Below are 128891 nucleotides of genomic sequence, written 5' to 3'. Positions count from 1 at the left end.
TTAAGATACATACTGTAGTAACTATTCTCGTATAATGTGAGACTCTCTGTCTGACCAAATGTATGATCTTAACCTGAGAAGTCCAGATTTCTTCCACCGATGTTCAGGCAAATAAAAGGTGGTTTATTTCCATACTCTGTGGCTTCGACAGGCTTTTGATCACAGACCGAATCTAAACATTGCTCGTGTCGGCCCAAAGACCAGACCAAATATGCGGCTTATTCGATTTTCTGCTTTTGCAAACCAAACAACTATTCTCATCACGGGGGGGACGGGTATTTTGGAAGGAGCTACAAGTCCCCAAGTCTTGCTTCACATTTCCTATTTGTCAGCACTTCCAAACATGGCCACCTGGAGGGATGGGAGCAGACAGAGAGGCTCTTTCGCTGAGCGACGCCGAGCTTCTGTATATTATGTTTTGTGCATGCTTCGGATTTTTTCATGGCGACCCACGTTACTCTAAACAACTCCACGCTGCCTCATCCTTGCTGATACCAGCCGGCTGCAAGCAAACTGGTTGCCATAGCTGTGACTCTTTTACATTGGACCAGAGAAAAGAACAGGATGAGTGAAATTCTGATGGGTTGTGTATTTTATGCAGGATTAAAACATTTTTATTACTCTTTATAATTTTTATGTCAGTGTCTTTCTTGGTCTAGTTTTATTATTAAACTGTCCCACTTGTGTTTCATATTGTCTTTTCTGTCGCTTTTTAATTTCTACACTTTCTTTAATTTATACGGTCTCTCTCTCTCTCTCTCTCTCTCTCTTTCTCTCTCTCTTTTTCTTTATCCACTTCTCAATTTATCCCTCTGTTGGTAGCCAAAGCCCAGTTAATAAACGTCTTTGACAGAACTCTCTCCAAGCTTACTTTACACTGAGCAGTGCTGTAAAGCTCTGGAATGAACAAAGTACACAGACAGTGAGCAGCGACTGATTTTCCTATAAATTGTGAGCAGGAGCTTTTGCTCAGACCAGGAGGCTCCTGCAAGGCACATAGAGTCTGCCAGGAATGAAAACTACGCTTTTCTCTCCTTCTCTTTTGTCTTTCTTTTGCATTTAAAAACATTTAAAGACACAGCTTAAATTTAAAGCAGACTATTAGTATTAAAGACTTTGAAATGTATTTTAATATATGTATAATCAGAAATGTGACATACAGAAGATAGACATATATGTGTGTGTGTGTGTGTGTGTACTGATTATATAACATCTTAGACAGAGACCTCTGACCGTGTGCTTAACAGTTTTGTGCATTTCGACCTCAGCACACCTCTTATCAAAACTCCTGCCTTTTTTTCTGCTCTGGAGAATTTTAGGCTATTTGTTTATCTATTACAGACATAAGTATGTTGTAACACTCCAAGATTTCTGCTTTGTACAAGTCAACCTGACATTCAAGTCCAACTGGGACTCGTGATGAATTTGCTGATGAATTAAGGCGTGAACCTTCATTAACATACAATTTAAATGGTGCAAATGTTTTTAAAAAGGCCATGTCTGTGAATGACAATCCGGGCCAAAGTGGCTCGGAGCCTACAGTACGTCAGTCGTTCATTGACGAAACACCTTGAAATTCGACAGATACCTCGTTGCCAACTTGTGGAAGAGGCGCATCTGTCTGTGGAAACTGTACAGACAATCATTCACCAACACCACTTGCACATTACAGGAACTTGGAACTGGGAGTTATTGCCACATTCTCCGTATAGGTTTGACCTCGCTCCAAACCATTTCCACAGATTTGGGCTAGAGACCGCCATTTCAGATGTCAAGCAAGCAGTCAGATCATGGCTCCAGCATACTGAGAAAACTTTCTACCTTGATGGTATTCAAGCACTAATGAAATTCTGGGATAGGTTTATTGGTGCAGCAGGGGTTGTGTATCGAGAACTTCAGGTAGCTTTTATGCTCATAACTGTGTTCAGTTATTCTGTGTAATCAAAAGTCCTGGTTTGACTTGAACGGCCCACGCACACAATATTTAAATTTATGCCTCAGATTTTTTTTTTATTTAATTCTTCTTCTTCTTAATATATTTAGTTGATTTTAATAATCAAAATATAAACAAGGAAACTGTCCAATTTAAACCACCTCAACTTGAACAAGGCAATTACTCACTATAAATGCATCACAGTCTTCACCGTTATACAAGTATGCAGAAATATAAACATGCAAGTTATATAGAAAAAATGAAAACTATTATAGACTAAACTTATTGCCATTTTTCTCTCTTACAATTTTCTCCTTTATTATCTATCATTGTGAGTCAGAAACCAAATCAAGGACAAAAGTCTTATAAAAAAGTATCATAAAATGTTCAGCCACATTGTTAGACTAACTACCTTAAAGACGTATGTACGCCAGCCAGACGCATTGCATTTAGCATGCGGCATGTGATGACACACGGTGGCTGTTTGAGTGTCCCCATAATTACCCAAGCCCTGACACACATCTGTCAGTGCCTGGCTGCTCACGCTAGTGGCTGGCTCTCCACAGGGCGCATGCTGTGGTGTGTTCAGGTTGGCCAGGTTGTGTGGGACTGTGGGAGGCCTGAGTCGGAGCCACTGGTTTAGATTGGTATCGTCTTAATAGTTCCCAAGGCTCCTGTGAAACCATAGGAGCGCAGAGTATGCTGATCTCTGTGAATCTGTGTCACAATTAGAGGCAGTTGCATGTTTGAATCGGAGACAGACATCCACACACAATGCACCCTTGTGGAGCCAAGAACAGTTTGTCATAATAGTGTACAAGGGCGGTTTTATGGTCTTCACCTGGTATGTTTTTTTTGTTTTTTTTAAATAGCAGTCTGTAATTTTAAAGCCAATTTTCTATCTGATGAAACAATGTACAAATAATGAGTTTATATGAGACTTATAGGCAAAAGTGTTAGAAAGTACATTAAGAAACTATTAAAACTCTGTCACAAAAAAGTCACAATTCATCGTCTATATCACTTTATTTTGTATACATGGTCGCGGGGGGCCTGTAGCCTATTTTAGGAGACTTATGGCACGAGGCGGGGTACACCCTGGATGGTGTGCCAATCCACACACTACGGCCAATTTGGGAATGCAAATTAACCTAACCTGCATGTTTTTGAATTGTGGGAGGAAACCGGAGTACCCAGAGGAAATCCACCAAACACAGGGAGAACATGCAAACTCCATTCACACAGATGGGAAAATTTACTATACAATGGTCACTTTAATACACCTGTAAACCTGTGCATACAATAATTTTTTTTTAAATCAGCCAGTCATGTGGCATGAGCACAATAGACAGAATTACACAGATGTAGGTCAAGCTTTTAAGGTCATGTTGACATCAGAATGGTAAAAAAAGTAATGTCTGTGACTTTCATCATTGCATGTTTGTCAATAATGCTACTGTAGATGTACTAGTTTAGGTATTTCATAAACCACATTGAGAGGTGAGAGTAGAATGGTTAGATTGGTTTAAGCTGACACTCTTTACAACTGTGGTGAGCAGAAAAGCATCTCAGGAAGCACACCACATTATACCATGAGGCGTATAGGCTTCAACAGCAGAAGAATCACACTGCTGTAAGCCCAGAAATGTAAACCTCCTACAGTGGCTATGACTATAAACACCGGTGGTCTTCTGCTTTTGTAGATTATCCATGTCATAATTCAACATCTTCAGCATCCAACTTTAATATGTAGAAAACCATTTTATTTTTTAAATTTATCCGAAGTTAACCAGATATGCAAGCTCTTCTGAGGAGTTACACGAAAGAAGCCATTTCTGAGGTTAACCCACAAAAAATGCAGCAGCTAAAGTTAAACAAGCATCATTGAAACTGCAATTGGAATCATGTGTTGTGGTCAGATGAGACCAAAATTTTACTTTTTGGCTGTGCATACTATCAGCATGTTTGGCAAAAGAAATATACCATATGCAAGGATAAACCCCTGAACCCACTGAATATTATGGTGGTGGACCGTGGGTATTTGCAACTAGTTTCTGGCTGGTGGTCCAGGAAGTATTGTAAGAAAAGATTGATCGCATTAGGAATTTTGCTATGTACCGGGAAACTCGTGCCCAAAACCTGCCTCTTAATATTTTCACAAAATAGAGATCTCAAATATACAATGAGATCCAAATGTCTGAGACTATCGGTAAAAATCTGTTCATGCTGTATGCACTGTGTTACAAATCACAATATATTTTTTTGCAGTAATTCAAGTGAAAACTGGAACTTGTGATAAAATTTCTGTTGAATGAAGATGTAAAACTGATTGACATTTACTTCAAGCACAGTACGGTGATGAGACTCATAGCCGCAATGAAATTATGCAAGCTGTTCAAGACAAGCTGTTTTCTATCTGTATGTCCGTGAATGATGATCCCAGCCAAAGTGGCTTGCACCACACTGCAAATGTTCCTGTAAACATTCTGGGGGTAGAATGCGTGATCCTTGAAAATCGACAGACAACTTGTTGCCAATGCATCTGTTTGGAACTGTACACACCGGCATTCACGAATATTACAGGAACTCTACTGGGAGTTCCTGCCATATCCCTCAATCCATTGCTCGATCCAAGCCATTTCCACATGTTTGGCCCACTGAAGGAGTTCCTGGGAGGCCCAGGTTTCAGACATAAATTAGGCAGTCCCATAATGTTTCCAGTGTACTGAAAAAACTTTCTACCTTGATGTTATATAAGCACCAGTGAAACACTGGGATAAGCGCATTAGTGTAGGAGGGACTCTGTTATTTTGCACAATCAAAGGTCCTGGAAGAATGGAAACAACCTTGCAAACTGGAAGAACATGCAAACTCAAAATCAGGATTCAACCATGGATGTGTTTTTATCCCATATGTCTTTAACCCCTAACCAATAAAAAAATAAATAAAATCACCTTACAGTGATTCCTGGTGTACCAGCATCACATTCCTGATTGATTCTTTTAGAACAACGCATGCACAAATACCAGTGCCCCTGTCTCCTTGAGCTAACCAGTCATTTCCCACAGAGCTCGGCTCAATCAGTGCAGACAGACTCTACACTTCACAACGCCACTATGAGAACCATGTCAGGCATCCGGCACCAGCATGTGCCTCCTACCCACTCGGATGACTAGACAGGGATAACACTAATGATGTTAATAAGGCTAAATCTGCCCCCCATTATCTGCTCTCTGAGTGATAAGGAGAAAGGCTATGGCAGGGCTGACAGACAGAGATATGGAACAGACTGGAATATGAAATAAACAGATGGGAAATGCCCTTACATCTGCTTTTTGTGGTGTAACAGCTAAAACAATCTTTTTTTAAATTCTATTAATAAACCATAGAATCCATCATGCAAATCCGCTGACTTTCACAAGGTTTATTGACCTTATTTGTAGTTGAGTAAATCACAGCCTCTTTGCATTCAAAGCCAAGAAAGCATGTCAGATATTTTTGTCAAACAGGTAAAATTCTGATGTGATGTTACTCTATGTACTTATCTGCCCTTTTTGAGTTCTAGAGTAAAATAAACATAGAATTTTCTACATGGTTGAAAATGGTGGGAATGGTACAAACATGCACACCTTCTCAAGAACCTGCAAATAGGCAAGTGATGGATCAAATCCATCCAATCAACATGAACAGCGTTGTAACGGAGCGAGTGGACTGGTCCTTCAAAGGATAGTGCTGCAACTTGCCATTTGGTCTGCTCATGCCAATTAGCTAGAGCCAAAACTAGAATGTTTCACACTTACCATACCAACAATATGAAGTCAACAAGCTGAAGATAAAAGGATTGCGACTTTTCCTATTCAGTATGCAAATTATTTTACACATTTATGATGTTTTAAAATACTAAAAAAAGTTATCAATGTGGTGTCATATGTTCTTGGAACAGCTTTTTCTGTGCATTGTTTAAGCGTTCAGCTTGAGAGAAAACAATGTGCAATTCTTAGTTTTTGTTGCAATTTGGCCAAGTGTAGGTCAATATTTTAAGCTGTAACTGCTTTTTTTGGATCAAACAACATTGATGAACAACATTTTATTGTCTGGACGCTAGATGATTTGGGTGATGTCTGTGTGGATACTCATACGTCTTGGAAGGGAAGAACTCATAGATATGCTATTGTATTTGGTGCTTATGTCGCAGATGAAACTATTGTAATAGATTATAAGGTACACTGTAGGATAAAATGGTTTGTGGGGATCCTGAGGTTCACCATACCATACTGCTTAACTGTAAAATATTGTGGGTACACTAAACAAAAACTGTTGAGCCCTTGATCAAGGCTTTTAACCCTATCTGATGCAGGGGGTGCTGTATCCTGTCTGACCCTGAACTCTGACCCCAGCTTCCTAACTGGGATATGCAAAAAGAAATAAAAAAATTCACTATACTGTAAAGGACACATGGCAAATTATTAAATGGTAATGGTGTACTAGTCAGTATTGCCGACATGACCAAGTTTGTGATGTTTTCCCATTTTTTAACCATTAAAAACTTTAGATCATCCAAAGCATGACTTATAACTGGCTTGAATTAATACAGAATTGCTTCCACACCACTCTTGCTTGAGTAGCTATTGTTTGAAGAATGAATCGTGTTTCCATGATGTGTTGAACTCGTGTACTCGTCGCAGTTGCTGTTTGGTGATGTTGTTGAACACCTAGCCTCAAAGTGGCGCTCAGCATTTTTCCGGAGATAATTTTATTATTTTCTGTACAGGTATAATATTTATGTCTTGAAAATCAGGTTTGACCGTAACAACTAAAAGAATTTATTTATACTAAATGAAATGTTTTAGTGATCCTAAGTGAACACAATTAAATCTAAATGTTTGTTAGATGGTCCCTTTTAGATGACTACCGCTCGTATTAGAGGCACTTGTGGCAAGACATGCGTAATCATAAATTGCGCCACCTGCTAAATATGTCTGGATTACCACATAAGAGTGAGCTGTGTCTCTGCGTGATGAATATACAAGCATTAGCTTGAGCACAGATCTGTCTGACATGAGTTTAAGCCTGACAAGCACATGCATGTCTCATACGCGGTGTTGTCTCCTACATGGGGAGGAAAATGCAACGTGTTTTGCTTCATTTGCCAAAAATGCAGTCTGTTAACAGCATAAATACCTGTCAGCATGTCGGATTAAACTTGTACACAATCACCCTGTGGCAAGCATTCTTCTCCTTCTTCTTCTTCTTCTTCTTCAGCTTTTCAGCTTGGAGTGAAGGATGTAATTTATGCCTTGAAGAATGAATAGAAGCCAAAACAGTCTATACTCATTAAAATTAAACTTTTTAATTGAGGTCTAAGCACCATGGTCAAGTTGAGGCCTAACGCTTGTGGCTGAAATCAGAGCTTGTTTTAAAAAATTATGTAAAAATGAATAACCGCCGTTGTTGCATGTTTTTTTGTGCGCATCATATTTAATTTACAACATGGCTTCTTTTTCAAAAAATTTTATCAAGGAAAAAAAAACAAAAACCTAGAAGTCATTCTTTTTGAGGCAGAAGGCCAGAGAGGAGTAACGCAGGAGTGAGAGCGAGACAGCAGCCGCACAGGGAAAAACGTTGAAATGTGGCCTCGTCTGGTTCATAAAGTTCAGTGTCAACAATCCAAATGGATTCGTCTTCTCCCATCTGTGGCGGTATGTGGTGCGGTTTGACACGGCTTTGTGCAGCTCACATACACAAACACATGCCTGGCCACCCGGCCATCAGTCACTCTGCTCCTTGTTAGCGTGTTAATAAATGGCTGAACTGGCAACACCTCACTTCATTACAGGCTGACTATAGCACCATGGCACGCGGTTTTGGGGCAAGCGAAAGCATGATGACGGGGCTGCCACGAGCTCTCTTTCCATCTGTCAGCTCTTCACAGGCCCTGTCATGGAGGACAGAGTTACATTATTATATCAAAGCAACGGAGAGCATGTGTGAGGGCCACGTGCTGCCTGTAGCTCCGGGCCTTTCCGAAAGATAAAAAACTGTGTGTGATTATGAGTGACAGAAAAGCGGCAAAAACCTTGTCAGATTAGGCTAAGGAAATATGCTCAGCCATGCAGCGGTGATATGTGCGCGTTTTAACTTACTGAACTTTTGAGGATTTGAATCCCGCATTACTTTATAGCCCTCCCTTAAGCATGTTACTTTATAATTATAATGTTTTACATAGTACCAGTTTTATATAGTACCAGTCAAATGTTTTATATATATATATATACCATAAAAAGCAAACTGACTGTTGTTGTTATTTAATTACATAATAACACATATGTTATTATGTAATTAAATAACAACAACAACAGTCAGTTGGTATTTTAAGATCAGCTGTTCTGGAATAGTTCTTGCAAGGACAGTACTGCCAAGTGCATTTGTAAAACCCATCATGAAGCACCATGATGATGAAACTGGCTCTCATTAAGACCGTCCATGAAAGCAAGACCAAAACTTACCTCTGACTACAGTATGAGTAGCAGATACATCTCAATATCATTATTGCATATTTTGGATGCTTTCAGTGTTGTTTTACAATGTAGAAAGAAATAAAAATCAGGAAAGACCATGGATTTGAAAATTCTGTCGAAACTTTAGACTGGTAGTGTAGTGTAGGTGTTAAACTATGATGTCCGTTGGTTGATGCATTTTACATTTAAGTCTGTAAAAGAGAGTCTCTAGTTCCTGCATTCTCAAACAGTCAATAAGATTTCTGCTACATCAATTTAGAATGGAGGATTCATGCTTTGGTTTGCTTTGTTTCTCAGGAACATGAAAGGGAGAAAAAAAAGGGAAATTTGTTCTCGGATTAAAATACAACAAAAAATAGTTTACGTTTTTTTTTTATCTTTTAAAAAGTTTAATAAAATGTAAATAAGTCCACAATGGTGACATGTCGAAGAAGGTTGGATATGCAATAGATGATCAGTAGATAGATGATGTACCTCTAAACATTAGGGGTGTAAACCTTCGTTTTCTTCATGATATGATATGATACTAAATCCTGAATATTTCACAATAACAATCATTCAATTTAATTCAATTAAATTTTATTTACATAGCGCTTTTAACAATGGTCATTGTCCCAAAGCAGCTTCACAAAAATGAAAAGAAAACTTGAAAAGAAAATTTATGAAAGTGTGTACAGTATGTGTGTTGCCATTCAGGATAAATGTACTGGAATATGAGGTTATGGGATGAATTATGTGTAGGCCAGATTAAAGAGATGCGTCTTGAGTCTACTTTTAAACTGGAAAACTGTGTCTAAGCCCCGAACATTGTCTGGAAGGCTATTCCAAAGCTTTGGAGCTAAATATGAAAATGCCCTACCCCTTTTGTAGATTTTGATATTCTGGGAACTACCAGAAGTCCGAAGTTTTGTGATCTTAAGGAACGTGGTGGATTGTAGCGTACTGTATTAGAAGACTGGCTACATATGAGGAGCTAAACCATTTAAAGCCTTGTATGTGAGTAATAATATTTTGTAATTAATATTAAACTGAACAGGTAGCCAGTGCAGGGATGATAATATTTTGGTTATATTATCAGATTTTCTTGATCTAATGAGAACCCTGGCGGCTGCATTTTGGACTAACTGAAGCTTGTTTATTGAGGATGCAGGACAACCACCTAGTAATGCATTACAATAGTCCAGTCTGGAGGTCATGAATGCATGAACTAGCTTTTCTGCATCAGGTACGAATAAGATGTTCCTAAACTTGGTAATATTTCTAGGGTGGAAAAAGGGTGTTTTTGTGATAGTGGAGATATGATTTTTAAAGGACAAGTTACTGTCTAATATCACGCCCAGGTCTTTTACTGTTCAGCTGGTAGTAACAGTACATCCTTCTAGACGCAAGCTGCATTCTGAGAGCTGTTGTGTACTGGTTTTGGGGCCAATAAGTAATATCTCTGTCTTCTCTGAATATAGTAAAAGAAAGTTAACGGTCATCTAATCTTTTATATCCCGGACACACTCAGTTAGTCTAGACAACTTGGGTATTTTATCTGGTTTTGTTGAGATATATAATTGTGTATCATCAGCATAACAATGCAACTAATCCCATGTCTTCTAAAGATGTTACCCAAGGGAAGCATGTATATTGAGAACAGCAGAGGTCCTAAAACTGACCCTTGTGGGACCCCATATTTCACTGGCATTACACCAGACAGTTCTCCTTTTAGATCTACAAAGTGGTATCGATCAGACAGGTATGATCTAAACCATTTTAATGCCTGTTCCTGAATACCTATCTGATTTTGTAAGCAATCTATGCGAATATTATGATCTATAGTGTCGAATTCAGCACTAAGATCAAGTAAGACTAGTAGTTGAAATGCAGCCTTGGTCTGAAGCTAAAAACAAGTCATTTGCAATTTTAACTAGTGCTGTTTCTGTACTATGATGGGACCTGAAACCCGACTGAAATTCTTCGGAGATTTCTACGAGGATAAATTATGAGAATGTAAAAGTTACAGGCAAATTAACTTACAAGCCTAAAATTATTTACTTTTTTTATGCAGCCTTTTATATATTTTTATATATTTTTTATATTACAATATATTTACTCAGATAAAAAAATGGGATTTGACCATCTGATCTACTTACTGTACTGTAGCTACTGCTGCTTTCTCATTAGGATTCTAAATTCCTGTAAATAGTTAAAAGCCATATTCAAATAAACTTGTTTAGGTCATTTCCAATTTTATTATAAAGCTGGACATCATGGCCACAGTGATATGAAATGATAAAAATCTATCATACTGTCATTTGTGCATTTTTTCCTCTTAACTTTCCTCTTTGTTTCTGAATGGCAAAATTTTATGTGGAGATACATTTTGTCTAACATGATCTTATGTTAGCTTTCTCCACATTTGCATACATGTGAAACATTAAAAATTGGTAGCATTTACATACCACCGATCTGGAATACTTTACTGATAAACATTCATCAGACACCATCTATACATTCTCTCACTTACTCAATCATTATCTATATCGCTTTACCCTATATACAGGGACCTGGAGCCTATCCCAGGTGACTTGGGGCACGAGGCGGGGTACACCCTGGACAGGGTGCCAACCCATCACAGGACACACACAAATATACACTCACACACTCATTCACACACTATGGTCAATTTGGAAATGCCTATTCAATTAATTTGCATGTTTTTGGACTGTTGAAGGACAACCAGAGTACCCGAAGGAAACCCACCAAGCACGGGGAGAACATGCAAACTCCATGCACACAGACCCCTAGGCAGGAACTGAAGCCAGACCCTGGAGGTCTACGGCGACATTGCTAACCACTAAGCTACTAAGCCTTTGTTATGTTTTATTATTATTATTATTATTACTATTATAATAAAAGTGATTGGTAGGACACTGAATAATACGATTTAAGCCAAAAACCTGAATAATAAGGTCGGACAGTGTGTTGACAGTAGATACTTGGCAGACAGATAGTAGCATTTTGAAGACAATCCAATGTTTGTGGCTGTAAATTTCAGGGCACAAGACAGGTTTACAGTCCTGTCCTGGCAGAAGAAATTCCACATCTAAACTTTCCAGACTGGAGGAGTGAAAGTGACTCCCCTGTCTCTAGCGCATGCGAGTGGCCTTGTTGCGATATTCATCAGTGGGGATAACCTCTGACCCCAGAATCATATGACACTGTGTGCTGCAGATCCTGTTGTAGCCAGCCAGTCTGACTGTGGCAGCATCTCTCTCTCTCTCTCTCTCTCTCTTACTCTCTCTCCTGCTTCCCCTCCCCCATATTTCAGTTTCTCTACATCTCCAGCTTATTCCTTTTTGGCCTCTTTTACTGAAATACCTGCTGCTCTTTTTTCTGTGTGCTGGTTTGTCTCTCCTTTTCCTTTTCTGTCTATCTAACTATCTAACTATCTATCTATCTATCTATCTATCTATCTATCTATCTATCTATCTATCTATCTATCTATCTATCTATCTATCTATCTATCTATCTATCTATCTATCTATCTATCCATCCATCCATCCATCCATCCATGTTATTCTCCCTCTCTTAGTCTGTTATATTCCTGGTCTTTTATTCTCCATTTATCTGACTCATGCTCATTCTCTCTCTCTCTCTCTCTCTCTCTCTCTCTCTCTCTCTTTCTCTCGCTCTCTCTCTTCATGAGATTGCACTTCTTAAATGCATTTTAGGGACGTTACACAACTAGAAATGCATCTGGGTCTCCTAGGCATTATAGTGAAACCCCTCCCAACAACTGACACATGTGCTCCATTAATGCCAGTGTTGGCATTTTTTTCGAGATCACAGAATGAAAGAATAACAGAATACAATTCAGATCTAAGCCACATGAAACCATCAGGTGTAAATGGAATATTTCTCACTATCTTTTGGTCTATCCAGGTCTCCATCCAGCAAAAGAAATAAAACCCTTAATCCCACCTTTCCACTTATAGAATTAGCATTACTCAGACTCTCAAAGTTCTCATCCTTCCCCAGTAGCCGAGTCTAGACGCTGCTTTTCCACACCATGTGACACAGAACTGGCTGAAGAAAACTCTATCTCCGTGTCTTTCGTCTCTGGGGCTGGTCCACACAGGCGCCCCTTAAAAGACCTTCATCCTAACAGATTTGATAACCAGAGAGGCACCGGCTGAGCTGCATGTTTCTGAGATATTTGCCATGCGTAAGCCACAAGGCAATTATACTTATAGCCTTTAAGGCATCACTGTGCCACACACAGTCATAAATGGTGGTTTGCATGTAATCTATGTGTGTGTGTGTGTGTGTGTGTGTGTGTGTGTGTGTGTGTGTGTGTGTGAGTGTATTGTTCATCTTAAAGCATGATCCATGCCCTAAAGTGTGCATAATTATAACCAGTAATTATCTCTGCACAGGGATTTGGAAATGCACTTCTCAAAATCTCTTAGCCGTGGAGGTTTTTGAAAACCACAGTTTCATTAATGAGTCTGATCTTTAAAAAAACATCCTAAAATAATTTGAACAACATAATCCAGCATCATATTCTGAACCACAAACTGACCCTAGGCCTAAGTTTAATGGAAAGTGTAATGATAAATCTTGCTCGATCATATTGTTTACATAGAGATATTTGATTTCTGCAAATGCAAAATGCAAATGAGACAAATGCAATGTTTTCCCCCCAAAAGTAAGCAGCAAATAGCATGTAAGCGAATAATCATCACATACAAATGTCCCATCTACACTTTTGTAATGACAAATAAGCAGTATCTCTTTATGTGCAAACATCTTATATGACAAATAATAAATAACTATTGCATAATTATCTTCTTTATAATCAAGAAACAAATAATCATGGCAAATTATTATATGGCAAATAAACAAATTACACTTAAAGATCTTGTACAACAATAACAACAAATACAGTATCTGTAAATAGCTACTGTGTTCAAATATGTTACTGTATATACGGTATTTAACAACAAATGAACAATTAATGATTATATACAGATGTTATATAACAAATATAAACAAATACAATCCATCGACAAATCTAATCAGTCATACAGATAAATGAGTTTACTTATGTTGTACACAACATAATAGTATTAATAATTCTTATTATTAACTCCTTACACAGCAAGTAAGATAAATAATGACTACACACCTACAATTAAAAACTAAGAATTATTATATACATGGCAGTGGAAATAAGAACAATTTTATAGATGGAAAACAGACAGACAAATAAGATTGAGAGAGAGGGGGGTGTTCAAGCCAAACTGGGACTTTTGATTATACTATATAATCCACTTCTGCACTATATAGATACATGGATAGATGGATGGATTAATGTGCAACATAAAAAAAAAAAACATTTGACCTGACATTCCTGGAGTGCAGTATTAGGTTTTTATCTTGTATCTTTTAAAAACGTATCTTTATAAAACATGGTCTTGCTACAGTTACAGTACAATAACAGAAAAAGTCCTTCTTGAATGTTCAGATGAAAGTTGCACAGCCTTAATCACCAAATCTGCAAGTATAACGCAACCGATGAATGATGCTCATTTTTCTCGTCAGCCATCCAAAACCTGTAACTATCAACAGCCAAGTGGCCAAGCCTCCTGCCACTCTTCCCTTTCCCATCATATTCAACCCACTGACAGATCAGGGGTTATGAAGCATTCTTTATAAATTAGTCATATTGGAAGCGGAGCGGAGAGAGTGTGTGCGTGAGAGCAGCCAGGGCTAATAGGAGTGAGCCGAGAGCGTGAGGGGACATGTTGGGCTGCCGTGCCCTGCTGTGCTTGGGAGGCGCTGCTCTAATTAACGCCTGCTGGGGTAACGCTATGCACGGCGCAGTCCCCCCACCTCTCAACCCTACAACACCAACAAAATATGCTTACGGAGTGTGAGGTAGCGCAAGCTGGGAATCATCACACCAGGGCCTGAGACTTGGCATCAGGTTGTTTCACACTGCACCAATGACGGCAAAGTTCTTCGAAAGTCTTTTGGGATTCTAAGTTCTTTTCTGAGTCAGGTTCACACAAACAACATGTAACATAATATGGTTGAATATTTAACACTATTTTTTTTTTTTTGGCATTAATCCACACCCTACACTGCACCAGAATTTCAACATGAACACCTTCTGGGGGTATATTACCATAAGTATGAATTTACTCCTAAGAATTTAAGATAATTAAAATTAATGTGTAATGAAGAACAGCTCCAGGGTTCCCAGGTCGATCCTGAGCTTGGGTTACTGTTTGTGTGAAGTTCTCATGTTCTTCACATCTTTGTATGCTTCCTGCAGGTTCTCTAGTTTCAACTCACCCCTAAGGGAAAAAAATAAAAAATGTACCCTTAGGTGTTAATGTGTATCCATTGTGCCCTGCATTGTGTCCCCACATCAGCTCCACCACAACCCTGGTGAAAATAAAGCATGTTGTGGAAGATAAAAGAATTCCTTGGACGTATATATGAATTTGCAGATGTATTGCTAGAAAGAAAAAAAAAACGTAGCTAATCCCAGGAGGAAATCTATCGCTAAACTAAACACGAGGGTTAAGACCCTCCTGCACAGTTGTTGTCTGCCATCAGGACATACAGTATGTGAGGTAATAGCGAAAGGACAGTCCAGGCTTTTGGTGAAACGGCTTGTTTTTGCTTGGTTTACAGTATGTTTTTGAGTGATGACATAGCACTGGAGTTGCGTCGCTATTTCCAGTGGCCTAGCTGGTAGGCCACTTATAGCACGCTAGCATAAATGCTGCTTTGTCAGGATTTTTCCAAGTACTGAAGCTCTTGGCCCATTCTGTGAGGTCTCTAAAGCTGAGCTAATACACACTGTCTAGCATAAAAATTAAGTGGAGCAATGACATTTTAAAAAATGGATGCAGTCAACACTATGAGGCAACACAGTACATAATAGCAGGTCTGAAACAGCATATGTTGGGATATAAATAGCCGCATTCCAGCTAATTAAGAGTCAGAGGTTTGAGAAAACATCTAAATATCAGGGGTGCCGTTAACAGTTGTAACTTTTATTCATTTTATTAATATGAAAGCCAAGTCATTTGTCTAGTTTGTGCAAGCTCCTTTTGTGAAAAGTCATATGAACCCAGACAGAGATGCATCTATATATATATTTTAAAGGCCAAGTATAAGTACATGTTTTTTTTTTAATAACAATTATATATATATATATATATATATATATATATATATATATATATATATATATATACAGTATATATACAGTATATATATATATATAGCTATATATATATATATATATATATATATATATATATATATATATATATACAGTATATATACAGTATATATATATAAATATATATATATATATATATATACACATATATATATATATATATATATATATATATATATATATATATATATATATATAAATATATATATATATATACACACAGATTCCACTGCATTAACCTCGAACTATTTAGTATTAACCTATATGGGTGTCATTGAACATTTAGCTGGGTTTATGTTGTTTGCTGTTTATGCTGCACAAAGTGAATTCCTCATGATGTTATTTTTTCATTCGTAAGTATGTTAAGCTGTAGATACAGTGCAAAAGGGCATTAAAATTAACCCGAATATGTCAAGAATTGCACCTTCACTTGAAAGCAATGTGCAGTCCACAGCCAGCATGGCTAACTGAAGTGCCTCAGTGCTCGCAGAATTCAACTGCTCTCACATCTGACTATACGCTTTCACATGTAAAACATATGTTTGGTGTGTACAATAAATCACAACACTTTATGCTGCTCTGCACACTCCTTAAAGATACTGTTTAAACATTATTAGATGTTTCATCAGCCTTCTTGAAGTGTAGGACGTTGGTATTTGGTACATTGGCAAGGTATTTTGGCAGCACAGTGGCTTAGTGGTTAGCTCTGTCGCCTTGCATCTTCAAGTTCTGGGATCGATTCCCATGTCGAGTCTGTGTGCATGGTGGGTTTCTTTCAGGTTTTCTTGTTTCCTCCAACGGTTCAAAGACATGCAGGTTAGGCTAATTGCCGAATGTGTGTGAATGTTGACCAAAGGTCCTACCACGGTCATACATAATGAGAATAAATATGGGTCACAATTGGCCTCCACAGTTCGTAGTTGGACTACAGAGGTTCCTGGATTGATGGATGGATGGTGTGGTATTTTAGTTATATTAACAAAAATTATGTCACATGGTATCATGTGATAGCGATTGTGGTATTAAAGTATCTGACAGAAGTTTAAGAAGCTTTTTAACCACAGCTATCAAACAGTCTGGTCAGCTTCCCAAAAAAGTTTTTTTTTTTCTTCTTAAACTGGCACTCATCCTACAATATTGTTTTCTAATTAAAGCCCAATGTTTTAAGTGTTTACAGTGATTGCATGTCCTTCAGAAAGCATGGATGAGAATAGAGAAGAAGTAAAGGTCATTGTAGCAGCTGATTAGCTTCCCAGCCACAAATAAAGCATTCAACAGCCCTAAGGGGTTTGTGCCAAGGAAAACGGCAAGGAAAAAAAAAAGGAAAAATGGTGGAGACAACGCCTCGCTAATAAGCCCTCCACTGTTAATGTGGCCTGACAGCAAGGGAATCTGACGAGGGAGGCTGGCTCCAGTATGCTCAGTCAAGCGGAAAGCTCCCAAACGGCAAGGCTAACGCAGGTCAAGTGATTTGGCGCCTCATGTGTATTAAAGCTATTTACAAGGGGCCGAAGGATTTACGCTGCTTTGACGCTGGTCTGCTCATTTATACGGTCTGGCACTAGGTGGTCATGTTGTCTGACCCTCTCAATCATTATTTCAGGCCAATAAAAAATGTTTCCTTTCATATATGTTTGGGTTGTGGGTGATGGGGGTGACAAAGTGAGAATGATTAAGTGCAGCTTTAGGGGCCCCATATGGACAGAGTTTCATGTATTTAAAATAGTTGTCTTTAGATGCTTATCTATCTATCTATCTATCTATCTATCTATCTATCTATGCAGATAGAAATATGTATGTTTTTATGTTTTTATTTATAATAAATATTTTGAATAGCACGCAATATATAGTTTGGATTTTTAAAGGATTGTGCTCACATCCTTGTTCATGCTGCCCCCTCATGGATGTTACCAGGAGTCCCAGTTGTCTTTTATCATATGTACATAGGTTGATAAAAGAAGTAAAGACAGACAGAAAGAAAGAAAGAAAGAAAAAGTTCCTATAGATGAAACTAGGATTTTCTTTTATACAATTAGAACGGTATTATATATCAAATCTAATTAAAAATAAAAATAATACATGCAGTTTACCTAGACTCATCAAAAAGATTTAGCATTTTTTATTTAAATGAACAACCCCTTAGGTTGACAACCCCTAGGTTGACAATTACTGAACCAATTAATTTGGGTCAGTTGTCAACAATTCTTTTAACCCTAACTAATATAATGCTGATGTACTGTAGGAGCTTCTCATTTCTTAAACAACCCTTTCAGATGACCTATCCTATCCATGTCAGTGAAATGTCACTGTGCTTAAGAAGAGTCAAATTATTAGCCTGCATCAAGCAAAGAAAAACAACTCATAAAAAACAAGAACTCATAAGTTAAGAACTGTCCGATGCATTATTAAAACCTGACAAGACCGTGCTTTATCTTCTAAATTCAAAAGTTTGAAATTTGACAGTAGAATACTTTACAACATATCAACAATTACGCATTCATTTTAATTGATCTACTATTAATCTTGGATCCCATCAAGTTAGGATTTTTTTTCGCTGTATGCCAGATCCATGATCGGACTGCTTGCTTCACATTCGAACTGCTGGCCTGCCAAGAACTCCTTTAATGTCTTAAACATGTGGAAATGGCTTGAAGTGAGGACAGGACTGTATGGTGTATTTGTAAACAGCAACTGAATTTCTGTAACGAGCATGTGGTGTTAGTGAATGATTGTGTTTACAATGATTGTGTACAGTGTTTACAGACAGATGCGTCTCTTCCGCAAGTCAGTGACAGGTTATCTGTTGTTTTTTTAAGGGTGAGCCATTCCACTTTGTAAATGATTAAAGGAATGACCACAGTGGGCTCTGAACCACCTCGGCTAGGACATACGGCCTCCTTTAAAATATTCGCTTCTTTAAAACATGATAAATATATTCTATCTATCTATTGTATCTATCTATCTATCTATCTATCTATCTATCTATCTATCTATCTATCTATCTATCTATTTGTGCGTCCATCCGTTTGTCCATTTAAAAAGACCTTATTATTTCATTATAATTTGTATTATGTCGTGCGGATAATGCGACAATTCAACTGCCATCAGGTGCCAGCAGGTGGTGCAATCTCCTAACACTTTAAACAGAATACACATCTCTCACACTAGTTACATCACTGTTACGCTGCATTGTCACTTGTGAGATAGTAGGTTTTGATACATAGTAAAATATATCCTTATGCAACACTCTAAAGTACATCAATAATACTGTATTTTGTGTATTTGCAGAATGACTTGATTATTTACACGTGATGAAACTTGGGAGAAGTTTAAGTTAAATTGATCAACTCTGATAAACAAATATTTAAACAAACATAATTAGGAGCAAGCTTAGTGGTGCAGCTTTTAGCAACGCTGCCTTACAGCTCCGGGGACCTGGGTTGTGTAAGGGTGGATCTTGTGTCAGTGTGGACATATGAGTTACCCCCTTAAAACATGCCTGTAAATGTGTACAGAATGACTGATGTGTATTCTCAGGGTGTATTCCAACCTGGTGGCATGGTGGCTTAGTGGTTAGCACTTTTGGCTGGCACCTTCAATGTTCGTGTTCAGTTCCCACCTCGGGTCTGTGTGCATATAGGTAGCATGTTCTCCCTGTGCTTGGTGGGTTTCCTTCCACAATCCAAAGACATGCAGAGTAGGCTAATTGGCTAATTAGTGTTCCCAAATTGCCCATAGTGTGTTAATGAGTGTGTGTATGTGTGTACCTGTGACGTACTGGCATCATGTTCAGGGTGTAGCCCATCTTGTGCAATAAGTCTCCTGGGATACCCTTTACGCAGGATCAAGTGGTTAACAATAAGTAAGTGAGAGTAATTCATCCTCATGCCCAGTTATAAAGGACTAATGGATGAATTCTGCACAGTGTATTCTTTTTTTATTTTAAACATATATATAAAAAAATATATTTATATTTAATTTATTTATATTAAATATAAATATATATAATATCTAAATATACGCTTACCTAAAGGATTATTAGGAACACCTGTTCAAGTTCTCATTAATGCAATTATCTAATCAACCAATCACATGGCAGTTGCTTCAATGCATTTAGGGGTGTGGTCCTGGTCAAGACAATCTCCTGAACTCCAAACTGAATGTCAGAATGGGAAAGAAAGGTGATTTAAGCAATTTTAAGCGTGGCATGGTTGTTGGTGCCAGACGGGCCGGTCTGAGTATTTCACAATCTGCTCAGTTACTGGGATTTCCACGCACAACTATTTCTAGGGTTTACAAAGAATGGTGTGAAAAGGGAAAAACATCCAGAATCCGGCAGTCCTGTGGGTGAAAATGCCTTGTTGATGCTAGAGGTCGGAGGAGAATGGGCCGACTAATTCAAGCTGATAGAAGAGCAACTTTGACTGAAATAACCACTCGTTACAACCGAGGTATGCAGCAAAGCATTTGTGAAGCCACAACATGCACAACCTTGAGGCGGATGGGCTACAACAGCAGAAGACCCCACCGGGTACCACTCATTTCCAGTACAAATAGGAAAATGAGGCTACAATTTGCACAAGCTCACCAAAATTGGACAGTTAAACTCCTGGAAAAATGTTGCCTGGTCTGATGAGTCTCGATTTCTTTTGAGACATTCAAATGGTAGAGTCAGAATTTGGCGTAAACAGAATGAGAACATGGATCCATCATGCCTTGTTACCACTGTGCAGGCTGGTGGTGGTGGTGTAATGGTGTGGGGGATGTTTTCTTGGCACACTTTAGGTCCCTTAGTGCCAATTGGGCATCGTTTAAATGCCACGGGCTACCTAAGCATTGTTTCTGACCATGTCCATCCCTTTATGACCACCATGTACCCATCCTCTGATGGCTACTTTCAGCAGACATGCACCATGTCTCAAGGCCCGAATCCTTTTAAATTGGTTTCTTGAACATGACAATGAGTTTACTGTACTAAAATGGCCCCCACACTCACCAGATCTCAACCCAATAGAGCATCTTTGGGATGTGGTGGAACGGGATCTTCGTGCCCTGGATGTGCATCCCACAAATCTCCATCAACTGCAAGATGCTATCCTATCAATATGGGCCAACATTTCTAAAGAATGCTTTCAGCACCTTGTTGAATCAATGCCACATAGAATTAAAGCAGTTCTGAAGGCGAAAGGGGGTCAAACACCGTATTAGTATGGTGTTCCTAATAATCCCTTAGGTGAGTGTACATAATGTGCAAACAAAAGTAACAACACAACAACATGACACTTTTTATCCCATTTTGTTAAAGAGATGGATGACTTGTAAAAATGTGAATAAATGGTTGTTTTAATAATTAGGTAGAGATTTAATGTTGTGGAAAGTCTGTAACATAATAATAATTTTCGTTCTAACAGCTATAAGCAGTCATTTATTTAATTAGGTTTTTTATTTCTCTCAAGTTAATTACATGGGAGAAAAAAAAATTATATTATAGAGTAATAGCTTGCAGTGGCATGGTGGCATATGAGTTAGCACTGTGGCCTTGCACCTCCAGGGTTGAGGGCTCGATTCCTGGCTGGGGTCTGTGACCTTGCATAGAGGGTTTCCTCTGGTTAATCCAGTTTCCTCCCACAGTCCGAAGACAGGCAGATTAGGCTAATTGGTATTTCCAAATTGTCAGTAGTGTGGGACTAAGTGTGTGCATGCCTGTGCCCATCACCCAGCGCCCTCCTGCATGTACCCCGCCTAGTGCCTGAGTTACCTACAGTACGCCCCCCCCCCCCCCCCCCCCCTGTAACCACAAGCCCTGTAACCACAAGCCCTGAATATTATACCCTGAAGATCTGCCAATGCCACATCTTGATCTCTGGCACTGGGGATTCCCCTTCAAAATTCCTAAATATATAAGAAAGCTTCAATATCTCAATGACTACAATGTTATCAAAATCAGTACAACTTTATCTGTAAGCTATCCAAAATATATGGCAACATTTATAGGGAGGCCTGAACCCTTAATTAAAAAAAAAACTATTTTCCAATAAGCCAAGCACTACATGGTAATGCAATGCATAAAATCATGCGACCAAATCTGAATCTGAATCCGAAATCTGAATCTGAACAAATGAAAATTGAGACAATGTGGTTCCAATCTTCAGCTGTCCAATTTTTGTTGAAGCTGTGTCCTTGGATGACAGGAGCAAAACCCAATGTGGTTTTCTGCTGTTGTAGCCCCTCCACCTCCTGGTTCGATGTGTTGTGTGCTCTTTAAGGCTTTTCTGTGCATGCTTATAAAAAGTAATTATTTAAGTTATTGTTGCCTTCCTATCAGTTTAAACCTGCCTGGCCATTTTCCTTAGATTTTTCTCTCTTATAAACAAGCAATTTCTACTTCCAGACCTGACACTCAACCTGTCCAAACTCTAACAGCTAATGTGGAAATCACAGCAGTTTCTAAAATACTCAAACCAGTTCATTAAAAAAGTAACTGAACCTAAAGCTTTTGTATCTGCATGCTTTTGTAATCTGGGCTGCTGCCACATGATTGGCTGATAGCACAACTACTGTACAATACGGAGCCGGTGCAAAGGTTTTTACTGTATAATGAATGCTATCTGTTATATAATACAATCTATATGATGATGAGCACACATATATTGTTAATGATTTTTATTGGACAGGACTAAATGACTACAATCCTGTGGCTCTGACATCTGTGGTCATGAAGTTCTTCAAAAGACTGGTATTGGGCCACATGCAGAGCACCACAGGACAGCAACACTGTTGGATCCCCTTCAGTTTGCATACCAGCCAACAGTGGATGACACTGTGTACAAGGTTGTGCACTACATTCTGCAACACCTTGACTGTTCAGGCACATATAGTACTGTGCAAAAGTCTCAAAAGCCTTTTTTTCTTTCTTCAAATCAAATCAAATAAAATCAAATCAAATTAAATCCAACTGTGGGAAAAAAACAATTTCCAAACAGTATCTGGAGGAAACTCACCAAGCACAGGAAGGCGGGAAACAAACCAGGACCATGAAGGGGCACAGCTACCTTGCTGCAAAAATCAAATCCATCTCCAAATGTCCTAAAGATACAATTTAAATATTGGTTGGTTATGTAACAACCTCAGCAGCAACCTCATTTCCCCTCTTATCAATTCCACCCACTCAGCATTCATCAGTATACTAATATACACCGGCCTGATCATCTGTTCCTCCTCTGCACCTGTTTCTTACTGGTTTCTCATTCTTAAGTTAGATATTTTCATGCTTAAAAGATTCATAGGTCCCTGTGTGGCTTAACAAACAAAAAACTGGGTGGCGCATAATACTGTACATGACACTCATTCCTGCTGTTTGAGGTATCACACACATGCATACTTGATTCATATTGTCTATCTGTTTATGTACTTTGTACTGTATATTGTCTTTATATAATGTATAATGATAATATGTTATGTATTTCCTGTGTACTGCAGGCTATCTGTAAATAACATGTATGTCATCTGTATTTATGTGTGTATTTAATAAGAGTCACAGCCAGAACCAAATTAACTGTGTATGTTAACATACTTGGCCAATAAATCTAATTCTTATTGTTTAGATTACTCTTTGTTTCTTTATTTTTACTTATTTTTAGAGGTTGTCTCTAGGATTAATTCTGCATCCTTTGAATAATCGAGATTTGTTTATTCCTTTTTCTTTTTTTTCAAGATGATCTGCTCTTTGATTCGTTGAGGTGTAGGCTAGTTTTGTTACCATTTAACATACAAACAGCCAATATGCTCTTTAATAAATCAGATTTAGTGTAGGTGGCACATATCTGCTGTACTTCTGTCTTAGTGAAGTAATTGGATATACAGTATGAGTTGTACAGTATATGCTTTAGGATATTTTTAGGATAGATTACCCTGACTTCAATAATCATCTTCTTCTTTCTCTTTTGGCTGTTCTCTTTCAGGGGTCGCCACATCGAACCATCTGCCTTCATCTAACCCTATCCTCTGCATCCTCTTCTCTCACACCAACTAACTTCATGTCCTCTCTCACTGCATCCATAAATCTCCTCTTTGGTCTTCCTCTAGACCTCCTGCCTGGCAGTTCCAACCTCAGCATACTTCTACCAATATATTCACAATCTCTCCTCTGAACATCTCCAAACCACCTCAATCTGGCCTCTCTGACTTTATCTTCAAAACATTTAACATGGGTTGTCCCTCTGATAAACTCATTCTTAATCCTATCCATCCTCGTCACTCCCAAAGAGAACCTTAACATCTTCAGCTCTGCTACCTCCAACTCTGCCTCCTGTCTTTTCTTTCAGTGCCACTGTCTCTAAGCCGTAGAGCATCGCTGATCCCATCACAGTCCTGTACACTTTTCCTTTCATTCTCGCTGATACTCTTTAATCGCACAATTCACCTGACACTTTTCTCCACCCGCCTCTTGACCTCCTTTCCACACTCTCTGGACCATTGATGCTAAGTACTTAAAGTCCTGCACCTTCTTTACCTCTGCTCCCTGTAGCCTCACCGTTCCACTTGGGTCTCTCTCATTCACACACATTTCTTCCGTCTTGCTGCTGCTAACCTTCATTCATCTGCTTTTCAGAGCGTCCCTCCACCTCTCCAAATTTTCCTCTACCTGTTCCCTGCTTTTGCTACAAAGCACAATGTCATCTGCAAACATCATAGTCCATGGAGATTCCTGTCTAACCTCATCTGTCATCCTGTCCATCACCAGAGCAAACAAAAAGGGGCTTAGAGCCGATCCTTGATGCACCTCCACCTTGAACTCTTCTGTCACACCTACAGCATATCTCACCACTGTCTTACAGCTCTCATGCATGTCCTGCACCACTCTAACATATTACTCTGCCACTCCAGAACTCTTCATACAACAGACTTCCTGACTTGAATAATGAATTATAGCAAATAAAATGCAGTGAAAAGACACGATTATACCTTTATGATCATTAATATTTAATATTTACTGTAGGAGAGATCCCAATGGCAAAAATGTGATTAAGGACTTTGGTGTGATAATTTTACAGACAAAAACACATGCTTTTTTGGCGCATGTATCAGAGGTTCTGCTTACAAGCTGCATTATTACAAGTATAAAATTATTTTGTGAAAATGTTATAGAATTTTAGAAAAGTAAAATTACTGCCACCCCCCCCCCCCAAAACAAAACCATTTTTTTCTTTTCTTTTATTTCTTGAAGGTCTTTCTAAAGTTAAGAAAAAAAGCACCATCCACATTGAAAATAACAATTTACCTATTTGCCTATATTACCTAAATGAATAAATAGATAAATAAGTTGATCACATGGTGATAAAAGGCAGTTTAGTTCCACATAATTGACATCTTTTAGTTAAATGTATGTTTACTCTTTAATTGGCATGTTTGTGTTTTTTTAATGGTAAAAACCCCAGATAGGGTTAATATTTGAAACCCAGCTTTAGTACAGAGGACAGTTCGAGGCCGTAGACTCAAGGCTCCTCCTTCAGCGTTTAGGAAAACATTCCAACTAGAGGAGAGAGCCAGAGAATTTGAAACCCCAGCAGTCGTTCCTGTTCATGGTCACTTCTTTGATCACATTTTCCGAAGACACATCTCCGAGTTTGTGCCCAAGGCAGACTGCTTGAGTAGCGCAGACGGTTTTTTCAGTGTCCTGGTGCAGCTTGAAGAAAAGTTCAAAGTGTCCGACATCTGAACTCACCATGAAAGTAGGCTACTTCTTTTCTATTCTCCTCAGCGTGCTTGCTCAGCTCTCTCAGGCCCAATACCACTACCAAAACCTGATGAACTACCTGGAAAGCCGAATGGCTGTTTTGGAGGTAAGAGTATACAGTATTTGTTAGATCCTACCAGATTAAACTCAAAATATCAAAATGAAGCTTTTATCTTTACCATATATGGTAATGGCATTAATCTTTCAGCCAAGTTCACTTTCCTAAAATCTATTTGGTTTGCAATGGCTTAAATTTATTTTCTATTCTTTCACAACTTATCGGTGAGGCAGTGAGCAAAATGACTACAGCGAGCCGCTTAAAAAGAGTAGCCAAGAATAATCAGGATGACGACTTTTAGCATATCCTTAAATCATCATGCGAGCTTCATGTGTTCAGGATAAAATTATGAAATATGAGAGGTGTTCGAATCAAACCAGTACTTTTGATTGTGCAGAATAACAGAACACAGAAGAAATATATATTTATCTATTTAATCCCCTGCTACATTAATACACTAGGTAGAAAGAAAGCTTGGACCCTGATTAGACCTCCTGCTTCAGGTCTGAAACGCTGGCATCCCTGGAACTCTTTTAACGGCCCAAAAATTGTTTACGGTCTTCTTTAAAACGCCATTTAAATGTTTTACTGTAGTGAAGAGCTTCATCACTGTATGGTTGTTAAAGTCTTCTGTCAATATCAATCAATTTTACCCCTTCATTTACTATAAAATTTCTTCACAAGTCCTTAATTGATTTGAACCCTTCTCAGGAGTACAATACATACATTCCAGATTCTGTTTTAACCAAAACTTTCTTTTAATCAATCTTTATATTATCATTATAGTACGTTTGTATTAAACAACGATCCCAAGAACAAGGAATAAGTATCTAAAGCAAGAGATTATATTTAATTCTATATATATATATATATATATATATGCTGTATCTTATCTTGAAAACTAAGGAATACTTTATGTTATATGACACACTGAGTAGTTAAAGCATAAAATATTTTACTTGCTATCTTTAAAAAAGATTAACATGCAGTTGGAAAATAACTGTAAAAACTGGTGTTAAATTAAATTTGTTGAAGATATATTCCAAAGACATTGGTTATGGCAAATATTTTGGAGAGTAACATAACAATGCTTTAAGTTAAATAGGAATAATGGTAAAAGTAAAGGTGATTTATGCATGTGACACTTAAGTGATTGTATGAAAGCGTCAAAAGACTGGTTTAAGACCTTATAAACACTTCGAAAACCAACTAATTGGGGACTCTACACAATAGCAGTTTAACAATATGTCATTGACCAACGGTGCTGTGCAGTGCTGCATCGACAAGCAAAATCCCATTACACACCAGACACATGTGCGATCCTCAGCATATTTGTTATCAGTGGAATTGAACATACTCAACCTTCTTATGCATTATTTATTCCCCAACCTTGCAAATTATGGTATGCACACCATAACTGCACATACTGTACTATTAATGGTACTGACTCTTGAATATCAATATTGGTTTATATACACCAACAGAAACCTGATATTATCTTATTTTATTTTGTGTAGTTATATCGCTTTAATACGAGGCTTTATCTTCTAATGTGACAATATTAAGGACTATAAATACTGATTGACTTAAAAGACTAAGCATCCTTTCTCTGGTGTTTGCTTAACTGCTTGTATTATTTTTCACTATCTCTCTCTCAGAGGATGTAATATTACCTTTGTATTTCTTTCAAATGATGGGCAAATTTAAGAAGATAAAAAAGGCAAAGATACTGTACATCAAATGATTTAACAGTTTAATAGGCATGATTATATATTCTACAAAAAGAACCTTTTGGATTGTGTTTAGAAATTCTCTATACCACTGAATTATATATACCTATTTGCACCATGGTGTAAATGGAACCATTTGTAAAATTAACGAATTATGGGAATAATCACTTTTAGCGATAGCCGGTTGTGCATTTAGATGGTTTAAATTTAATTGCTATGAATAGCTTGACACTGAAGCTATTATACCTAAGCAATGTGTTACTGTACGTATTAAGATGTTATCAATTGCATAATAAAATCTTATTATGCAATCGATGACATCTTGATACTGTTTGTACAGTAACACATTGCTTAGGTATAATAGATTCAGTACAAACAGTACAAATACACACACACACACAAGATGTGTAGATAAATGCACTTTGTGTTATACAGCAGAAATTGTTACAGGTGCAGGCTGAAAGGCTTTATTTGTAAAAGTGGCAGACTAATCCAAAATGCAAGGTAAAGTTGTATTTTTAACTGCCATGGTTTAGGTGAACAAACAGATCATGGCAGACAATGACCGTAATCAGGAACCAGGAAAGGAGACAAAGATTAAACTCAGAAAAGCAATCAATATAACAAGGCAAGCTTTAAGAGAACAATCCACCCTGAATGAGTGTTTACTGTCTGAATATATGAGGCGTTTGTGTGAGATGTGTGTGATTAATAATTAAGCAGCTTGAGCATGTCAATGGATGTGTGAACAAACAATTTTGAAATTATATGGATGATACGTTTTTTTGGGAGGTAAGCTAACCAACAGTAAAAAAGCGCAAAAAACAGAGAAAATCTAATAATTATTTTGATTAAAAGAAATACATGTTAGCATCAAAGGTGTTTTTGCTTTTTAAGTACAGTTTTAAATTAGGTCAAAGTAGAAAAGTGAAAAAAGCTTACATTTGTTTACATTTGAAAAGAAAAGTACAAGAATGACTCACCAATAAAATTACATTTACCTCTACTATCACGTTGATGTTAGATAGTGATGGCAAATCATACAAAATCAGACATCAGAAGACTACAAAGGACGGTTCAGACTGATGAAAGGATTATCTGTGCTCCGCTGCTCACCCTTCAAGAACTGTATATAGCCAGAGTTAAGAAAAGGGCTCAGAAAATAACTTTGAGAAAAATCTTAAATCCAAACCATCTTCTTGTTGAACTTTTGCCATCTGGTCGGCACTACAGAGCACTGAACACCAGGACAGCCAAGCACAAGAAGAATTAAATACACCCAATAAACAGTTAGGTGATCTCCCCACTGTAAACAATAAAAATGTGCAATATTAATATGTACAATATTGTGCATACCACTAATATTTATTTGATAATCTTATTCCATTTCTAGTTAATTGTATTCTTACTCACTCACTCATTGTCTATACCACTTTATCCTGTATTCAGGGTCATGGGGGGGCTGGAGTCTATCCCAGGAGACTTGTGAGTGGGGTATAAGGCGGGGTACACCCTGGACAGGGTGCCAATCCATCACAGGGCACACTCACATGCAAATTTACACACTGTGGGCAATTTGGTTATGTTAAACCAGTTAGCTTAATCTGCATGCCTTTGGATTGTCGGAGGAAACTGGAGTGCCTGGAGAAAGCCACCAAGCATGGGGAGAACATGCAAACTCCATGCACACAGATCCTGAGACCCTGGAGGCAGGAAAACAAGTAACAGTTGGAGGCAAGCAACAGTGCTAACCACTTATGCTATGTGCCGCCTAGTTGTTCATTTTATTTTTTTTATTTATTTATTTTTTGTGTATTATTGTCATCTCTAGAATTCTTCTGTCACCAAAACAAATTCCTGGTATGTGCAAACGTTCTAGGCAATAAAGCTATTTCTGATCTTGTTTCAAGACACCTATGTAAAAAAAAAATCATGTAAAGTAACAACAGTAACAACAAGATTTAATCCTAATCTCTCCAATGTTAGTTAGCATGTGTCGCAGTGTGCACCAGTGATGGGAGTGTGCCTCAATCTGTTATTTCTCCTCGCTCACTTTGCAGGCTCACTAAATAGGCAGCCTCCCCTTCTGCAGGTGTGCGAAGGGGCAGGGCTGCTGGAAATGAGCACGGCTGTGAAGTTATCAGTGCTGATAGGCCTAATGGGCCTAATCGCAGGCTTCTCAGTGTGTTATAAAAACCAGATGGAGATCGTAGCTCGGGGTCTGGTCTGGCGCTGGAGATCCACAGAGTAGAGTTGTGCAACGAATGCTCAAAATGCGGAAGAGTGGCATGTGAGCGGGCGGACGAAATGAGCCCCAGGGAATTTAAAGAAATGAAACTGAAAGCAGTCATTTAATTAAAGTGTGAAGGATCGCCATAGAGACATTGGAAGGGAAAAACGGGGAAAAGAGTGCTCATGGAGATGCAGGAGCTGCTGCTGCACCCACTCTGCCTGGTCCTTCCTCACTGCAGTCTCTCACCAGCCTGTGCCTGCATGGCAGATGGGCACTGCCACTAGTCCTGCACATGCACACACCTCCTTGACTACTTTCCTTTCCGTTCTTTCCATCCTCCGTCCATAAATTTTTTTGATTGTGGTGTGTTTGTGGTGCCGCCCATGCGTCGAACCCGTTACACATGATAATAACTTTGATACTAACTAGCCAGCTTGATTTTACATTATAAACTTGTGTGCATAGTAGCAGATGTACAGGTAGTGACTGAAAATGTAGTAGGTGAATTTCAAAAGTCAAAAGAAAAGTCTTTCTTTTCAACTGCACATTGACCTTTGACATTTGACCAAACACCACAACTTGAATCCTAATCCTTAAAAGAAGGAAAGGTTTTGTCTGTACATAGGTCAGAACTCACTTTTTCAATTATATCTTTATGTTTCATATGCAAATAACCAGGCTCAGAAAAAAATCTGTCTGTATGTCTGTATGTCTGTATGTCTGTCCAGCCTATTTTGTCACCGCATCACAGTAAACTGGCTAGACAGAATTTAATGAAACTTTGCCAGTCCTTGGTACCGGTGTACCAATAGCGCTGGTATTTGCCTGGTGTTAGTTCTGCACCACGAATAAAATCTAAATGTTGGGTAGAAGGCACATTACGAGCAGTTATGTGCCGGATTACATCACAGACAGGTGGACATGTACGTGGGCTTCAACCTGAAATGTTAATATCTCTGATTACATTTAAGCTGATCAGCTTATTAACCTTTAATTTTAACCTTTTAACTATTTCTACCAACTCTTATCCCATCCATGTATTATGTACTAACGCTTGTTCATAAATAAAAGACTAGACATACAGTACAGTAATATTTGTCTTAAAAATAGGTCACATATTTTGACTTATATGTCTTTTATAGCCATAAAAACCAACAACATTTTGTGTTTATTTGTATCCAGGAACGTATCACATTATGGCAAGAGCAGAACAACCGTTACAACACTGACCTGAAGAATTTTAGGCATCAGGCTGCAGATCTGCTGGAGAAACTGGGCAAGGAGCATGAGAGTCTCCGGGGAGACCTGGAGGGAGCTGGGGTGCGGGTGGACCGAGTGGAGCGTGAAATGGACTACATCGAAACCAAAAACCCACCCAAACCTTGTGTTAAAGCAGCGGACAAAATGGTTGAACAAAGGCCGGTGACAAAGGAGAGGAAGAAGAAGGATGAGTTCTTTGAGGTTTCAGGTAAGCCACTGAAAATGTCAGGGGGTTAAGGGGATTCTTTGAAAGTGTACCCTGTACCTCAGTCATTCATAATGCTGTATTAAAACAAAAACCTTGATGATCATTAGCTACTCATTCAATTATGCACTGGTGTTGATTGAATTCTCTGCGCAAAAACACTATATTGAGAAGCCAGGAGTTTCTGTATTGGAATCGAAGGCATATGTTGTATTACGTTTATTAATATTGTTATTATGATCATTATTTATTGTTTTTATACAGTTTTCCTTCCTTTCTTGCATTACATACTCATACAACCTTATTCAGACAATCATATAACTGGTCATCAGTGTAATCATAAAAAACATAAAAATTAGAAAAGTGCTTTATTCAACTAAAATGGGTGACAATTGAGCTGCATATACAATTTCAGTGTGTTTCCCTTTATAATCTTTGTATTTGTTTATTTTTTACTTACATTAATCAGTTCTGCTACGGTATGTTCAAGTTTTTCAGTCAATCTGCTGAAGTACTTTGCTGGGCCTGCATCCAGGCCAGTATTCACCAGGTGACAACCCCTGATTTAGGGAAACTGAAAGTCTAAAGAATCTTCTTAGTTCACATGGTTTCCTCATTTTGCCATAAATCCTTTATACAAAGTTTATTTTTTTAAGCAATTTGGATCAAACTAGACCATTATTTTATATCAGGAGATAAATCAAATGTTTAAAATTTTACTCATTGCCCATAAAGCATCCAGGCTTACTAAGCCAGGTTGATGGTTTGTTACTGTACATACTGTACAGTAGGGGAAAATTTTTCAGTTTCCATATGTTTGCGTTCTGGATAATTTGACATTAACAGCTTTCAAAATGTTTAAATAGAGAACAAAAGAACAAATCCAGGCTCATTTTGGTATTTCCTGTACTAATTATTATTCATTACCCAATTTCATAAGGCCTGGTGTCCATTTGTATCTGTGTGTATTTGTTTGTTCTGGCATGTTGGTTATTTTGAGGAACTCGATCATGGCTTTGAGCGCCGCTGGCTGGTGCACAGGTTCAGATGAGGTTTCGTTCAAACTCAGCACATATTAACAAAGTCCTTTATCATGCCCTGAGGACTGGATCATTCCAGCTGCTGATGGATGTTATGTCCCTCTACACTGCAAAGTCTTATCGATTTTAGGCCAAAACAGAGAGGATTACCTGCAGTTGAGCCTGACTATTTCCTTAAAATGTGCCTCGCTTTTCTGCTCATAACTGTCACAAATCACCTTAAATGACACCTTTGTAACAGCTGAAGCCTTTATAATTTTGGGGAAGTGTATAAGCTGTTCTCTGAAGTGACCTTTTCTTATCTTGTAATCTTATTTTTTATATCTATGAGCAAAGTACAGTGGGAAAGTGGAGAAGTCTTGCCATTGAATAGTGGATACAGTCCTATTATGATAATTTCAGCGCTTCATCTAGGCCACTTTCATCTTGGCCTCATTTCCATTCGGTGAACATCTTGTTCTTTCTCAGTAGTTCTGAGTAAAATAGTTTCAGGAAGTTAAGTTTTATATTTTTGTGCGTTTTATTGATTTTGGCTCCAAGTTTCATTTCCTCAGGCTAAATGTGTGCCACTGGTGCCTTAAAAGAAAAAATATATATTAAAATATTAAATAGACAGGTAGGCTCATCACATCACAGACTTCATCACATTATCTTAACCTAGAAGGTTATGGCTGAACCACCAACATTATTGAATTCTTGTGAAATTAAGAAATGTGGTCATAAAATAACATGAATAGAGATTATTTAAACACTTAGTGAATAATTTGAACAACATTGAGCGCTGTAATCAAAGCTAAAGGTGAAAAAGTGAAATCACAGAGTGTGAGACTTTTTTTTTTGCTATGCAGTAAAGTACTATACATAATCTTATATAATGTTATAAAAGAAATATAAATAAAAGAAAAGGTTTTGTCTGTTCATTGGTCAGAACATGTTCTTTCAATAAGTCTCTTATGAATAAGTTCATTACATTTGATATGCTGTTAAGCCTGTGCCATAAATTAAATCATGTGAAAGTTAAAATTGAGGTTATGAGCAGTTATTTGCCATAATACAAACCGGAAGGTTTGATGTGCCAAACTGTACGTCTTAAATCGACTGCTGGACAGAATTTTTAGAAACTTTTGCAGAACTTACTGTAGATATCTGCTGGAAGTTTAACCTGCACCATAAGTAATATCAAAATGTTAAGTAAAAGCGATGTTATGAACAGATATGTGCCGGATTTAATAATGCATTTTAAAATAAGCTACTAATAAACTACTCACTTAGCGTTAACAAAATATTTGCACCGATAGATATTAAATAGAAAATCTAAACTGAAGATTTTTACTGGGATTACTTCATTCTTTCACTGCTAAAATAACAGTGAATTATAACATGCTGGAGTCGTTTTAAGACAAACTTTATCCTTATATAATCTACTGATTTCTCATGTTTCATGCATTTTTTGTTCTTTGTAAATTTGCAACACCTTGGTGATTAAAAAGAATCCATGCCTACTATAAAAAACTGAAACATTTTAAATTAGGCTATTAATCCTTCTTTTTTTAAATAACAACTGTTTAAAATTAGTTTATACAGTACTTTACTGGAGGACTCAGGAATATATGTACAGTAAAGCAAGTAAGCTCTAGTTGTAATGCTGATTTCAATCGGTTTTACACAATCATTCGCTAAAAGGTTAATTACGACCCTAGTAAGAAAACTAAATGTTAAGTTTATTAAGTTGCATTAATGTTAAGTTAATGCAACTAAATGCATTTATATCTGATCACAGTTTTCCATTAGTGTATTTGCTTGCAAGCTTGCCACTGAAAATTGATGATGAATTTATTTCTCCACAGTTTGCACCGACATTGTGTCACATATCCGAGCTATGAAGATCCTGAAAAGACTGGGCAGCACCAAAGGGGTCTGGACTAAAGATGCCAGGACAGCTAAGGTCTACGTCTTTAATGGAACGTATGAGGACACTCTGTATGAGTTCAAGTCAGTAAAAGAGCTTTCTGCATCATCTGGCTTGTCCAAAGGCCAGCAGATTATCCTCCCTTCTACATGGAATGGTACGGGCCATGCTGTCTATGATGGCTTCCTTTACTATGTAACTGAAAGATCTGAGTTGCAGGTGATTAAGTTTCATCTGGAGAATAGAACGTTGGTGGATAGTGCAGTACTTCCAGTACAGGACCAGTTGTCAGTGTTCAGCTTCAACCCAGAAACCATAGTCGACCTTATTGCAGACGATGAGGGACTCTGGGCTTTATACACTGTTGGGGACACCATTAACCTGGCCAAGATGGACGCTGACACACTGGACATCGAGCAGATGTGGGACACAGCATGTACCAGAAACAACGCTGAAGCAGCATTTTTTCTTTGTGGCACCCTGTATGTCGTCTACAACACTAGACCCCCCAGCCGCTCTAAAGTCCAGTGTGTATTTGATGTTAATGACATGGTGACCCCTGAAGAAGCCCCACTTATCTACTTCCCTAGGCGCTTTGCTGCTCACTCCAGTCTGAAGTATAATCCTGTTGAGAAGCAGGTGTATGCTTGGGATGATGGTTACCAGATTCTCTACAGGATGTCCCTGAAGAAGAAGCTGTGGACCATAATGCCACCTCCGGAGGAATAACTGCTCATGCAAAGAGACTACAAAAAACAAACACCTGACTGGAAAGATTGTACAGTACATTATTATTAACACACACTCAGAACTTTAAAATAACTCGCACATTTTTATAAAGGTAAATATAAAAAAAAATACATTAGTACAAGGCAATATGTCATAGTTCATTATTGTGTCACAGTTTTTAAAGCATTTGTTCAAGTATGTTAAATCGTATGAAATCCATCAAAACATTATTTCTTAATATAACATTCAAGGAAAGTATTCATGAGATCAGATCAGCTGCTAAAACAATAAATCAAGAAAACAATTCTTATTGGCTTTGGTGCCACTTTATAATGATGTGACTATTTGTGCTCGTCTCTGAGAATTAATCTGTGATAAAAAACAAAGAATCAGAAGAAATTAAATGACTCATTTGACAACTTTATTTCTGCTTGTTTGAAATACAAGTACAGTTGTTCAACAGTTTTCTTACAAGTACAAATTAGCAATATAAAATTGGAAAGTCGTTAAATTCACAAAGGAGAGGAACAAAGGTTCTTAAATTACACAGAACAAAGTTACTTGAAGTCGTTATACAGATTCCACCTACACCAGAAACAGACCGTGTCTATAGTGTTGGGGCCTGAGGACATCATAAACAAGGTTGGTACAGGTAGGAGTCAAAGCAGTACATCAGGTTGTCAAGTCATCAGATGGTCACCTGCAGTTATTCACCAAAATATTTAATCTATTTCATTACATAGAAACATGTAAACCTCAACAAGTGTAGTGTACTGTATGATCTTCTATTAAGTATCTACTTTCAAATGGTGATATCTGGTTTTCAGGAACTGCAGTGAACAGTCAGGGAATGAGAGTAATGCTCATCGTTTCTAGGGAGTTGCACAGTCCATGTGCATTTATCACTAGCAGCTCTTTCACAGATGTTAAGTCCACCATAATCCTCCTCGAGCGCCTCTTGATTTAAAACACACCACAGCACGGCGATGTGACATCCAAGAGGAAGTGTCTAATCCAATCTAATGCTGTTCCCATGTGTTCTACACCCTAATGTCAAGATTTTAAAGCAAATAAGAATGTCTATAGAGCACTGAACTTAATGTGATTCTATGTTATAGTGTACAACAGAAATGTGGCAGCCTGAAAAAAAAAAATCTAATAAACGGTCTCCTCACAATTGGCATGTTCAGTATATACATTTTGCCCCACACCGCTATACATACATAAATAAATTAATTTATTGTTTTTGGCCTCACAACATTGAAGAGTAGGGGTTGCAGGTGGGAATGCATGTGATAGCGCCTTAAAATTGAGATTTTTTTTAACTGTTAAAGGTACAAATCGTGTTCAGTAGTATCAAGTTTGCTGCTCCCTTTGGGCACTTCAGTTTCCTCCCACAATCCAAAGTCGAGGTGTATGCTGATTGGCATTTCCAAGTTGCCCATATGCCGTATGACTGGGTGTGTGGTTACAGTATGTGTGCTCATGCCCTGCAATCAGCTAGAATCCCACTCTGGAATACAGCAGGCTCCAGGTCACCCATAACTCTACACAGGATAAGCGGTATAGATAACAACTGCATGGATGATTTCATTACTACGTTAATGAGTATCAAAGCAAAACAAAAGTTTGCTGCTCGGAATACGTCTACATGAGATATTTCCTTCAGAAAAAACTATTTGAACCCACCTTGTTTAACTAAGTAATCTCACTGGGATGCTGCAAATTTATACTAAAGAGCTGCTGCTGTAACCACAATCATAAAGTCCTGCGCTCTTAGTCTGCTTGTACTGAACATTTCAGTGAACTTTGAACTGTCTCTACTAACCTACACCTGTATGCTGTCTTTTTCCATTTTTCTTTCCAGTCAGATTTTGCTGCCCCAAGGTTCCCTGGATAAGCATCAGGCTTCCTGTGAGCCTACACAGGGGTTAAAGTTATAGACAATGGATATATACAGTACATTCACTGGCCACTGTTTTAGGTAAACTTTACTAGTTGGACTGGATTGGACCACTTTTGCCTTTAGGACTGCCTTGCTTCTTCTTGGCATAGATCCGACAAGATGGTGGAAACATTCCTTAGAGATTTCAGTCCATATTTACATGATAGCATCACACAGGTACTGCAGGCTTGCTGGCTGCACATCCATGATGCAAATCTTCTGTTCCACTACATCCCAAAATGTGCTCTAGTGGATTGAGATCTGGTGACTCTGGAGGCCATTTGTGTTCAGTGAACTGATTGTCTCATTCCAGAAACCAGTTTGAGATGATTGTAGTTTTGTGATATGGCACGCTATCCTTTGGTCATAAAGGGATGCACTTGGTCAGCAGCAACACTCAGTTAGGCTAAGAGGTGGTACCCTAGAAACAGCTATGCATGAAAATCCCAGTAGATCAGCAGTTTCAGAAAAGTTTTAAATGGCAATGTGATTGGCTGATTGAATATTTGTGCTAACAAGCAGTGTACCTAATTAAGTGATTGTTGAGTAGAGTGTATATACCCAACTACATGCACGTTTTGAACATGATGTGTGGGTTTAAATTACTTTTACATTTTCATAATATTAAAAGTACTTCTTAAAATGTACTACATTTGGCAGTTCATTATATTATTAAGTAAAATTTTCCTGAAAACATGGTGGTTATGGTACATTTTTAAAGTAAGAAAAACAACAGGAGAACAGAGATAAGACAAATGATCTCCTACTAATGGAATAAAGGTGAAGGGGACAAGGACAATTAGCATATGCAACTGTCAACTTGCTTTGAGTGGGAGAAAAAACTGAAGACTGACATTTTGGAATATTTTTGAGTGATAACTTGTCTCATTGTAATCTAATGTCAAAATGTTGTGAAGGTCCTAGGGCAAAATGTGCAAAAGTCAGCAGGACTGCAATAATATTTCTGATGGATTTCCCAGACTGCCACACAAAGAGCATCATAACGTTCACAAAGCAAGAACATCAGTTATAGCATTAAAATATGAAAACCTGGAAATCACCACATCACAAAGGACAAACATGAGCTTGTTCATGTTTTTAGGTTAAACAATTAGGAAAAATAACTAGATGGAACAAAAATTTACAAAATGCTAATTTTAACTTATAGACTTTTGGCCCCTCCCCATTAGATGGTTTTGGCTTTATTGCATGTTTTAAATTCCTATTTATATAATTTTTATCACTTTGTGCTCTTATCTGATATGACATTTGTCACAAATTAACATGAAATGTCATCGGACATTCATTTCATGGTTTTAATCACCCTTGGAGGATGATATAACAGCTTTGAATTAAATTACTTGTATTAAGTGTTGTGCGCTAGATTGTGATGGAGAAGAAATGCAACCTGCTTCCATAACAAAATAAAACAAAAGTATTTCATTATTTTTGCCTTTGTCTTCATGCAGCTTTTTCATTTTTCTCGTCTGTCTTCCTCAGTGGCCCAGTACATAAAAACTGCTGTGCTTTGCATTTTTACCAAGAAAAGAATCATGAAAGGGACTCCGCAGTACCGCATATAAAAATGTGTTTGTGTATGCATGACAAATACAGTCAACAGCCAAGTTATTATAGCAGTAATGAATAAATCCCCCATACATAGAGCACTTGTTGGTGATTTGCTAGAGTGCACAGTGCTTTCTAAGGAGGCTAAATAGCCTCTAAAGTTTTGTGTGTTATGGGTGTAATTCATATTAATCAGGATTCAAACATCCTAATTTATACTTAATGCATCATTAAGTACTGCATTGTAATTTAATAGTTTGTCACCCAAAGTAAATCTTCCTCAGGTCTGAGATATTATATCCAACTTCGTATGTCAATCATATACAGTAACTGAGCAGGAAGTTTGGCGCTTCATTTTGTGCACCTAATTGGTCAACCTTAGGAAAGGTTTCATGTGTGATCTTAATATCTATGTATAAAATCCACTTCCATCACTGCATTTCGAACAAACTGATGAACACAAATGTTGAACAACTGACAGCAAAAACAGTTGGACATGAGCATCAACTGCAAAAATACAGTACATCTTTAGCAGAAAGTTTAAATGGAGTTACTAAGTTAAATGGAGACTACTAAGAAAATGAGTACTAACGTACTGACTAACACTTTTCAACTAAATGTGTTAATTTACTAGAGATATATGTATATTTGTCTATTCTATCATCCACCAAGAACACCAAGCCAATCTTCAATAATCTCTTTGTGGAGGACAATAAGGAAAGCACTTGAGATCATTGTGCTCTGCTGAAATTGGCAATTGCCTTTTTTTTTTTTTTAATGACATAAATGACCATTTTTTTTACGACATTAATAAAGCTCAGGACGGCTATTGTAAAAGTCCGAAGAACATCAGTGTTAAATCTGCTTTTCCTTCCCAAAAGAATCTGGAGAGGTTTATTCATGTATAACAGCTGACGATCCATTTTTCCTCCTCTACTGTTATCAGCTCTCACTGCCTTAGATCGAGTCCTTGTTCCGTTTTGGCTTGAATCATCCTTTCACAACAGCTCAGGCACTCGGCTCTTGTAGATTAGCTCATCCTTTTTTTTAAGCAATGAGTGCAGAGAAATGCGATCATCTTGCAAGGACAACCTCAAACTCTCAAGTAATTCTTCTGATAATGCCACGGTCAGATTTCATACACCTTTGAAGATAGGAAAATAATACTTCTGCTGTACCAAAAAGGTGTCGCAATTCATGAAAGATTTGTGCACAAGGTCTCCAAGAACTGACTGCAAAACATAGTTCGGACTCCAGGGATATCAGGTAAATACCGCAAGAATTGGTGCTTAAAAGCCCTGGAGAAACCGAGGAGACCTGGAAATGGCAGGGATTTGTATGTTCTCGTTTCATTTTTGTTGCTTTTGTTTCTTTGGGCACACAGACAAACAGCAGGAAAGGGAGCCAGGCCTTCTGGGTCACATGTGGTTCCATTCAAGGGCTGGCGGGTGCTTTGGGGGAAGGGCACGAGCCTTGACTGTCAAAACTAGCTGTTCTGGTTTTCCACTGGAAAGCAGAAGATGTGGGGGAGAACAGCAGTTAATTACACTACACTCTCTCTCTCTTTTAAAAAAAGCAAGATCATTATGATTTAGCATTTTTTTTACAGGATAGATTCTATATAAATATATGGTATAATAGAACACTGGACATATTCACAAAATTTCTGTCAACAGCCCAGGCACTGACTGAGTCATAACGATTCAGGGTGTGGTGGAACCTTCCAAGGTTCCATTATATTGAAATAAACCTACAGGGTTTTTTCATGGAAGAAAGTAGAAGGAAGCCAAACCTCTTTTTCTGATTTCTTGGGCTCCAGCAAGGGGTGCCAGTGTGCAATGGGTTTGCGCGGGTATGCCAGCATCTCATTCCAGTGGTCTCTGCCGAGGCCCTCGGCTTCACACCCGACACGGTTCACGCCGATGATCTCATTATGACCCACTCTGGACAAGGAAGTAAAGAATACACATGTACAAACCATGCGTAATATATATATACCAAATAATTCGCTTTAATTACTAAACATTACCCTGTCAAGTGCTCTGATTTGGTCTGAAAGTTTTTAGATTATTTTCTATGAAAGCAGCTCTGGCTGCAAGGGTTATATCAATGCACCCATTCGGCACAACATATAAATGTGGACATTGTACTGTACTGTAGTGCCATATGAGGCAAACGTCACATGCAGATGTTTATTCATCTGTCTTCATAGGTGTAATTGTAATCTATTATGTGCTTTTGCTTACTAGAGCAAAAATATCATAGAAACCACACGTAAAGGTTTCAATGTCTGTATAAACAGAAGCTTCCTTGTGACTACAATTACCGTCTCCTGACCTTTTCCCCAGAGCTTTAATATAAGTGTAAGTGTCACTTTCTATTTTTCTCTCTGGGGCATGTCCTCTGTTCTGGGACTAAAGACAAAAGCTCACATCTGATAAAAAACAAAATAAAAGGTCAGAGCACATGTTAAGTCCATGTTTCGTGTTCTAAACAGAAATTGTACAGTTTATACACAATAAGTGTACAATTTTTATTCTCTGAGTTCTCAGTGTGCAAAAAAACAAAAGAGGTTTTTTTAAGGACCACCTCACACATCTAGAACCATACATTTGACTTTGTTTAGGAAACCTCCCCAAATGTTTCAATGTGATCTGGTCTAATCAGTCATCTGGTCACATTTATTAATAGTAAAACAGAGCAAGCTACTTTAGGTGTAGATATATTTTTCTCTGTTGTTTCAACAATGCAGTTAAAGCTAACCTGATCTGCAAGAACCACACTTATTCACTGTAAAACCTAGCTCAATTCCTCGGGTTGAGAGTGACTGTAAAAGAATTTTTTTGTTACAGCCCAGCATTATTGATGTTAAATGTTATAAAATGTATTGCTTATAGTGCCTATATTTATTTGACCGATTGACCGGACACTTCAACTTAATGGGTTTAATCAAACCTCTGTCTCTGATAACTGATAGCAATTTAGATTTAATGTGTGTTATTTCAGAATTCTCTATGGCTGTAATAGATATTACAGGTAAAATATTGTCATACACATTTAAATATTGTTTATGAAATAAAAACTGAGGGTGCAGAGCAACTTAATGTGCTTTAAAATTTTAATTTGAAGTCAATGGGAGCATGAATCCTGTCCAGGGTGTACCCTGCCTTCTTCTCTGCCTACTGGGATGGGCTCCAAGCCCCAATGGCTGTGTACACAGCATGAGCAGTATAGAAGCTAAAATGATGAGTGCTTGTTTGTAAAAATGTATAAATAAATAAATAAATAAATAAATAAATGAGAACGATATGCAGGTTAGGCTAATTGCCGTTGCCCGTAGTGTGTAAATAAGTGTGTGTACGTGTGTGCCCTGCGATGGATTGGTACCCTGTCCAGGGTGTACCCTGCCTCGTGCCCTAAGTCTCCTGGGATAGGCTCCCGGTACCCGCGACCCTGAATACAGGATAAAGCGGTATAGAAGATGAGTGATGAGATGAGAGAACATGTGGTCGAGAGGGTAAACTAGTGGACATTCTATGAAAATACTCATAAAGATACATTATATCCCTTTCACAATAACTTACCATTCTTTTACCTCACAAGCTATGCTACTAAGGTATGATGTAATTGGAAAGTAATATGATGTCTAACATAAAGCAGATTAATGGTTACAACCTGAAGTGGATTAATTTTAAATAACGTCAGATTCCGAACCGTTTAATTATACTTCTATCACAATGTATGAGACTGTTTAACCCAAACCAGAACTTATAATATAATCCCCTGCTAATGTATTTATCCCGGCGTTTCACTAGTTCTTGGGTAACATGAAGATACTATCAGTATGCTGGAGCCATGATCAGACTACTGGCTTCGTCAAAAGAAATTCCATCACAAGTCCCGGTTTAACTTGAACACCCCTTGTTTTAGTTATTAATAAACAATATTTATAATCTTTTGTAGATACAATTAATGTTAAGGAACATTTTTTAGACAAGTTAGTTCATGTTACACACATTTTAACAGCTAGAAACAAGCTTCTTTAGTCTAGTCATCTGACTTATACCGTAAGTTGCTGTAAATGAGTTATTGTGTTAGAATATGACGCTTTCATGTCGAATTTATGTGTGAATTAAATAATTCATTGTAAAAAAATCTAAAAACCTCAATTAATAACTAACCATACTATTGTGTTATTAGCTCTATACTGTTATAACAGAAATTTAGATACATGAAACACTAAACCTTGAGTTGTACATACAGGTCGTAGTCCATGACGGAGATGTGCAGGCAGACTTGGTCCATGTTCTCTGGAGGGATGTCGAAAATGATGGCTTCATTGTAGGTGGGGTTAAGTGTATTCTTTTTGATGGTGGTCTTCTTCTTTTTCAAACGCTTCCCATCACAAATAAGAGACACTTTGACGTAGGGGTCTGTGCAAACAGAGGGATATGTTACTCTGATTTGCACATTAAAAAACAATAAGCAAATCATTTTCTGTGCCATGTTCTTTGCTAGTGAGCCCCTTAAGGGATATAAGACATAATAGGAGAAAAATACATCAAAGAAAAAAACTTTTTTTAGCGAGATGGGTGAGAGTATACCCAGGTCAATATAGACAAGTATGCTAGGTTTTTCTTTATTACTTTGTAAATATGTAAAATAAAAAGCAAAACTGTCAGCAACCCTTCATGTAAGGCTAACAAATCGTCTCGGGTTACTTTGCTGTAACCCTGTTCCCTGAAAAGGCGGGAACCAGATGCTGCGTGAAAACGCTATGGGAACATCTTGTCATGTTGCCGGTTGTGAAGCATGTGTGTACCAAACACGCCAAATTTTTGGCTTTTATAACCTCGGTCAGGTGACCTCATCTGATAGGACGCACCTGCAGGTTATAAATAGGAGTGAACCGGTGAAATTGGGACGCAGCATCTCGTTCCCGCCTTTTCAGGGAACAGGGTTACAGCAAAGTAACCCAAGATGTTCCCTTTCAAAGGCTACACTCGATGCTGCGTGAAAACGCTATGGGCCCGGAGTAGCATGAACATCCAAACTATAAATGTAATAAATGTGTGCGGAGAGGACAACCCTCCGTGTCACACACTTGCTGTAGGGGAATACCTCTTGCTAGTGCAATAGATGAGGCATCCCCCTGGTTGAATGAGCCCTGATTCCTAGAGGCGAAGTGAGCCCACGCGCCTCATAGGAGAGGGCAATAGCATCTCTCACGCAGCTTGCGGCTTCAACACATGTAAAAGCTGCTCTGACTTATGCCACTGGCTAATGCGGTGGACGTAAATCTGAAGAGCACGTACTGGACACAGTAAGTGAAGTCTTTCCCTTTCCGAAGCTATAAAGGAAGAGGACAGAAGGCTTCAAAACAATAGGATGCATGTTGGCAAATGTGTGCGGAGAGGACCAACCCTCCGCGTCACATACTTGCTGCAAGGGAATACCTCTTGCTAGTGCAATAGATAAGGCGATTCCCCTGGTTGAATGAGCCCTGATTCCTAGAGGCGAAGTGAGCCCACGCATCTCATAGGAGAGGGCAATAACATCTCTCACGCAGCTTGTGGCCCCGAAACATGTAAAAGCTGCTCTGACTTACGCCACTGGCTGATGCGGTGGACGTAAATCTGAAGAGCACGTACTGGACACAGTGAGTGAAGTCTCTCCTGCTCCGAAGCTGTAAAGGCGGAGGACAGAAGGCTTCAAAAACAATAGGGATGTCCGATCCTCTTAAAGAGGTAACACCATTTAAAAAAAACATCTTAAGGGTCAGAAACCTGAGGCGCTGACTCTAGTGATTCAACAAGGGGGCACAAGCCAGAGGACAAATTTTTTCTGCAGAAACTCCAGCACTGAAACAATTCGGCAGTGGACTTGGTCTACCTGCTTCGTCATGCACCAACTTTCAAATACATTCTATTTGAGGGGAGGCAGCCCTAGTACTTAGAATAGTCTTAATTACGCTGGCTGGAAGACCAGCTTGACTTAGAGTCAGAGAGTAGTAAAGGGGACATTTGCTGATCTTGTGAGGCAAAGAGGTCCACCTCCGCTACATGAAATTTTCCCAGAATGTAAATCGCCCTGAGGGACAGGAATCTGGTGCGCTAGCTATTTAGTGGCGCGAGCACAGTCCGCCCTGGCGATTAATATATGAGACTGCCATAGTGTTGTCCACCCGCACTAGGACATGGTAGTCTCAACTGCTGGAGGAAGTGCTTTAGGGCCTGAAATAGAGCCATGATTTTGAGGCAATTGATGTGCCGTGCAAAAAGATGGCCTCTCCAGCTCCCTTGGGCTGGACGGTCATTTAAGACCGCACCCCAGCCCATGAGGGAAGCGTCTGTCATTAGCATCTGCGACGACAAGACGAACTTAGAGTGGGACCCAGAGTCAGAAACCGGGGTCTGAACCACATAGGAAGGGTACGAAGCACCTGGCGCGTAGCCCTTATCGGGGATTGGCCCTAGAGTAAAATCCCCTGGTTCTTAGCCACAACTGAAATGCTCTCATGTGCAGAAGGTCCAAAGGTGTCACCGTGGATACAGCTGCCATGAGAGCTAAGATCTCTGAAAGTGATGGTCACTTTCTGGTCTAGCTTGATTTCCTTGACGGTGTTGAGAATGGATTCGACTCGAGCGGGAGACAGCTGTGCCCGCTTACGCTCAAATTCCATGTGACACCCAAAAATGTTGTCCTCTAAACAGGAAAGAGCATGCTTTCATGGCATTGGATCTCAATCCTAGGAAACAAAGATTAGCTAGAACGACATGCTAATGTCGAAGCGCTAGCTACCGAGACTGGGCCAGCCAGTCATGTAATTCAATACGGATGCTCTGGAGTCGTAAGAGCCAGAACTACATCCATGTATTTTGTGTATGTGCGGGTGAAAAAGCTAGACCAAATGGAAGGACCCGATACTGGTAAGCTTCGCCCCCGAAAGCGAACCTCAGGAACCTCCTGTGTTGTGGCAATATTTCCATTGATTTATTTTTAGATAGCGGTAAAGCCCGCAAAATCAAAAAAATTGGACGCAGCCCCCCGTTCCTCTTGCACTTTCCGGTTTCATGGAAGTGGAGACGACGCTATTGAAACGCAGAGGGTGATGTGAGAACTGAATCCTGTAGTTTCTCTGTATAGTGCTTAGTACCCAAGGAGATATACTTGGCAGTAGCTTCCACGCTGCCAGTTTCTCAGAAAGGGGCAAAGCTCAGCGGCTTGGTTAAAAGGGGGGGGGGGGGGGGGGGGGGGGGGGTTAGATGTTCGGCATCCTGAAACACGGCAGGAAAAACCTGAAGAACTAACATTTTATTGGAGACTGGAGTTGCCCGAAACACCAATGGTGGCGGAGCAAGAACACCAACCTCCTGGGGGTGCCAGGGAGAACACTTCATTCTTTAAAAGGAATTCTGCGTGCCTCTCCCGATTGGGGGGCCACCCCCCACAGTCCTGGGCACATGAACCTCAGGGCTTCTTTGTGAAGACAATATGCCAGCCTGACCTCTTTTGAGGCGGATTGCGTGACACACCCCAATCTTGCGAGGGGGTGCCAAGCTCAAAAACACTCTCCTTGTGTGTTTCACGCCCCGCAACAGTCAGACCCGGTCGAGACTGGGTGGCCGACAGTCCCGACTCTTGAGCAAGGCGGGGAAGGAATTTCCCGAAGGCTTGTTATATAACTTCGCCTCATGAACCTAGTGGCGACCGAGTTAACGACATCGCCAAGTAGGCCGGGAGGCGAGATGGGGCATCGAGGAGGAATACACCATCCTTCTCCTTAATGCCCCTGAGGTTCAACCACAAGTGCCTCCCTGCGGAGACCATAGCAGCCATAAAACGGCCGATAGCACGAGCCGTCTGCTTTGTTGCACGAAGAGACAAGTCTGTGGCCCGGCGTAAGTCCAATACGCCTTACCTTGCAGAGCCCCGCCAGTACTCAAGTCTCTCAGCAGGTCAGCCTGGTAGGCGTGCAAAACCGCCATGGTGTGCAATGCGCCAACCTGACCTGCTGCCTGAAAAGCTTTTCCCTCCAGGGAAGATAAAAAGTTTACACAGCTTGAAAGGAAGTAATAGCTTTTCAGGAAGGATGATGTCCCAGAAGAGAAATAGCCTGGAAACGTCTCTTCTATCTGGGTGTCATCATATAACTCCGCGTTCCTACCTCAATTATATTTAAATAAATAAATAAGTTGATGGCAGGAAAACACGGGATGAATACAGCTTACTCCATGAAAGGGTTAACTCATATGGAGATTGCTAAGAAAAGGGGAGAGAGCGTCGTTGAGGCTCCGCCCCCGGCCACCCGACAGAACCTGCCGTCTATGTTTTTATTTATTTATTTTTAAGTGCTTAGAAGCTATTACCATCTCCGCGGAAGCAAGAGAGTATTTTTATCCTTGCCCATTCACAAGAAGCGCAGCGCGCGCTTTAGAGCGGACAGAGGGATTTCCCGATCCGATGAGAACGCGAAAGAAAGGAGTTTTAAATCCGTCTCTCACTGCTCTGCCGGATGCACGTGTTTAAGCCCCAGGAATGCGCGGCGGCTCGTAGATTCTCAAGGAATGCGAGGCGCGCGCGTAGCACTTAATCGAAGCAGTAAAGTGTAGAGATCGCCCTCCGATATGGATTATACACACGGAGGGACATCTCGTTTAAAACTCTGCCATTATCGGTGAGTCAAACACTTATTTTTGCTGGTTAGACACACGCTCACAACTAGGTGAAGACAAGAATCTGAGGAATGTTTCCGGTTCACTCCTATTTATAACCTGCAGGTGCGTCCTATCAGATGACGTCACCTGACCGAGGTTATAAAAGCCAAAAATTTAGCGTGTTTGGTACACACATGCTTCACAACCGGCAACGTGACAAGATGTTCCCATAGCGTTTTCACGCAGCATCGAGTGTAGCCTTTGAAAGGGAACCCACCTTCCATGTTTTGATTGGTTAAAAGAATTCTGTCTCATCTATTATTGGTTAGAAATCTAGTGCACATGATTTACAGTTTAGCTCAATATTTGTTTTATTTATTTCAATATTAAATATCAGTTTATTTATTATAATTATACATTTATGTATTATTATACAACAGTTATCGCCAGTCAAATAATCTGATATGACAAGAGGGTTTCCATGAGTGGTGATAACAGATGGTAACTGCACTAGGTTTTCTAACAATCATTAATTATGTTGTCTGTCGAAGCGCGGATGAAAGTAGGTCAGTATGGTCTGCAGTACTTGAAAGAGGAGAGAGCAGCTGCATGCTAAAACCCACACTCAAACCCAGTCTTGGAAGCACTTTGTACAAAAAAAAGGCTGTGTTGTTCTGTTCATGGCTAATATGAGCTACAAAGCTAACTTACTTCTAACACAAGGTTGAATCCTTCTTTAATCAAGGTCACTAATTGGTGTGTGAAACAAGGGAGGGTGAAACTAGCCTTCCATTGAGCAGTATTTGGGATTCAACTCTAAAAACGTATACCTTTTAAATTTTAAGCTATTTAATATTCTAAAGTGGAATAAGTAAAAATATAAAGTAAATCTTGTAAATTTCTCAGGACTGTCCACTAGTTATGGTAGGTTTGAATCATTTTAGTGACTCGGTTCTTTGAACCTCGTTCATCAAAATGAACGAATCTTTTTTTGATTAATTCATTTAGTTCATTTCTAAAGAGTCATTAGAGTCATTAAGAAAGAATCGCTTGATTCTGTTTTCTGTACATTACCTAAGAGAGTTTTGCGATGACTTGCGCATGTGCGCCCAGTAGAAAATTAACTAATCACTCTCCGAGACTACTCATTCTTCTGAGTCACGTTAAAGATTTGTGCAAAATCATAATCTGTTGATAATAAATGGCATTTGTAGAATTGTTGTATAAAAGCATTTTTACACTCGAGGTTAAGCTGTTGTACTGAATATTAGCATGACTGTGATATCTTCAGCAATTCAGCTGCACCCTCATGCCTATGAACACATCACAGCTGTGCTGATATTTAATACAACAGCACAACCTTGAGTGTGACATTGCTTAATTAAGAATTTATCGATAATGATGGTTCATAAAATAATAAAGAACAATTGCAAAACAGTTAGCCAGCTGCTGTTAGCATGCCTGAGTGAGGTTAGGAAATTTAAACTTTTGCAGCTTGATTAGCTACAAGAATTTAATCTCCTCTATGGCAATTTTTTCCACTTTCTCCCTATTACTTTGGCACTTTACATTGAGGCTACTACTACCAGTTAGTCGCGAAGGCTGAAGACTATCACGTGTTTCCTCCGAACCACGTGATGCCATCCAACCACATCTTTTCGAACTGCTCCCTCACGTACTGTTGGTGACGGTGTAACACACTCTGAGGACAGCGCTATCCGCTCCCTCCGCTTGCGTGAGCTCACAGACGCCCCTGACTGGCTGTAGTGCCGTGATTAATGTGGGAGCACTAATTACCTCTCGTCCCTCCTTTCTGCTAACATCACCTTCACTGTTTGAAATGAACGAGTGATCAAACAAATATGACATGTTTAAACCCAATTAGCATAAGTAGAGATATGATAAAGACAGTATGATAAAGAACCTACAACTCAACATTTTGGCAGATTAGTGTATAATATAACAACACAACACAAAAGTCCAATACAATTCTTCTCTGTTTCATATAATGCAAATTATATGAAAATTATAATGCATATTATTTTTGTATGTTTAAAAATTTTGAATTTTTTTTTTTTTTTTTAATTAATCAGTCCCAAGCCCTGTACTTCTGATGTGTTTGGTACTGCCACCACTGGAATCAGGATCCCAAGTAGACACACGTCCATGCACCATGCTTAAAATATCCAACCTCAGCAGGATAATTCAACTCAAAACTTAATGATGATTGATTAGATAGAGCAGGTGTGTTGGGATTAGTTTAAATCATGTGGGTCAGGAGGTCCCAAGGACTGGAATCTTTCTCTTCAACTTTGATTTGTTAGATCGTGGATAAATTAGCTTAGTATTCAAAACGAGTCACACATTTGAGCACGTTATTGAACCGAGCAGTATAATACAGTCCACTATCATTACCGCATACTAATTTCCAACTTTACCTTTCAGTGAGAGATATGTATGATTTATTGTTTTTGTACTTTAGTCAGACATAAAACTACTTCCAGCTCAAGCGGAACTAATTGGATGGGGACGTTTGACTCAGACACCAAATGTGCTTTGGGCACATTTTAATAGCCTGGGTTTATTCTGTAATTCTGTATTAAATTTGCTAGTGACTTGAAACATTTATTATTTTTTTCAGCTGTCAAATATTGCTCCCATTTTAAACCATTATATAATGAGACGCTTAGGGTTTATATTCATTGCTTTGAGTTCATACTGAAGGCCATTATATATGGAAATATAAAAAAAATCGAAAAACTTAAAAAGTTATGTCATGGATCATTAAGATTATATTAGTCAAAGTGAGTTATTAATAGATATGAAACAATGGAAAGACAACTTTAAGAAGATTGTTTTAAAGACACCTACCTGAATAGCCTGTGATGTCCATGGCCTTAAGATTCCTGCATTTAATAACAGTAAGTGTAAGTCTGCCAGCTGTAGGCAGGTAGCATAGTGAGAACATGATCTCCCCAAGGTCCACGCTCTCCTGTCTCACACACAAACATTATGTCAGTGCACTAAAAATCAACATGTGGAAACACTGAATGAGCAGGAAAAGTGAGAGCTACTGTAGTTCTTTGACGAACACTGAATTTTAAACCTTTACCGACATGTTCTTTCACAAAACAAACTCGCAGGAAATATCACTCACTCACTCATTGTCTATACTGCTATATTCTGTATAAAGGGTCGCGTGGGGCCTAAAGCCTATCCTAGGAGACTTAAGGCATGAGGCGAGGTACACCAAGGATGGAGTGCCAATCCATTGCAAGGCATACACACTCACACACAACAAGCAATCTGGGAACGGCAATTTGGGAACTGCAGCACCTGGAGAAAAACCTCCAAGCACAGGAAGAACATGCAAATTCCATGCACACAGACCCTAGGTGGGAATTAAACCTAGACCCTGGAGGCACAAGGCAACAGTGCTAACCACTAGGCCACCATGTCACCTGAGCAAAATCAGAGTCAGTTTTATTTGTATAGACTTTTTGAAAATAGACTTTATTGCAAAGCAGCCCAAGAAATAGAAATTCTGGATATGAATTGAAAAATGTATACATTTATAGCTCGATCAGTTTGTCCCTGTCGGTATACAGGATGGCAGGGGGCCTGGAGCTTATCCCAGGAGATTTAGGGCACGAGGCGGGGGACACCCTGGACAGGGTGTCGATCCATCATAGATCGCACATACAGTTTTATACACACACGCTTATTCGCACGCTATTTAATCGCCAATCAACCTAATCTTCTTGTCTTTAAACTGTAAAAGAAAACCAGAGAACTCTGAAAAAATCACCAAGCGCGGAGAGAACATGCGAACTCCATGCATACAGACCTGACGCGGGAATCAAACATGGAGCCTGGAGGTTCAAGGCGACAGTCTTAACCAGACTTAACCATTAAGCCACTGTGCCGTCGCCAAAGGCGATGCTGGCAAGAAAAATATTCTTGAAAGGTCAGGAGGAAGAAACCTCAAGAGGCACCAGACTCAAAAGGGAACACATTCGCATCTGGGTGATACTAGATCCTGTACCATCACTGCTGTAAATGAATCCTTTGTATAACTTGTGTTATAGTTCAAGAGTGCAAATGCAATTTAATTAAAATAAAGTCAATTTTGTTGAGGTTACTAACTGGTTACTGATGGATACTTGGGTAAAAATCTGCACATCCATTCATAAAAATGTCAGAGAATCATATACTGTATCACATGCAGATAAGAATTGAAATGATTAACAGAATGAGTAATTATTAGAAGTTCATACTGTAGGTCCCTTAACTACCTGTAGTATTATAGACAGCATTAGGTAACATTATGAATGCATGACTAAAGTGTGTGATGACCTGGAAAAATATGGGAGATGTTCAAGTCAAACTGGGATTTGTGATGAAATTTCCCACAAATGAAGACATAAAACCGATTGCCATTTACAAAAGACTTCAAGCACAGCATGGTGATTATACTCAGAATGATGCAAAGGTGTTAAAGAAGGCTGTACATCCATGAATTACGATCCCGCGCAAGGTGTCTTAAACAGCACGGCAGTCGTTTTCGTGAGCATTAAGCGAGTGGAGGCTTTTCAGACGAGAAGCAGGCAGTTGAATCATGGTGTACATAATCTCTGGTGTACTGAGAAACCTTTCATTCTTGATGGAATTCAAGCATTAGGCAAACACTGGGATAAGTCCATTAGTATAGCAGGGGCTTATATTAGAGAAATAAAGGGTTTTTAATTCTCTTGAGCGCCCCTTAAAATTTACATAGTGGCATTTCTAGTGTATATACACTGGAGTTCAGGTAAAATTATATATTTTTAAAATCAGGGTAACACCAAGCATAAAAAGGAGAAACTTTGCACTGTGATTATGGCACAGAAACTGTGCAGACCTTTTGACCAGCGGTATCTAATTACAAATGGAATCGATTAGATTTATGTCCATTTTACTACAGTACATTGCCCAGGTGTAAACCTCAGCCTGCCACATAACACAATAAAATTTCTATCCTTAAGTTTAGACTATGTAGTAAGAAACGATTCATGTGAAATGTGCATTTTTTTTTTATATTTAACAATAATAATCAATCTGTTACAAAATAATATAAATTCATTAGGTTCTTATGGCCAATGCACTTATCCCAATGTTTCGTTAGTGCTTGGAAACCATTAAGGTAGAAAGTTTTCTCAGTATGCTGGAGCCATGATCGGACTGCCTGCTTCACATCTGAAATGCTGGGCCAAACAGACCCCAAACACAGCTTTGGCGGGTTACCCCGTGACTTCTTCAAAGCTATTCGTCGATTCTCAAGCATCTGGTGTTTCACTTGCTGGAATGGAAACAACTCACCAGGACTTACAGGAACGACTGCAGTGGGCTCCGAGCCACCTCGACAGGGATCATCTTTCACAGACATATGGCCTTCCTTAAAACGTTTGCACAATCAAATGTTTTACTGCAACCGAGAGCCTCATCACTGTACTGTGCTTGAAGTCTTCTGTAAATGTCAATCAATTTTATGCCATCTCATCATCTGCTTGTTCCACCCTGTGTTCAGCATGACAATAACTGTGTTGAGAAATCACGATCAGCAAGCAAGGCTCTGGACAGGTTTAAGACGGTTGTCTGCTTCTACTGTATCACTGCATTTGCATAATCCATAGCCAGTGTAACTCTGGACAAAGATACCTTAGGCGTAATTAAAGCATAATTTTTTTGTGAATGTATATTTATACCTTCTTAAACTTTATTTTTCAGCTGCATTGTCAGACTTGTTTTATTCCAGAGAGATATACTGTAGATAAGGCTTTAGTAATTTAGTTTTTTTTTTTAAATACATAAAGTAACACAAATGTTACTTAGTTTTTAAGGCAAAATTAATGTTCAGCAACTGCTTTTTTTCTCGACACAGTACTTATTAAATACTGGAATACTAATGCGAAAACATTTTTTCTTTCTTTTCATGACTCACACTTTATAGCCAGCAAAACCTCTGTCTCTTTTGCATCCTCAAAGCAACAGTACCTTTACTCTTTTTTTTTTTTCTGGTAGCGTACTGTTTTTGTTTCTTTGTCAGTTTCTCTCAAACTGACTGGGAATAATTTGTCAATCAGACTTAAGTATAACAATTCCGGAGCTCATATGTATGTGATTAGGCCCTGGGAAACATTTTAAGTGGATATCTGCTGCTACAGCTTGGCATGTCTGTCTCTGACTGCCAGGTGGACTTTAATAGGCCTGTGACTCACTGCTGTGGTCTGAGTGGTGGGCTGTTTGGACAGATCCCGCCACCCTGGCCAATTAGCTCTTTTACGACTCTAAGAAAAGACGCCATCCCAACTGGGTGCTAATTATCCATCACTACTGCCGAAGATCTCTGACTTTTTGTCACTACGCAGCTTCGGCAGGTTACCCTTGACTTCTTCGAAGCTATTCCCAAGTTCGAGCCAGGTCAATAAAAAGCCAAAAAACATGCCAGTGACAGCTTTAGACGCCGAGCTCACTCAAGCCTGTTAGGATGCTAAGCATGTAAGATGAACAGGAAGGGCTGTTATTTAGCCAAAGTGCCTGAGTCAGTCTCATCCTGTCCACAGCATTAAGACTGGCGGAAACTCTAATCACTTTAAATGAGCCGGCTAAGCCGCTCAGGGATGGACAGGGTCCCCGATTCTTCTCCTGCTGTGGCTTAACGTCTGTCTGCATGCAAAGTTGATTTGCACAGGCACTAATGTGTGTGCAAGGATGCTATTAAAAGCTGCTTAAGGGAAGCACCAATATAATCACTTTTAAAAGGAAAAAGTGTCTAGGAAGTACCACTAAGTGCACTTTGATAGAATAGAAGTATAACAGAAGCCGATATTACAGTTGACTGCTACAGTACTTTCACAAGGGTCGAAGACAAAAGATGGGTGTTCCTGTGTGTTGTAACAACCTGTGTTTAAGAAGTTAACTTTCTAAAGGCCTCTGGAAGTTTACATGGGGTCAATTCCATGTTAAAAACTGCACTTGTATTCTTCGCCCCCATGTTTCCATACTAGCAGGTTATTAAAAAAATACACTACAACATGAAGGTTGAGGTCAAGCTGTTCTTTTAAGCTTTTCCCCTTTGCATCTTCTCTCTAAGATGGAAAACTGTATTATTTGTGCCTTGGTAACTTACAAGAGAAATAAAGAGATGCTGGTGCGCAGGGGTGAAAGTAGTTTTAAATTCTTTGTCGATGCTAATATCGCTACATCTTTTCTTTTCAAGAATACTTGAAAAAGCATCCCAGAATAATAAATCAAACGCACACTTTCACAGGAGTGAAAAAAGGACGCGTACTGTATGTGCGGTACACAGAGAATCTTTAGAGAATCCCTGATCATCACCTCACATACATCTTGTCTGAGCTGCTGTTGGAATAAAACAGAATATTATAAAACATAACACCTTATTTTGCTGCACATTTTACTTGGACGTTTTTGTAACAAAAGTCTGACTGCCAAGGTCTGGATACTAGTTAATAAGGAGACAAAGTGTTGTGTAAGATGAGATAACGTTAGCAGATGTGTTTTTCTTGCTTAAAGTGCTACCATGACTGGTTTTGAATGTGGGTCAACTGATGACTGATAATGTCAGCACCCTATGCATGTGTAGGGACAAAAAGTTGCATGAATTCTAATCTGGCCATTCTTATTCAAGTCACATGACCACGTATTGCATATGTATCCTATCTAGGACCACATTTGAAAGTGACTCATTAGATTTGTGCGTTCAGATAGCCTTAAAAAGTCAGATTTATGCCACATTAGGGTAAAAATGTCGCTTCAGGTTGGTAATGTGAATGCGGCTGGGTCTGTGTTGTACTTTTACATAAAAACCATACTGGCATCTGTCACATATTTGTTCTGTGCAAAATATTTTATTCTGTCAGACGACCAAAAAACAACAAACAAGACAAACAAGTCAGGTTTTTGGGGGCTTCAGTTGCTGCTGCTTACATGTATGATGGATAGTGACAACTGTTTTTTTTTTTACTGTTTTGTTTGCCCTGAATGCATTGCCATAAGAGACGTGTCCTTTGAGCCATTCTAAGGGTCTAAAATGCCAAATACATTACGCTTCCCTGCTTGTCAATGAGCTAATTCGTGATGAAACAGTCACTGTAATGAACATGAAGCCATATCAAAGCTGTCTAATCCCAGCTTTCTGCTGGACTCCATGTCTCGTTTCATCTCTTGCATCACCGCTTCTTCTATAATTGAGTGTAGCAAAGTAGTTTTTTTTCTTTCTTCACTTCTAGCATCAGTTACTACTGTATGCATGAAAACACTGAAACAATTAGTGCCGCCATGACGGAAGTATGATCATTTCACATTTCACATGTCTTTTAGGATTAAATAGTTTTTTTTTTTTTTTTCAGAAAATCAGTTTAAAAGACTTAACAAGATATTTTTTCCATGTTTATTCTCACTGTGCTTTTCCTTAATGCATGTTTCACTGAGGAACTCGACTTTCCTTCATTTGTCCTCGAGTGTAAAACAGCATTTTGTCTTCAAAATCCACAAGAGCAATCTTCAAAATAAATGTTATCCAGCAGTCTAATGACTACTAAAGAAACGTTCTGTCATTGGCAGGTTTTATTATTTAAGTCACAGGTGGGATTATTTATGGCTGGTCTCAAAGGTTTTTCAAGCACTTTCAGAAAAAAGAATCTTTTTTAGAAAATATTTTTATATATTATATATGTTTATTATATATACTTCTTTTAAAAGTTTAAATAAAGTATGTGCAGGACAGAGATTGCATAGACTTATATTCAGACCACAAAGCTAACACAATGCACTGGATCAAATGCAATTCTACAAGGCAAAAAACTATTAATTAAAATTAAATTTCATTCAACATTTGTCCTTGCCTAGCTTTGATTAGTGTCCTGGAATATGCCTGGGAAAACGCCATACAGTCAAGTCGTTATTGTATTGCTCCTAGATCTGACCAGATGAAGCAACCCCACACTGTATCATAAACTGCCTCCAGAGGCATATATATTTCTATTTTCAGGTTAAATTTTTTCTAGTTAAATTTTTATTTAAATTATCTATCATATTTCTTCTATTGATATTTATTACTTATAAGTTTTAATTCTCTTTTTAAGGTCACTGGCGGTCGTGTAAGCATTTCACTACATTTCGTACTGTGTATGACTGTGTATGTGACAAATAAAATTTGAATTTTTTTTTTTTTTTGAGGCTTGTACAGTGGCCACTATGCATTTCAGTGGTCCTCTCTTACCCTGATGCACTCACGGCTCTGGAATAGGATCTGGAATCATCAGACTACATGACATTTTTTCATTGTTTCAAAGTCCATTCTTTTTTGCTTTCTAACCCATTCAAGCATTTTTTTTTCTTGATGACTTTTACCAACAAGTGGTTTGTTATGGCCACAAAGCTGTTTAGTCCCAATCCTCTAAGTTCTCATAGCATTGCTTGCAAGTTCTCTTCATGCTTAGTGGGTTTCCTCCAGGTACTCTGGTTTCCTCCTTTAGTCATAAAGGACATACCAATTAGGCTAACTGGTGTTTCCAAATTGCCCCTCGTTATTAAATGCGTGTGTGAATGTTGACCGGAAGTCTTACCACAGCCGTAAATAAGTACTATGGTAATCACTACTGGCTGCAGCATTTCCTAATTGGACTATAGAGGTTCCTTGATGGATGGAGGGGATATTGTTAAATTAAACATGTAATTTACATTTAAAGTATGTTTTTCATACTTTTCATATTGTATGAAAAGAATCTAGATTTCTTTTTATACAGTATATCAGCATATTGTCTCTACTTTTACAGTCTTATGCAAAAGTTTGGACACCCCTTGATAAATAACAAATTTTGGAGATTTTTTAATTAAAAAAAAGATATTAACACAGTCTCTCTTGGAAATGGAAAAAATGCACAATATTTTCTGCAAACATTGATGCATGGTTACATCTTATGCCATAAATGAACACAAATAAAAACATTATTATGTCACTGTGCAAAAGTTTGGGCACCCTAAGTGTTCCAGGGTCTCAAATTCTTTTTTTTTTTTTTACAAGGTTTCAGACCTTAATCAGCTCGTTAGATCAGATGCATGGCAACAGCTGTCATTAGTAAATGCCAATTTCAAAGCTTTACAAATACTTTGACTCTTCAGGCCTTGTGCACACACTTGCCAACACTCAACAATGACCAAACCATGAGCTGCTCTAAGCAGGTGTGTAAGACTTTGAAAATGAAAGTTATTAATGCCCACAAAGCAGGAGAAGGCTACAAGAAGACAGCAAAGTGGTGTCAGCTTGCAGTTTCCTCGGTGAGAAATGTAATTAAGAGATGGCAGTTCAGGGGAACTGTGGACGTCAAAATAAGATCTGGAAGACCAAGAAAACCCTTTAAGAGAACTGCTCATATGCTGGTCAAATCAAAGACAAATCAAAACACTCATTTGACTGCAAAAAACCTGCAGGAAAATTTAGCAAACTCAGGAGTGGTGGTGCACCGTTTTACAAGACCTTCATGGAAGGTCCTTTTTGAAGAGAGACTGTTAACATCTTTTGAATTAAAAAATTATCTGGAGAAAAAAGGTCTCAAAACGTTTGCATAAGACGGTATATGTTACATTAAATTACATATTAATTGAGTAAAAAAGTATATTTTTACAATAAAGAAAAAAAATATTTGTTTATGTCCATGGGGGTAATTTAAAAACAAAGCTTGTATTTACACTTTTTTTTATATTTTTACTGTATATTTAAAGAGATATTGGATTGTATCGAAAAACCTGTCTGTTTGGCTTTAAATAACAATCTGTCAATAATAATGTAATTTATTGTTGTTGGTGATCATAGAACAGTAGGTACATATTACTTGTAAATGTGTATATAATTTATATCTAAACATTAATTAAGATATTATCTGTACATTTCCAGGTAAGAGATTTGTCAAGACATACTTGACTAGTTTATGTGTTTGGTGATTTCTGCATTACCCGTACAGCAGATTGCTTGAAATGCCAGACCTACAGTGTACTCTAATGAAGCCCGATGATGATGAGGTGTCTGACTTGACATTAATTAGGCTTGTGATCCAGGCTAAAGCCTTAGAAGGAAAAAAAACATCCTGAGAAAGTTCTGAATGCTGAAGAAGAGAGTATAAGGTCATACTAACAGTGCTGTACGATAGATATAAATCATTGAATTTTCTTATCTTAACAAAACACATCGGCACTGTCGAGTAAGATCAATAGGCTAGTATTTTAGTTTTTCCGATTAAGGGATTCTGTTTCTACCATAAACCCTGCATTTCTCTCTTTTTTTTTTTTTATGCACTGCATTGAACAAACTGTCAACGTCCAGTAAATACTGCATATTGCTTGGGATTGGATCGTTTGCTCAAACTGCTACGCATATACAAAGTGTCCTTATCTTTCGTCTCATTACATGAACATCGTAATTTCTGAGTAAATTTGTCCAGTTGTAATTAACTTTACTGATGACCTTTATTGATGCATGTTTTACACTATGTGCTTAAGGTTTAGAAGCGGATATTCATTTAAGTGTGTGCTAAAGGTACTACAGTATTTTGATCCTTTAAAATGGTGCTGAAAATATCAATAAAACTAATGATCTATCAGTGTAATTAATTATTAAAAATGATATGGAAATGTATGCGTGCTGGAACTAGATGGAAGGAAAAAAAAGTATATATTCTCACAGTGGTGGAGTACTGGATATCTTTCCAGATGGAAGTCTCCCTGGAGAGATCGGACACCTCAAACAGGTTTTCCACTTCGACTTCACCGATCATGTCATGCCGAGAGAAGCGGTCAAAGTCGAACACACTGAGGTGGAGCTTCCTGCCATGCAGCTCATCGTAGGGCACTGGGAACTGAAAGATTTCATCAAACGTAGGGTTGAGGGTCTTGCGGTGGACACGTGTCTGGAACTTCTTACGGTCAGGCAGCAGGTAGACCTTGACATAGGGGTCTGAACTGCCGCAGAGGTCTTTAGCTGGCAGGTCAAAGGCTTTGAGGACGTGGACCATGAGTGTCTCATTTTCATAGTCATAACGCAGTGAGAAGTTGATCTTACCACATGTCTTGGCACTACCCTTCTTGGCTGACTCTTCACTCTCAGGCATACTCTGTTTGTAAAGCTCTGGATTGATGCGGCCGATGCTTGTGGATTGCTCGTCCATGTCAACATAACTGTCCCCCAGATCCAGGCTTCCCACCTGCATCTGACGAGGCAGGTGACGTTTGAAGGAGCTGTGTCTTAGAATGAGAATGATGGAGAGAGAGAGAAAAAAAAGAGAGAGAATTTCAAGCTTAGAGATAGGATTTCATAGACAAGCATATTGGATGTAAGGTTGAAATAGTTTCCTGTAACTCACCAATTGTTCTGAATCCTAGGGCTTTGTTTAATCATATTAATATTTATGCATGATATATAATTCCGTTATTCAAAATGCAACAGTTGTTCTTAACATGCTGTTGCGTGGTCGTGAAAGTAATTTTGCCTCAAGTGCTTCGTATTACTTTCACAGCAAAACACATTCATAACAAGCATAATAGGATGGTCTCTGAGAGGAGCATTGCATGTCAAAATGCTAATTAATGACTGCAAAGACTTTTTGCATTCAGTGAAGTTGATTGATCTCCCAGGTAATGGAATATGGATTAACCATCAACCAATTTACTGAATAAATGTGAAGCAGGGATGTATTCTAATTAAATGGCAGAAGCTTTACTAATTAATTACAGATTCAAAGTGCACAAAATGTTTTGGGTTGTTGCTTTTGTCTTAGAAACTCAAAGAGAAAGAAAGGGAGGCTGGTAAGGTAACTATTACTGCTATCACTGCTGACTCAGTATGGATGCTCCACAACAATAATAATCGTTACTACGAGGGGCGTTCAAGTCAAACTTGGATTTATGATGAAATTAAAATAAACAACTGTCATTTCCAGAAGACTTCAACATTTGTATGGTGCAAACATTATTGGTATGGTGCGAACTAATTTCTTTACTTTTCTTTGGATTCTGTCAATAAATAAGATTGAATAGAATTGAATTGTGGCAACTGTACATGCAATCATCAACACCACTCGCACATTACCGGAATCCGGCTGGGAGTTATTGCCACATCCCTCATACGGTCCTGACCTCAGTCCAAGCCATTTCGACATGTTTGGGCCTTAAGGAGTTTCTGGGAGTCCAGCGTTTTACATGTGAAGCAGACAGTCCGATCGATCATGGCTCTGACAAACTGAGAATACTTTCTACCTTGATGGTATCCAAGCACTAGTGAGACACTGGCATGAGTTGCAGGGCATTATATAGAGAAATAAATTAAGTTTTTAACTCTTATAATTGTGTTCTGTTTGTCCTGCACCATCAAGTCCCAGATTGACTTGAACATAGCTTGTATAAATGGAAAAATTTAATGCTTTAATACGAAATCATTGGAAAATATTTGTGGTATAAGAGTAATGAAACACTCTTGATCATGGTGTTATTGGGAAATACTTTTTTTTTATTCTGAGCTGAGCTACTGATTACTTTTCTACAACAGTACAGCCTTCTGTGTTTTATTCTTTGTTTACTGTATGTAACATCCACCACTGAAATTAAGTCACTCTTAGAGATGTAGCAAGCATTTAAAAAAAAAAAAAAGATAAGTAGAACGAGCTTTTTTAAAACTCAAAATGAAAACATTAGTGTTCATTTTAAACAAATATATAAATTCTAGTGAAAGAGAATAAGGAATAAGGGAGATTGCTAAATATGACACTTTTTCCTGTTTAAAGGTCTGTAATTTAATATTTTATATTTTATATTTACAGAAAACTTACAGTAGTAAGTAGTGGTTAGCACTGTCACCTTACACTTCAGTGCCAGGGTTCAATTCCCACCTCGGGATCTGTGTGCATGGACTTTGTATATTTTCCCCGTGCTTGGTGGGTTTCCTCCATGTACCCTGGTTTCCTCCCACAGTCCAAAGACATGCAGATTAGCCTAATTGGCATTCCCAAATTGCCTGTAGTGTGTAATTGCATATGTGAATATTGACTGGAGGTCGTACCAAGTTTGTACAACAGGAATAAACACAGTGGCTTTCACAATCCCTACTGTAGTTGTACTACAGAGGTTCCTAGATGGATGGGTGGAAGCAAGACTTGACGTGATCAAAGGTACTGTAACAGACTGGGTTTAAACACAACTACAGAAAAAATCCAGAAAAGCTTGCTCTCCAGCCTCATTACAAGAATGCTAGGTGCAAAGACTCAATTCATGGCTGGATTATTTATGGAGAGTGCGCTAGGTGGCTGTGATTACAAATCTGGGGAAGTCGATTGAGGTAGTCGTTTATGTGATTGTTTTGGGAAATGTAGTTCATGTTGGTTAGATGCACAGCATTAAGGGATTTTAGGTTTAAACCCCTTAAAAAGAATTGACTGTTTGTTTATTGAGGTAGTTAACACAACAATCATACACTAAAATGAATTTGTCCAAAATACTTAATACATGGAATAGTATCATAAAGACCCCAGTGTATAGTTAGATTTCTGTCCTGCTTTATGTTGTCAACATCTAACTAACATCTAACATACTTCTACATGTATGCACATTGGTAGGTCTGTTTGGACGTAGCTGATGTCTTCAAAGATGTCACTGTGGTGCATGCTATTCTTAGTAAGAATGTTCTACCAATTTTCTTAACATTTCCACATGCTTTGTGTATCAAAAAGTTAAAGCACAGAGTGGGGAGTGTTTTTAAGAATATGAGTGGCGAAATGTTTTAGCCTTGCACCTTCAGGGTTAGCGGTTTGAATCTGGTCTTTGGTCTGTGTGCATGGAGATTGCATGTTTTCCTTCAGGTAATCCAGTTGTGTTTTTAAATTGCCCGTAGTGTATGATTGGATGTGAGAGTGTGTTTGCTTGTGCGCTGCAATGGGTTGGCATCTCATAAAGGGTGCACCCTTCAGGCCATGATATTTACATTTGGTAGACACCTTTATTCCGAGCAACTTCCATTTTTATCTCATTATACAGCTGATGATTTGAGAAATAAAAGGCCGTGGTTAAGGGCCTAATGGTGGCAATTTGGTGCTGCTGGGTTTTAATTGTTTTTTTTTTTTTTTTTTTTTGGTTGCTGGATGTAATTCTTAAGTAATAAAAATACATTTTCCACATTCCCTTTTGTCATATACTAATTCATAATGAGATATTATATAATGAGAACTTTTTTTTTTTTAAATGTTTATGCACTTTGCCAAAGTCATTTTGGACAAACAGCCTGGGCACAAAAAATAATGAATAAATAAAATTTAGAAGGAGCAAATTATTGTGCTGCATTATGCAAATAAAACAACTAAAGAGATTTGAAATGGCTGGAACTGGTTTAAAAAATCAACGCAATGTTGCTGGGAAAAAAATGGCTAGAGATCACTTAAACACTTGGTAGTATGGTAAATAAAATCAACGGTAAAAACCAGAGCTATGTTTAATAGTGAAAGTAAGCGAATTTCCATATGCGCACAATGTGATATGAATTCACCGGATTGGGACTAAACAGCTGTGTGTCCATAAGAAAACCACTTAAATAAGTTAATGAGACTCATCAGAAAAACAGGCTTGAATTTGCTAGGGAGCATACAGATTGGATTTTGGAGCAATTGAAAAAGGTCACATGAGTTCAGGTTGACCCAATTTTAGAGAAGCATCCATTGAATTAAATTTTGTGTGGTTTGAACTATGGACCTCCCTATCAGTAGGCCAACACTTTAAGCACTGACCTACTCCCCACACCCGTGACCCTACACAGGATAAGGAGCATGGATAAGTTAAATGGATGATTTAATTACTGCATTTCTGAGTACCACTGAAGTCTGTTTAAACTCTGGATGCTCCCACATAAACTTTGCATTCTGTGGATTTGTATGTTAAAGCTGCTGCTGTAATCACCAACTCCTGTGCTCTTACTCATCGTACTGAACATCATTTCAGTACACTTTATTAATTTACACCTGTTTTAACCTACACCTACATTTATATTTGAAGAAGAGTTTCCTTTCCAGTCAGGTTTGTTTCTCGGGGAGTCTTACTGGTTTGCTCGTTAGGGATCTACACACTGTAAATCTGCATGTTGATTGCAGTGAAGCTGCTCTGTTACAACGTTTATGCAAATAAAATAGAAAATGTAAAAATTATTTATGGTGTTGTCTTTTATTCATCGGTTACCCTGCATCTGCTTCCTTCAGCAAAGACAGACAGGTTAGCTGATGTTAACAAATTAGCATGAGAAAGCACTGCTCTTTATCAGAGCACATGCAGACAATCAATGGTGGCAACAGAGACAATTTTGTCTGGCTCTGGTGGACAACTGCTACATGACACCACCCTTTCCCATCTGTCCATAGTCTCTTTCTCTATCTCTCTCTCTCTCTCTCTCTCTCTCTCTCTTTCTGCTTTTATGTTAGCCTGTTGTTTCTGTTTAATTGCGCTTGATGCAAAATTTAAACAATTCAGAAATTAACCTTACCATAGTATCCACAGCATATACAAATTACGCAAACAAACAAAAGGATACTATTGTCGTATCGACAGTAATAACCTTAATATTTACCATTGTCTAAAATATATACAGTATATGGACTTTAGTTTGTCTATCAAAAAAAAAAAAGATATTTCAAGGTTGAATGCCATGATTGTACAATGGCCGTTTTGATTGTGGAGAATAATTAAGAGTAAAAATTTCCTCCATTTCTCTAATATAATTCACTCCTACCTAATGCATTCATCCCAGCGTTTTACTAGTGCTTGGGAACCATCAAGGTAAAATATATTTTCTCAGTACACCAGAGCCATGATTGGACTGCCTGCTTTACGTCTAAAACTCTTGCCTCCCAGGAACTCTTTTAATGGCTCAAACATATAGGAATGGTTTGGAGTGGGATCAGGACACTATGGGGGATGTGACAGTAAATGCCAGCTGAGTTCCTGTAATGTGGAATTGGTGTCGGTAACTGATTGTGTGTACAGTTCCCACAGACAGATGCATCTATTCTGGTACCCATTGATTTTCAAAGATCAGCTGAATGTCCATGGGAACAATTGAGGTGGTCTGCGAGTCACCTCGGCTGGCATCATTATTCACAGACGCATTGCTTTCTTTAAAATGTTTACATAATTTCTGCGTAATAAATGGTTTTGTGTAACTGTTGTAATAAAACAAAATCACACCCAGATGTGATATCTTCAGCTGCACCCTCATGCATCACAGCTGTGCCCATATTCAGCACAATGGCACTCCCTCTCATGTGATATTTCTCGTTTCATTAATTAATCTATTTTTTGTATTCTTGTTTCTGTGGCAAAAAAAAATTCATTCTATATTTTGTTGATGGTTTAATGTTATAATTTAGAAAACATATATAAGCCCATCTGTAACATCCAGGATTAGAAACTTCTTTAGCATTACTGGCCCTTTTCTTGTTAGCAGAAGAACTGTAACCATGGTTACCTGGATGTTATTGTCACCTGTCTGCAATTTGCACTTATTACCACTAGGCATGTTGACCCTGTTATTTTCCCAGCCTGCCTTTGTTACCTTCTCTGGGTGTTATTATGACACAAGCCTGTCTATTGTATATACCTCTATATTAGATAGTTGAATTCTTTTCACTTGGTTTGTTGTTCAGTAAATTAAGAACATGGATCCATCTCTTGAAAAAGTAGGCTATATGAATAAACATTCTGTAAGCCACAGCAACAGTGTCTATAATATTCCGGGTTCTGAACAAATATAGTACATTATTTAGAATAAACAAATACAGCTACATTGTCATACCTGGTTAAGACTAAAGATCTGCAATGAAAGTAAAATCCTGCACCATGTGAAGAGAACACGCAGGATTTTGCCTAAACAGCTGTGTGCCCATAAGAAAACCACTTGTTAGTGAAGCCATCAGAGAAAAAGGCTTCAGTTTGTGAAAACGCATAAAGATTGCAAAGGAAAAAAGCATGTGGTCTGATTAAATCAGACTGACCCTATTCCAGAGTGATGGGTGTGTCAGCGCAAAAAGGGAAGGGCTTACACCCATAATGCATAGTACCCATCAAACAAGCCTCTGGAGGGAGTGTTATGATCTGGGGCTGTTTCAGTTGCACAGGTCTAGACTCAGCAACTTTATGTGGCAATAAAATGAACGAGCTGACAACCTGAATGTACTAAATGACCAGGGCATCTACAGTATGGAGTTTTTCCTTCCCTGATGATGGTATGATGATGGTACTGTAGATGATATATTCCAGCACTCTAAATTGAGAAAAAGTGGTATTGGGATCATAAAAAAAACATTTTCACACAGGAACTGGCCACCACATTGCATAGAAATATTAGAATGTGCAACCGTTTTTTTTTTTTTTTGGCCAGGGAGGGTTTGTGACCATGTATAATGTAAATACAATAAAAAAATTTTGATTATGTGTACTACCTGGTGGATGAGGCTGGTTCCGTGGTCTGTCTCTGCATGCGCTGTGTGCGCCGCAGGAAGTGCTCCTTCATGGAGAGCTGCACTTCTGCTGGAATGTCAGGTGATGTGTGGCTGATCTTCACAGCTGCCTCTAGAAAGCCCATGGGTGTCAGCGACTCCTTCACTTTCTCCATAGCCATGCCAACCAGGGGCTGCTGGGGACTGGGCACACGCGACAGCGGCTGTAGAGACGGGTAGCTGTCTGTGGTTAGGGCGACGGAACTAGAGGACGTCACTGCCTTATTGCGCCAAGGTATCCAGCACAGTTTCCAGGAAGCTAACGCCAGCAGCAGCAGCAATGCCAAACTGCAAGCAACCAGCACACCAACAGGGATGCCAACAGTGATGTCTGCAGCCAGGAGGACGGAAGCCAAGAGAAGGTAGTGCCACAATATGGAAAAACAGATGGCAGGGACAGTGAGAGAAACAGAAACATTCATGTTAAGAATTAGTCATATATTTTCCCATGTCGTCGACAAAGTGTACACACATCATCATCATCATCATCACTGACATTGAGTTTACTGACAGTGACTTTAATCAGCAGCAAAGGAAACCTGTAACTGTCAGTTGGCAAAACAAAGGCTTTTAAAAAGTGCTAATCATAACACTCCCACACAAATACACTGCAATGTAATTAATCACTCATACAGCATCGCTATAGGCCTGTAATCTACTTTTAAAGAAACAATGCCAGTGGAAGATGCTGCAGTGCTGCCATCGGTGAAATGCCCATGAGTGGGTGTGGGAGGAAACGTGTGTACATTTTCTTCTATACAGAGAACACGTGGACATGAGCTAGAACGCCATAAAGCTGGAGCCACTCCCAGAATGCTGACAAGCACGATGCAAACATTGATTTAAAAAGAAAAGGCGGAATGGAAGTGGTGACATATCTGTCATCCGGCATGCCAATGGGAGCTTTGAAGTTGTTTTTTTTCATCATTTTTTATTATTTTTATATTCTCAAGACAGGATGATTATAATTTTCTCTCCTTGAGATGTGTGGGATGAGCAAAAAAGATTGACTTTGTTTGTTTTTACTGAAGCCAAGGTCCTTTTTTACCCAACGGCTTTGATTGCCTTGATTTATCTGCAGTTATGCACACGGAGGGATCGCTGAGCTTGTTGAATAGGTAAAAGACACAAATCTCTAGACATTTATGGATGCCTGCAGCCAAGTCTAATTTACTGTTTTCGCTTGTTTTTTTATTTTAACTTTACTTATTTTTGTCTCTGAAGCTCATTGTCACAAAGCCTTTTGTTAAACGATGACACAGGGATGATTTTAAGAAGTAAAACAACTGAAACAATGAAGACATTGACTTTTGTGGAGTGTGGAGTGCTAATTTACATGAGAACAGCAGAATGAATGTGAGGTCATATCTAGATTTTCTCTGTCCACCTCAAATGCAATAAACTAAGACAAAAACCTAATGATATCTAAAAATAAAAAATGAAACCATACTGTACTGAAAGTCTGTTAAGGAAAAAAAAGTGGAAAGTCTTGGGTGATGAAATGTTTGAAATTGCAGTACAGAATTTGCCTGTCTGCCTGTCAACTTTCTATTCCTTCTTGCTGACATGCACAGCTGGGGCCTTTAGACCACTGTAACAGTTAGTGCTTACTGTAAGTGCTTATGTAACACCGTGCTTTATAAAATGAAAGAACCAATTCTTTTAAAAACAAACAAAAAAAGGTTAATGCATGTAATTTTTTAGATTTAAAAGCACCTCTTTGAAAGCATGTAAATGTCTTTTCAGGTAACAGTAAAATAGAAATGAGTAAATTTTGAATTTCATACTACAGAGGTCATAAAACAAGCTATGACCTAAAACTCACTTTAATTCATAGCATTTTACAACTGTACTTATGCTAATTGTTTTTTAAATGGGATATTTCTTCTAACCACTTACTGTATATAAGCTCAGTTGAATTCACTGGACAATAACTCTGACAGTGATTTCTGCTTTAATTTAAATACACAATTCCTGAATGTTATATGTTATAGCATATGAATGAATGTTATAGCTTCTATAACAAATTTCCATAACATAAATTCGAAATAGATGAAAAAAAACCTATATGTCATTCTTTAAGAGTTAAAATGGCAGTAGTTGCAGCAGTAGGCATTTCATATGGTAGAAATAAAACAACCCTTTGTCAAATGAAAGGTAATGATGTTCTATGTGAAATAATCAACTTGGCAATGGGCTGCAAACATAGCACGCCATTACTATATTACTATTGTCACAGATTATTTCCCCTAAGCAGCTTTTTCTACTTCTTTTTTTTTTAACTCAAACCTGCGTCATTGAATTTACTGAAGATATTTGCAGTGGGTGATAAAGAAAAGTGAAGTCTGACATTGCACGTCCTTGTCCTCATAGCCTATCTGTCATAATTAAACTAATCAGTCTTCACGCTCCATTATTATCACAAATAGTTGTAGCATCCTGGAATAATAATAATGGTGGTTTTAATTATGCTTTATAATATTCACATCAGGATGGCACTGCAGCGAGAAGTGTTTCCATCGCACAGCTCCTGGGTCCCTGATTCCCTGCAGTTCCTCTGGGATCTTGTGTTTTCAGATAGTCTGGGCTACTGTACATTGCCCACAGGTGTGAGTATGAATGTACAGTATGCATTGTGCCACTGCCAATCCATCCACCACACGTAACACTATACCCTGACCTTGAATAGAATAAACTGCTTACTACATAAGGATTCCTTATGTAGTTTGCAAAAAAAATAAAATTAAGAAATTCTAATGGAATTTTACGCATTTCTTGTAAACACACCACTAGAACCACTGATAATGAAACACAAACCTGCAAAAAGAAATTAAGTGTGCTTGTGTCAAAAGACTTTTGTGTAGCTCTTCAGCACCTTTTCTAACCATAATTTTAAAGTAATTATAGTAAGCCATGGCAGTTTTGTTGTAGAAATGGGATATGCTGTTATAGGAAAAAAAAAAAGGAATAGGGTTTTAATTTTAATAACAGCACATGTTAAGTTCCTCTTATACTACTGCAATTTGCCAACAATTAGTTTTTCACTCACTAATACTCACTTATCTTCTATACCGCTTTATCCTGTACTCAGGGTCGTGGGCCCTGGACCCTATCCCAGGAGGCTCAGGGCACGCAGCAGGGTACACTCTGGACAGGAAGCCACACACATACACTCTCATTCACACACTATGGGCAATTTAGAAATGCCGATTAGCCTAACCTGCATAACTTTGGACTGTGGGAGGAAACCAGAGTACCTGGAGAAAACCCACAAAGCACGAGGAGAACATGCAAACTCCATGCACACAGAGTCTGGCCAGTAATTGAATCCGGATCCTGAAGGTGCAAGGCGACAGTTCTAACCACTATACCACCGTGCCGCCAACTAGTTCCTATTATACTATAGCAATTTGCCAACAGTTACAGTTTAGCATTTAAAAAAAAAAAAAACACGACATCATATATGGTCTGCACATGGTCAAGACAATGTTCAGAATGTCAAACCGAGCATCAGAAGGGTGAAGAAAGGTGATTTAAGTGACTTTGAACATTGTTTGGTTGCTGAAGCCAGACTATACAAAACTGCTGATCTACTGGGATTTTCACGCGCAACCATCTTTAGGGCTTACAAAGGATGGTCTAAAAAAGAGATAAAAAGCCAGTGAGCAGATGCCAAAAATGCATTGTTGATTCCAGACATCAGAGGAGAAAAAGGCAATATTAACTCAAAAAACATCTTGTTACAACTAATATATGTTAAAGAGCATCTCTGAATGCATAACAAATCAGAATCCTTGAAGCAGATGTTCAACAGCAGTAGGAGACGTGCCACTCCTGTCAACTAAGAGCTAAAGAACTTTAGTACCTAAGAACTAAAGAAACTACAGTTCACATGGGATCACCAAAATTGGACAATAGAAGAGTGGGAAAATGTTTCCTGGTCTGATGAGTTATGATTTCTGTCTGGTGATGTAAAAGTGTTGAGATATTTTCTTAGCAAACTTTGGGCTGCTTAGTACTAACTGAGCATCATTGAAATGCCACAGCCTAACTGATAATTGTGCAGATCATCAACATGTCCATCCCTTTATGACCACAGGATCATTTGCCATGTTACAAAACTAAAATATGAATATACTTTTTGCTATACTTTAATGGCCTCCATAGTCAACAAATCTCAATCAAATAGAGCACATTTGGGATATGGTGGAACAGGGGATTCATATTATGGATGTGAAGCTGACAAATCTACCTGGATGTTATTATATCCAGATGGACCAACATTTCTAAGGAATGTTTCCTGAATTCGATGCTTATTGAATCTATGACATGAGAATTTAAGGCAGTTCTAAAAACAAAAGAGGTTCCAACCCAGGATTAGGACGGTGTACCTAATGAAATGGCCGTTGAATGTATTGCAGCAGTAATGGAAAACATTGCTGGCAATTTTCTGCAAGTTTAATTGTTTGCTTTTCTTTGGCAATTAAAGAAAAAACCTTACAATTTCCCTTTTTTTACAATGAACAAAAAAAGTACAAACTAATTTTTTTTTGCAAAAGCATTTAAGAGAATGACAACAATGAGTTTGCTGTGTAAAGATCTGTATATATTAGCTGTGCCTGAAGGAACATTTAGGTAAAGTTAGTTTTGCTCCAGCACACTAAAAGTGATACAGAGTTTGTTCATTCAGTGCACTAATTGCAACTCAATTAGTTTAATTTTTTTAACCTTGCAATAAAAATTCTAATGAAAATAGGGGGAAAAAAATCTAGCTTTTCAAGGCTATTTAATTTCTAAGAACGTGATTATACAGATTAAATTAGGTGAATGCAATCATATTGTCATGTTGGTAAATCTTTTCCCCAGCATGTTATCTAATATCCAAGTTATTGGATAACAAGGTTATTTGCATTTGATGCACTAACACAATTTAGCCCAGTCACACTATATTCTCTGCTGGCCAGGATTTAGCATTTCTAAGATTATACCATTATTTATCACATGTTAAATGGAAATGATGTAAGAAATTAAACACAAAGCAACTTGCAATTACAGCATAGGAAAATTAATCAGCAAGAAATTAATTTATGCACTCCTAAATAGAGTTACTATGGATAAGAATATGATCAAGTGTTTGTTTTATTATTATTATTATTATTTGTTTTTATACTACAGCAAATTTGCCCTAAGCTATAATTATTTTTAGTTGGTGTAAGAGAAGAGAATGCAGAAGATAGGGATAGATTGAGGCAGATGATTCATTGTGGCGACCCCTGAAAGGGAACAGCCGAAAGACAAAGAATGATTGTGATGTTGTAGAATGTCAATTAACAAAATTATGTCTAATGTTGTACTGCAAATATCTGTTTTCTTTCCTTCAAAGACAAAAAAAAACTTCATGCATGTGTTAAGGATTTTTCTGCACTTCTCTTAGACCTTGAAATTTCCCAGGCTTATCTTGTTTTGTTCACCCTCTGTTAGTGCTCTCTCACATCTCCCCTAGACCGTATCAAGTTGTTTCTAGCGCTCACTCATTCCTTATACGATAATAATTCCTATTGATCTTTTGCAGACTAGATAATTATGTTTGTGGTGTATTTTGTAGCCAAAAAAATAACAAAGATTAGCTGATGATTATCAGATTACCTGCCAGATTACCCGAATCATCGTCGCACATTAATCTAGAAATTGATAGCTTCTGTTCTGCGGATTATTTTGATATGCGGTATGTTTGGGTGAACTTTTTTTTTACTTACTAAAAATAAAAAATAAAAAGCCGGTAAAATTGGATGAAGAAGGTTATCGGGATAATAAACTGCAAAAGTTTGATTTGTTATCATAGCAGTTTGCTTGGTGCTTGTGTTGCGGATGAGACAATGCTATGGAATATGCTGTACTTTACACTTCATAAAGTGATTTCCATGTAACCTTAACTAATGCTTACACTTTCTAATTATTAGCTTATTTAATGTTCTGGGGTTGAATCCCAAATAGTGTTAGCTAGTGCACTATGTAGGGTTTACAATCCCTATGTCAATCTTACACATACTCACGCACTCATTTACACACTACGGGCAATTTGGGAATGCCAATAAGCCTAACCTGCATACCTTTAGACTGTAGTAAATAATTTCTTTACATTTAATAAACATAGAACTTTCTGACACTCTTTGTGTTTGTGCGACTGTTTCCGATAACGGCAAGTACAACAGAGCACAGCGGACAGATGGAGTGACTTACTCCCTTCCTTTATTTTAAAATTATTAGCATGTTAGTGAGAAACTGAAAAGTGACAGTCCTCTGTCCTGTAAAACAGCTTTACCTCTGACTGTTACAAAACAATGATTCTGTAGATCCTTACATAAATATCTATGAGTAGTTACCAAAAATCTGACCTATTGTGTTAGATTGAGTGCATTAACAGAACCTTGACACTGCAACTATTGGCTGTGGTGCTGATACTGTATAAAAATGTCTTAACATGTCTTAAAATCAAGAACTGAACAGCTTAAAAAGTCCAAATATATCAGTTTTAGCATTGTCCAGTCAGATTATAGGCGGCACAGTGGCCTTGCACCTCCAATGTTTAGGTTTGATTTTGCAAGTTTGCATGTTCTTCTCCCCGTGCTTGCTGGGTTTCCTCCGGGTACCCCGGTTACCTCCCACAGTTCAAAGATATGCAGATTAGGCTAATTGGCATTCCCAAATTTACCATAGTGTGTGAATGTATGTGTAAATGTTGACTAGGGGTCCTACCACGGTCATAAAATGGGAATAATGGCAATTGTTGTTGGTCTACAGAGGTACCTACCTAGGGTTAGGGTTAGATAGATTTATTCATCCATAAATAGGTAGATTGAGTCACATTATATGAACCTTGCAAGATAGATAAGATAAACTATTGGCTTAATAATTATGGGCAAAGTGGACATGTATAATACATGTATAATAGTGAAACAGATTGTCTTGCATGAATTGTTTCTCTTGTCTTTTAAAGCTAAAGTGTAAGGTCTATCAAAAGGCACAGAGCATGGTGAGTGGAGGAGAGAGAAGCCTGGTTTAATCTATGACCCAGGAGACATGACTAATGAACCAGAAAGGTGTGTGAGTGTGGGACCAGCAGGTCTGATCATCCCAACAATTAGCACTTTTGTAATGAGCCACTTGTTTGTTAATTGCCAGTTTGAAATCAAACACTTGTCCTAAGTACAAAGATAGATATGTAAATAAATACTTTATTAAGAATGAACAGATATAAAGCAGGTAACACACACACACACACACACACATAATAATTATAATAATAATAAAATGAATTAATTAAAAAATAAATAATAATAATATTAATACATACATACATACACACATACACACAAAAAAACAGTTGATATTTATTTATCATTAAGAACTGCCTGGTCAGGGTTAGTTTAACCTAGACTACTTTTTTATATATTTGGGAAACTACATAAAACTGAATATATTAAATACAAATATTGCGAAATTAATAATATGAGTAAAAACAGTGATGGCTGAGGTTAAGGAACAGTTAGGGCCAAATTTTACACCCCATTCTCATAGTGCTAATTTTATAATGATGTTTTTTTTCTACAGTGTATTGTTTTCCAGTTGTTCTAAAGTCATAGTTTTTTAAATTATTTTTTTTAAATATAAAAACTAGATGTGCTTGCCACTTCGTTCTCATGGAATTTAATTGCACACTCATACGAGCATTTAAAAAAATTTACATTTGTGAAAACCACATTAAAATTTGTTTAGTAGTTTTTATGTGATGTGGGCACAAACATGAAACCATCTTGATGTGTTCTATTACTCATTTTACGCCCCCCGCCCTGTTTCCACAAATATGTTCACTTTACAGTTTTATCATATGTACAGTATAAATAAAAATACAAATAACACCCTGCTTTACACTCCTTGCAAATTTGTAAGAGGATTTTTTAAATTTTGAAAATGAACTATGAACACTTGTGTGGTTTGGCCATAATATACTCACATTGTAAGCTTTAAAACCAAGTTTTGAAAATTCCTGCACATGTCCATGTTATTTTAAGACATTTGTGTGGTGTATCTCATTTTAAAGCCTACGCCGTTCTGCCAGACACAGATCTTGTATTAGAAGTGAAAATGAGATCACCGCTCTGAATATAGCAAAGACACTGCTCTATTTTAATAATTAAATAAACCCAGACCTCATTAAGTCACTCTAAGATAATAATATGTATTAATCACTTTTGCTCCTGTCCAGACTGCAGTTGAAATCAGACAAATATGAATTTGATAACCCAGATGGTGTGAGCAAAGACGTTTCGATGTGCGCATGCTTACCGTTTCAGAGGACATCCACATTACAGGCAAATAAAAGTCACTTGTAATTATGAATGTGAACTCTTATGATGAAGTAAAAATCGGTTTCCTGTAAAGACTTAAACAACACTTTTTCATCCTTTTCATGCCATTTTTTCCTGGTTATTTGCACTAGAAATAAATAAAAATAATAATTATTGCACCTAAATATGTATGGAAAATTACATAAATATTTCTACAGAGACATATGTGTCATAGTAATTAACAGGAAGTGATTAACACCAGTTAATTACCTTGAACATAATAAATGCTTTATGCTCCACCTGGTCATCAATGCTTTTTATTTATTTATTTATTTATTTTTACAGAAATCTTAAGCCCCAATTAACATCTACACCTTATTGCTTGAGATAGCTGAGGAAATCTGAGAGCAGTCAATTTCCTCCCTGGTTCTCTTTAGGCACAAGATTCACACAAGATTGTGTACGGATATGGTGCACTGAGGCCATTTGGACCTGCGGACGCCCCAATTCAATTTGGCTTTGTTTGAAAGATGAGTCAGAGAGCAAACTCTAGCCTGGGGGTGTTTTGTTTCCTGTGTCTTCAAATGTAACCTGGCTTCCATGGAAACAAGGTCATTAGACACCAAGTGCACCCTGGTCACCTGCGTGCTTGTGAATCTCTGCTAAGCAAAGAAATTCTCACAAAGGAAGCACACAGTGGAGTAACAAGGTAACACATATGACTTGCCCAACTAATCACTAATAAAGGGTATAGTAATACTGTGAGGTGTAATTATAGAGCTGTGCAAAATGTGGGATGAAATTCGGTACAAAGATGCAAATATGCAATAAAAATAATGAGATACATGAATGAATATTTTTAATAAATCACCTATAAATTCTCCATCACTGTTGTGCACTTTTATAAGAAATGTGCCTGGTAAGGTTTTTTTTCCCCCCACCCAGCAAAACAGCAAAAGAGGATTATGTTTGTATTTTAAAATGGGTCTTTACCTTTACTATTTTTTTTATTATTATTTTTTTATATGATTATATCATATGAATATATGATTGTATCTAACTGAGTTCTCATAGGATGCAAGTTTTTGCAGGCAAGCTACAGTATAAACCTCATCAGCATGATCGAAAGGGCAAATATGATGCTTATTAAATGAATAAAGATAACACTTATAAATGTGAAGATAGGTCACTTCATTAAACAATTGAATTCATCCTTATACCTCTATCTCACCTATGCAGTTTGACTCGCGGTGAGATGCAGCGTTAGACACTCTGAGCCGCCATGAGTGACCGCCTGACGTTCCGCAAAGTTTATGTTTAATTTTTCACGTGGAAAGATGGAAAAGTAATCATAGCGCCAAAACTCGTAGTGAATCATGATGAACCGTGCTTACAGCCACGGCGCGAAACTGCGTAGGTAAGATAGGGGTAATAGTGATGGCCTGATCAGAGTTTATTTCTAGACAATTATAGTAAATTTGTTTTTAAAAATGAACTAAATTTGATAAAGAAATCATATACACATAATAACAATAATAATAATAATAATAATAATAATAATAATAGCATCTCTACATGCACTTGAATGATAAATGATGTAGCTGAAGTTGAGGAACTGGGGATTACAGCCATAGCATTAACAACAAAACTGGTCTTCACTCAGAAAAGGATCATGCCCTACAGGTCTTTTTCATTCAATATTAACGCATTTGCTGCAAAATTACAGTAGCCAGCATGAAATAGAAAAATAATGTGTTAGTCAGTCACCTGTCAGATGAGAAAAAGGCTGAGCACAACTGGCACTCCGCTTACTGGTGACAAGACTTCCGAAGCACTGGGATACACATTTTTTTTGTTTTCTGCTCTAAAAACAAGCTTAGTGGATAACTGTTTTTTTCTGAAATCGTTCTTTCCTAAAAGCCTTATGCTATTTTTGTGCATTACTTTCTAAATTGCTTTTTAACTGCAATCTGAAAAAAAAACGCAACCAAAAAGAACAAATCTTAGGAGAATTGAGTGCAAATAGCTGATGGAAATGGACACACAAATGGTTTGGAAGCGAGCCTTGGAGGGAGTGTCATGCTTGTCGGAGTGGTGGTGGGGCAGCAAATTTGCCGCAAGAAACCCCAGGCAACACAGAAGGAGTGTTTACTACGGCTCTCCACGGAGGCACATATCAGCACTGCCAGGGAAATCTCCACACCACACCTGGACCATTTTTAGATTGCAGTATTTCGTGGCTGTGTTTTCACTGCGGTCGAAAATCCCCAAATCCCCCAGATCCCAGAATGCTGGAGGTGCACAGCATGCTCCCCCTGAGTGATTAATAAATAAATAAAAAAAAAACAGTGTATGCAATACACTAATATCAAAAGGAATAGAGTACTTTATACCTTTTATTGATACAGCGGTAAATTATATGTAGCTAATATACTGTAGATAATATTGATATTTCGTAGAACATTTTTATATGTATTTGTGCCGAGATCAAAGCTGGGGGGAAATAAGTGAGACCATTAAAAATGGCTGCCGTGGTTCCTATGTCAACTTCAAATATTAACAATATCATTTAAGCATATGGTCATGGTCATGGTCATTGCAACGTTGTTAGCCAAATCAGCTTGCACACGACAGCACAAACGGTCTCCAATAAGAAGACATTATTATAATTTCCTGTGCAATAAATCAAATATAAGAGGTACTCAGCTAAACTGTGTCTGCGTAGAGAACAATCGTTATAAAAACAATGGGCCAATATGAACAATTTTTCACTTTTTTATTACCATGTCAAGTTAAATAGATATTTTTATTGATATCAATCAATAGTTTAAGGGTAAGCCTCTTTAGACACAAGCAATCAGCTTTTTTTCGGCATCCACAGCCTGAAAAAGTCAAAAAGAATTTCGCCCCAGCTTAAATCAGGTGATGGATCAGATGATGTAACGATCCAGTCTGGAATAAAAACAAAGCCAGCTATTGATTCTCTCGTAAACAACTACTCTTTCTTGTATTTCACACTTTGAGATGTGTAGATTTGCAATAAAAAGGCAATACAAATAACTGCTTAAATTAGCATTGTTTTTAATAATTCATGGGCAAGACAAACATATTTTTTTACCTCATATAATAATTTTGTAATACTACGTCATCTATAGAGGGATTAAAAAAGTTATAACCTCGGGATATTAGTAATGAACTTACCATTAATCTTTCATGATCTTGCTTGACTGGTGTGTTCAGTGTAAAAAGATTAAAAATATAACATTCACATATAGTGTTACATAAAGTGTTACAGTTCACTTTTAATATATTCTAAAGATTAAACAAAATATGCATCTGTGTGGTGCTCAAAATATCAAAATACCTTTCTGAAAAGCTTAAAAAAAAGGATAGCAGGCTTTCTATTTTGAACTATATTTGCATTTTTTAGAACACTAAATCTGTTCAGCTGTTTTTAATTAAATCCTTAATATGATTGGCATTGCTAAATATAACTACACTAGAAAATTGAGCTTTGCTTTAAAACCAGCTCATCAATTTTGTAGCTCTTAAAACCCAGAGCATTTTAGCTTTTTCTTCTTTTTTTTTGCTGTTTTTTAATAAACATATAGGGCTCAGGATTGTGCAGAATAGAGTGACATACAGTGATCCTTTTTAAAGCACAACATAGGCAACATGATAAACTGAATATTATGTCATTTTAAACAATTATACAAAAAAATGATCAAGCAAAAACTTTTTTAAATGGGTCACATGAGCAAAGAAATAGTTGAAAGTTCAAAATGTTTGTGATGTTATTATTATATTCCGGGATTGGTCAAATTTTCACGGTATAATAGTAATAGTTTACTCTACATGACATACTGTATCCATTTAGGGCTCTGGATACACAGAACCCAAAGTGGTTTCTAAAGAAAAAAATAAATACTAATTATTATTAATAATAATAATAATAATAATAATAATAATAACTGCTAGAAATTACAGGCTTCAAGTCAAAAACTGAATAAATGTCACTTAATGACAATCCTAAAGTCACATTATGTTTAACAGTAGCCAAAAGACAGGGAGATGGCTAAGTGTTAATGAGCCATCTGACTCCCAAATATCCCCTTTGGGGTCAGTGACAGCCACTAATTAGAGCAACAATATTATCCGCACTGGGAGATATTGATGTGTTTTTCTTTTTTTCTTAGGACATGGAGAGAAAACAATTTACTTGGGGATATTAGTGATAATGTGACAATCTATGAATAACATGTAATCAGGATTTGTTATTTAATACAGACATTCTCTACATTTGGTAATGATCATTTTTTCATTTTCATTTTGACTTCCAGTCACATATACCATAAGCGCAAATGTGACTCATCCTATCAATCATGTATTAAGTTGCACAGGTTAGTTTTGTAGGTGACATGTAATACATTTTTGCCAAAAGTCAGTTGATAAATACTTTATCTTCTGATCCTTGAACATAACTGAAGACTAAACATTGCACTTTAATACTAAAGTATTAAACAATACTAAATAAAGTGCAACACTAAGCACTTTAATAAACACTGTTACTCCAGTTACTCAAGTTGCCATTCAAATCTTTTTGTTTAATAAAACCATGCTTCTGGCAAAATTATTTTTAGTGATAACAGAGAAATCCTCTTTCCTAATACATTACAGAGTCCTCATTTTTAAATATTGTAAAATTATGGGTTTTGTTTTTGTTGTTTTGTTTCCCGAGACCTTTTTTGTAAATTCAAAATGGAGCAACTGGAAATCTAAACATATGTAAAACTTAAATTACCCAAAATGTCACATCATACCTAATTTAATGTGACAGGTCACAAATAATGATTATTACTTTTCTGAGCTACAAAGTGGATATTTATGTCACATGGAAATACCATGGTGGTCTGTCTAATCAGGTCATTAAATCCAGTTAGATGAACTAACCTAATTTTCCCTGCCATTTCCCATTGACTTTCCAAATTATTGGACTCCACACTCAGTGCATGAAGACCAAAATGAGGGATGTTTGGGAAACTGAACGTGCTTTGTTTTGATGCCTCTTGTGTGCCTCAAAAGCTAAAATTACAGATTTACACCTGACTGTTTCAAAAATAGAGACTGATTGCAAAAATGTTTTCATCCAACCATCTCTTTATCACATCCATCCATGCATTTAAGTTACCAATGCCAATGTCCTACAACTTCACATCAGCTGTCATTGCTGCAGGGGAGATCACTGCAGACCCTAACGTCTGGCAACCAGGAGGCATACAGCTAATCACACACCCAGTCGCACACTACAGACGATTTTGATATGCCAATCAGTCTACACTGCCTGTCTCTTTACTGTGAAACCAACTGGATTGCTGCACACATTTAAAAATATATATTTATGGAGAGCATCCGTCATACACATCCATAAGTATAGAAATGATAACATATTTAAATAAAGGCATTCATACAAAGATGCAATTTTCTTTGTAGTCTGATGCCCAAATATTCCTTTTGGCAAGGTTTATATGTTATATAAAATTAATAAAGTCTTATATTATATAATTTGTAATATTATTAAAATGCTACTAATAAACTAGTGCACTAAACTAATTGTAATCCTGAATATAATGGCTTTGCTAATTTTACAAGATAAAACATTAACAGATGTTCTCTTATCTTGTAATTCCAGTGGAAATAAATTATGTTAAGCTTCAGCTTGTTGAATTAAATTATCCGTACTTTTCCAATTCCACACTGATGAAAACCAGATGATTGTATTCCCTAGAGCTTTATTGTGGTACTGTACCAAAGTATCTTAGCATTTTACAGTCTGTGCTGTTGTTTAAAAGGTTATAAGTTGAAATATCAAGGGACAAAATAGTTAAGCTGAACTTCTTAAACATTTAAAATATTTTAGGCTTTCACCATGTAGTATTAACTTAATGCTTTAAATTGAAGATGATCACAGTTTTAATTATGACCAGTCACATCAAATCAGGTATTAAGTCACATTTAATTTATGCATATTTTTAGATACCTGGTTGAATAAGCTCCATTTTCTTACCGAATGTGTTTTACTTTACAATGTCCGATTCTTGAGTTATGGCCAGTGAGAGTTTGTTTACAAGGAGCACGTCTGGGGGAAACAAGTCAAAGTCAAATTTTAAAACATTAAACACTGTGAAGTAGTAAGAAAAATTTAACTCTTAACCTCATGTTGACACCAGAATTTCCCTGCTATCAATATAAATAACTTTGGCAGCAGTGCACATTTATAGCAAAAAAAAAAAAAATAACAAACATGTTTGACAAATGGAGTAATCAGCTTGGATAGTGTCACTTTAAGATCTTTAAAAGTGATTAGGATAAAAAAAAATCTGTTTAAAAATCTGTTGCAGGATCAAGATAAGGTATTTATTAAACGATTTTTTTTTCTTACTGCACTCTATTGGCCATAGTTTGACTTAATAGCAGACTTGATATGACAGGTCACAATTTCTTTTGCATTGTTTATAGCAGTTTATTTTGGTTCAATTATAAAAAAAAAAAATTGACATATGGCATATCTTTAAAGAAAAAAAAAAAATAACTAGACTTACATGAGCATTACTCATCTACTGCAATAATAATAATTCATAATAGTTGCTAGAAATGACACATTTTCAAGCATGAAACTATAAAAATGTCACTTAATAACAAACGCGGAGTTGTGTTATGCTTAACAGTAGCCGAAAGACAGGGAGATGGCTAGGTGTTAATGAGCCATCTGATGCCCAAATATCCCCTTTGGGGTCAGTAACAGCAGCTAATTAGAACTACAGTGTTATACACTCTGGGAGATATTTATGCTTTTTCTCGGGCCATGGAGGGAAAAACATTTACTTGAGGACATTACTGATAATGTACTGTAGAAAGTTCATACTGTATATGACATGCAATCAGGTTTTTCAAATGTAGACCTTCCCTTGTCTCATACATGGCAAATAACACAATAAAATGTAATGATAATATTGTTTAAACATGCACAAAATATGATTATTACTTTTCTTAGCTAAAGGTTTGCCTGAGCTACAGAATCAATATTCCTGTGGAAATATTATTGTGCTTTGTCCAAACAGGTCGTTAAATCTAGTGACATGAGTCAACCTAATTCTCCCTGTCACTTGTCTTGTCGAATTATTGAGCTCCACAATCCAGCACATAAAAAACTTAACGGTCATGAAATGAGACATACTGTATCACAGTTCTGTTTCCAAATGGGATTGTAGTCCATCGATTGCAGATTGGAGCCCCAGATGTCCTCCATTTTTTATAGAGGCAGCAAGCATTAGCAAGTCTGTATAGAGTCCAAGTTCTGTTTAGTTCAAGTTTGTTAAGAACCTCAGAAATAAAGCTCACAATTATTTGGAGACACTGAACTAACATGATGGTTATTTTTGCTTTGATTTTTTTTTTTTTTTGCCCATAAATTAATATATTGTGATCTTGAGTTAAGCTTGGTATGATTTATTTTGTTCATGGAAATCAACTGAATTAGACCAGTTTGGTAACAAAAACCTACAGTATAAGGTAATCTTTAAAATTATGCATAAAGATTAGAGTCATTGATGTTGTGACCTATAAAGTATATACCATTAGTACGTTTGTGTTATGCAATTTTTAAAAACTATGTGCAGTCTAAAGCTTGACAACATAATAAGTCCTTGATTGCAGTTACACAATTCACACACTCTTCATCTACATTAATTTGCACCTTATGATAAAAAAAAGATGTCAACATGGAAGTTTCTCAGAATTATAAATTTAACTTGAGTGTACAAACCAAACAACCCCTACATTTCAGCACTGTTTCATCAACTGTCCCTCATGTGCCTGAATTATACATCACCTGAGGGCCCCTTTACAATGCAACTGGAGGAGACGGCCAAAATAGGTTGTCCTGACACTGAGAGCAGCGTAGATAAAGGTATTTCCTAGTTTCATGTACTGTACATTTATTATGGTGAGCGTATTAACACACAGACTAGCTTGTCAGCTAGCTAGCAGAATTACAGTACACGCGGCCTGGCTAAAAGGATAGTGCTAAACCATCAACTTTGTGGAAGGTTGACCCTATTCCGAGGCGATGGGCACATCAGGGTAAGAAGGGATGCACATGAAATGATGCATAGTGGCCACTGTGTTATGATCTGGAGTTGCTTCAGTTGGTCAGTTCTAGGCTCAGCAACGTTATGTGGCAAAAAAATTAAGTCAGTCAATGACTTGAATGTACTGACCAGTGTATCACATCAGTGGAGTTTTTCTCCCTGACAGCCCAGACATTGTGTGCTCTAATCGAAGCTAAAGGTGACTGAATGAAATCTTAGACCGTGTGATTTTTTTTTCCAGGTAGTGCGTATAAAGTACAAAAGCCATCCAGATTTGAAAACAAGCAAGCTCTCCTTCCTTCCTTATATTAAATTAAATAAAATGTAATTAAATTATGTCAATTAAATGAGTTGGAGAAATGTTTTTACTACGACACACAGCAAAATTAAATGTACTCTATTTAACAATATAATTCAATATTGGTTGTTTATGTAACAACTTCAGCAGCAACCACATTTCCCTTCTTGTCAGTTTCCACCACACAGCATTTAGCATCACCAGTATACTAATCACTGGCCTGATCATCTTTCATCATCTGCACCTGCATCTTTCATCATTTCTTACTGGTTCGTACCTTAAGTTAGATGGATTTTATGCTCAAATGATTCATAGGTCACTGAGTGGCTCAACAAACAAAAGACACTCCTCTAAACTGATCAGGTACAGGGACTGGACTGAAAATGATTCATTTCTAGTTTAATAAAAATGCAAACTTAATAGTGTTTTAATTCCTTCTGGTCACATGCTGCTTTTGATTTTTGGATGTGTGCAACCAAGTTTGTTACTTTATTGAATTTTCTATTCCAGCCCTTTATATAGAGACTGTGATTCCTTCAAGAGGGAATAGTGAGGAAACTAGATGAGGGAAAGCGCACTGGAGCATTGCCATAATATACACACGCCTAAATAAGGAAATAATACAGGTTTGATTAAGAAATAAAACCCTGGGAAACTCATTAGTACTTTTACCAAGTTTACATTTGCTGCAATAAACGCACTGCAGGGATGTAATTCTGTCTAAAATGTAGACTTGCTTTTGAAGTTGATGGTGGGGTGTTGCGCATTCATAATGTAGAAAGGTCATGCTTATTATGTGTAAACCTCCAGAAACACATCCAGTCCTAACTTACTGTATCACACTGCCCTTTAATAATAAGCTCATTTAGGTAAATGTATGTACAACTAAGCTACAGTACCACTTATTTTATTAATCAAGTTACATCTTGAGACGTCTAAACTGAAACTAATTTGATAATGATTTGATAATTGATTGGTAATTTGTTGAAATGATTAAACCTGAATTTGCTGAATTTACTAAAAATAATTAACCTGAATTTTGCACAGCTGAGCTTGACATTTCAGACATTTCAACCAAAACATGGTATCATGCAATTTCACATCTGACTATGTAGTTATGATATAACACTTTTTCATTACGCTTTCCATTATCTGTTTCACATGGCAAGATTGGCTGGAAAAAAAGATGCATTGAAGCATTCTTTCTCTGTTTGCTCTTTTCCACAATTTCTCTTGCCTGTCATTATGCACTAATGTGAGATCCATACAAGAACCTCTACAATTTTCATTTCCTTTTGATTTTGCACTAACCCTGTGGGTTTAATAGAACCCTGTAGTGTTTATTGATCTGTCTCCATCACTGTGTGTGCAAACTCCATCACCAGACTTTCTTTCTGCACAAGGTGTTACAAATTTTGAATAACACAAGTGCGATTTCTCAGTCAGCCTCTCAGACATCCAAATGTGCCAATTTCAGGCATGAGGCACAAAAGATATGTTGAAGCAATATAGATCTTTTTTTTTAATCAGATTACAATTAGAGATTTTTTTTTTTGTCTGAGTAAATGATGATGAGATACAGTCATGATGACCAGATGTAGGCTTGGTGGTGGAAAGTTAATTAGTTTTGGTTTGTTTAGCAGGGGACTTGTTTAACATGGAGTCTCTTTCTTCACTGAAGCCAATCTACAGAAGAAACAATGTGGTACGTGGCTACACAGCCCTGTTCTGGCAGAGTTTTTGGCTATCTGAATGTAAACATTAGAAATGCAGGTTGTTGGAAGTGATAAATCTTCAGGAACACATTTCTTCTAAAATGGTTTGTTGTATTCAATTCAACAGGCACCAGGCTCCTGTTTAACGTCTTGAACTTCTGGGACCTGTCAAGGTCAAACTTTTAATTTCCTACAAATTTTATTGTTTATTTGTAGTATAAATTCAATTCAATTGTATTTTTATGGATTATTTTAACAATGGATATTGACATAAAGTAGCTTCGAAGAAATAAAAAAAATATATATAAAAATAAAATATGTATATAAAAATATATATATTTGTAGCTAATGAGAAAGCTGGAGGCAGTGGTGATGAGGAAAACTCCCAGAGATAAACATGAGGAGGAAACCTTGAGAGGAACCAGACTCAAAAAGGAACCCATACTCCCTTGGGTGATATAGGATAGTATAGATAGTAAACAGCACCTCAGATTAGAGCTGTTATGAAGGTTTAACTGAGCATAAGTAACAGAAATATCTCAATATCAACTGTTCAAAGAAGATTATTGCATATTTTGGATGCCTTTAGCATTTTACAATGTAGAAATGTAGAAAGAAATAAAAACTAGAAAAGACCATGGAGATACGAGGTGTGTCCAAACTCACACACACACACACACACACACACACACACACACACACACACACACACACCTATGAGAATAGGTTAAAAATTATCCACACTTGCACTTGCAGCTCTCTAAAGACCCCGCCACAGCATTTTGACTGATTTTCAACTGTGACTTTCTGCCATTCTACAACCTTGATTCATTTCTTTTCAACCATTCTGATGTAGAATTACTGGTGAGCTTCAGATCATCGTCCTGTAGCATGGCCCAGTTTGGACCAAGCTTTGACTGTCACACAGATGGCCTCTAGAATACTCTGGTACAGTATATAGAGGAGTTCATGATCGACTCAATGACTACAAGGGGTCCAGGTCCTGTGGCTGCAAAACAAGCCCATATCATCACCCCTCTATCACCAGTTTTCTTTTGGCAGCCCAAATAAAACATAATTGTCCAGCCTTCTTCTAATTATGTTGTCATGAACTTTAAGATCTTAACATGCTCAGTGAGGCCTCTGGTGTCTGAGATGTATCTCTCGTGTTTCTCCGAGCACTGGGGTAAATTTGCTGAACTTCCACTTCTGGGAAGATTGGCACCTGTCTTGAATAGTTTCCACCGATCTAATTTATAGGGGTTTTCTTTCCAGATTAATCTGCAGCAACAATTCCACCTCTAAGACCATTATTTATGTTTTTCTCACTTGGCATTGTATTAACAAAACCTGAATGCTTCAAACCAGCAAACTGCCAAAACTTCTGCTTTTATAGAGGTCTGCACACCTACTGATGCTCAATTGATCTGGAAATCCGGCTTCAACCTAGCTGGAAAGACCATGGAATTACAAGCTGTGTCCAAACGTTTGACTGGTAGTTTATATGTGTGCGTATGTGTGTGTCATACTCTTCCCCTAGGGACGAGTCTTCTCCCCCACCACAAATGATCGCTTGTTATAAGTGTCTATATATAACTTGCTTTAAAATTCTAAGGAAGAATTCTGAGGAATGACTCACAGTACATTGAGTGCTAGCTCTCTGAGATTATCGATCGTATTTTGCTATATGTAATCTTCAGCATTGCATTAGGTTATTGTATGTTTAGGTTAAACTGTACAGTACTTTTTGTATTTCGTACTTGTGATACCTATTTCAAAAAGATTGTCACAGCTTGCTAAAAAACCATGTACAAACAGTATCCTGTATCTTTCCATTCAGAATTCTTCGTCCTGTACCAACTTCATGAGAAGGTTCTAAGTTGCCAGTTCTCATCCCTGGTCCTGAAAGACCCCCTGCACAACTTACTGTTTTCCTAGCTCCCAGTACACCAGATTTAATTAAACAGATAAGTATTAGCCTATTTTGAAATGATATAGGAAGAAAAAGACATATGCAAAAGAGGCAATGCTTTAGAATAATAGTTATGAATCTCTGTTCTAAGGTCTGATTACGATATGAGAGCAGTATTCATTGCAAGTACTGAGCCACTCGTAAATTTTTGACCTTGTTGAAAGTTCTTGGCGTCTATGCACATTTTCTCTCTCTCTCTCTCGCTCACACACACACATTGGCTCTTATCCTGGGTTCAGAGACTCTGTCAAGTATTGAAGTATGGAAGGAAATCAATGGAGGGGAAAAGTGTACCAATGTATCCCCATCCTTGAAATCTCATAGCTCTGACTTGTAGCTCATACTAATTGGTTTTAATACTATTCACTAAGAAAATGAAAAAGGTAAAGATTTCCATGTTCACTTATACTACATTTGCAGTCTCCTAAATAATTAACAGATATCTGTTAAATCTGTGAAACTCTTATGTACATTTTAATTACATTCTTATAATTAAATATTCTCATGTCATAAAACTTGTTAAACTCCTCTGAATCTGTTTAAAAAGGCACAGGTATAGCAGATTAGACAGAGCATGAGCTTTACCATATTCTATCTGTCTACCAAAGAAAGCATCTGGAGCTACTGCAAAAAAAAAAAAATACAAAAACTCCTATAATTTAAACTTCCACCTAAAGCCACTCTGTAGCTGTGGCAATAATGGCAAGGCTATTTACACATATCTTATTAACCAAAGAGGAAAGTGACTTGCAGAGCACTGGGAAAGACTGACTGGCAGCTCTTATTAGCTGAAGGATGGGGATGTAAGGAAGAATGCATTTATGAACAGAAGAGGCGGACATTTATAGGTTTTCTGCTCATGCATATTTCATCAGTTTATGATTGCCTTAAAGGGACCGTTCGGATTCTTTCAAGTCTGACTTAAATCACAATTGAGGTGCAAATAAGTACATTACCATAGGTTTTGGTCGTGATAAATTTTCCTGCTCTGCACACTGTAACAAATCAGAGCCAAAATCTACACCCCTTGTTCCATGCAAAAATGCATTCCGTTCTCTCCAAGTTCTTTTATCTTATCTTACTGCATGTGCGTAACCTCTAGTTTTTACCAAATACAACATAACTTTCAAAAATAACAACTCATTATAGCTAAGCAAGACTGCAGAAAGTGAATTATATAAATTTCAGCTGAACTTTGAATGAGTTTTTGCATGGAACGTGAGGTGTGGAATTTGACCCAAAACTAATTTACCTTGTACTCGCCTTCCTGGTGGCAAACTTCATTGTTAGCATGCAGAGTAGGAATTAACCAAGACCTACAGTATTGTAATGTACTTTACAAAAAATCAAAATCAAAAATCAAAACAATCCCTTTAATTTTAAAAGGTATGGCAATAGATTTCTACATAAAAGCACATTAAAGAGCACATTTATTGTTTAGTAAGCATTTATTGCTAGACTATGCTTCGACTGTGATCTAATGATTGAGCAAATATGGGTGGATTTCTGTGGGTGCATGCAGCTTGAATTTTTATTTTTGTGGTCATAACTGGCTACCTACACTAATGCTTATTCCCACACTTAATAGTATGTCATGTTATGATACCTATCCATTTATCATTTTTATGGAGAAGGGGTAGCAGCTTTACATTTTTTTCAGATTGCATCTAAAAGTCTGTGTGCACCTTACTGGAAATTAAGCTGCTGTGATGCTAATAATTAGCGTGGTAATAAAATTTTATTTTTTATTAGATACCTCACAGCAATGATTAAGATCTCTGGTGTACTTTTAAGAATAGGGAAAGTGTAGTTTGTTGTAAGGCTTGGATCGATAGATCTTTAATGTGTTTCCAGGGTTTGGCTCATTAAAGTTTAATCAAAATTCCAGATATAAAAGATGAGAGAACATAAAAAGAAGACTGTATTTACCTGTGACTTTTTTTTCACTCTGGTCACTTAAGACAGTGAAAATATTCAGCTCTGTGTTATTTAATTCCTCTCTACTGTAAATTCAATTCCCGTTTTATCCTAATACTAATTTGGGCACACCTGTAGTTTTCATTAATGAAACAGCAAGTAGCTCTTTCTGCATTAATTAAATTATTCCTGAGCAAGCTTCAGCAGCATGCATATCTACAGCCCTCAGAGTACCTGAAGCAAATGGATGGTTTTTACAGGGTAGCTTTAATATCAGAAGTAATTAAGAGTCATAATTTATTTAAATAGTAGCAGAATAAAAAGTAAAAGAATGAATAGTGTAAAGTATTGCATGATTTTTATTCTTTTTCTTTTCTTCTTTACACTTTGGCCACTAAAGGTTCTGTAGATGATATTTCATAGAAATATAAGTGATTTTCATTACTACTTCTCTATGAGTTCACTCAGCAAAAATGTTGCTGAAACCCGAAAAAAAAAACTTTAAATCATAACTTAAAATAGGTCAATGACTAAACGATGGGCTCTGAAAGAAGCTGACAATCTTTTGAAGTCTCGACCATCCCTGATGTCCACAAACCCTTGACAAACTGTAATCTGCTGCTTTTCAGAGCTTCCAGCGTTTCTTAATATCATGCTTCTGGCTTCACTTGTGCAGCATTTATCCATGCAAACAGTTTAAATTCTGCAACGTTAGTGCAAAATTCTGTAATGAAACTTCAGGTCAGAGCGCAGAGAAGCTAAAGAATATCTGATATTCTTGTTATAGTCTGTAAATCAATATGCAGTTCCCTGACTGGGAAGTTATGCAATGCAGCCTGCAGTGGGAAAAAAAAAGATAACTGCAATGTATACCTAGATTATTAATACACAGCTACATCTGCACCTGTTGTGGTGCAACAGCAGATTGTAGAAAGCCACAGCAAAACCAAAAAGCATGAATATAAAAATATAAAAATGAATAGGTTGATGAAAAAAAAGAAGAGTAAAATAATGTATTTTCTTTTTTCTTATTGATCTAACCCTCTTTTTCTGATTATTCTGTTGCATTTGTTACCACGTTAAAGTGTTTTACACTTACTGTATTAGGAAGCACAAGTAAACAATAATAGGTTTTATTTAAATTTTCCTCTTTTTAATATGCACATTGTATACAGTATGCCATCCAGAGGTGGCAGGAAACTAGTCATTTTATTTACTTTATTATTGTACTTACTGTACAGTAGGTACATTTTTTGCATATATGTACTTTTGAGGGGCAGTGGTGGCTCAGTTAGTTAAGGCTGTGGGTTACTGGGTTACTGATCGGAAGGTCAGGGGTTCAAACCCCAGCAGCTAAGTTGCCACTGTTGAGCCTGGAGCAAGGCCCTTAACCCTATCTGCTCCAGGGGGCGCTGTAAGCTGGCTGACCCTGCACTCTGACCCCAAATTCCTAATTGGGATATGTGAAAAATTGAGCAATTTCCCTCTGGGATTAATAAAGTTCTAATTATTTTTTATATTATTATTATTTTCTTGATTAGTGTTATTGAATGATTTACTTTTTACTTTACTCCACTACATTGTACAGAGAATATCTGTACTTTCACTTCACTACATTTCTGCATGGCGTTGCGTTACATAACCACAGTTGGGTGTAGTATTTAAAGCAGGAAGTTCGCCACCTGCTGGCAATTATGCATAATAGTGTTTCTCTTACGACATGTTTAATAACGTTTCAGGAGTTTCAAGTCAGAAGTGGAGACAGTTGCAGACATATGAAAACAGCATGTTCACATTTTGGAAGCACAGAGGGAGAGTAGAGACTTTTAAAGACTACTGTAGACTAATACAAGCTCAATACTTTTGATACATAAGTACATTTTAAGGTGAGCACTTTTTCGTACTTTTACTCAAGGTGACACGTAAATAGACCCCCAAAATAACTTCCATAGAAACAAGTTGGGGCACGTACAGAAGTACAGAATTTGTGCACTTTCCACGCAAAAGATAATCTCAGGAAAACATAAAACGCAAACATGGACAATTAAAAGCCACCTTTGGATAGGATCTATATGAAAGAGATTAGCAGGATGGAAATGACTATGGACTTCAGGTCATCCCTGTCTTTGGAAAGTCATTCAAAAATTGATTTAAAAAGATTCAGATCATTCTAATTCCTGCATACTCTACCAATTTAAACACATTTATATTCACTACTGAAATACATTTAAAAAAAAAAAAACCCTCTCTAGTCCTACTCAGCCTAATACGTGTGTTTGTCATTTCTTCCTTTGAACACACTTGGTGTCAGTTCTGTCAATTTCTGTGTGTCAAGCTGTCACAGATAGCCATATCCTACTGAGGACATATGGGAATCTGCATAATTGCATTGTCCTTCAGAAGCAACCACAGCCCATTAAAGATTGATTAATCTGCATCGATCAGGGATGCAGGGGAATTTGGAGCAGCCTATTGGTACCCTGTACACATGTTCTTCTGGGTGTTCACATGGCCACATGCTGCAGTAACGTAAAATGTTAACTCTCGATAAATGATCGACTGCCACTTTAACTCCTGATTTATGTAGTACGGCACAGATGTATTCTGACAAGCTGCATCATCGCAGCAGTGTTGGTGGTGTAAAAATCATCCAGTCCAGGATAATCCTCTGTCTTCCACTTAGCGGAATCTGTTGCCAGCGTGAGTTAAGACTAATTCCCCACTACTCTATGTACTACATTGATTTTGCTACATATCGAACAGCGTTGAAATGAACACCGCTTTTAAAAGTACACCAGGGAGCATGCAGACGTCTCACACAGATCTCTAAGCTGGCAGTATGAACTGCCGGCTAAGGCTTTACAAGAGATGCACGAGTCCACTGTTCAATCGTGTGTTTGCGCATCGCGCTGGCTGCCGCATGGGATCCCTGCGAAGCTCGGTCTGCTCGAATGGCATTTTAACGAGAGCCCAGGAAGCTCACTGCAGCGCTGGGGCTACCTGTGAGAATTGCTCGCTTTTCTTCCATTTTCCGGCTTGACCAGTCTCGAAATCGTAACAAATGGAGTGGAACAAAAGCAAGATTGTAAAGAAGTTGATTTAAAAAAAAAATAGAAATAGAAAAGAAATAACGGAAGTGAGTAGATCAAAGAAAGAAATCCAGAAATGCAATATGTGTGCAATGTAATAAAAATGTCAGCCAGTGAGTGATACAGAAACCTAAGTAAAGGTAAGAGATACCATATGAAACTATATATTGGAAAAATGAAAGAAACTGAATACCTTGGTGCAAAGATAAGGATCAAGAGAGAGAGAGAGAGAAGGAGAGAGATTATGACCTCATGGTCAGGCTGCCCAACCTCATCATGTCAGCCATGATAGTATTCTGCCCCCTGTGCCCACCAAACCATGATCATGTGCCACATGTGGTCTAGCAGACAAAGGCTGGTTACATTTAGGATGTGTTTCCATGCAGCAGGTGAAAATCACTTACACACTCGCGCTCGATCTCACTCAGCGCTTTATGGACCTGCAATACACTGAGCTGCAGTGTATCATCCAGCACAGAGCACAGAGTACCATACATTATTCAACGCAATCAATTCTCTTGGTTGTATTGAGATACGGAAAAAAAAAGTGCAATTTGCAGGTTTCTTAGGGTTCCATGAGTCGCAATCATAAGCCGATTCATTGGAAAAGTTATGTATTGTTAAAGCATTGGCTGGGCGTTCCGTCTCCAGGGTTCACTTTTTTGTGTTTTCATTTTTGCACTTGAAAAGTGGCCCCATGTAGCAGAAACGACTTTGCAGACAGCAAAATTGAACTCCCCAGGTACAGTATGTAAAGGGGAGTAGAGCTTTTCTGTGCTGATAAGTGGTGTCTGTCTGTCTGTGTGTGTGTGTGTGTGTGTGTGTGTGTGTGTCTGGGTGCGATGCTCTATGGGGCAAAAGAGCTGTGAAGCAACTCTCAACACACCGCAGGTAAAACCTCATGCCAAAGAGATACAGCACACACCCTGAGGACATGACTACTCGCTCCAGGCAAACACACTCGCAAATACACACATCAGGTCCATCACACTTTATGTCTAGTGGCATATCTGGCATGCAAAGGTCCGAGATCAATCAATGTACATTCACCAGCTGAGTGGAATCGATGAGCATAATGGAAGGTAAGAAAGAAAAGAGAAGCATGAGCGTTTGATTTTGTGTATACATGCGACCACAAACTGTGGAGTGCCACCTCCTTTTGATGAAATATTGACAAACACACTTTAAAGGCCAAAGGGGAAAAAATAAAACGTTATGGCTGCAAACGAGTCATATTATCCTCATCGGTCAGTTGTAAAGTGACTAAGATGGAGCCCAAGCGAAAAGGAGACACAACACTGACACTTACATACTCTTTGATGTTCTGCACACATGTGCACATGAAAGGAAATTTACAAAGAAAAAAAAAAACAAAGCACATCAATTAGTTACAAAAATTTAAGCAGCACATGCGAATCAAGTGCATGTTTGTCTTTCAGGATACTATTAAAAGCTCCAGGTCTTACTTTTTTATTTGATTCTGTTCCAACCAGACCAAACAGAGAAAATAAAATACACACACACACACATAAACAGACACACACTGCAACAAATGCCATTCAAACACCTGTCCATCACTTGCATTTGAATAAGGTGTGACGGTTGATCTGTACTCACCGGCGCTTTCCTTTCCTCTGTTCACACTTTTCACACTTCCTCTCTCTCTCTCTCTCTCTCTCTCTCTCTCTCTCTCTGACTCTTTCCCTCTGTCTGTCTCTTTCTGTCCCGCGTTCCTCGCGATGCTCACCCTCGCCAGTGCCTAGACTGAATGAGCCTGCGCTCCTGAAAGCCGTTTCTATGGCAGTGTGAGGCAGCCAGTCAGCATGATCCTGGGGGGCAGATCGTCCACACACACACACACACACACCACCAATAACTGCCTTATAATCCCCAGGGTGCAAGCACAAGCACACACACAGAAACACACACACACACACCAACATGGACCTGTTACACATGAGACAAACAATAAAGCAACAGCTCTAAAGCAAGTCTGTTGTTACAAGAAAAGATAAAAAAGACACACATGCATATTCAATTGAAACATCCTCATGAATAACAAGCATGTGCATGAATAGTCACGGACACCAAAGGGATCGATGGTCGTTGTGTTTATTTAAAGTCTGAAGAATGAGATTAAGCAAGTGTGTAAGCACATGAAAGGACAGAGAAAAGGAGCCACGTGCGCTCGGCGGGCTTTGTGCGCTTGCTGACTGTTTAAGGATGTGTTGCGCCGCATGCGACACAAGGACCGGACGAGCCTGTGAGAAGAGGCTTAGAAGGCTGCACGGATTCAATATTCCAGCCTGAGCATTCTGGCTTGGTCTACAGCCCTGAGAGTGAGTCAGAACATACTGCAGTGCCTTCCGCTTCCCTTCCACACCACAGCCTGCTTCCTCGGTGATTGCCATCTCTCCATCTACTGCATTCATCCGAGCATACGAGAAGAGAAGCCTAAAGATCATTCTCTCTACCCCCCCCCCCCCTTCTTCTCCCAACAACCCCCCCCTCTTCTTCTCCCAACAACCCCCCCCCCCCCCCTTCTCTGTTATCAGCTGCACCAGCATTATACAGTATCTCCTGCACCCTGCTCTGGAGTTACACTGCGGAACGCAAGCTGTGATGATGTAAATGAAATGCACAGTGATGCACATGAATGGCAAATGATCTGAACAGAGAGTAAAAATAAATTGCTTTTGCTTACAGGTAATGGAATGACCGAATTCGCATTCAAAATCCATTGGTTTAGTTTTTTTTTTTTTTTTAACTACATTATAAAGATGCTTATACAGTACAGCTCAAACTGCTTCTTATACAAATAAGCAATGGTTTGTCTGATGTACTTTTATTGCCATGTAGCCTTGGAATCTGCACAGGGTGCACATTGCACTACGTTTGCGTTATGTATTCCTGTCGATTAAACCAGATTACCGTACAGCAGGAGCTGGACGAGACACTCTTCCTTGTCAAATTAACATTTTCTGTATACAATATCAAAACAACTATGATGTTTGCATACATACACTATCTACAGTACCCTTTGACCAAAGTACAGAATGCGATTCTACAAATTCATTCATACATTAGGTTCATTCATCTTCATAATTTATTTACTAAAATGAATCGATTTCCTGTTTTGATTTTGACAAGCTCATGCAACATCACAACTTTTTTTTCTGTCCAGGGTTGCCTACATTTTTGGCAGCGATCTTGTACTGATGGCAGGAGAGTCAGAGCACTCCAGTACACCCAAGAGACTTTCAACAAAGTTAAGTTCACGATTACATGGTTGCCAGTTAATGTGTGAAAATGATTCCTCATGCTCCAAATACCACTCTCTTCCAGTTTCTATAGTCCTGGAATATGCCTGTGCAATTATGGGGATAAAACTATATATGTGTACTATAGATGACCCTGGTACATCAGTATATTTAGATCTTTCACTGCATTCATTTTATTTCCATGTAACATTGCTGAGTCTAAACCTGAGCTATTGAAGCAACCACAGATCATAACACTACCAGGACATGATGCATGATGGGTGCATTGCTTCATGTGATTCCCTTCTTACTCTAACGCACACAACCGTTCAGGTTCAGTCTGGACCCATCAGACCACATGACCTTTTCCCATTGCTCCAAAGTCCAATCTTTTTGCCCATGCCTTTTTCTGATTAGTCTCACTAACATTTGTACACCTGTTTAGTTTAAATCCTGTGAGTTCTTGTCACATTGTGCATGTGGAAGTGCTGTTGCTTTATATAAATATATAATTCTACTGTAATTCTGCAGATACAGTAGGTCTGCCTTAAAATGCTCAAACACATCTTTCCCACAACCACATGATATGACTTCAGAAATGAAAAAGCTTTTAAGAAGTGAGAACCTGAGTATTAGTTAGGAATAAAAGAATTGTTGCACATAATAAACACTTCAGAATTATTCAGTCACCGCTGGGCAGTGTACAGGAAAAAAACAAAAAGAGAGACTGATGAGGGAATGCCCTTCCTGTACAGTTCTTAACAAAAACTGTTTTTTGTATAGTAGATATTCCACAACATTACAGTAAAACAGTATAAAACAGTATAAACGGTATAAAACACTTCTGCATGCGGAGGGAGGAAAATGTAATGACTAATCAAGAACAAACAGGAAAATGCTTTACATTATATAGGGCCACGTCACTCCAACCTGGCACTGTTTATTGTCCTAGAGCTCACTCATCATCTATACCACTTTATCCTGTATACAAGGTTGCAGGGGGCTTGGAGCTAATCCCAGGAGACTTAGGGCATGAGGCGGGGTACACCCAGGACAGGGTTCAAATCCATCGGGGGGAACATGCAAACTTAATGCACATGGGGACAGGAATCAAACCTGGCCAATCAAAATTGAACCAGACCCTGGAGAGCGACAGCGACGACAGAGCTAACCACTAAGCCACTGGGCCGCCGCTTACACAAGCATGATTTTAAAATTTCTAAATACAAAACAATATATCGCTAACATAATCTCGAGTTTAAATGAGGTAAGGATTAATAATTTTCTTTCTTACTGTAAATACAAGCACTAATTAAAAGGCAAATTGAGAACAGGTGAGAGTGACACACTAGGACAATGGGACAATACAAAGACATGGGAGGGGACAAGTCATGAACCATGTCAAGGTAACTGGGAAAGACTGCCATTGTGGTACTGTAATTGTCCTCCACTTTTTAGTCACCTTCTCTATTTGGGCATGCCTCCAGTAGTACATGAAGGGCTAACTATTTAATTAGCAGATGTTCTATTGTTTTAATAATGGCTGCTCCGTTGTCACACCAACATAGACAAACACTAGATAATGCAGAATTGAGCGCTGTCATGCTTCAAGCTGCTGTGCATCCAAAGCTCGAGAGAAAAAGAGAAAATAAGTAATGTGTAAAACGAATATTATTCAAATATAATACATTATTTATCTTAACAGTACCAGGAGAAAGAATAAAATAATGCTCTTTATTTACATCAAAACATTAGACAAGTAATAAAGAGAAAAAAAGACTTGTAAAAATAATATAGTTTAAATAATAAGTTTTCAATAAGATCATCAAAGTCAGAATACAATAGAGGGTACTGCAGTGGAATCTTGAATTACGAGCATAATTTGTTCCCGGAAGTGGGCTCATATTCCAAAACACTCGTAAATCAAATCAAATTCTCCTATAAGTAATAATAAAACTCAAATTATTTGTTCCACAGCCCCAAAAAATAAATAATTGAAAATAATTAATACAAAATATAAAGTAAAAAAAAATAAATAAATAACCTGCACTGTGTATGTATGTGTGTGTGTTTGTGTATGTGTGTGAAGTAAGAGGAGGAATCAGCTTCCCCCTTCTTATCCTACAGAGTAAACCTTTCTCCTCTCTTATTTGAATTTCACCCAAACACACCCACACACACACACACACACACACACACACACACTAACGAAAAGACTGTTTTGTTGGAAAATTAGCAAGAAACATTGCTAATGACACTCGTGTGAGCGCATACTAACGAAATCATGCTGCAACGTAAAACAAACAAATTAACCTGCACTTTACCTTTAATAAGAATCGCGACAAAGCAGTGTTTGTGGGTAGAGCAGAGAGTGTGTGTGTGTGTCTAAAGCCGAGAGGGCGTGGGGGGGGTGGGGTGTAAAGGTGAGAGAGTGTGTGTATGTGAAGGGGCACTTGACGAATACCCACAATTCCGCAGCGCAAGAGAGAGAAAAAGCATTGTGATCATCTGTTGTCAAAACAAGAAGCATGCGTGATACATAATACTCAGTACTCGTAAACCAAGACTTGCTCGTTTTTTAAGTAAAAATTTATTAGAAATCTTTGCTTGTCTTACAAACCGCAAACCGCGTTACTCGCAATCCGAGGTTCTACTGTACTACTGTATATGTATTGTGTGGCCATTAACAGGTAGAGTCCTGAAAATGCATGAAAATGTGTAGAAACGATGTACTGTAAGCAAGCGTAGGCAATGCAGACGTTAGTCAGTTTTTCCGGCCTGTGGGTACAAAGCTATTTTTGAGACAAGTGATGTGGGAAACGATGCCAAAGGGAAGAAGCAAAAACAGAGTGTGAGCTGGATGAGAAGCATGAAGGGTGATAATCTGGTCCTTTATCTGACTTCTAGGTGCAAAAATGCATTAGAGTATAAACTGAGTAAACGTTGCATTTTTTTTTTAATGGCCCTACTGTTTACTCCTATAACATGAAGGTTAGGTCATGTTTTTTGTATGAAAGAAAAAAATAAAATGGTTTATGTTGCGAGAGGTTACTCATAAGAGTTAAGAACTTAAGAACATTTTTCATTGCTAATATTGCATTAAATAATTTAAATTCAGTATTTCAGAATTCCACTGGGACCAGATTTTGTGCCACAGAAGAGCTATGATGTGCTTAGAAATTATATACTTAAGCATGAGTCACTACATGTGATGAAATTTCTTGTAAATCAAGGTGTAAAACCCAATTGACATTTACAAAGGACTTCACAAACTCTTAGCCACAGTAAAACATTTAAATGGTGCAAATGTTTTGAAGAAGGCCATATACAAGTGGAAGACACACATTCAGCAAGTGGAACGCTCACAGGCAAAATAGCCAAAGGCATTTTGTTTTCGCAGGACAAACCATGAGCTCATACAGTCCACCACACCACTTGTACTTTAAAAGAACCTGGCTGGGAGTTATTGCCACATTGGCAAAACATTTCCACATGTTTGGGCCTTCAAAGGAGTTCTTGGTCTTTGTACTGTGGGAGGAAACCTGAGTACCCGGAGGAAACTCACCAAGCACGGGAAAAACATGCAAACTCCATGAACACAGGGACAGGAATCAAACCTAGCCAGGGATCAAACCTGGACCCTGGAGGTGCAAGGCAACAGTGCTAACCACTACACCCGATGTGTAGCAGAACTGTATTATTTTATTCAGCAAAATCAAATGCCCTGATTTGACTTGAACTCTGCTCATAATTAAGTAAAGCCGTCCTGAGCAATGAACCAAGATTCATTTGATATAAAGAGAGACAAAAAACAAGTAAAATCATAATTTGTATTTAAAAAATATGCATAAAGACTATATCTAATGCTGCCTACAAAATAAACTTTTACTACTAATATAAGACAATTCTAATCTATTCTCAACAGATGGAACCCAAAATTGTGCATGTGAAAGCCCACCTAAAGGGAATTCAATATGTTGACAACAAATGAACAATGCGAAGTGATGATCTGAATAAATATCAGGTGTACCAGCTCATTTCAGTGTAAGGCATCACGTCATACATGCCTGAGCATCTTCTGTTCCTCTTCTTAATGAATCATGTATCAGCACCCTTGTCACCTTGGGCACTGAAGCAGCTCTTTCAACAACTAAAGAATCTTAAAAAGGTTCAAAGAAAGAGAGAGAAAGAAAAAAGTAAGGGGTTTTGTTCCACAGGGATTGGAGAGAATTTCAATTGAATTTAACACAGTTATTCAAATGGACATTTGTGCAGAAGGGTCTGCAGAAATCCATCATAAGAAAGGTTGGGAAGTAATGAACTACATGTTCTCTCATTACAGTACATGAGTGCATGGATCACTGTAACTGTGGAAAAAACCCTTAGTTTTTACGTAAATATGAAATATTTAATTTGGCTACATTTATTTTGATTTCTTTTACAAAGTAATAGGTATGCTTCTAACCCCACAAGACTGTAATAATATAAACCACAGTAAACGAATATTAAATTATTAAATTTTATGACCCAACCAAAATAAAGCAATTACCTGCCTACATTCTACATGTCAGGCACTAAATGCTTAATCAGCAGCAGCAATGTCCGCGACAATGGAGACTGATGAGCATTCCTGGTTCAATTTATTAATTCAGTTATAAATTAAACAGCATAACCATATGTAAATTATGTGAGCTAAAACCTGCAGAGATATCAGCATTTCACAGCTTAACATCCAACCTGTGTAAACAATTAGCAAGCCCATTGAGTTTGCCTAGATAGCCAGATATTTTACGTTTTTACCTTTATGAAAGCTTAGAATTTAACTTGAGTTAAATACAGAACTGTGCAAAATTCTTGAGCCCTGCATCATTTTCAAATATTTCACTTTCAAAGACAATGAATTTCCTGTATTTTTAATAAAGTCTCAAGAAATAGTTCTCCCGGCTTCCTGCAGGACTTTTTTGGCTCTCATTTTCAGTCCATTTTCAGTTTTGATTTTTTTTTTTGTCTATTAAGCCACACAGTGACCTATGAATCATTCAAAAAAAAAAAAAAAAAAAAAAAAATCAAACTTAAGTCATGAACCAGTGAGAAACCAGTGCAGATGATGACAGATGAGCAGACCAGTAATTAATACACTGCTGATTTTAAATGCTGAGTGGTTGGAACAGAAGAGTTACCTACATGTAACACTTAGGATAAAGCGTAAGGGGCATCTTCACTAGATATTTACATTTGTAGCTCTAAGTAGATTTCCTCCTCAAGGGCGACTTACATTTATTTCATTATACATCTAAGCAGGTCGGGTTAAGACATGGTGGTGCTGGTGTTTAAACCTTCTGATCCATAATCCCACATTCTAACCAAATAGCTACATCTGCCCAAATAGACGGCTAACTACATAGCTAGAATGGCTAGCTACTGAAATTATAGTTGCCATCTGTCTTGTTTTTTTCGTAACTGACTGTTTTGTTCATGATCTGTCATGCATATTACATTGCTTGTGCATTATATCTTATTTGCTTTGTATTTGGCTAAGTATATACAGAGACATTGTATATATCTATATTGCATAATGTTCATATACAACATCCAAACTGGTCCACTGCAATATTCTAGCAGGTCTGTAAATCTCTTTACTATCTAATTTAACAACTTATTTATTCAAAATATTTATTCTTAAGTCATTTTGGCTAGCTGCATAAAAATATCAAGTTAAATAATACACAGATGCTTGTTGAACAATATAAAATGTAGAAATGGAAGGTGAGTCCTTGTTGAGAATATCAGGTCTATCAGAAAGAATGTTTTACTTTGTTTATCAACTTCCTAAAAAACAAAAAATATACATATTAACTGGTTGCAACCAAAAAGCACCAAAGGCTACTTTGATCTAAATGCAAAACAAAGTCAATAAGTTTTTGACAAGAAAGATTTGAATGAGGAGGATAAAAATCGCTGTAGCTAAACTGACTTCTGTACACCAAAGTCAAAGGTAGCAACCTTAATCGAATCCTCAATTAAATTTGGTTAACTTGACTGCTTAACATAACCTGTGTTTCTATAATATTGATAATGTAATTGGTGAATAGCTTATTTAACAATTTAGTTCATGTAATTGTTTAAAAATAACTTCCTCAAATATACAATTAAATTTTATTTCTATAGCGCTTTTAACAATTGTCATTTTCGCAAAGCAGCTTTACAAGATAAAAAAATAAAATTCAAAAATAAAAAATTCAAAAAATAAAAAATCAATTTCTATAATTAATTCTACTAATTAATAATAAATTAATGGCATTAATTTAGCCATAATTTATTTGTTTGTTTGTTTTTTAATAAACATATATAGGGCTCAGGATTATGCATCCATGGGGCATCTTTTTTTAGAGCAAATAATAGGAAATATAATGAACTGAATTTTATTTCATTTAAAATCAACTATACAAACATAACTAAGCAAAAAAATTTAAAAATGGGTGACATAGGCAAATAAGTGACACAAAGACACATGGTCACATGTTTTTATGGTTGTTTTTGGTTGTTACATTAGTATGACCAAAATAGTTTGCAAATTTTTAAAGGTTCTACATATTGGCAATTTCATTCGCGTAGTTCGGTAGTGGTAAAATTAACATTATAATAAGGTAATGATAATGATAACTTTCATTCTACTTGACATATTTGAAAACCAAAATGTACAGTTTGCTGTCTGAAGCCTCTCCTTTAACACACACACCGGCAAGGCTTCCATATGAGCAAATATATGTATTTTTTTCTTTTTTTACTGACCTATGCTGTGTTGGATCTGTGCCACTTGTGTTTTAAGGGATTATTAAGCATCAGCTTTGCCCCACTCAGCGGGTCATGTTGACCCCACCACTGATCATTACACAATCAATCCAGACATGTGCTCTTTCTCAGAGAAAACTGAAGACACACATACTATACAGTAAGTGCGAAGATTACAGAAAACAGAACTACAGAGTGAATTGCACCAATCCATCTACACCACAGTATCCAGTTCCGATTCCCAATCATCCACCATTAACACACAGGATAGTTCTCCCTTCTGCCCTCCTCCTACTCATGTTGCTATATGATATCACCATCAGCTGTTTACTCTCTACTGTTTTACTCCCCTTTCCACTGAGTATCTTTTTTTCTTCTGTTGTGGCTATTATTCAGGCCTTTGTATTTTTTTAACAAGCATAAAGTAAGTCACAAACAGCCACAGAAATAATAAAATAATGATGCTTTGTCCCAGCTGGCACAGATAAATAATTAATGATAGCACACTGATCTAATGTTTATCTAAGCCCTTTGGCAGTAGTAGAATTTCCAATGATAGCTCCTCATTCAAGCTTTACACATGTTTTCACACTTTTCAGCTTTTAATAAAGACTAAAGAGGATTGTTTGTCTTCACCAGTTTGCTGGGGTTCTCGGTGTATTTTTGCCTTGCACTCCTGTGAACCTTAATATTTCAGAGCTTTTACTTTTCTTTTTTTTGCTGACGCAGCTAATTTTAACCTCACCCGGTTCACAGTAATTTTTTTTCAATAAAGAGAAAGTGATAGTCAGCATAAAGCCACTATTTTTAACCATATTTTCTTAAAATAGCCCTATAGCAGACAAATATTTAAATACATTATATTGCTGGAGAACTTTGAGAAACTTCTGGTTTACACTGTAGAGGAAAAGCTTAAAAGGTTTTGCACTATTTAAAGCAACTATTAAAGCAATTTTTTATATTAAATATTAAAGTCATTGCTTTATGGAATCTATTTGACAATTATTTAATTATCAATACTAAAAGACACTAACTCATTGTCTATACTGCTTTATCCTGGGGGACTGGATCCTATCCCAGGAGACTTAGGGCACAAGGTGGGGTACACTCTGGATGGGGTGCCAATCTATTGTAGTGCACACACACACACACACACACACAGCAGGAAGAAACCAGAGCACCCGGAGGAAACCCACCAAACACGGAGAGAACATGCAAACTCCACAGTCCCCGAGGTGGTAATCGAACCCACACCCTGGAGGTGTAAGGCAACAGTGCCAACCACTAAGCCACTGTGCCACCTACTAAAAGACAATCTACTAAAAATATTTTTAAATGGCTTTTTTTTTTTTTACATTAGGTATACTAGCCTTCTCACTGTATCTCTAGTAAAGCATGAAATTAAAATCTATTAATAGTATTAGGAGTAGTAGTGGGAGGAGGAGAGGATCATTATTGCAAAATTATTATTATTATAAACACACTGTTTCATATAGCTCGGTCACCGAAAACAAAAAGCCATTACGGGCAACCGGTCTATTTGTCCGCAAAATTGAACCTTCATGTTACACAAAGTCAAATAGAATAGGTTTAGGCAGGCAATTACAGGATAGGATTTTCTGTTTGTTTTGCCCTGGAAAACATTCATATCAGGCAGACAACAGGAGCAAATCTCACCGTTCAAACCTGTTTAATATTCAGCACATGACCCCTGTGCTCACTTGCTTCAGCACAGTGGTTTTAATAGACTGAGCATTCACTCTAATTTCCTCGCTGTCATTAAACATTTTCCAATTATGTGCTTTTGCATGTTGATCTTAGATGGGCAGGCGCAAAGAGGTGAACTGTAGTAATCTCGATTCAGTCCTCATCTCAGAGTGATTCCATGCAATTAAGCACAGGGAGAACATTTTGTTCAAATGTTGCTCGCTGTCTTTTAGTTTTGTTTAAAAAAAAAAAAAAAAGAAATTCAGAAAAAACAGCATTCGTGCATGTAAGCAGATGTGAAAGAAGCTTCTTCCTCACTTTGTTTCAATTTATGCTTGGACCATGATGAGATACAGTGATGAAAACACTTGATATCTTGTATCTAATTATACATGGTTTTATACAGAGAATCTTTGATGTTTCTCTCATTTTCTGAAACTTCAATATTATTTATTTATCACAACTTAAGCCTTTAGTCACATAAAGTTGGTGTTACTGGTATATTGCATGTCAAAAGCTTCCACCACTCAAAAGCTCCAGGTGGTTTGCCACTATCATGACTACAGGACCAAATTTTAAAAATTTTCCTGAAAATTAAAGCATTTTTTTGGCTACACATCCAAACGTACTAAAGCGGAAGATCACAATGTACAAAAGTTTTGAATTGCTTATTCATCTACTAGTATCATTTTGATAGGAAACCAGATACCCTACAGGAAAGCCACAAGAGCTTGGGGAAACATGAGAAACTCCAGATACACACACACACACACACACAGTAATCCTAGCATTGATGTAGCGATGGTACCCAGGATGATGCTGTGGATTCAGTATTAATTTTCAGTGATATAACAATATTAATACCCTGCTCAATCTCCCAGTTCTTTACTCCGAGATAATAAGAGTATATTTGACAACACTTCCCAACTGATGGAAGTGGCAGTTCATGACAAAACTATGGATATATCAATATTTGGATTCTCTTTTTTTCCTAGACATTAAAGACAGGCTTTAATGTAATTAAATCAGGAAAACATACTAGCGAACAACAAAAGAAATAAAAGTAATATATCGTTTATTTAATATACTATTGTCTACTGAGCCAAGATTCATATTCTGTCAAAACCAATAGCACACATACAAAGACATGAGTGCCCTTACCGTTTTTTTCTACTTCAAAATTAAAGGCAGTTAGCATCAGCTAAAACAGATTACAGACTGGAAACACTACGGCACCCAGCTGAATTGAGGGTCGAACCTCTCGAGATAATTACATACAGCTTATCAAGCAATTTGAGCTTGCATTGTGAATTTTGCAGTATGAGTGTGTGGTCCGCCTGATTGGGAGCAGGATTGCAGACCGTATCATCTCTAAAACAATATGAAGTGCTTCCTGTAACCCAGACAATGAAAGTAAATTCGCGGAGCATGACGTAAATTTAGTTGCTGTCACAAAGTGAGTAATGGCTGTGCTTAAATGTTTTTGTCTCTGTAGACCACAGAAATGCAATGCAAGTCTAAAATATGTTTAAAAGTATATATTATGCGGTGAAATATTTAAATGCATTCAATTTGATATTATTTAACAATGTTATTCTAAAGTGAAAAAATAATTTTTAAGTGCTATGTCATTATTTTAAGTCTTTTTTTTTGTATGTAAACTTGAGAAAAAAAAAAACTATGAGTTTCCACAGATAGTAAGATACCAGACTCTGCTTAAAACATGTCAAATTGGCTAAAGCTCGGGAATTCTTAAGTGAACTGCGGACTTCTGTTTCAAACTTCTGTACGTGATCTTTAGAAAGTAAACAAGCAGGCAAGGATCGAGTGAGTGACACCAGATTACTGAAGACATCTTTTTAATGCATGCCCAGCCAGATCCAGCAGGTTTTGAAGAATAAAGGACTTCATACTAAATATTAATTGTTGTCGAGCAATTTCATTGCATAAAATAACAAATGACTCTTATTGTCTTTTGTTCTATTGTTATTGTGTAAGGACTTTAAGAGTATTATTTAACCTCTGAATTTCACTTTCATCTAAATACTTTTGGGCATAATTGTGGTTAACAAACTCAGTTAGTGATTCCTAAAGCATTTAAATGCATCTGGTCATGGGTTTGACTTGGGAATTCCAATAGAATGTCAATGCGATCCTTGTTGGTTTGACTTTAATGTACGTTTTTATACAAAAATACAATAACCTGACTTATCGTGTTTTGGTAGCACCATTAACTGAACCTGGTAAACATTTAGAATGTTGAAATGAATAATTATTTTTAAAAAGTCAAAGTAACTTTTTCCAAAAAGGTTGCGCAGAGAATGCATAAATCATTAGTTTTTGCTGATTCAGCAGTGCATTTATTTCACATTAAGAAACTGCTGACCTATACTCAATTACAAAAATATATTAAATTATAAAGATCTGGCGTAATTTTTAAACCAGTGATATTGTAAAGAACAATATTTTTAAATCTAAAAATGTATTGCTTAATTCTACAACTTAACATTGCATATGCTATATACAGTATTACAATGTGTTAAATATAAAACACCTGGGGTCATGCTGTTATTGAAAAATAATTAACCTTAGCTTGTTTCATGGTGGCACTGTGGCTTAGTGCTTTGCACTGTTTCCTTGCACCTCCAGTGTCAGGGTTTGATTCCCAGAGGGGTTCCCTTGTGCTTGGTGGGTTTTCCTCCGGGTACTCCGGTTCCCTCCAACAGTCCAAAGACATTCACTGTCATTCCCAAATTGCCCATAGTGTATGAGTGTGTATGTGTGTTCTGCAGTAGATTGGGATCTGGCCCTCCCAACCCTGTATATAAGTTTAAGCGGTATAGATGATGAGTAAATAAGTGAAGAAGCTTGTATCATAGCATGTTAAAGGGGACTTATTATTAAAATGTACTTTTTTTAGTCGTCTTTAGTGTTTATGCAGAAAACATGAGATAACCACATCCTGCCCCTTTTTTCCTCATAAAACCCACCTTTAGATTTTCTGTTCTTTGTGATGTTTACAGTCGCCCTAAGGAAAAAAAGGTGGCAATACACTCCGACAGCTCAAGTCCCAGCTCTGCACAGGAGATTTCATTTTATTTGCTCAGAAGAGACACAAGGGAGAAAGCATACACATGTTTTGAATTAGATCATTGAAAGGGTTGCCGCAGTGTGGATGTTAAACACATCAGAATGCACATCAGAATGCTTTCTTAACAAGGGACATGTGCTAAATCTCTGTGATGCACGTGATGTACTTCCTTAATACGATAGATAAGTTCCTTGAGGTCACCTTAGGAAATCAAAATGAAATCAGGTGTTAGATTTGTGTGTATGGTTCTCGAAGAAAGAGATAGATGTGAGTACTGTATCAGCAGTGAGAGTCATCGTGAACTAGTGGTCAGTTATCTGTAAACACACAGACTTGATGAATAGTCTCATCCTTTGACTCTATAGCTCTAGAGCAACTAATTGCATTTAATCTAACTGAGACCTGCTTACTGTAAGTGCACAAAAGCTTGTTTTACAAGTCAACACTTGTAAAAGACAAGAAACCCTAACCCTTTTATTTTTTATAAACGGAGGACACAAGTGCACAATCGTTGTTTTGTACGATATTCACTGCTGCTTTTTGCACAATAACTTTTTCTTTGTTGCTGGTACAACATGAAATGTTTACTGCATTTACCATGTCATGGACAATTTATAAGCACTATCTCAATTCAGTTCTGTGTACTGGTCGGCACATCATTGTCAAAGTGTATTGTATTGTGTTGTGCTTGTTACTGTTTGCACATTTGCACACCTTTGTTGTCTTTTTGTCCTTTTGTACAGTTCTTAGCTTGTTTTTTTTTTTCATTTATGTTGTATGTTGCACCTTGGTCCTGAAGGAATGTTTGTTCATTTCACTGTGTACTGATCTGTATATGGTAGAAATGACGATAAAAGCCAACTTGACTTGACTTAAAGTGTACGTTGTTATTTTTATAATGAGATCTTTTTTCTTTTGTCAACGCAAACTCAATTTGGCTCACTGGACCTTTTGAAAAACATTTTCCATGGTAAAGATATATTTTACAAACTCTGTTTTCTGTGTTGACACATGAACAAGAAAAACGTCTCGGGTTACTTTGCTGTAACCCTGTTCCCTGAAAAAGCGGGAACGAGATGCTGCGCGAAAGCACTATGGTGCGTGTGTGTCAAACACACCAAAATATTTGGCATATATAACCTCGGTCAGGTGACGTCATTCGATTAGGTGCACCTGGAGGTTATAAATAGGCATGAACCGGAATCATCCTGAGGTCAATTTTGTCTGAAGGATGTCCAGTCACGCATGCAGTGCAGCATTGGAGCGCAGCATCTCGTTCTCGCTTTTTCAGGGAACAGGGTTACAGCAAAGACGTTCCCTTTCAAAAGCTACAGTCGATGCTGCGCGAAAGCGCTATGGGAACAAGAATACCCACTCCGCCGCACTGCAAGTGTCTGAACCCCCAGGGTTGTGTAGTGTGTGTGCACAGTCCCCCCAAGGAGTCTTAGACATAATTCTGGGATGCTGACTCGAGGCCCTGCGAGCCTGGCATTCAACTATAAAGCCTGACAGAAGTCTTGCGGAAAAAGGCAGCCTGCTGCATGACATACTTGGAAACCCCTCTTGCCAGAGCAATTGATTGATGAAGCCTCCTGGTCGAATGGGCCATAAACACTAGAGGCGAAGTGTGCCACACCCCCATGACGTATGAAACCCTGCTCTAATTTACGGCACTAGCTAATGCGGTGTAAATTGAAGAGCATGGACACAGCGAATAAAGTCTTACTGCTCCGGAGCTATAACGGCGGAGGACAGAAGGCTTCGACTGTGGAAGATAGTTGGGTAAGAATGCAGAACAGCTTTTTTTAGCCAATTGGCAAAGACTTAGCATTCTGTGGAGGCTGATGAGGCCTGCGAATTAGCCGGCAACTAAGAGCTTTTTTCCACAAACCCCATCAGTCAGGACGTAGGCCGAAATAGCGGCTGAGTCTACTAGGGCACAAGTCCGAGGTTAGTGTTTCTGCAGAAACTTCCAGCACTGAAACAGTTCGGCAGTGGACTGTGTCTACATGTTTTATGTCCTGGAATGTAAATGATCCTAAGGGACAGAATTTGTCCCGTACTTAAGCAGAACCTAGTGCGCTAGTTTCCGTAGTGACGCAAATCTAGTCTGCCCAGGCGATATTTACAAGCTATAATGTTTTCCATCCGTGCTAGGACGTGCTAGCCTCTTGATTGCTGGAGGGAGTATTTTAGGGCCAGAGTCATCGTTTCGAGGCAATTGATGTGCGAGAAGATGACCTCTCCAGATCCCTTGCGCTGGATGGCCATCTAAGGCCGCACCCCAGTCTGTGAGGGAAAACGTCTGTCATTAGCAATCTGTGATGACGACACGGACCTACAGTAGAGTGGGACCCAGAGTCAGACGGGGGTCTGAACCACATAGAAAGGGTACGAAGCTCTCGGGCACCTAACCCTTATTGCCTCTGGGGATTGGCCCTTGGATGAAATCCCTGGCACTTAGCCACCACTAAAACCACTATAGGAGCGGTGAGGTTACCTTCTGGCCTAGCTTGGACTCCTTTAGGGTGCTATAATGGATCCGTCACGCGCAGGAGACAGCTGTGCCTGCATTGCGGTCGGATTCCGCATGACACTCAACGTCATTCCTCGTGTAGGAAGGAGGACGCTTTCTGTGGCGTTAAGACTCCACCCTAAGAAAATAAGGTGAGCTAGGGCAACGTGTTGACGCCGAATGGCTCTGTCTGGGAGGGGAACATGTGCTATGGCCCCTTTTTCCAGCAAGTCTTTGATTTTGAATTAACAGAGGTGCTCACTGTGGTTTTTCACGGAAGTGGAAAACCCACGCCGTTGAAACACAATAATTGAATCCTGTAGCCAGGGAGACATGCTTGGCAGTAGCTTACACGCTGCCAGCGTCTCCAAAGGGGCGGTAGCTTTGTCGCTTAGCTAGGCGGAGGAGTGGTGGTGATGGTGATGGCTGTTAGGTGTTTGGTGTCCTAAAACATGACAGGAGGGAACCGAGCACCTAACACTCTGTTGGACACCGCTGTCTCCCGAAACACCAGTGGCGGCAGGAATTGAACACCGGTCTCCTGAGGGTGCTGGTCTTCCACAGTGCTTCGTACCTAAAGAAACATACCTGGCAGTAGGTTCCCCACTGCCGGTATCTCTAAAAGGTGCACAAATTTTGACACTTCGGCTGAGTGGGTGTGTTGGATGTTCGGCATCCTAAACATAGAAGGAAGGGAAACACCTAACATTTCGCTGGAGACCGCTACTCCCCGAAACACCAGTGGTGGCAGAGATTAAACCACGGCCTCCTGCCAGTGCTCGGCTCTCAGTAGGTCAGTCTGGTAAGCCTGCAAAGCCATTGTGTGCAGGACAGCACCAAGCTGACCCTCTGCCTGAAAAATCTTCTCCCACCAACAAAGATGTTAGTCTACACGCTTGGTGGGGAGTGTGGATTTTTCCCGGGAGGATAAGCTCCCAGGAGAGAGATAGCCCGCAAGCGTTTCTCTGATCTGGGACATCATCATAAAGGACCGCTCTTTCATCAATAACATTGGAACAAATCGATGTCAATAGCACAAAAACACGGGATAAATACGGCTTATTCCATAAAAAGCTAACTCATGGAGGTCGCCAGGAAGGGGAGGGGCCATCATTGAGGCCCCTCCTCCGGCCACCCGACAGGCACTTGTGGTCTGACCTTGAGCGTTTGGGGGATTTATTAAATTTTTTATAGTTATTGTAGTTATATATATTTGTTTTAGTTATTTTATTTTTACGGCGATTCGAGGTGTACCGCGCGTTACCACCTCTAACAACAACTAACACACTGGCTCATCACTAGAGGAGCGCTCTGGAGTGATAGTTTCCATCTCCGCGGAAGCGAGAGAGAAAGTTCTTCCCCCCTTCACTAGAAGCGCTGAAGCGCGCTTGAAAAGTGGAAGGCAAAAGGCTCATGATCCTGCGAGAGAGCAAGAGAAAAGGGAAATTCTGTCTCGTGTGCTTCCGTCAGATATGCACGCGAACATGGGGCTTTCATAGGGAGAAATCGCAATACTTACCTGCTCCCTTAAGCCCGAGATAGCGTGCTCTTCCCCCAAACGCTGAAAACAAAAACCGAGGAAGGAGGGACGGACTCGTGTCTTACTCTGCCATCCTTCTGGTGAGTTATAAGACACTTTTTTTCGCTTTCTTTTAAAAAAGTGCTTGCACACACACACTCACAAAGCGGATCCTAAAGACAAAAAGATTTATACGATTTATCCTGAAAACAAACTTTTTATAACCTCCAGGTGCACCTAATCGAATGACGTCACCTGACCGAGGTTATATATTCCAAAAAATTTGGCGTGTTTGACACACACGTGCTTCACAACCGGTCACGACGAAACGTTTCCCATAGCATCGAGTGTAGCTTTTAAAAGGGAACAGTGTTGTTGCCTTGTCACCATATGCCCTGATTTTCTCCCTAGTTCCCACCCATCTCTCTATTAGGACATGGTCCCATCAAGGAGACAACTACTAACAAGGGACACATGAACAAGGGACAGCGTGTGTGTATCATGTTATTCAAACCAGCTGTGTTTATTCTGTAATCAGGTGAGCTGGTGCATGAGTTTTGGTAGTTGTTTGGTAGTAGTTCTTAGCAAGTAATGGTTTGCATATTCTGGGCAAAGAATTTGTCATGTGCGTGATTGTTTTGAATTAAGGAAATTACATGGAAAATTATGAAAAGATATTAAATGATGGTAGTATCACTTTAATTGAACTTGATTTGATTGCTTCGTGAAAATTAAAAATTTTCAATGCTTGCAATTAAATGAAATGGCCTTTTTCATGCCTCGTTAACAGCTGTTAATGAGGTCTTTGACTGTTTCAGCAAGTTTAAATCATTGTCAGGTACACCCTCATTCCCTGTAGGAAAGTGAAAGAATATCACAAAATAAGACTTTTTTTTTTTCCGTGTCAGCTTTCCGACCACACCCAGCATGAGCGTAGAGATTAATTCCAGAGCCACTCCTGTCTGCTGAAGCCCTGATCCATCCTGACGTAGCATCCATTTGTTCTCATCTCGTGTGTGCTGCCGTCACGGTTGTGCTCGTTTGAAAGACATATCCCCTAAGGGGACTCCAAATGGCACTTTCGTAGAAAACACAGCTTCCCGAACACAACAGATTCCAGGAAATTGGAGTGATAACGTCTCTAACAATGTTAAATTGCCACTGGGGCAGATGCATTCCTCATGGTGTAAAACCCTACATTTTACCCTTACATAAGCCAAGGGGGAGTGGAAGAAATTTATTGCAGAACATTGGATTTCATTCGCATTATGGTGATACTGAATATATTATATTAAACATACAACGTCTATAAGCATTATTAAAAGAATGTCTGACATTTTTTTTTGCCTGTGATTTATAGTGACAGTCTGCTTGGATATGAAATTCTTGGTTATTGGATATTAAGGATAGATTAATGCAAGTGGTTTTCAAATTCAGATTGCCCTATGGATTGATGGTTTGAAGGTTTCTTTCATATACAGTAATTAACCTAACTGAGCTAATCATTACAGTCATTTTAACATATTAAGTATATTACATTTTATAAAATGGGACATGTGACATGGGAGCAGGAAAAGCCTGAGCTTAAGTGAATCTTGACTAAATGACTAAATATGAACACCAGTATTATGCATATAAATTATTTTAGCAAAGATTGAGCTCCTTGGTCACCTCCCTGAATAAAGCCATTATACCTTATCTGCTCAGTTCAAATAGATGGCCTGCTAACAGAAGATTCTCTGTGGTTCTGAACTTTGTCAATTTAAAACTGATTGAAGAAACTGCCTGGGCCTTCTTACCTGCAGCCATTTTTCAGCCATTTTCCTCAAACTGGGGACAAAACCCTGTCTGACATGTTTGAGGAGAATCTCTTTGCCCCAACGGCTTGATTTTTGTTCAGTCAGCATCACAAATTCCAGGTGCATGCTCAACCTTTTTTAACAAATCCACAATCATCCACAATCATCGTCAGGGCGACAATGATCAAAACCTGACCAGTCAGGACAATGCCAAAAAAAAAAGCCTAATGAAAAACCTGGGGAAATCATCAAAGAAACCATTCAAAACTGGATTTAAAAAAGACAAACCCTGCAGATGTGAAAGCAACCTGCTTAAATACACAGGGGTAATGATTAAAAACAGGAAACATGTGTTAGTGGTTTGGTGAATGAGATAAACGTGATGTTTTCCCAGAGCATATTGAGGAGACAGGAAGCTGCAGTGGTTTGATTTCCAAATCATGGCTAATTAACTAAATGTACAACAGGCAAATAATGGAAATGTCAAAATTCCATTTGCATTTGTTTTACAGTTACAAAAATGTGTAAGAGATTTTCTTGATTTTCTGTCATGCAATAAAGTAAAGGAATATTAACTTGTGTTAATGCAATGCAACTTAATAAATATTATATCTTTGTAACAAACATGTTTAAAGGTGTTTGCACAAGCCGTACCAAAGTTTAAGTGCTGACTGGTAAATAAATATCTGCCCTGTGCATGGCCTTAGGTAGCTGTGTTTGCTTCTAATTTGATTGCAATGCTATTAGCCAATCAGTGCAGAAGGTGTTGCTAATGCCACCAACTCCTTCATAGCCCCTGCCAAGCAATTACCCCCAAGCTTTTGTAGACCTCTGAGCTGTGCAGTTGAGAGCACTGAATTGGCACAGAAGGCATAATGTGTTTTTCAATTGCATTGTACAACGCTTTCCTAGAAGTAACCAGTGGTGTGCTTGGTTTCTGAACTCTTAATGGCATTCTCGGGAAATAAGTAATTTATAATGTCTGACGTGAGAGCTTTTTGTTGTTCGTGCAACCTCTCTTCAACTTAAGCCCTCTAAAATTTAAACGTTGTATAATGTTGTCTCTTTATGGGTTTAATTCTCTGAGGTCAGATACAATTCCAGTGAAACCGACAGGCTGGAGCTCTGGGAGAATCGTCTTGACAAAGAAAGTGATGTTATTCCCTTGCTGAAGCATAGGCTGGGGAAAATGAGCAAGATGTTATGGACTAGGGACCAAGGGACAATTTAGACAGTAAACAACCTGGTTCTGCTGACAAGGCTGACGAGATTATCACAGGCATGCTAGTCAAGCCTGAACAAGTGATTGTGTTTTTTCTAATTCTTCACAAGCTTCATGTAAAGCCGATTAAACAAAGCTTGTGTCCTTTGATAGATCCCTTTTGGCTGACCACCAACTCTGCTTTCACTCAATCCACAACACACTAGAGGAACGCATCAATCCACAGCTTACCTAACGTGATGATCTGCATGTGGCATAGCTCCATAGCTAAATTATTTATACTGCCTAAATGTTATTTCCAGGGCTGGCTGAGATAAATGCCCTAGCAGGACTAAGCTTTTCCTGTCATCAAAATAAGACATCAAAATAAGGCTTTATTTTTGGCACCCACATCAGTTCCCTCCATCCATTATCAATGCTGCTTATCCTGTGTAGGGTCATGGGGGGCCTGGAGCCTATCCCAGGGAACTAAAGCCACAAAGTGGGGTACACCCTGGATGGGGTGCCAATCCATCTCGCACACATCCAGTCATACACTACAGGCAATTGAAATGCCAACCAGGCTTCACAGCATGTCTTTGAACTGTAGGATGAAAACGGAGTTGGCAGTAGAAACCCACAAAGCACAGGGAGAACATGCAAAATCCACACACACCTGAGACAAGATTTAAACCTTCAACACTGATTGTGCACACATGACAGTGTTAACCGCTTACCGACTGCACTGTGCCACCCCCACATCAGCTTTTTTGATTATTTATTTTGATGGAAAATTATGAAGAACATTTCTGAAAGCACCAGTGGTGGTATGAAATCCAACAGAACAGCAGCAAGGCTGAAGATGATTTCTTCCTTCCACGGACTGTAGATTTATGTGGCTTATCAGTCACAGTTGTGATTACTTAGAGTGAAACGTCTGCTAAAGATAACGCTCTTCTGGGACACAGCCCGTGCCCAACCCCTATCATCACTACCTATTACCAAAACCACAAAATAATTTTTTACAGTTACATGTTTACTGCATGTTAGAAATGTTGTTTAGAATGTGTTATATGAACTTTTTCTCTATTTCTTAGGCCAGCCTTACTGCCCCTGCAGTCCTGCTGCTAAAATTAATAGTGAACAGATATATTAGATATATTACGATAGAGTGCCTTGTAAAAGTATTCAAACCCCTTGAACTTTTCCACATGTTTTTACACTACAATCACAATCATGAATGTATTTTATTGGGATTTTATGTGATAGATCAACACAAAATAGCATATAAGTGTAAGGAAAATGATAAATTGTTGTCAATTTTATTTACAAAAAAAATCTGAAATGTGTGGCATACAGCCCTCTTTACTACGATACCCCTAACTAAAATCCAGTGGAACTAATTGTGTTTAGAAATCACCTAATTAGTAAATAGAGTCCATCTGGGTGTACTGTAATTTAATTTCAGTATAAATATAGCTGTTTTGTGACAACCCAAGGTTTGTTAGAGAACATCAGTAAACAAACTGCATCATGAAACCCAAGAAACTAAGCAGACAGGTCAGGAATAAAGTTGTGGCGAACTTTAAAGCAGATAAAATATACTCCAAGCTTTGAACATCTCACAGATCGCTGTTGAATCCATTATCCAAAAATGGAAAGAATATGGAACAATTGCAAACCTACCAAGACATGGCCGTCCACTCAAACTGACAGGCCGGGCAAGGAGAGCATTAATCAGAGAAGCAGCCCAGAGGCCCATGGTAGCTCTGGGGGAGCTGCAGAGATCCACAGCTCAGGAAGGAGAATCTGTTCACAGGACAATTATTAGTCGTGTACTCCACAAATCTGACCTTCATGTAAGAGTAGCAAGAAGAAAGCAATTGTTGAAAGAACGCCATAAGAAGTCCCGTCTTCAGTTCCACATGGCTTGTCGATGACTTCTGGTGTAAAAGTCATACCCTGGATATGCAAATAATTATAAAACCTTATCTACTGTAGGTGTATCAACCTAGACCAGAAAGGTGTATTTTAGGTCCAACTGCATTGCTTTGACATTGCCCATGATTGGATAAAATTTCAATTATTATTAATATAAATGAATCCACTGGCAAATAATTTTTCTTTTTATTAATTTGTACCATCGACGTGCCATCCGTCTATGTGTCATCCGGCTTGTTAAAACACGAAAGTGAAATTTTATTCAGGGACAGGTGCTTAATACTGGGTCATGTGCCCCACCAAAAAGGATATAGTAAGACTCGTGGACTTTACGTGTGCCATTTAAAATCACGACCAGCCATTACTGATTATTTCCCCTTTAGTAGATTTAGTGTGAAGTGAACAGATGGGAGTGCAGGTGCAAAAGAAGACACACTAAATAGATAAGACCTTTTACCAGACTCAATTGGATATCTGCCTTCGGTTTCATTGTCAACAAATCTGATTACAAAATCGAACTACAATAGCCTTTAAATCTGCAACCAATCTAATTTGAGTTGCATAAATAAACACATTAATGGAAGGAATTTTTCTTAATTACAAAATGCAATATTTTAATCTCTATAGCGAACTTGTATTAACTTAAAAATGTAATCAGGATCTAAATTATTTAACTTATATGCAACATTACAAGTTGTTAAGGTTAGTCTCCTGATATCATTTGCAGATTTTCTTTACAATTTTATGTAAATTTAAAAGAAAAAAAAAGTCATATTTTTTTTATGTCCGCATGGATTTTGAGCCAGATTCAGAAATGCACTATTTTGTTCTGAGTAACCATTAAAAGATCCTTGTAAAATGCATTGATGGAGCACTGAGTATGCTGTGCTAGTGCTGAGACTAGGTTCACATGGACAGATCATCATTATCTATTCATGGAGCCATATTCTCATTCATTACACCACAGATTTGCCAAGAAATGACCTTGTAATATAGTATTTAACAGGAGGAAATGATGAAATAATGACAGCCAGTAATGATAGCCTGAGTGGTCTGATCATCAAGATTAGACTGCAAAAAAAAAAAATAATAAGGTCACGTAAAACTGTGAAATTGCGTCAGGTCACATACAATGCTTTATGATGTTCAATCACAAACAATAATGTGTGTCACTTTATTTTGCTTCTCATTTTGTTCTTTGGTGTATTTAAGATGAGATAAGACAAAAACCTTCTTAATTCCAGAGGAAATTCTTGTGCCAGAGACTGCTCCAAAAGCAAAGACAGGTAAAAAAATATATATACATGTAATAAAGTAATAAATAAAGTAAAATAAATATAAAAAATCTACAAACTAGACATAAAATAGATAAATGTAGAATGCAACTACCAACATACAGAATACAGCCATGAGTAGCAGAAACCAGACTCTGAAGTAGAATTAGCATAGCAATTAGCATATTGCTCAACATGATCATCATCTCATCACCTAAACCGTTATGGAATAGCCTTCCAATTAATGTTCGGGACTCAGACAGAGTCTCAGTGTTTAAGTCAAGGCTAAAAAACTATTTAGCCATGGATTTTTGTAAATATTTGCCCTAGGTAAAGGAGCAGATCTGGGCGACTTATGGACGTGAACTGGTTAGTTTAGATGCTATCTTCCCCACTCTCATTGATCACTTAGGTTTGTTGATGGTGAAGTGATTGTTTGCTTTACATCCCAGAGAGCCCTCATGTCTGTGTTTCCTTCCGGCTCTCCCTTTTAGTTATTCTGTCATAGTTAGTCCTGCCGGAGTCTCTGCTTGCACTCTACAGTTAATATACATTCACCTTACACATTGTGTGACCGTGACCAAACCTAACTGTCATCTCTCCTTCTCTTCTGCTCTCTTTCCTCTTCTCTTTCTTCTCCCCTCTTCCTCTTTCCCTGTCTTTCTGTTGAGCTACACATGCCACTCCTAAGCCGGCAGTGATCCAGACCTCCTCTGCCCTCTGGACCTGTCTGACTCATCCTGATTGGAGATCTTGTCACATGGATGCCCCGTGTGGTTTGTTTAGGATGCGTGTGGTGACTTTTCCACCAAGATTTGCCTGGCCGCGGCTGAAGCAGACAGCTGTTCTCTCAGGACTTGTGATGGCAGACTCTCAATAGTTCAGCAATGGAGTTTCCTACAGTCCACCTAAGCCTCCAATAATGAACTGGACACTATATTAACTTAAAGATATCAACTGTTATACTGAACTTCCAGCCTCCCAAATCACAGTATGACTGCAAAACAATCCCTGCTATCCGTTATGACCCTAATAAGGACAGGTTCCCTGTTGAGTCTGGTTCCTCTCAAGGTTTTTTCCTATTGCCATCTCAGGAAGTTTTCGCCCTTGGCTCATAAGGGACAATCTTATTATTTTGATTTATACACATTCACATTTCATACAAACATCCATAGTTTCTTTTGATTGTGTAAAGCTGCTTTGCGACAATGACAATTGTTAAAAGCGCCATACAAACAAAATTTTATTGAATTGAATTATGTGTTAGACTCGTCTAGCTTATTGTCTATGAGAACACCTAGGTACTTATAGCTTTCCACAGTCCCAGAGATGTTGATGAGATCAGTGGAGGTTTTCCACTTTCTAACACCCCAAACCATTTCTTTTGTCATTGACACATTCAGTTGCAGGTGGTTTTGTCCATAGTTAACCACAATGGCAGTATATATGTATAATTCAATATGTGAACATTGTGTTACACTTGCCGTTGTAGTTTTTTTAAATTCATACAGTACCAGATAAAAGTTTGGACACAGGTTTAAATTTATTTTCAAAATTCTACAGATTCTAAAGAACAACTGCAGTCTGTTGTTATTTTAAGACATGAAGGTCAGCTGTTCTGAAACATTTACATTTAGGCATTTGGCAGACGCTCTTATCCAGAGCGACTTACATTTTTATCTCATTACACCTCTGAGCAGTTGAGGGTTAAGGGCCTTGCTCAAGGGCCCAACAGGGACAACCTGGTGGTTGTGGGGTTTGAACCTGGGATCTTCCGAACCGTAGTCCAATGCCTTAACCACTGAGCTACTGAAACATTTCTTGCAAGAACAGTATTGTCAAGTGCATTTGCAAAAACTCATCAAGCACCATGATGAAACTGGCTCTCATGAAGACCATCCCAGGAAAACAAGATAAAAACTTACCTCTGCTGCAGAGGAGAATTTCATTAAATTTAACAATTTTAAATTGCAGACACATCTCAATATCATCCGTTCAAAGGAGATTATTGTATATTTTGAATGCCGTCAGCATTGTTTTACAATGTAGAGAGAAATAAAAATCAAAAGAGAAGCTTGGAATTAGAAGGTGTGTTCAAAGTTTTGCCTGGTAGTGTACACCTCTATCACTTGTCACACTTGTCTTACTATCCACCTTATTTTGAATACTGGGTGGGACAACTTGATTGCATCACGAATTCTTCATTGGCATGGATTACACAAGAAATAATCCTTTGAGATTCTGGTTCATGTCAACTTGATTGCATCACAAAATTTTATTGCATCACAAAATTATCACAAAAAGATTGCATACAGATTTTTCAGCTGCCAATTTTTTAACCTTTTTCAAAAGTGTTCAATTGGATTCAGGTTTGTGGCATGTTGCATGGAATTAGCTGTTATAAGATATACAGATATAAGCTATAAGAACATCCTGTTCCAAAACACACTGCCCATAGTGGAACACCACCAGCACAAATTCAACTTTTAAAACAGGCAGGTTGGGTCCTTGGATTTACGCCACTGACACAAAATAAAGACCCTACAATCTCCAAGTCACTTTAGAATCAAGATTGCTCTGATACAGTATGATGGGAGTGGAGCCAGATGTTCTCTGTTGCTGTTGTAGTCCATCTACCTCCTCCAAATATGGTAAGCTCTTTCTTCAAAGATGCTTTTCTGCTGACTGTGGAGAGTATTGTAGCCTTCGTGCTATTTTAAACCAGTCTGGTGATTCTTTTTCTTATACACTGAAAACACACGTAAAAAAGACTTTTCTTGGAAATATCCCAAACCCAGTAATGAAATCAACAACTATGACTCTGACCTTTCATTTTATTTCCACTCTGATGTTTAACATGAACATGCTGAATCTCCAGTAAGCTGTGTAACTATCTATATTGTGCTACTGCCAAATGATTGGATGAATGTATACAGTAACTACATGTTCAGTAGACCTGTTTTCAGAACCCACAGTACATGGTACTATGGCCTTTATGTATCAACCCACTGGTAGGTCAGAAAACACATTTCCATGAAGGATGTGTTCCACTTTAAGGGGTTATTATTTGCACCCTTTGTTCGCAAAGCAGAATGACCCTTTTGTCCGCCTCTGCTTTTTTATCTGCCACTTCGTACTGGACTACTCTTGGCTACAGAACTCTCATGACGGATTAAGGTTCATGGAGGTAGCCATTCGTATGCACGCAGCGTACTGTACTGTATGCTTCAATTCCAGTGAGACGGCTAACATGTTCTCGATCGAGTGTAGCATGCACTTAAATAGTTCAAATTGGTTCTCAGCCATCTCTCTCCTGACAGAGCTCTGCTGTGTCCCGCCTTGTTCTCCCGGGCATACCAGAGTAACAATTACACCGGTGTCACAAAGACACGTAATAATCATGTAAATTAGCTGCTGCATTCGGTTTGTCCTTACCGCTGCCAGACCCACAACTGGGTGCCAGTTCCTTCACATATTTGTAAAGAAGAAAGCGCAGAGGATGTGCATTATAGAAAGCATTTTTTTTTTATTTACAACAGCGAGCGGAGCATGATTCATTTTATATTGTCCTTGTTCTGTTTTTGATGTTTACCTGCAACGCGCAGCTGCTTGCTGTCCACTTGTTATCCAGTGTTATGCAAAAGCAGCAGGCGCCAAGAGTCTAATGAATGATCTAGCGATGCTAATGTACTCCAGCAGGAAAAAAAATTGGTCGTAATAAAATCTAACATGGGCCACAGAGTATGAGATACGGCCTAATAGACGCTCGTGTTGTAAGAATAAGCTTCACCTGCAATTAGCCATCAATCACTTAATGGATTAGTGTTTCTTACTAAAAGATTAGGGGTTGCCTGTGTGAAAATGATCTTCCAGGTTTATGGATGAAAGGAATCCTGTATCTCCATCGCACATGCATAGTTTGTGGATATCTATAGCCAATTAATGGGCATGTTTGTCATGCTTCATAAATCATTCCCAGCATTGCTGGAAGGTACAGTATGGTCTGTCACACAGGCACAGGGAAACGTCACACTTTTCCACTTGACAGTCTTAGGCTTTACATGTACCGAACTGGTCCTGAGATGATAGACAGCTTGAGTTTTAGAACACTCAGATTGCTTGTTTATTTCCGCAATCTGTCTTACTTTTAAAAGGTAGACTGGGAATATTGACAGCTGTCAGGAGAAAAAGACAGCAGGATATGTTGTTCTTGTAATGTATAGATAAAAGCACTGCATATAAGTTACTGGTTTGGACCATACTTTTAGAAAAGACCCCAGAAAGCATTTTCAACCCGGAAAGGGATCAGTACATTGTAAACAAATCGTCTGTAAAATGGTCAGTTGACACATTTTCAGTTGTTATTTTTCTTGCTTTCAGCGTGCCTGGCTTTTTTTTTTCCCACAGAATCCAACCGCTTCAGAACAATGTACACAGCCCTCCTTGCAGCTTGAGTGCTATGACATTTCTTTCAGGATCCGACAGGTTGTAATCTGCTCATATGCAGTAAATCTAAAACAAAACATTGTGCACCTGAGTTCCTTCGAAAGGCCTAGGTTGAATGTAGTGACACCACATTTTAGTCACAGCAAAGCACATGGTCAGGTATAAAGCTGAGTTGTTTAGACTGTAGGAAATAAAACCAATTAAATTCATCTTAAAATATGATATTCAGGTACAAATAGAAATAATACGTAGATATAAAGAATTGCTGCACAACTTGGACTAAAGAGAGTCCCATGTGCATCTCTAGTTGACACCAATTATGAACTTAACTGATGTAGCTGAGTTTGAGAAACTGTCAGGCCCGGAATTCACATATCATCCTGACAGTCGTGGCATTTCTAGTGTTTTCCAATGTTCCTGAAGACATTTAACAAATCACCCAGTGTAGATCATGCTCCAAATGTAGATTTTACACATTTAAAACATTAAACCACTAAAACCTAGTGCAGCAGCACAGCATAGATGACGATATAAAAGAATTGCTTGTATGAAAGCCTTGTACAATAGGTGTGTAGGTAAGTTTCGTTCACGTCCAGGGGGCCATTCAAGACTCATTTGCGTCAGTGCGTCATATTTGCAGCATTTTTGTACAACGCGTGAAAACCATGCGAAGCAAGTTCACATTTTTTTCCGGCTCTTCTTTGCATTTTGTACCATGACATAGCAATATGGGTCCGAAGAATGTTATCAAGACCAGTAGCAAGATGAAGTTTCAGTTTTGTTTATTAAAGCAACCGGTGCCAAAAGGAATCACCTCCGGGGTTCGGATTCGATTCCCGGCCAGACTCGATTCCTGTGTGCATGGAGTTTGCATGTTCTCCCCGTGCTTGATGAGTTTCCTCCGGGTACTCCGTTTTCCTCTCACACCAGATTGGGCTAATTGGCGTTCCCAAATTGCCCGTAGTGTGTGAATGAGTGTGTCTGTGTGTGTGCTTGTGCCCTGCGATGAATTGGCACCCTATCCATGGTGTATTCTGCCTCATGCCCTAAGTCTCCTGGGATAGGCTCCAGGCCCCCCGCGACCTTAAATACAGGATAAAGCGGTATAGACGATGAGTGAGTGTTGGAAATTAGAAATTGTGGCAATATTTTTGGAATGGATTATCTGCATTTATATTATTTTCTATGGGAAAAAGCGTGCCTCTGTATCCACTGCGTATCACTGTAATAGCATTGGTCTAGATGTGTAGTAGATACATCACTCCAATATTTTTGGATCTGAGACACAAACTTTATAATATATATTCACAGGGTAAAAGTACTCTTTTCTTTCTGTAACAGACCATGAGGGGAAAAACATGAATCTGCAAACAGAAGGTATGATATATATATAGGCCTATATATTTTTTTATTTCAAGCTGCAGAAAAACTCTCTACTGAAGTGCTACAGTACAAACTCCTATAATCCTAATTATTTTGAGAATACTGTGTGCCACCAATCATATACAAAGCAAAGTCAGCTTGTTCCATACTACTCTGGTGGCCTTGGAACACAAAAACTCATTAAAGTTTCCACACATGTAAAAAAACAAACAAAAAAAAAAAAACTAATGTCTGACCAAAACTTGGACCAAGAGTACAGGACATTCATAACTAAACAAAATCCAAAAAAAGGTCCAAAACAGCTGCTTAAAAACCATGACACTAGAGCTGTGTTCACATCCTTAGCAACATAATGTCCCTAACAAGCCTCATAATTTTAAGAGGATTAACAATCTAAAAAAGTTAGTTTATTACATACAAGTATATCTATTTTCCTTGGCTTATAGTAATACAGCAGCTATTCCATGTGTGACAGGAAGGCGAGAGTAGCTCAGATCTGTCAGATGTGTGTTTAGGCTCGTCCTCACAAGGCATTTTCGTCAAATATAAGCACAGCTGACACCGACAGTTAGTCACACTGCCTGGAGCAGTGTGGAAAAGTTCAGGACTGCAGGATAAAACGTATTACGCCACTGCGCTCCAGTGTGTGGTCATTGAATAACACAGGTGTCTGCCTCAGTTACAACATAGAGCTTTTGGGTATATAAAAATAATTAGAACACATGATTTTAAGATAAATTTTTACCAAGGTTTACAGTTGCTTTATACATAAAAAACAATCAATACATTCAATAAAAAACATACAAAAAGAACTGAAACTCAGCCAAAAATGAATGATTAAAAAACAGACATATTTTTCTTCATCTTTTTCCTCTTTGTCTTTGTATGAGGAACAAGGTCCCTGTGGTGCGTACACATTCCTGATTTGCAGTATCTGCAACTGCCCATGCCAACATAGAAAAAAAAATGCATTGACGTGATAGCATGCGCAATGAGTACATCCTTACATTCATACATCAGCTGACTTTGTTTTATTGCTGAGTCTAAATCAGACCAACTGAAGCAACCCCAGATCATAAAATTGCCCTCAGAGTCTTGGAGTATGCATGATGGGTGCATCGCTTCACGCTCTTCCCTCCATACCCTGACACACCCATCTCTCTGGAATAGGGTCAGTCTGGACTCATCAGACTACATGACCTTTTTCCATTGCTCCAAAGTCCAATCTTTATGGTTCCTAGCAAACGGAAGCCTTTTTTCATTTAGTTTCACGAACAAGTGGTTATCTTATGTGCACACATAATTTATGGAAATGTTATTACTTTCACTGTTACACATAACTTCTACTGTTGATTACTTATGATGGAACTTCACAAAGTGTTTAAGTGATTTCAAGTCATGATCCCCCCCCCCCCCCCCCCCACCACTAAATTTACTGTTTACTTGACAGTTAAGTACTAAATTACCATATTTTTTCAGTTTTTTTAGTTTAAAATTCAACTAATTTGACTTATACACATTTTCTCACACATTTCATACTCCTTTGCCCAATTTCCTTTTGATTGAAGATGCATCTTAAGAAGAAACAAGGATTTGTTTTATGTAGGAGCGTTTAACCAAAAGTTCTGAAGATTGAGTTCCATAAAACTCAAAATGGTCCAATTTTAATGCATAACAATTGCTGAGTTCAACAGATAAAACACATATGTCTTAAACATACTGTAAAAAGAAAAGTAAACTCAAATGTCTCTGTCTAGTCATCCTTAAATATTATGTTTTTATCATTTACTTGGTTTTTTTTTGCGCAAGCTGAATCAAAAAGTTCAATGAAAAAAAAAGAAAATTGATGAAAGCGATTAAAAACCTAAAATAATAATGAAAATTTTTCAAACTTGTATGATTGGATAAGCCACGTCTCAAGTGTGGAATTAAAATGTGAAAGTTTCAATTTTTAAAATCATTTCTTAAATATTCTGCTTCAGTATTCTTTTTTTTTTTGTCAAGTTTAGTCAGCTACAATACTTTGCTCAATCTGCATCCAGACTAGATTCAGCCAGTTAACCCATAAGTTAAAGAATCCACTAAGTGTACTGTAAAATACAATGCATAATAAATACAGTAGATTTTTTTTGGGAAAAAGTTCTGAATAGTTTATTGTATTCAACATACAGTATTTTTGTATGCCTACTATTTATAATCTATAGGTCCTTTAAATGGACTTGGGGTGGTAAAATGGATCCCTTATCTGTGTCCTGTTGTAGACCAGAGTGTGAAACTTCATTCATTCATTTTCTATACCGCTTATCCTGTACAGGGTCATGGGAAGCCTGGAGCACTTTCCCAAGAGACTTCGGGCACGAGTGGGGTACACACTGGTCAGGGTATCAATCCATTGCAGGGTACACACATTCTCTCATACACTCATTCACAATGCTATCTGCATGTCTCTGGACAGTGTAAGGAAACTAGAGTACCTGGAGGAAACCCACCAACCATGGGGAAAACTTGCAAACTCCTCACACACAGCCCAAAGCAGGAATCGAACGCTTGACCCTGAAGGTGCAAGGCCACAATGCTAACCAGTGCAGCAGCCGCTGGAATTTATCCATTTAGAGTGCAGGGCTTCTGTAAATAACCTTTATTACCTTAAGATTACAGCATGTTATACTGAGGTTCTGATTCTATTATTAATGCTGTAGTGTATGTGTGTGTGTGTGATGTGTAGTGGAACAAAGGAAAGCTGTGAAAAGTTTGCAAAGTGTATAAGGACCATAATTGCAGGCATGACTTTTAAATAACTGACCTGAACAGATTGAAACACGTTAGTGTCTAGAGAAAAGCATGTTCGATAAATTTCCATAAGTAAAGCCTAACTATCTCTTAAACTCATTTAAAGATATTACTCAAAATGTGATTGTGCTTAAAATGAAATTAACCACACAAAATGTTAAAATGAATGCCATTTAATTATTTGTCATCTGCACTGTACCAATGTAATAATGCCATGAAATAAAGTGTTTCTCATTAAAGACTTCACATTCTAAATTATGATATTCAAATACATAAAAAAAAAGCAGTTTACCAGGTTGATTGAGGCTGAAGTCCTGGTTTGTAATCAGGAAGAGAAACTCCTCACAGGTCTTGTGTTCTAACAGGGGGCTCTCCTGCATGCAGAGGTCAGTTACGAGGGCCACCGCCTTCTCACACACCATGTCATGCTCCTTCCCGATGGCGTTCATGCTCCTAGATGCATCCTCAGTGGAACGGAGTGACAGGCTCCTCCGGAGGGATCGGCGCGCACACGCTTGCCGAGCTGCACCCTCGTGTCCACATGAAAGCTGTGCTGTCTCTCAAGTCTATGTCTCTGTGTGTGTGTGCCAGAACATCTTCAGCACAGAGGTATGTGTGTCACTGGTTGTGTGCATATAAACAGTGTGCACTGTGAGGATGTGTGTGTGTGTGTGTGAGAGAGTGAGTGAACACAATAAGTGTTTGTGCGCAAATGCGTAGGCTTAATGATTCATTTGTGCCCTCGGGTGTCCCAGAAGCAAGGATTGTTGCATCACATTAAAATCTGGAGCTCTGCAATGGGAACGCAACAGATAAGCCCAGCAGTGCATTGAAGTCGTGTGGAGTTCAGTGTGTGCTGCTGTCGTTCTCTCCCTTCCTTTGCTGTATAATGAAAAACTCTTCTCTCTGAGCTCCTTCTCACCGCCGGCTCTGTTTTTCTCAGGTCGACCTGCCCCGCTGGTGCTCGCATTTCTCCTGGCACTTGTTCCCCAGAGCTCTGCTCCTCTGCTGCATTATGAAATTGTATATGTGCGTGTTTGTGTGTGTATATCATATAATATAATTGTTATTATCTGAAGACTATTTGCCTCTAAGCAGCTGTGACTTTTTTTATATGGTTCAAGTGGCTGCTGTTAAACAGAACAGTAATAGAAACTGCACATCTGTTTGCAAACATGCTTTGGCTCATTTACTGTGGACGTGATTTAAGGGTGTGATTTGGCTTTTTTATGTAGATTTTCCAATAAAATTTTGCAAAAAACTAATCAAATTTGTCAGTTAATTTATTCATTTATTATTAATATTAGTATAATAATAATAATAATAATAATAATAATAATAATTTTACTTACATATAAATCAAAGTCTTTTTTTTTTTTGAAAAACAGGAGAAGCATATACAGTGTTTGTAGAACGGGAGAACCTACATTCAGAAATCAGCAGGGGTTAAAACCAGGTTAGACAGGGGGAACTAACGAACAGAAAGCTTACTGGAAGCCGAAGCTTGGGAATACAAGATAACTGACATTAAGACTCCGCAGTGAGATAAAGAAACAGTAAAGCAGAAACAGACAAGCTAATCCAAGTGAAAAACAGAACAGCTGAACACATTATGGTAATAAATCAATGATAAGACGGGACAGAGACAGGACTAAAACCAAAACAAAAGCACAGCACCTTGATTTACACAAAAGCAAATGACGTGAACTCAAAAACCAAACAAAGCAACACGGCAACCTGATATCCGTTAGACATAAAACTAATGCCGTTTCTCCTCCCGTGGTTTCAGTAGCAGTTAATGGATGGCTGTAACTGTTGTAGAAGGGTCAAATTCTTGACCTGCATCAAGCGAAGAAAACATTAAATGACAGAAATTGGGTTCCAAAACTGTCCAGTGCATTGTTAAAACCTGGAATGATAATACTGAACTGTCAAGTTTGCAGAAGAATTGTGATCAGGGAAAAAAAACTCATAAATGGTGGTAATCAGAGATCGTTAATCGCTTGGTTTAGTTGTATCATACCAAATGGCCTGTAGAAATCACAGCTATGATTCAAAGTCAACAGCTGTCTCACCATAAGGAACCCACTTGTTAATGAGACTATCAGGAAAGAATGCTTCAGTTTGCTAGTGGGCTTAAAGATGAGACTTTCAAGCAATGGAAATAGGTCATGTGATCACAATAGGTCAGGAATAGACTCAATCTGGCTTGAGCAGATCACATGACCAGATCACATGCCCAATGTACAAGCCTCGGGGGACAGTGTTATGATCAGGGTTTGCTTCAGTTGGTCTAGTCTAGGCTCAGCATGACCAGGTAATTCTGTTCTGAGACTTGATGAAATTGGAAATTGTAATTATACACACTAGAAGACTCCCGTATCTAATATGTAACATCTGTAACAGAAGTATAATATGTATATGTAATACTGAGAAATATAGAGATACACCATTTGCAATTTGAATCACATCACATGGTGGATATACAGTATCACATTTCTTTGAACTACGGGAAAAAACCCTGGTACCCAGAAGAAACCCACCAAGTATGACGTAACATTGAAACTCAGACTGGAGGCGAGATTCAAACTAGACCACTTATCCCAAATTGTAAATGTATTATAAATTGTGTATAGGTTCACGCGGGGCTCCCAGGAGACATTAGGCACAAGGCAAGGTACACCAATCCAACAGGCAATTTGGAAATACCAGTTAGACTAATATGCATGTTTTTGGACTGTGGGAGGAAACTGGGGTTCCCGGAGCATCACTACGCCATGGTGCCACCACAGAGAAGCCAATGCAGCACAAATTACCAAAAAAGGTCTTTGCTCCGCACTATAAAAAGCCCAATCCTAATGAGCATCCTGGGGATGCACCAGCCAAACAAATCGGATCCACAGGGGCCCCATCCCACAGCACACAAAGGATCCCTTGCCAATGCCCTGGTACCAGATACTACAGCAGCATCCCCTCATAACCCCCCGCCCCCCTATAAAGCCCTGCCACAAATGGCCAAAGCCGTACAACAAGAAACCCGAAACCTATCCGGTTTTAATGTTATAGCTGATTGGTTTATAATTATTTCTAAAACGATTTCTATGAAACCTATAAAAGCATGCCCACTTGTGTTTTATTACTTACAAGCCCTTGTAGCAAAACTTTTTAGTTCGTTTTGCCTTAGGTTGATACCATCTCATTTGTTATGACTCATATTCTGTCTTCATTTAATTCATTAAACCCCATTGGGAGTTTTGGATGAAATACTAGAGAATAGAATTAGTGCATAGAAGCACCACACTCCCAGCCTCATCAAGTTTTTTTTTTTTTGCATGGTTTATTTAATATGGCAGTTCTTCATAACTGTCTGTAAGTTCTATTAAATGTATGAAACAGCTAAAGTTTGTCGCTGACAACTGTTTTTTGGGGTTTTTTTATTTAATGAGCACCAAATCGGCTTAGTCGCACAGTGAAGAGTGTTGGTTGCTTTTCTCTTCTGCTACTCTGGATGACCCCTACTGACCACCTGCTTGTTTGTGCACCACAGCTGCCAATGGTTCTGCCACATATGCTACTACACGCAGGTAGAGAGTCAGGGAACAGTTTGGAATAGCATTTTTTTAGATTGAAAAATAGCATCTTTTCACGTCCTGCAGGTAAAGAAGTGTCCTTTTTCTCTTGATCAAATTCTATTTGATGCTCCTCACTCTTTTTCTCAAGGTTAACAGCCATCACTGAAGCAACAGTGTGAAGGCTTGACCTTATGCTCTCTTTGTCACTTTTCATTTCAAACATAATAGCTTAGCTTCAAGGTTGCTCTTACTCTATGAGCTGATTTATTATTTTTATTTCTAAGCAGTATTTAATATTCAGACGAACACATTCTTGGCTCCAGGGGTCCCATTTATCAATGCATGCATAGACCAAGTTTGTATTCTAGTGCGTGATTTGTGCATAATTTGTACATGTAAAGAAATCGGCATTTATCAGGCATGCTGCTTACACGCAGATGTATTTAGTGCATGTTAATAATGCTGCATTCAAGCTCCCTTACACAGAGAAAATAATTAGAGACCTAGAATGATGTCATGGTATTCCAGCAACAGTGTGAAAAGAACTGGGAAAACTCTGTTGATTACTCCTTCACACACTCATCGCCTCTACCACTTTATACTGTATACACGCAGGGGGCCTTGAGCCTATCACAGGAGATTTTAATGCACAAGGCGGGGTACACCCCAGGGGTTCTAGCATATGCATAGTCAGGAGTGTGCGTAAATATGTGCACCTCCTCATGCGTAAGAGAAACATAATATGGAGTCTAGTGTAATCTGAAAA

General features: G+C 38.1%; 2 protein-coding genes across 2 annotated transcripts; one reads left to right on the top strand and one right to left on the bottom strand.

Annotated features, from left to right (window-relative positions):
* Positions 1–25226: 25226 nt before the first annotated feature.
* olfml3a (olfactomedin-like 3a) lies at positions 25227–37991 on the top strand. Its single transcript, XM_053483316.1, has 3 exons — positions 25227–25542; positions 30640–30925; positions 33810–37991. The coding sequence occupies exons 1-3, from the start codon at positions 25426–25428 to the stop codon at positions 34598–34600; spliced, it is 1194 nt and encodes a 397-aa protein (XP_053339291.1). The 5' UTR covers positions 25227–25425; the 3' UTR covers positions 34601–37991.
* A 497-nt stretch (positions 37992–38488) lies between these two features.
* syt6a (synaptotagmin VIa) lies at positions 38489–125002 on the bottom strand. The gene is made up of 8 exons (XM_053482585.1): positions 124846–125002; positions 92453–92515; positions 65293–65680; positions 58510–59068; positions 49640–49760; positions 42373–42544; positions 39904–40054; positions 38489–39617 (listed from the first exon to the last, which is right to left on the bottom strand). Exons 1-8 carry the CDS (start codon positions 125000–125002, stop codon positions 39546–39548), a joined length of 1683 nt encoding a protein of 560 aa, XP_053338560.1. The 3' UTR covers positions 38489–39545.
* Between the last annotated feature and the right edge of the window lie 3889 nt (positions 125003–128891).

The sequence above is a fragment of the Clarias gariepinus genome, chromosome 22 (genome assembly GCF_024256425.1).
Source record: "Clarias gariepinus isolate MV-2021 ecotype Netherlands chromosome 22, CGAR_prim_01v2, whole genome shotgun sequence".
Lineage (NCBI taxonomy): Eukaryota > Metazoa > Chordata > Actinopteri > Siluriformes > Clariidae > Clarias > Clarias gariepinus.
Note: the sequence above shows the minus strand (reverse complement) of the source record. Positions and strands in the feature narration are given on the sequence as shown.

Excerpts from the sequence above, each read along its gene's own strand:
- syt6a (XM_053482585.1), bottom strand. The coding sequence starts at position 125,002 with ATGAACGCCATCGGGAAGGAGCATGACATGGTGTGTGAGAAGGCGGTG. Across the intron at positions 59,069-65,292 it reads GAACCAGCCTCATCCACCAG|ACACAGCTCCTTCAAACGTC; the intron begins GTAGTACACATA and ends TCTCATTCTAAG. Across the intron at positions 42,545-49,639 it reads GGACATCACAGGCTATTCAG|ACCCCTACGTCAAAGTGTCT; the intron begins GTAGGTGTCTTT and ends CTGTTTGCACAG.
- olfml3a (XM_053483316.1), top strand. The coding sequence starts at position 25,426 with ATGAAAGTAGGCTACTTCTTTTCTATTCTCCTCAGCGTGCTTGCTCAG. Across the intron at positions 25,543-30,639 it reads GCCGAATGGCTGTTTTGGAG|GAACGTATCACATTATGGCA; the intron begins GTAAGAGTATAC and ends ATTTGTATCCAG. Across the intron at positions 30,926-33,809 it reads TGAGTTCTTTGAGGTTTCAG|TTTGCACCGACATTGTGTCA; the intron begins GTAAGCCACTGA and ends ATTTCTCCACAG.